We start from the raw sequence: 144179 nt of genomic DNA, 5'->3' as shown, positions 1-144179 counted from the left end.
ACAATTTGAAATCATTCAACAGTAATTGTTTGATGATTTGGTGAATATTTTTATTGAACAGTTTGATAAATGTAAAAAGTTAAAGTGCAGGACCTGTGGCCTGGTTGTGAATTCAAACTCTGCTCACTTACTAGCCTCAGGTTTCTCATCTATAAAGGGAGGTTAACAGTGTTACTTTCTGCAGAGGTTGTGAGAACGAAATCATTTAATACATGTGAAGTGCTTAGACACACCCTGGCACCTAGTAAGCACCTAAATAAGGTTTAGTGTTATTTCTTCTCACTGATTTGAGAGGCTACCTCTGTCATACACTGAATTCCCTTATGTATTTTTGGTCTACTTTCGGTTGTTCCATTTTCCTCTATTGATAGCAATCTGTCTATTTATGTTCCCAAACTACTTTGTTTTAACTTGTTTTACAAGTTGTCTTTCTACAAAGAGGCCAAACTGGTTAGGCTAATCCCCTTTATTATACTTCTTTTTCAGAATTTTTCCAGGTATCCTTTTTTTGTCCACTTTTCCACATGATCTTTAGAATAACTTCCTTAGTTAAAATATTTTTAAAATATTTGCTTTTAAATTGCATTTGCCAAATAGCTAAATAGATGACCTTTTACGATCCTCCCATAACTTACCACTCTTCATTTTCATTACATGTCGCTTTATTTTTATCTTATCTTTGTCATTGAGGCTTTTTTCTACAACAGTCTCTCCCAGCTCTGATACCTACTTATTTTTAAATAATTGCTCTCAAATTTGACATAAGAAAGGTGAGAAAAGGGACATATTCTGGTGTTTAGAAGGCAGCAGTGATGCAGTTATGTACCCAGGTAGCATTCCCAAGTATGCTCTTTGGAACACTGCTGCAGGATGTTACTAGGTTTTTATTATACAATAGGAGTCTGTGTGGTTAAATGCATTTTAGAAATTCTAAGTAAACAGTAAGTAAAGTTTATTCTGCAAGAACTCTCAGAAATTTTAATATCACTGATTTTTTTTTCTAAATCTCCAAAACAAGATATATTTTGCAGCAGTGCCCAAACTTTTGGTTATGTGAGCTCTTCTAGAAGGAACATCTCTTAGGAACTAAGCTTCTAGACACACCTGTTTTGAGAAATCTGCAAAAAGGGGTTGCATCCAAGATTTCGGTACCAAGGGAGAATTTCTTTTTCTCTTTTCACAAGCACTGTTCAGGGAAGTGGACTGTTCATTTTTAAATCTAGGATAGTTGGTCTTAAAAATAAAGGAAATTCCTCTCAGATTTGGTCTGTGGGTTGTCTGCATTTTTACTTCTTCCAATGCCTTTATGTGTGTTTTAGTGGGAAGTTGGGAGAGACTCAATTAGTCAAATGCTGCTCTAAACAAAAAGCCTGGTCCAATATTCTATCAGTTAGACATGAAATAACTCAACACTAAGTCTGAATTATTGGCTAACACAGACCAAATTGTTCCTAAAATACATACTGAATTTATTTTTAAAACTTTTCATTTGGAAGAGTATGCTTTTTCTCCTTCAGGGAATTTTTATTATTTAAACAAAACAACACTCTGCACAAGTATTAGGCTATGTACCAAAATAAAGGTTGTTTTATTTCTTTTCCTCTTTTTTTCTTTTTCTTTTTTGGCAGGCGGGAAATTATTTTCATGCAGTCATTTGTTGGACCTTGGGGTAAAATTCTATTTCATAGTTCCCTTGTTCCCAGGCTATGGTTAAAAAAAAAAAAAGAGATTGATGTCTGAAATTTCAAGTGTATTTGTCTTACAAACTTGTTTGATTCTCTTGGGAATAATTATCTCATATCATTTGAAGGTTAGTAATTCCTTAGCAATGACCTCTCTGTTATAATTAGTAACTTACATGCTGCTAGGAAAAGTGAAAGTTAATGTTTCTGGCATTACCATTTTATTAAACTGTTGCTCTTTGAAACAAATAACAGGAATCATAGAGACACGGCTCAATGGAGTAGTCATGGTTTTTTTTTTTTCCATTTTTTGAGAACAGATAATGTAGAAATACATGGTGAAATAACAATGTTCAGCAAGAAAAAGCTACAACACTAAAAAAGTAACAGAAGCAGAAAAAGTATATAATACCAAATCTATGTACACAGGGAAAGGTGTGTCCAGCGGCTGTTGGGAGGGATTTCCAGGGATTTCTTCTTTCCCAATTTGCTACCAGTGGTTTTGTTATACCCAAATGTTAGATTCGGAACTTCAGTGGAGCAGAAAGGAAGAAAAAAAACAAAGGAAGGAAGGAAGGGAGAGGAAATAAAAGAAAAGAAAGGAAAAACAAAGAAAAAAAATTGATCTTATGAATGGTGAATCCAGATATTCAAAATCCTTTAATAAGAAACCAAAGAAGAAAGAAGGAAAATAAAAGAAAAAGGAAAAAGAAGAAGAAGAAAAGGAGAGAAAGAAAGACTTAGCTTCATGCAAGCCACTCACAAATGGGGAGCGTACAAGGTAGAAAAAATGGCCGGGGAATTTGAAAGAGTCTTCAAGTTCTGCCCTTAAACATCCAGGAAAATGGAGGAAGGGAACAATCTAGTTTCGGGATTTTCAGTGTAGTGGTTCTTTCCCTAGTCTTAGATAAAGATTACAGCTTAATTCTAGATCTCTGTACCCACTGAGATTTCTCCAAATCACAGGCTCTGTGCTGTTAGGTCATGGGCTCAAGACACTAGGAAGACTCTTTAACGCAGACTCAAGATAAATGAATTCTTTTCTACGTGTCCTTAGATTCAAATCAAAAGCTCAATTATGGAATGCATTATTCACTGTTGTTTAATTTATTGGTTTCAGCAATTTAATGTAGGATCCACAAATAATCCCAATCATCAGAGAAAAAACCCTAGACTTAGTAGGAAAATTAGATAGACACTAACTACTTTCATCTCCTACTTCATACGTGTGTGTTCTTTCATGCCAGACAGGTACTAGACTGTTGTGCTTGAGCTGATACAATATTTTTCCAGGTCACCATGGTATCTGGCTGTAGATCCAAACTGTTAGGATGAGCTTTTAAATCCCATACATAGGCTTGCATGAGTTGAAGAGCAGTTAGAGAGCAGCTTTTATAAAGGTGAAACCCCTAGAAGGCCTGGCTCTCTATTTTAGAAACAGCTCTTTGCAGGGGCAAAGGGAATCAGCAAGAAAGCTCAAATGTACTACAGTAAAAAAAATGAAACTTGAAGCCTAGGTTACTTGCAAATGTTGAGTCTGAATTTACATCACTATGTGTTGTAGGAATCCCAATCTGAAATCTTAATGTCAAAACTGGTCTTCAACCTGTGAATTTCTAAGGGCACCCCAACAAAAGCAAGCTGTATGGGAGGATACTCCCATAATCTAGGGTGCACTGGACTCCCTTAAAGAATTTCCTACTAATGATGAGTGTCTCCCCTGAAAATATTATAAAGCAATGAGGAAACATCCACAATAAGTGAGAGTCAGGGGACACAACTAATAGGATGATTAGCATTGAGTAATGTTAAAAGAACTATAAAATAATATACTTTAAAATGGTTCAAGAAATAAAGGAAGAAATAGAAAACATAATGAAATAATAGGATGCAATAAAATTAACTGAAAGATTTTGAGCAGAACCAAATAAAACTTCTAGGAATAAAAATGTAGGCACTGAATTTAAAATGTAATGGCTGCTTTAAAAGCAAATAATCTACCACTAAAGAAAGCATTAATGAATTAAAAGATGCGTCATAGGAAATTACCTAGAGAGTAGCAGAGACAGATATTTTAAAAAGATGAAAAATACAAAAGAGAGTTTAAGAAGCATGTAGAAGCAAAATAGAAAGCAAAAGTCCAGCATATACACAGTTTCCAGAAATAGGAAATAGAAAGAATGGAGGTGTGGAACTAAATCATCTTAAGCCCTGAATAATTTTAATGGAGCATCTGTTACAACTATAGTTGAAAACTAGAGGACATGTGTTTCATTAACAGTTAATGAAGATCACCGGAAGAATGACAGTACAGCTCCAACAGAGCTTTCAAGAATGCAGAGGACTAGGTTAGCCATTAGTCTTCATTTAGATGAAAAAAGAAAGGTTAATATTGAGTTTCCTCAGACTCAGGTTACTAAGATGATGGAAGAACTTTTCTGTAATATCCAGAAGTTTCTTTTAGTGTTTCCAAGGACTGCTGACTTGTAAACTTGAGACCATAAATGTTTGTTTTAGGGAACTACGTGTGTTAGATTGTTTGTTTTAGAGAACTGGGTTTGTTTACTTTAAGTTCTATACTATGTCATAGGACATTATGCCTACAGCTTCAGAGATCTTGATATTCCCATTTTCTTATTAGGAAAACACAATTTTCCAAATAAAATAACTCAGTTATTTTATATAGCAAGAAAAGTAGCTCATTCTTCCACAGCTGACATGGGTGAAAATCTGGAGAACTTTCTGAAATTGAGAAAAGACATGAATCTTTATGTTAGAAAGTAAATGAGTCCAGCAGGATAAATAAGAATTAATAAGCACCCAGATACACCACTGGATATAGCAAAAGAGCAAAGACACAAAGAAAGTTTTTAAATAACCAGAATGAAAATGTAGATTACCTATATAGGAACAACAATTAGAGTGACATAAAACTTATTATTCATTCATTCATGTATTCGGCATATGACCCAAATATTTCTCAAACCCCTACTTTATGCCGGACACTGTTCTCATTGCTTGGGATAAATCTGTAAAAAGAACAGATTTTTGAAAAAAGAAAGAAAAAAACAAAAATGTCAGAAGGTGATGAAATATATTAAATAAAAATAACCTTGTGGTAATTAACTCACTAATTAATTATAACCTCTGTGATCTTGTTATTCTCAACTCAATCTATTTTCCTTTTTACTAAAATAGTCTTTAATAGTTGTATTATCTTACAGTTCCTGGAGTTTAGACGTCCAAAACCAATCTCACTGGGCTAAACTCAAGGTGTCAGCAAGGCTTGTTCCTGTTTGAGCTCTAGGGCAAATCAGTCTCCTTGCCTTTTCCAGCATCCTTCCTTGCCATAAAGCCTGCCTGTATTCCTGTCTCATGGCCCTTCCTCCATCCTCAAAGCCAGCAGTGTAGCATCTTTTGGTCAGTCAGTTTCTCTCTTTGTCTCTCCCTCCATTCCTCCTTCCCTTCTTCCCTTCTTTTCTCTCACTCACATCCACACACCTTGGCCTCCATCATCTCTGCTTCTATCATCACAGCTCTTCCCCTGCCTCCTGCTCAGACTCTCCTGCCTCCCTCTTATAGAGACCCTAGCAATTACATTGGGCCCACCTGGATAGTACAGGATAATATTCCCATCTCAATATCCTTAATTTAATAATATCTGCAAATACAAAAAAAGATATTTAACAATATCTGCAAAGAACAGAACTGTGGTTACTAGAGGTGGGAAAGGAGGATAGGGAGGGAGGTTAGTGAGAAATTGGTTAAGAGTCACAAAGAGTGATTATGATTTGTAATGATGAATATACTAATTATCCTGATTCGAGCCACATGTATTGCACATACTGACATTCAACTCTGTTCCCCCCCCACACACACACACAAAATACATATATATATATATATATATATATAAAATCAATTGTGTTTCAGTAAAAAAGGAAGAGGCAAAAATAAAATAAATATATGAATAAATATTAATTAACTTTATTAAAAACCATGATACAAAGTCTATTTCTGAAAATATTTGGAAAGCAATACATGGAAGACGAGGTGGGGGCATGTTGGTGATAGGAGTCACAGCAAAGTAAGGTTCTTGTGAGGCCTGGAGGGAAGGCAGGAATGTCTCAGTCAAGATTCTTAGTTCTAGCAACAGACAACAGCTCTGGCTAATGTAAGCAGAAAGAGGTTATGTTTAGGGTCTTGAGTAGTCTTAGGTTCTCCAGGCTGCACAGCTGGGAACCATGTCCAGTCATGCCTCAAACTGGTTCCATAGAGATGCCACTGCTAACACCAATGCTGCTGATGCTAGAACCACTTCTGCTGTTGAAAACTGGGTGTTTCTCCCTTGGCCAGAGCAGGCTCCAGGCTGTCCCCACTTCCCTGTGTCATTAGCTCTCTGGCCGAAGTCTGACTGATGGAACTTAAGTCACTTGTCCACATCCTAGCTGCAAGGGAGGCTGGGAAAGTAAGTTTTCCATTTCTGCAAAGGAAGCCTCAGCCTCAGCCTGGGAAGCACTGTAAAAGAAAGGGAATTCAGATGCTGATTGGCCATGAAGAATGTCCGCTACACCTGTCTCAAGGATTACTATGAGAATAAAATAAGTTTACAAAATGTGTAGCACACAGCACAGTGCACAGCATTGTGTGGGGTTTCAGAGCTCAGCTGGGAGGCTTAAAGACAGAATACAGGGAATGTGGGAACAGTTCTGGAAGAACAACAGAGCATATTCTGACCAGGAAATAGGGTGGATACATTAGAAAAGCTCTTCTTGTGTTCCTATCAGCCAACCTAAGATATGTTTTCAGAGATTCTGACTTCTAAATTCACATATACAACATGAAGGACCTTAAAACACATTGAAGATTAGGGAAGAAGAAAGAAAACCTGCATTTGGCTCCCCTTTGGAGGGGACTCCCCTGTGAGTGAGCCAACGAAAAGCAATCCTGTTTCCACTGCTCCCAGATTTTCAGGTGGATATGAGCACATGGACTTTCTAAGCACAAGAAGTAAACACTCTTTTATTCCTGTGAGTTTTATTTCTAAAACAGAACATAGGAGAGTTTTATGGAGTTACTTTTAGTAGAAACAAAGCAAATCCTGTAATTGCTTTTTTTGATGAAAGAATTGAATTCACAGAAAAAGACACTTCTTTCCAGATGTTTTTCTTCTTACAAATAAGCTTAGCTACGTACTCACTAGTGACTCTTCATTGTCAATCCTTCTAATGCTTTCCTGCATGACAGTGTGGCTCCAGACATGGGTGGCTTGAAGACTCACCATGACTGATCATGGAGATTTTTGAAACTTTTACTACAATTTTTCTGCCTAGAGGTATTTGTTCAACTCTGCCCTCTTTTTCTGTAAACTCTGGGTCTAAGATTTATATTAGACCATAAACAGGTCTGAAGGAGAAGACTATGAGTTCTCTTTTCTTGTTACTTCCCACAAAAGCTGGTGCACGGTCACACCACCCAAAAGGAAAGCTCAGCAAATATTATTTACTACAGGCAGTCTGTGTGCTGTGTCTGGCGAGGCACAGCCTGCACACGGCTCCCTGGGGCATGCCAGGAGAGTGATCATCATTAAGCAATATTTATTAAAGAGCCCTATGCATGTGGCACTGGGCTATGTAAGTAAGTAGAGCAGTCGCAGTCCATGCCCTTTGGGAGCTTACAATATCAAACAGGACATTCTTCAGAGCCTGAAGTTGCCCTGGTGAGACACGGCAGTAAAAGTGGTCATTCACACCAGAGGGGTGGGCTTTTCTCTCAGTTCATTCCTGTCTGGCTTCCCAGGCTCTAGGCTCAAGCTCAGCTCACTTAAAAGGTCCATTATTGGGAGAATTCACAGAAAATCCCTGTGCTAAATCAGCTCTTATACCAGAACCTTCGCAAGCCAGTCACTTCCCTTCCACGAGAGGCAGTGTGCCCCACCCAGGTTACGAAGGTGAATAGCACCTTGTCTCTTCTGTCCAGAAGCTTATTGATGATCCGGTGGAGGTGAGGCATGCCGCCTTACCCTGGATGATGGTAGAGGCCAGCAGGTATCATACGGCCTCTATAACACGCGTCCTAATACACAATACAGGACATGCCAATGAGCACATGGAAGAAAAAACTGTCCATTCTGACTTGTGGGGACCAGAGAAGGCTTCAAGAAGAGGGCAGTTGAATTAGCTCTTGAAGTTAGACAAGATTTTGATGGGCAAAGACCAAGGGCAGGCATTTCAAACTTTTCGATGGGTCCTGGAAGAGTTGGGAGAAATGATACATTTATCAGGCTTTTGAATAATTCCTCTGCAGAAGGGGCCTATTTCATTTATTTCAACAATCCTTGGATCTATAGATTGGAAGCAGAGTTGGGATGTATTCCACCTGGCGCTAGCAGCCAGCCCTTCTCTCCTTCTTCCTGATGTTACAGCTCACCTAACAGGACGCTTCACCACAGGAGCACAAGAATGACAAGGCAGAAGAACGGCCATAACCCAAACTTCAACCATGCCAGATGAACAGAGACTTTGGGGATCACTCAGAAATAGAAAAATAAGCCAGCTCTCCTTGCCATTCCAGATCACAGCCCGATGACTCAAAGCAAGGCACTCACACACTGTTAAACACATGTGATCATCTCTCCCATCGTGGGAGTCAACAAAGAGACCTCTAGGGACATTTTGTCTGCCAGGTGTTTGGCAGTGGCACTGACAGGAAAAGAAACCCTGTCAGCCTCATAGAGTTTAGATATCAAAAGGACCTCAATGGGTCATACAGTCTGTAGAGCACACAAGCCATAAAGCCGACATGGTTGTTTCTTACTTGGAGAGTTTCTCAGGAAGATGCAGTTTACAAACTGAGGTATCTAGACTTGTACTGGATGCTTCTCTCTCTTGAGCTCCCTCCTACCACAGGCTACCCCCTTGATTCTTCCCTTTGATTTGAGGTTACACATTCAAGAGGCAACAGCCTATTCTTCCACTCCACATTGCTGGAGTTATCACGGAAAAGGATGGCCTTAACCGAGGGTCACTGCCTCGGAAAAGGAAGTGTCTGCCTTGCACCAAATTCCTATCTGTTATATCCCACAGCTTTCTCTGTGCTTGGTGATCTCAAATGACAGCACACAATCATACATAAAATTTTCTACCGAAAGTAATCTTAAAAACAGTATGCAAACTCCTCTCTCTCTCTTTTTTTTTTTTAAAGCAGAAGGCAAATGATGCCTTAATCCAAAGGATTTCACAATTTCACATACAAAACCAGCCAAGTTTAAAAGAAAACATTTCAGCTACATAAAATGAGACATCTAACATGTGAGCAGCCAAGTTTGGAAAGGACTCATTTTTTACATGGAAGACTTACTTGAAATTCTCCCTGATTTTGCTGAAAGCTTGCAGCCTTCTGATGTGCCTCTATGTCTTAATCCATCTGATCCGCGTTCTTTTTTTAATATGGTCACTTATTAAAACCAAATATGTTCTGCTTCTATAATGTAGTAACAACATATGTTTGGATTACATTTGTGCATGTTAGTATTTTTTAAGAAATGGATAGTATTATTATAAATGGAATTCCTCTGGAAGCCTGATGACTTATAACACTGTCACCCCATCTTTCTGCCTACAATATGGAAACAATTCTAAAGATTTTGTGACATGAAGTGAGGAGTTATAGAGAAATTATTTGGAAATTACTGGTTTATAACCAGGAGCAATTGGAATTTTGTGGATGTTACTGTTGTGATCTTTAGATCTTTGTTATAATTATCCTGGCTGAACTTGTTTCTCAATCTATAAGTTAGACATTTGATAAAGTAACCCAGATAGGAAATTCTCTACCAGCGAATGTGCAGTTCAGGTCCATCATCCCAGATTTAAATTACCAATAAGATTTTTCTTTTGAAAAATGAATGTATACGCATTATTTCATTCAGGGCAGCAGGAACAGATGAAGTAGGTTTTTCATTGCTTTATATTATTAATTTTTTGCTCACTAACTTTATAACTAAAGAATAATTTATGGCAGATGAGTGGTCAAAATCATTAATCTAATAAACCTTACTAGTCAAGTATCTACAACAGATGGGTAGAAGAAAAGATTAGACTCTGATGATTCTTTGTTGAAAAACAAAGATTATGTTTCCCCTTATAAATAAACATTACACACTTACTACATGAAAGTAAACCATTCATAATCCAAACATCCAAAGAGCAACACAGTTACAGTGTTGGTCAATGTGTATCTATTCTTTTCTATGTTCATGGTTATTGATTTGTGAGTGTTTATGATCACATGTTTTTAAATTTTTAGTACCTACAGCCAACTGATCCTTGACAAAGGTGCAAAGAATACAAATTGGGGGAAAGACAGTCTCTTCAATAAATGGTGCAGGGAAAACTGGATATGCACATGCAGAAGAATAAGACTAGACTCCTACCCTCTCACCATATACAAAAATCAACTCAAAATGGATTAAAAATTTAAATATAAAACCCAAAACTATGAAACCAGTAGAAGAAACTGTGAGCAATAAATATTGTTTCTTCATAAATTACCCAGTTTCAGGTATTTCATTATAAGCAACAGAAATGGACTAGTACATACATTAAGCAAATAATTTACTTAAAGGCATTAGATTGTTTTGCTCTTTTAAATAAAATTATACTGGTGTCTGTGCAAAAGCTTTTCCATCTTTAGGATTAATTTTCATTGGCTAATGTTTTAGAAGTGAGGATAAAATGCTGGTGTGTTTTTCATATTTATTTACAATACTACTTAAAGTTTATAATTACTTCGTTTAAGTAGAATCTTTGTCCCTGCCATTCATTCATCTGCTGTAAGAGAAGAAATGCTATCAAGCCTGCAGTGTATAACTGAATAATTTCAAAGGGTTCCCTCTTCAAAATGCCCCTATTTTTAGGAAAATCACATGTTAATATAATTGTACTGTTACTTTTCAAATTGAGGACTTCCGTGTTCAATTTTGGGAATATCTAGGCCTTGATCCATGTTTAGTGTAGAGAGAGGAACTCATTAAAGACCTGAAGGGACAAAAAAAAGAGAGCAGTGACTTCTTTTGGAAGTATTAAAGCATTATTTATGTGGCAGGACCAAAGCACTTTTGTTTTGTTTTTGCACAATTATATTAAATAGCTCCCAGGAAAACTGTGACACCAGGCTATGGGAATGTCCTTGTGCACACATTTCACATCTGCTTGGCCATGTGAATATAACTGTGCCAGGAGCCCTGGATGTCAGTTTTCAGCACAGAAATCATGATGTTGAGCTTTAGTTCCTAAGTTATAAGGGGCATTCCAGAGGGATAAATTCAAGTATGACTTAGAAATTATAGACCAGATCACACAACTGTCATAAAGCTATCATCAGTTAATAAAGTGGGGTTTTCTTTTCATTAAAAAAAAGTTGGCTTTCTCCTCCCTTAAAAAAAATATTGATGTTGGAGGCCTTTGGGACTTTATCTGACCCTCCTTCTGCTGACTTTTTCATTTCCTCTTTCTTTCTTTGCTTTCATTTTTTTTTTTTCTTTTTTGCATATAGTGGGGTCTCTGAAATTAGTTTCCAATGTGTTAAAAACAAATACACATTTCCTAAGAATGGTATAGCTTCGATGTCCTTGCTCCCAGAGCCTAGATATTCTGGGTCCATTGCTTCTGTGAATCAGGCTTCTCAAAAATGCAGTCTCCTGCCCCTCCCCCTCTTCCCCTCTGCTCCCACAGAAACTAGAATGTGGAGACTTCGTAGGAAGAAGTCCAAGAGTAAACATGAGAATATTCTGAATGAAAAGTAAATCTCTAGTAAGGATGAATATGATGACGTCTGTAGAATGCTTCATAAATGAGCTTGGTTTAAATGCAAATCCTTATTTATAGCTCCCTGGGGAAAAAATGAGGGCACAGATAAGCCAGAACAGAAAATCAATCTCTCTCTCTCTCTCTGTCTCTCTCTCTCCCTCCCTCACTCCCTCTCTCTCTCTCTCTCTCTCTCTCTCTCTCTCTCACACACACACACACACACACACACACACACACACACACACAACCCCACACACACCTCATTCCAGCCCTTCTGTGTATGTACCAAATTACCCAGTAGTAAGATGGTAGCCTAGGGCCTTATCTGAGGGCCTGAGAAAGCACTTATGGAGCAGCCAGGCCCCATGCTAGCCACTGGGAATGGAGCAGCACATAAGACAGACACCATCACCACCCTATGCAACCTACAGACATTAAAGAGCACACAAGTAATTTTGAGCATGAAGGCCAGGGAAGGAGAAGCACAAGTGCTTTGCAAGATCACAGAACAGGAGACCCAATTTTGTTGGGACCCAATTTTAACCAGACCTGGAGCATGTGCAGCAGTTAGCCAGGGGTGGGGAGAGAAGATTGAAGGAAGAACATCCCAGGCCCAGAGCAATGTCTCTGAAGACTCCATTCTGCTCTGTGTGCCTGGAGCAGTGGGGAGTGTGGGGTAAGAGGAGCTGCAAAGGTGGGGATGACATCCCAAAAGGCCCCCAAGACCACAAGAGACACCTGAACTTGATCGCAAGGGCAACAGGAAGCAAGTAAGTAAGTGGGGGAGGGACACAGGCAGGTTTGCACCTGGGGCCTGAGAATATTTTGAAAGTTTAGACTTTTTTTTCTCACCCTGCATTTTTTTCTTAACCTTTTTCCTTTCCGAACAGATATCAGACTGTGCTTTCTATTACTTTAGGGTGCAGGGCCATAAGAAGATCACCCTATAAGAATTTCTGGCTTTTATTTTCAAAAGCTAAGTACCTTGGAAACTTGGAGATTTAAAAAAGAAGTAGAAAGGGGGTGTGGACTTCCTTCCAGGTTAGAAAATAGATTCCTCTGGAGCTGGGGACGAGTGGAGAGTGGTTGTGGGTCCCAGAACTGTGGGTGTGTGAGGACCACCTTTCAGCAGCAGCCTGTGGAGGGGTCATCCCCAGACCCTGGAGTGCTCCTAAAATGGAGGTACAGATGGGGACAATGGCCATCCCAGAGAACATCTGAATGGATGCCCAGAGGCCTCTCCAGCCAACCACCAAAGCCTAACCACACAAAAGCCTGGGATCTTGACACCATTCCAGGACGCCAGGCAAACCTCAAGAATTCCTGAGGATAAAGTTTCTATCAACCTGGAAAGACAGGGCTTCAAAATAGAGAGAAAGGTGATACATGAATAATAGAGAGCTGTGATATGCCTTGCTCAACTGACATTGCATGCTAAGATTGACACCACTTACATATTGACTTATTCTGGCTCCTGTGTGAGAAACGGACCGGAGAGAGGCATGGGAGGACTTAGGTGAAAGATAATAGTTGCCTCTACCAGGGTGATAGAATGAAAAGAAGTGGACGAATTTGGGAAACATTTAGAAAATAGAAGAGCAAGTACTGGGTAAGTGGTCAGATGTGGCAGTGGCAGGATTCAAAGATATCTCTTGGGTTTCAGGACTGAACAATTGGGTGGGTGGCAGGATAATATAGGAGTCCATTCCCTGCAGGGACCTACCTGCACAGTGGGGTTTGAAGAACCTCACTTGGAGAGTTTACTGGGATAGCGCATGAACAAAGAGTTAGTAAATGCTCCCTAAGGCAGAAACTGGTTATTAGCTAAGGTCAACACATTGCTGGAGATATCACTAAAGTCCTTTCTTTACATTGTCTCATACAGAAAATGAAATATTAATGTTGAAAGAGGACTCAGGAAACCTATGGCCATCCCTAAGGTAGGAATCTTCTCTCTAAAATATGTGACAGCAGCCTCTGCTTTTGCACCCCCAGTAACCCAGTGCTCACTATTTAAAGCAAGACTGCATTTGGGATTCACTCCTAATTACAAGAAAGTTCTCACTGTAAATGGGAAGCTGCCTCATTCGGCCACTACTCTCAGTTTTGTCCTCTGAAGCTATGCGGAATAAGTCCAATTCCCCTTTTACATTACATTTGGAAGCTATCATCATGTTTTCTCTAAGTCTCCTTTACTCCAGGCTAAAACTATACACCATCTCCTTCATCTATTATTTTCAGTGGACATGCAGGAACAGGACTAGCAACTAATACTTATTGAGTGTTGTGAGCGAAGCATTTACACACATGTGGCAGGGGCTGCTAGGGGTCGATCAAAACCCATTTCCTTTCCCTTCTGGGCACATAGACTACACCATGTGACTGAGTCCTGGCCAATAGAATGTGAGGGGAAACAGTTTAAAAGTAGGAGTGTCTTCCCACTATATAGAAGTCTTTGCCATCTGCTGGCTAAATGGAGAGAACTCTGAGGACCAAGAAGTGGGTGGAAGCAAAAAAGATGGTGGGAGCCTGGGCCCTATACATAGAAGGCACCTCAGTACAGCACCTGTGTTAGACTTTCATGGGAGTAAGAAATAAACTGTCTATGTTAAGCCATTAAGAATTTAAAGTTATCTGTTACAGTAACTGTTGTTACCTTAACTAAGAAAGAAAATTGTTAGTGAAAGTCAGATGCTGCCATAACAAAAACCTAAAATGTGTGACAATGGCTTAGCAGGCAGTTCTAGAAGCTCTGGCAGTGGTAGAAAGGGTCAGAGAGATGGCACATGTTGGCTACTGGCTTGTTTTAGCAAGGTATTACAAGAAAGAGATGAGCTCAGAAAAAATTGGCCAGTTTTCAAGCAAGGTTGGGTGGGAACAGAGAAAGTCCAGGGATCAAGGATCTTACAAAACTGGAAGGGTCAATTGCTTCTGGATCCCAAAGAGTAAGAGAAGCTTTGCACCCCAAAAGAATACAAGGAATGCTTTGGTGAAAATGACCCAGTAAAATTTCTCAGTTGAACAAGATGACTCAGTCCTGGAGCAAAAACCAGATTAAAGGTACACATTCCACATACTGTGACCTCAACAAAGCTGCCAGTGAATTGAGAGAGAGGCGTGGAGACCAGAAAACAGGAATAGGAAGGCTGGAGAATAATATCTAAGAAAGAACTTTTTGTGTGGTTACTAGCACAAGGCACTGACTTAAAGAAGTAAATCAGAAGCCTCTGAATTTCTGAGAACATTCAATTGCCAAAGTAACTGTAAACCTGGGCCAAAATCCAAAAATCTTTTTGACTGTTTAAACCTTAAAACAACCTTCAGGCCCCTGAACTTACACCATCAAGAGGCTGAAACAGCTTTCAAGGGAGGTATACTCAATGTGTAGTTTAGATGTATTCATGAAGAGTAATGGACAAGGAAGAATTCTCAGAGGGTGGAGCCAGCAGCCATGGAGAAGAATAGGCAGAGTTTCTCATAGAAAGCAGGACCTGAGGAGCCTCTTCTAGACCTGATAGAAAGGATTATGTATCATTAGAGATCCTGGACTTGGGGCCAGATGCAGTAACTGGATGCAATTTGAGGTTGTCTTCTTTGGGAAAGAGGTAAGTGTGAAGAAGAAAAGGGTAACTGCTGGACAGAATGCAGGAAACTAGTTTTCTTTCTTCCTGGGCACACATAGTATATGCCCCAGAATCTTTTGCATTTAGGTGTGGCCACAGGACTGAATTCTTGCCAATGGAATGTAAGTAGAAATGATGTACATGACTTTCCTGATGAAGAGGTTAAGAAGAAGGTGGTCTCTCTCCTCATCTGCAGATATACTCATAAGGTAGAAGGATCCTGGATCCCTAAATGACCTCATGGAAGGCCATTGAACAGGAACACCAACATTAGACTGTGATATGGGCAAGAAATAAACTTTAATTAGATTGGGTCACAAAGAAGTCAGTTTTGTCTGTTTTGTTCCAGCAGTCAGTCTGACCTTAATAAATATAATGCATTATCTCCCTTAATATCCATTTTATAGAGGAAAAATTAGAGAAGTTAAATAATTTTTTTCAGGATGACTCATTTAGTAAGAGTGGCATCTAATGCTATAATCCAGGTCTACCTTGTTCCAAAGACATGCTTTTAATCAATGCACTATACAGTTTTCCAGGGGAGCAGGATTCCAGATCTTGTAGCCCCTGGACCTCCTTCCTCTGGGTATTCTTAGTTTGTCCACGGATTTTGCAGAAATGAACACGAATATTTACTTAATAATTTAGGAATGGTGTGACCCAAATTACTTCTCTTTTGGAATCATCACCTATGAATGCAGCCCAGGATCTCTCCAGTTACATTAGTGGCCAAACCTCTAATGAACCAACCGTTGACTTTAGTCAACCAACACTTTTGGACTTTCTCACCACTGCCAAGCCCCTCCTCCCAACTGGAACTTGAGTAAGTTTTTTAGACGAAGGGCAGATTTTTATCATCAATCCTGTTTAATTTCTTCTTAATAATTTCGGCCCAGTGTTCTAGCCTGTCAACATTTTTCTTGAATCATCCAGATGATTATCCAAGTCTGGGATGTCTCAGTCTGGGACCATCCCACTCTGAGATGGAGTCATCCCAGGATGAGAAGCAGTGTCTTTGAATTCTTAGATGACCTGTCACTGTGGTAAGTTCATGCTTACTTCATTTAATCTTTTCCTCATCCCAACTTTATAGATAAGGAAACTAAGTTTTGGAGAGCTTAAGATCTCACAGCTGATGAGTGGAGCCCATCATCAGTCCTAACTACTGGATAATCTGAATTTATTAATATAATATGACCATTTTTTTTCTCTTAGTGTGGAAGAGAACTGATATTTACTGAACACACCCTGTATGTAAGATGCTTTACACATCCTGCCTCATCGAATCCTTATAACCGTCCATCTGCATAGCAAAACTTAAAATAATTTTAAAAGATTTTAAACATGAAGAAGAATTATCTTAAGATGATCTCTATGTAGTAAAAGAGTCTATATAAGTAAATAATGGAAGCAGAAAGAAGTAACCAATTAGATACCTCGAGCCCAAGCTCGCTAGACTGTGAGACCATGAAGTCAGAGATCTTTTTCCCCTCTGTGAACACTGCCTGGCACAAAGGAAGTGCTCAATAATGTTTGTTAAAGTGAATAAATAAATGAGTGTGGACCTTAGTGGGCAGATATAAAACTCAAGAGGAGACAAAAACTTCACAAGTATTTTTCAAGGAGCCACTACATGTGGGACAGTTTTTGGGGACCCAGGGCTTCTTCCAGGAGGAAGAGCATAAAGGGAAAGGAGAAATAATACGAATAACACACACACACACATGCACACCAAGATACAGGTATTGACAATGCCTGACCAGTTCTCTAGTACATTGTGGAGCGGAGCTATTCCCAGGCCAGCAGCATCAGGGAGCAGATGTGCAGAGATTACAATTCTAAAAGCCCTACATTTAAACCCAGCACAAGTACCCAGACTCTCACACCGTGTCGAGGTGGTGATCCTCTTAAATCAACACTGGCATATATTCCATGGGATTGGAATGATTTAAACATAACCACACTAGGTGATGGGTAGGCAGACAATCCATCTAGCTTTTCTCAATGCCATGGAAAATGTGGGCTCTTCAGAGTTTCCCCTGAAACAGACACTAGACCACGGATGCCATGTAAACCAGGCGGGGAATTCCGTTTGACTCTCCTACGTGGCATCCTTATCCTTAGGAGTTTCCTGCATTCTTGCTCCTTTTGTGTTCTCCTTCCAGGCTCCCCTTCCCCTCTCTTCTACCATTCTATTTCCTTCTTTCTGAGTCTCTATCTCTTCTTTGACTGTTTCCCTCCCTTCTTTCCTTCATTCCTTCCTTCTTTTTTTCTTTATATCTTCTTTTTAGTCTCTATTCTCTTTTCTATCACAGCACTTTTTATAGGTCTCTCTCTAGAAGACAGTGGAATTTATAAGCTCCAAAGAGGAGTTAAGTGCCTTCTCGTCCTTGCTTTAGAGGCTGAGATTAGAGCTGGCAGGAAACAATTAGATTGTGATTTTAGGAGCAGCCATTCACAGGCTACATCATATTTCCTGCTCGCAAATCTACCAGCTGAGCTATTCACATGCTGTCATTTCAGGCAAAATTGTTTATACATCACATAATGCTAGTCTATGTTGTGTCTGTTAGAGCCCTGGCGAGGAGTCTGCCCTGGATTGGACAGTTGGACACAGGCGCATGGTCAACGCAAAACACGAGAGATCCATATTTGGGCATGAGTATGCCTTAAACACTATGGGGCTTGGCACAACTGTGGCTTTGGAAGTCCAGCCCACAGATCAGGTCACACATCAGGGAAAATCAAAACAGAATTAAGTTGGCCACTTTTTCTCTGCAGAAACACGAGAGGCATTTTTAGTTAAGTCTGTGAAATCCTGTTTTTCATGTTCAAGTCAGTATTTGGGCAGGGCCAAATGTTATCAGTGCCCTATTTTATACAACTTTTTCTTATACACAAATGAAGAAGGCCCAGATACAGACTCAAAGCATGGATTTAGAAGCAGCACATGATCAAACGGTACTTTCTTTCTACGGAGCTTTGAGATCATTGGATAAATATCCATCTGCAGAGGACAGTTTACACATGTTCCCGTTCAGTGGCTGGGGAAGAAGCAGGGTCAGGCCCACGACGCTCAGAAGTGGAAGGACATGGCAGTAAGTTTCAGAATCGACTGAACACAGACCACTGGCTCCCCGTTATCCTTGGCCTGGCCTTCCTGACCCTTTCAGACTTATCCTCCATGATTCCTTTTTATAAGCTCAAAATCTCAATCTCATTGGTCAACTCTTTGTTCCTTAAATTCTCTTTCCTCCCAGGTCATACTTAGTATAATCTTTTCTCCTTCTGCTTTCACATTTCCAAACTATAATCATCCTCCAAGTCCCAGGTCACATATTACTTCCAAATGGAAACAATCTCTCCTCTCTAAGTAGCAATTTATGCCACTTTAAAGATGCTTGTCATTTTCTACTGTGTTCCAGTTGTAACCTGAGAGAATTCTGGTGTCACTAGAGGGAGTGCTAGACAAAAAGAATAGAAAGTCTTTGATTCCAGAGACAGGAGTTTGTGTTTCTTGGTGCTTTCAACATTCCAACCCCCCCTCCCCCACCCCATTATCCACTCTGCACCACCCTTCCCTTCTTTTCCTTCTTAGAAATTTGGAAGGAGGGGAGATACTCAGTTGAGCTGGAAAGAGAAAAAAATGGCAGCAGCTCAGGAACAGAGCTGCAAGAGAGTTATTACAAGACCATGTGTACAGACTAAGGGCTTACCTGGTGGCCAGTTTAGGAAATTAAATGGTCAAGGCCATCAGTGAGGGGGAGACAAGTGCTGATATTAGATGAGACCAATTACTGGGCTGTAGACATTCCAGGCTGCCTGGAAAATCGGGAGCTTGACTCCCCAGACATTAGCATCAGAGGTCTGAAATGAGAACCCTGTACAAGAAGACTCCTTTCCCCCTCCCCAGAGATGGTAAATAATGCTGATAGACACAAAGTTTGAGATCTCTGATATCCCATGTAATCTAAGACATAATACCTATCTATACCCACACATATGTTCTGTCAGTTAAACCCATTTCTGCACCCAGTGTTAAAAGTATATTGTGGAGGTAAGGGCATGGTAAAAGGAAGGGTTGCTACCTATGCAGGTCCTGTGTAATAAGGAATGGTACTGACCTTTGTCCCTAGTTCCTGGGACACACCCTCTGTCTTAGTCTGTTTCAGTTGCTTAAAGAAAATATCTGGAACTAGCTGATTTGGAAGAAAACAAAATTTATTGCCTACAATTTCAGAGGCTAGAAAGTCCCAAGTCCAGGGAACACATCTGGTGTGAGTCTTCTTTGGTGGTGGCTTTAAAGCAATGGAAGGGTCTCACATGGCAGAAACTGGCAGAGCAGAGAGAGAGAGAGAAAGACTCGTGTGCTCTCCTTTTAAAGCCCTCAGAACCACACCCCTTACCACCATTATTAATCCATTCACTATGGTATGGTTCTACAATCTAATCACCTCTTCAAGGCCCCATGTTTCAATTACTATAATAGGACTTCCCACCCTCTTCACACTGTCACAGGGGTGGCCAAGTTTCCAACACATTAAACTTTTGGGGGGACACAATTCAATCCGTAATAGCCTCTAAACCCTTGGAATTTCCTGAGTGATAGGAGTGTCTTTGTTATTCATGGTGGGCCCCTCAGACAACATCTGAGTTTATGTTAATGAGCTGATTCAGGATGATTCCAGTCATGCCAGAAAGATCAGCCATGTGATTAGAGGACTGGGGCTTTGAGCCATGTGATATCAGCCCAACCCATGGAGAGAGGGACTAGAGATTGAGCCATGTGGACAGTAATTCAATCAATCATGCTACATCCCATAATGAGATTCCAATAAAAACTCTGGACATTAAAATTCAAGTATGCTTCCCCGATTGGAATTATTCTGTATATTGTCACACATTGATGGGCTAGGAGAATGACACATTCCTGAGGACACGGAAGCTTTGCATTTGGGACCCTCCTAGACCTCTCCTTCTGCATGTCTTCTTTTGGCTGGCTCTGACTTGTATCCTTTTGCTGTAAAAACTATAATCATAAGTATAGCATTTTCCAAAGCTCTGTGAGTTGTTCTAGCAAATTATCAAACCAGAGGGTATAGTGGGAACCCTCAGATTTGCAGTCAGTTGGTTATAAGTGCAGACCCTGAGCTTGCAACTTGTGTCTAAAAGGAGAGCAGTCTTGTGGGGGACTGGGTCCTCAACGTGTGAAGTCTAACTCCAGGTAGTTGGTGTCAGAAGGCTACATAGCAGGATAGTCTACAGGATAAGATTTGTGACAGAAAGATACTATTCCTAAATCCAGAGACCTGGACTTCCCATAAAAGAATTGGGACCCTAATAAGAAGTCCATATTTATGTATATCAGAGGGAGGGGTGTGTTTTAAGCATCCCTATGGCTCCCTATATAATCAGTCCAAAATCTTAATCTGTGTTTGCTGAAAGAAGAAGTCTTATGACTAATTCTATTACTTTTACCAGTTTAAAAGCAATCAAAGTTTTGTAAAAAATCAGATGCCTTCTATGCCTAAGTTAAAAAGAAAGAGGAAGTATGTGCATCAAAATATCAACAGTAGTTATTTCTGAGCAGAATAGTTGAGATATTCCAAAATATATATTACTTTTTTCTTGCTGGTATGTTTGTTTATGTTTTGCTTTTATAACTTACTAAATAAAGTGAGTTAGAGGGGGAAATGTGGCAAGCTTCTGGGAATGAGGGATGTTTTCCAAAGGCTGGATAAGGCAGTGAGCTCTTTCTAGACCTGCTTATGCATAACTTATAAGAATTTTTTCTTGTTGGTGTCATTTTGGCTCTGTGATCTTGGACAAGTCATTTCCTCTCAGTTTCACCATATGTTAAATTGGGGCTTAAACAAGATGACTGCTAATATTTCTTCTTACTCTAAAATTCTAAGTGCACATCTAAAGACTTAAGTTTATGTGCTCATATCTCAAAAATATTCACAGATGTTGGAAGTGAGGGAGAGGGGTTCTTGAATAGGTGAGCCCCTCTAGGGGAAGATTTGCATAAAGCTGATTTAGCAAGTGAAAAATAGACTGTGACAGATTAATGCTGGAAGGCTTGATCTGCTCAGTATCTGGCCCACACAGCCTGGTCTGATCAGATCTTCAAAGTCATATGGTCCCTATTTGGTTTTACAATAAATAACTCAGACTTATGAGTTAGACACCAATTAATGAAATCATCTAGCCCAGAGGAGAGCAGTCCTCCTGGACAGTCATTTTGCAAGCAGAGACCATCCATTAGGTTTGCCAAGGCTGGGGCTTTTATTTCTGCCAGGGGTAGAATTATAGGATTCCTACCAATTCCAGATGACCTCTCCTCTGAAATATACCAATGACAGTTGTGGAAGTCAGGAAGGCATTGGGTCCCACAGACTTCACAATTCTAATTCTGGTCAGAGGTTGGACTCAATATGGAAAAGTTCTTGGAGTCCACACACGAAGATAAAGAAACTTCTGATAAAACCACATTTACTTAATTGTTTTGCTTAAACCCATTCTGAAAGGATATAGGAATGACACCAGGTAGAATTATTTTGGAAAGTACTTAAGGTAGAATTGTTTTGGAAAGTATTTAAGGCAACATCTTGAGGCATCGTGTTTCTGGTTGAGAAAGAAAACTATTGGTGTGTTCATATATATTGAGAATTAAACCCACCATGGGTGCTCAATAAACATCAAGCAATCAATCAATTCTCCAGCCACAGAGAAGCTTCCTGTTCCAATCATGTAGTCGTGGAAGGGAGCTTGGCCCGAGACCCATCTCCCTCTTCCAAAAGATGTGACTCCAAACTCCAGGAAAAGTTCTGGGTGGTTTTACCTTCATTCCACAGGAACCGATGGCACAGTTCTTGGCAGCCTTGAAAACAATGATTTCCAGATCAAGACACCAAAGCAGTGCAATCCTGTCATGTGTTGGTCAAACTTTTACAACTTAATGGAAAGAGAATCTTAAATTATAGCCAAGCAGCTGATTGGAAGTGGCTGTACCTGTTTTCAGAAATGCTCTAAATAAAAATTGATGTGATTTTGAAAATGGAAATCTATTGTATGAAACTCTTAAACATTGAAAACACTTGCTGGAAGATAGCCACAAACTGCATTTATTTGAGTCAATTTTGCATCAATCAGTATGCCTCAAAGATGACAGTCAGCATTTTTTATTTAGTGATCCATAGATTATAAATTTCACCTCTAAGTATTGAGAAAGAGAACATTAAAAATCCACTGTAATTGTTGACAAGCTGCTAACAATTTTTAAACACAGCTCTTGCAAAAATGGTTACCACCAAAGTTTGAGCATTTGGAGTTACTACCCACTTTTCAACTGAAAATACTGAGGTTTCACCAAATGTGAAATTCACTTCTGAGGATTCCAGCTCTACATTGCCCTTTAAAATGATGCATGTTTTAATGGTTACTTGGGCACATGTGATTTACAAAACTGTTTCAGCTGTAACTTTATGAACTTTTGATGGACCATTTGTCTTTGGCTTTTAGAGAAGGGAGCTAAAGTTATATGATCATATATGTTTTCTATTCATAGCCATGTATCAAATCTCTACATACTTCTTAGTGTGATGGGATAATAATTTGATATATTAGTTATGTGAGGTTTTTTCTTTTGCCCTTTTTTTAGCCTGTGACCCTGTGAACATCTCCCATCAGGACCGTTAGCCATGTGGCCTCCACTGGAGGGCAATTTCAGAGGGGATGGGTGAACAAAGGGACACATTATGGGTTTTCAAATTCAAAGGCTGCTTATCCTGGAGTATGACAGAAGAAGTGATGAGAATCAGACTGAACTAATCTCTCCGGGGTTCCATCCCTCACTCCCACCCAAAATAGTGAGCCTCAGATCTGGTAAGCGGAAGAGATGGCTGAGAGATTCACAAGTGGCCCTAAGACGGAGGTAGACACTTTGTCTAGGCTGGGGGATGGGTAATCAGATGTAGAGAACTGAACCTGTTTTCCAGGTGGGTACTGAGAGGTGACCAGCCCCCAAAGAACTCCTTTGGTCACTGTGCCTCTGGAAAGCAAACTAGGAAGGGTGCGGCAGTCAGTAACAATGAAAGAGGAAAGAGACAGGAAGTGTTCAGGAGTTCTTAGGCCCAGGTGAACAGCCACTGCAGAAGGGGATACAGCATGGAGCTTCCAGCCAGGGGCCTGACGAGGCATAGTTTGTTGTAGCAGATGCCTACTTGGAGGGGCGAAGATCAGCTAAGACCCCAAATATGTGGCACATCTCAGCAGAAGCCAGTGGATGTAGATACAAAGAGGCCCAGGCAATTCCTATCTCCCCAAGAATTCACCCTCTAAACCCTCCTCAGATGCCTTGTTGCTAAGGAAGGTCCCACAAACCCATCCCAGATGCCCATTGCTAAGGTAGGTCCCTGTACTCGCCCTAGACGCTTGTTGCTAAGGAAAGCACACAAACCCACCCAGATGTTTTATAGCTAAGGAAGTGCCCAAACCCACTAGGATACTTTGTGGCTAAGAAAGGCCCCCGAACCCACCCCAGACGCCTTGTAGCTAAGGATGGCCTCCTGAACCCATAAGCCCAAACTGGAAAAGGAAAGAAAAAAGAAAACCTTAAGCAAGTAAGACAGTCTAACCTTAAAATTATCGATAAAAATGTTAGAATTGATCAGATTGTGTTTTGCCTGTCTGATGAAGAGAGAAATTAAATCTAAAGATCATAGCCCTGAATCTCATAAGTTTGTAGCCTGAGAACTATACCTTCTCTATCAGTATGGTGTGAAACAAATATTCTCCAACATTGTTTGCACAAACATGGACAACATACTGTGCAGAACACAGAGAGGCAAAATAAACTTTACATTAAACATACATTAAAGTTCTGCCTGGGGAGTGGAAAGTCACCAGAAGTCCGGGGTTCCAGTCCCAGCCCCACCACTCACTAGCCAGGTGAGCCATTTGGTCTTTCTGACACTGTCATTGTAAAGTGGGGATAACACTGCTCTATTTCACAATGATGCACACAGGGACATGGCGAAGATGAAGTAAGAAAAAGTATGTAAATGTGCCTCTTAGGCTAAAAAATACTGTATAAATGCAAGGTCTTTTAACTGTTTCTTCCTGAGCAACAGAGACATGGAGAGCAGTTCCCAGAAGCAACAAGAACATTTGGCGGTGTGTACTTAGGTTATTCAAACTGTCTGCCCCAAGATCTAAGAAGCAAAAACTCACTTGAAATTTCAAATAGTTCACAACTGGAATGTTAGGAGAATGGTTGGCAGTCTGACTATTTTCCAGCAATGTAAACTTAACCACACCTAAATCCAGCAATTGTGGAAGGCACCATGCCTCCCATCATATTTTCACCCAAACTTTTGGGAAAGAAACAACTAGAAATTGATATTAACCTATTTGCATTTGGTCCAAAGAATGTGTTCATCTTTATTTTACAAGGCTGATTTCTGACTCTCTATAAAACTAGCTCTTCATATCGGAAGAATGTATTCAATAAAAAAAACTAAGCTCAATGAAAAATGTCAGTCCTTTTGTGCTTCATCTCGAGGGGGTCAAGAAGCTACAAGATACTGCAAAGAAATGGGACCATAAAAAACAGGACTGGGGGATGGATAAACAAACTCTGGGGGTGAAAGTATGTGAACACAGAGCCACTATTCAGCACTGGCCCCAGTGGCTGTGTGGCCCACACAGCTGCACGCCTGCGAGAGGAGGCCATAGACACATACATCTGACTTACAACCATTCAGGCACATGTAATTAGAAAGGGTCTATCTTTTCATGCAATCAGAAATATTATAAATTGTTTCTTGCATATGTAATTTTATTATATATTGCATTTTACTATATAATCAAACTTTTATACATACATACTACTGTACTTCTATGCACTATAAAGGTTTTTCAAGGATGATTGGACTACACATATTTCTTGCTTTAAATACTGAATCAAATCTCCATATAAAATGGGACTTCATTCCATATCTTAATAATGACTTCTCACTAAGTTGAACAGAATTTTAAATATGAAAGAATCATTCAACTCTCTAAGGCAGAGCCATCTCATCCATATTTACGTACCGTATTTGGGGATCGATACCCAAAATAAATTTGATTCCAAATTGATTTGGAAGTGAATATTATTACTAGACGTAAAACCTTTAGATAAGATTTGTACCTCCTTGGCTAACCTGTTTGTTTCACTTATGGCTAACCTGTTTATTTCACTTACAGCTAGCCTAATTTTGGGACTAGCACTGTATTTTCAAAATCCACAGGAACTTGGCTTCCAAAGGTCTGGCTTCACATGTGGCACAGAAGGTAAGGTGAGTGTGTGTCACACACACAGCCAAAACCTGACATGGAGCAGAGGCGTCTGATTTGAAAACCAATCCATTTTGATCACAGCCCAAATCATAAAGATAGACACGCAATACTCAAGGTACTGGTCCAATGCTTCCCTACAGACTAGTTGTTTTAAATAATTAGCTAAAACACAAATTTCCACACTCTGTCCTATGAAGCCATAGGTGCTTCAAGGGTCAAAGAGGAAGCCAGTGGGTCCTCCCAACCAAAGCATTTCCACTTTTATCAGCTTTATATATTGGGACTTTGTTTAAGATTTCATTTTTCAAAGTTCTACTGTTTAAAAAAAGAGTTTAAAAATTGCTGATCTAAACTGCAATCCCAATAATTAATGTTTTTCTTTTTCATTTGGACCTAAATAATATCCACAGGTGATGAGTTTCATAGGTTAATGATTCATAGACTTAAAGAGTTATATCTTTGAATCCATTTTCAGTGGAAGCTGTTTGATTTAATTAAATACTGCCTGGGCCTTGAATTATGAGAGAACAAACCAGAAACACCCACATGACCATGCACTACTTCAATGTCTGTCTTTTCTCCTTTGGCACATCTTACTGGGCTGAATACTATAAGCTGATGTCTTCTAATTGGTCTTATTATTTTTATTATTTATATTTTAGTTTCTTTCTAATAATAAGATAAGTGTTGGTAAAAATAAAAGCTAGCCTTCTTCTCATCAACTCAAGAACCTCATAGGCTCCTCTCTTCTTGCTAGTCAGGCTTGCTGGTTGGATACTTCTTTTTTGGCCCATCCTGGATGGTGAATTAGAGCCATGAGAGGAATCTTCACAATTTTTCCTGCTAAGTGTAAACCCCAAATGTCTCTCCAAAGTCAGAGCAGAGCCCTGTGTGTTGTACTTTCCCTGGCAGCGGGGAAAGATGGAGGCCTTCTGTTTATGCACATATCACTCTGATGCTTGGACATGGAGCCATCCAATTGCCGGCTCATTTTTATACCACTAAGCCTTCAGCTCCTAACACATAGCTCTTTGCACACAATGAATCATGTTCAGTGTTGAGTCTCATTGTTCTACTGAGTGACCCCATAAGAAGCAGAAAACTTGACACTTGTTTTGAGGGGACAGCTTCATTTACCAGTTCTCATTATGGAAATGCTCTTTGACTTTAGAGAGGGACATTTGAGCTCCCCTTGGAGCTACACCACTTAGAAGATCCACCCACTAGTCCTGTGCAAGAGTGACCCATGCCAGCTCCCATGCACCTGGGAAAAGAGGCATATATAATTTCAACAGCAGGTCATTCTGAAGAGGAAAATGTGGTGGGGCAGGGAAGGAGGGGCACCTTCTTATCTTAAAAGCTACTTTGATAGACTCAAACACACTTGCCTGGTTGATGAACCCCAGGCCTCCCAGGGCCAAACTCAGCACAAATCAGTGCTAATTCCTGTTCTCTGAGCATTCCTGCTCTCTGAGGAGTGGCCATCTAAAAAAGCCTCAAGAAACTGGAGCTCGTAATGTCTCAATGGAGATTCCTTGAGGCTTCTGCCAACTACAACATGGCTTAAGGCCGCTGGCTCTGCATGGGCTACAGAAGACAGGCCTCTAATAGAGCAAAGCCCCAAAGGGCCTTGGTGGAAAAGGCCCTCACACTCCTCAAAACCCGGGCTCCTCAACCCATCAGAGATGGAGCTGACCAAGCCATTTCCACTCACCAGGCCAAACCCAGAAAAAGTGTTTGGCTGGACATGGTGTTGTTTTTCTGTTGGCTTCTCAGGTAGACCCAATGACCAAATACGATATACCACCATTGCTTGGGATTTTGCGAGTTTATAATCCATATAGAACAAACATTGTTATATAAACCTTTCCAAGACTGTAGGCCTTTAAAATTCCCAACTATGAAGCTGAAGAAATTTATGGCAGTGTTGCTAGATGGGAAGGCCAAGTAAACTCACAGTGTTGATCTTAGGTCTGTTTAAATTTCTCTTGCTTCTGGCACTTTCAGCAGTAGTGGAAAGAAATCATTTACTCTTAGGAGCATTAAGTATTTGGAAACACAGGGGTACCAGGGAAACGCACTAGGAGCGAAATTGATGTGACACACATGGTCCTGGCCTGTGGGGGGCAGGACTTCACTCCAACACCGCAGCCATTCATGGCACAAAAATCCTAACAGTACTTTTGTGCAATAAATAGAGTGAATTATATGGGGGCTCAGTTTTCCTACCAATGAAGTCTTGGTCATTAACCAGCACTTGGTCATAACCCCACTCCCTCATAAAAGGACACACTGCTTGGAAATGGAGATCCAGTTGGCTTCAAAGTACAAGCACAGGGCTTTTTCATGCAGGTTCCCTCTGCTTCCTTGTGACTAGTGCTGGGTATCTCTTCTGCTTTTTCTCTCTTTAATGGTCTCAGGATTAGCAATAGGAGTCATCCAATCTCACATTCTTTCGGAGGAGAATGAGTTGAGCCCTAAAGAGAAAAATCAGCATTTAGCACATGGTTTGGTCTGCATTTGCCAATTGCATATCTTTGTGGGAGAATCTGGGATTCAATTAACAATAAATACTTTCTGCAAAAGGTTATGATCCCACAGACCCTACAGAGTGTGAGGCAAAATGCTGCGGGAATCTCCACTCTTACTGAGAGTTGGAAGTGAAGTGAGGGAGCCTATTTTTACATGCCAGATTACCTTGATTTAATACAAAATGAAATGCAATCTGATATGTGAACTGGTAATGGACTAACAAATGACTCAAGTAAAAAGTCATCTTAATGTAAAGTCCTGGACATGATGTATAACCTTCCCGAGAAGCCTGCTAATTGTGTGCCCCTAAGGTTCGTGGCTGTAGGAATTTTCTGGATGTGATGCCTAACTCTTATCTACCCTCCTCCCGCCGTCTCCACTTTAGTGCTCACTTGTGTGTAATCTGAGTATTTTATATAGGGAAAATTTGCTGGACTTGAAACTGGAGGAAAATATGCCTTAATAGAATGTATAATTTAACAACCCAATAAGTCAGACTAGAATTTACTGGAATAACATCTCCTAAGAACCTTCCATATTCCAACTTCCATTATCAGTGACCCAGATCTTTAAAAGAAAAGGGAAAGAATGCCTAAGTATTTTTTCAAGTTGAAGGAAGTCTATAGGGTTCTTTATAGACATACAGAATGATAAAAGAAAAGGAAGGAAGAAGAAAGAAAGAGGAAGGAAAGAAGGAAGAGAAAGAAAGTTAGAAAAGAGGAAAGGAAGAGAAAGAAGGAAAGAAAGAAAAAAAGGTCTTGGTTTCTAAAATCCCTGTGGCAGGAGGGACTTTCTTCTGCTTCATTCCCTCTGGTCTCCTCCCTTCTCCCATTAAGTTCTGGGATTTGTGTATGTTGAGATGCAGACACTCAAATGCAGACTTTCTTTACTCAGGAAGTTACTCTCCTCACGCCTTGTGAGGTCTTGGAACAAAAATTAGTTAAGAAAGAAACAACTGCTGCCTCTCTGTCCAGAAAAAAAAAATCAGATTGCATCATGGAGCTCAAAAAGTTCGGGTGTTTTGGGGTGGGGTGGGGTGGGGCTGGAACAGCACTGGGCAGGGGTGGGGAAGGAGGCAAGAAGGGAGGGGACTCTCACTTCCCACATGTGCAGTTTTTCTCCTTGGGGGAATACGTGAGCCAGCAGTCACTGTCTGCAAACGCGGTTTATAGAACAAAACAGACATCAGTAGAGAGTTTGACTGGGTCCAATCTCCTAAGTCAGAATCTGTGGTCCTTATGCCCATGAGGATTTTGTTTAAGTCTCTCTTTGTTATCTAATTTCTGCATGTTATTCCTGGCTCTCACGTCCACTAATTCCTGCCCACCCACCGCCCCCTCCCCCATTAAGTAAGGCTTTTCTCAATAACAAAAATATTTTATGAAAAGTAGGTTTGACACTCAGAAAGTTGATCGCTCCCTCCTTGAAGGAGGGGGAAGCATGGTTTGGAAAGGCTCTGTTTATTGATCTATAAATCATGGTCACCATGTCTGACCCAGCCGTTGGGGTGCCCGGGGTCAAGGAACCCTTTCAGACTTAGGAGCTATGAAGCTTCTTTCTTTGCAGGGCTCTTAATCAACTCTCCCAAGGCAGAAAGAACATCAAACAACCAAAACCTAGGAGAAGGATTCGTGGTTTAAATAACTCAGCTTCTCCTTGGAAGAAAGAATTTCTTGGAGATTGAGCCCCACCATTAAGTGATTCTTCTGAGTATTTGGAAGTAGGTAAGGGACTGAGGGAAAAAAAGAGATCATTTCAAATAATACAGATAATTTAAAATCAGAGCAAAGACAGTAAATATCACCCCCTTGATGCAGTTCCCTCCTCTTTAAAATAAAAATAATAACTGCTTCCTAGAGTCCCTGAGAGGACTAAAGGGGCAGCACTCCAGCATGGTGTCATGCCCAGTCCCACCAGCCAGTCTGCTCAGTCAGATCCTGGCTCTCTGTGCTCAATTTTCCTCTTCTGCAAAGTGGTGATAATTACAGCACCTACCTTATAGGGCATTGGCAAGAATTCAATGAGAAAAGAAAACATGCGATGTGTGTAGAATAGCCTGGTATATACTAAGTGCTCAATAAAAAGTTAGCATAACACATGTCAAGCTCCTAGCATGATATCTAGGCCATCAAAGAAAGCTAGTTTCCCTGCTCACAATTCTGAATTACCTGGGCATATGCAAAATGAAGCAGCATGAAATAGTTACAAGAACATGACTTTTTGTGCCAATTAAACCTGGGTTCAAATCCTGGCTTCTCCACTCTCCAGCTATGTGACCTTGGACAAATTACTTCCTATGAGCCTTGGTTTTTTAATCTCTAAACTAGGGAGATAACAATGCCTATCTCACAGGGTAGCTATGAGGACAAAATCAGAGACTCCACATAGGAAAATATTTCATTTGGCAGTAATGTCTGGCTTGGAAGCTGTCAGAAACCAAAGATGCATGCTCAGTGTTTATTAGCCTGATAAAATAAGCATTTACTGAACCCCCACGGTGGGCAGGCACTTCAGAGCTAGGCACTAAAGATACAAAGGTGAATATCACACAGTCCTGTCCTCAAGGAACTTCAAGGGGAGGAAAACACATAATATCAAAGTATATTCAGAAAACCAGAGAAGACTCAATAAGATACTGTTCCTTTGCCTGAAACATCTTCCCCCAATTCTTTGCCGAATCAACTCCTATTGAATCTTCAGGTTTCAGACTGGACTTCATTTGGACAAGGAAGCTTCCCCAAACCCCAAGCTGATATACACTTTGAAGGCACCTCATGCTTCCCACTTTCTAATATTCATCACATGCCTAGGGGGTCTTCAAAAAGTTCATGGAAAGATTTATATTACCTTTTAATTCCCTTTTTCCACAAACTTTTTGAAGTACCTCATACAATAGCTTATCACATTCCCTCCTACCTTAGGCCACTAGCATTTTCAGAGCTGTATTAACTCACTTGGAAAACGTTGCATAAATCTTTTATACAGGAAGAACTGATATGCTCCCAAAGCTGCTTATGGATGAATGAACTGACAGGTGAATCAGGTATTCTAGGGCATCCTGGGGCCTCAGTGTCTATCTAGCCTTCGGTTTGAAGGAGCAGGAGGCAATTCTGTGATCATCAGCACAATCCAATGAGTCAAGAATTACTTTGAGAATCCAAAAACAAACTCTCCCATATATGATCCAATGATTTTCAGTAAGGGTGCCAAGAACAAATAGTGTTAGGAAAACTGGATAGCCACATATAAAAGAGTGATCATGGACCCTTACCTTACACCATATACAAAAATTAACTCAAAATGGACCAAAGACCTAAGTGTTAAAGCTAAATCTATAATAATCTTACAAACACATATGGGAAAAGCTTCATGATATTGGATTTGACAATGATTTCTTGGATACGACACCAAAGGCACAGGCAACAACAACAAAAATAAATCGGACTACATCAAAATTAAAAACCTTTGGGCACCAAAGGATACTATCAACAGAGTATAAAGGCAACCCACGAAGTAGAAAAATATATTTGCAAATCATATATCTGATACATGCTTAATATCCAGAATATAAAAAGAACCCCTACAATTTAATAGCAAAAAAACTAACAACCTGATTAAAAAGTGGGCAAAGAACTTGAATACACATTTCTCCAAAGAAGACATAACAAGTGGCCCAAAAGCACATTGAAATATTAGGGAAATAAATGCAAATCAAAACCACTGGATACTACTTCACATCATTAAGATGGCTATTGTTAAAAAACAAACAAAACAGAAACAAAAACAAAAACAAAAAACTCAGAAAATAACAGTTTGGCAAGGATGTGGAAAAATTGGAGCTCTTGTGCAAGTTAAAAGGGTACAGCTAATATGGAAAGTTAAAAGGGTGGAAGTTAAAAGGGTACAGCTAATATGGAAAACAGTATGGCAGTTCCTCAAAAAATTGAAAATAAAATTATCATATGATCCAGCAATTCCACTTCTGGGTATATACCCAAAAGATTTCAAAGCAGGATCTTGAAGAAATATTTGTATGCACACGTTCATAGCAGCATTACTCACAATAACCAAAAGGTGGAAGCAGCCCAAGTGTCCATCAATGGATGAATGGATAAACACAATGTAGTATATCTTACAATGGAATATTATTAGTCTTAAAAAGGAAGGAAATTCTGACACATGCTATGACATGGATGAAACCTGAAGACATTATGCTAAGTGAAATAAACCAGTCACAAAATGAAAAATACTGTATGATTGCACTTAATAAGGTACCTAGAGTAGTAAAATCACAGAAGACATAAAGTAGAATGGTGGTTGCCAGGGGCTGGCAGGAAGGCAAAGTGGGGAGTTAGTGTTTAATGGGTACAGAGCTTGAGTTGGGGAAGATAAAGAAGTTCTGGGGATGGATGGTGGTGAAGGTTACATAACAATGTATGTCCTCAATGCCACTGAAGTGTACACTTAAAAATGGTCACAATGACACAATTCATATTATACATGTTTTTCTACAGTTAAGAAAAAAAAAAAGTAAAGAATTACTTTGAACTAAACACATTTTGGTACTGAAAAGAGTATAAAAGTCCCACTTTGAAGCCTGAGGTTATTTTGCATATGGCAATTGAGGCAGGCAGGAGGCAGCTTGATGGTGTGTGGAGCAATGCTGGAGTTTGGGCACCAAACACGCTGGTCTGCATGAGCTTCACTTCCTGCTTTTTTAGACACTCATCTTTTTCGGGGAAATGGACTCCATCTGGTCCCAGTCATTAGCACTTTTTGAAATGTTGCTTTGAAGAACTTCTTGATGTGCAGGAAAACCTTAGCCTCTTCTTGACTCCTTTGCCTGCAATCAAAGAGGCTTTGTGATTGGCCAGAAGTCCGCAAAGACAGTGAGACTCAGATTCATGTCCATAGCTCAGGCTGTGGAGTTTGAGCACATTTGAAACTTGGCCCAGAGGAAAAGGGCTGCAAGGTAACGCTGCAGCGTGAAAGTTGCAGAACTCTGGGGACCTGAAAAGTGAGCTGGGATGAATTCTAGCTCCTTGAGGCTTCCCCTTTAAAAAGCAGGAGGGCAGGGAGGCTGGGATCCAGACCTTGCCTCCTGGGTGTCTGACACACGTTCACAGAGACACAGTCTGTGGCAGAGGAACATGCCTCCCCAGCTAGTGCTCAGGGTGCATGTGGAAATAACGCATTCCGCGAAAGCCATCTTCAATGCACAGAGGAACTGGAAAGTGGGAGGAAGACCAGCATGCAGGGGGATGCTCTGAACTGTGGGAGATGGTGTTTCGAAAGAAGATGAACGAAATCTATTCGTGATCCTTCTAATCTTACTCTGTGAGTCTCAAGGAACCTCCACACCAAATCCACCTTATTTGCCTCATTTGAGAGACTAGTGGCCTTCCTTTGTATTTGGTTCAAAGCATAGTCATCAAAGTTTCCCCCAGTCAGTAGCAATGAGAGATACAAATATATTTGTCCCGTGGACAATGTCAACTTTTAGAAAGCAAACTATTTCCAAGCCTGAAAACAGATCTCATCCAGCTGTGGATTTGGGCCTATTTCCATATGGATTTATCTAAGAACAATTTCTCTCAGAGCGGTTGCTTTTCAGCCTGTGCACATGGGTGGTATCCTCATATTTGGAATCAGGTCCTTCCTGCTCCTAAGAAAGGAGGGCCCATTCAGGAGGCATGTTAAGACTCAGACCAGGCAGTTCTGAGTGGAGATGCCCATTGAGGGGTGGGCAGTACATGAGGGGAGACAAAAATGAAGCGTAGTGTAAAGAGGGAATTTTCTTCCGGAGTCATGTACAAAATTCACTTGGAGACGTAGCAGGATCAAGGAATAGTGATTAATTTCCCAAACCTAAGAAAAGACTGAGTTAATCTGAAGTGGTCCATAAGGGAGCTATTTAAATGCCCTGTGTTTGCAGGATTAGTGAGATCTCGAAGCAGTGAGAGAGGTTAACATTGCTATCAATGGCTTTCAAAAAACTTCACTGGATTTTCCTCACTCATTCTAAGTTTTAGCTGATTACTGAGTTCTCCTTGTTCTGGTTCTGGGGTACTTCTATTATGAAAGCCTCAAAATAAACCTCTGCAAATGGCCCAAAGGTTAAAACATCAAACCTTTAAGAAAAACTTAAAGAAAGGGGGACAGAATAATCTAGATATACACATCTCAAAAGATGTGTATATTTTTGTAGTTACTGGAACACTATTATATGGTCTTTGGTAATTTAAAAACACGGCCCTAAAATTCTTTGACATTCATCAAGAAGTGGGATCAATGTCCCTGACCTTGAATTAGGGTAGGTTTGTAATGGCTTCAACAAATAAAATATGGTAGAAGTGATGCTGTATGACTTCCAAGGCTGGTCCTCTTGGGGTGCTCACTCTGGGGGGAAGACAGCTACTATGAACTCCCCTGAGAATGCCATACTAGAGAGGCCATGTCTAGGTGCTCTGATCAATAGCCCCAGCTATGCTCCCAGCTGACGGCCAGCCTCAACTGCCAGCCACACAAGAGAGTCATCTTGGACTCCAGCCTTCAGATGATTCAGACTCCTCGCCGCATTCAACTACAGGCTGTGATTGCTTGAGAGATTCCAAATAAGAATTGCTCAGCCAAGCTACACTGAATTCCTTATCCACAAAATTGTGAGCAAAATAAAAATGTTGTTTTAAGCCACTAAGTTTTGGGGTAATTGATTATGCAGCATTAGTAAGCTGAATGTGGTCTCTTAGTAGTTTGTGGTTTCAGAGAAAATGGTATGGAGACAACTTTGTTTATAAACATGTCACAAATTTGCAATGTAAGGTTAGTTATGGTTTTTACAAAATCTCATTCTGTTCTCAATAACCATTATGTTCTTAAAAGTTACACATATGCTATTAGGATTCCACGTGGTCAGTTTGTCATAGCTAACTTTCAACCAACAGTTCTTCATTATATTTGCATGTTATTATTTGTAGTAGTTAAATTTGTATTTTTCATTTTTGTTATACATGCATTTTCATTTGTTACATGGCAAATATTTACAAGACACTTATTATATGGCAGATCCTTCAAGTGAATACATTTCATATTCAGAATTATCCCAAGAAGTAGGTACTATTATTACTATCCCCATTTTACAGATGAGAAAACTGAGTCTTGGAGAGCTTGAGTGACTAGCTCATAGTCATATAGCTCTTCATTGTTGAATTTGTAATTTGACCCCAGGCAATCTGGCTTCAGTCCATGAACTTTGGCCCTCTACTGCTTCTCAATTTTGCATCATTTTATTCCCAACACGTGTGCACGCACACACACACACACACACACACACACACACACTCTCTCTCCATGAAGAGCAAAAGAAATAACAGTAATAAAAATGTATAACTCAGGATAATGTCACAAATGTAAATGGTCATTAGAACTCAAGTGCAAATATAAAACATGTATCTATATGGGCTAGGACAAGTGAATCCAAGTATATGATATCTGAAAATTAGATTTTATAAGATTATCTATTCATTCACTTCTTGTTTCTAATTCATATCTGTTATACGGATAGGGTCATGAAGCAACTCAAACCTTCACCTTATTTTTAAGCACAGAACAGCCACCTTCCTAATAGACCAACAAAGTTTTTCTAAAACAAATGTTGTGCTGCCAAGGTGTAGGCAAGACCAAAAGTATAGAGGTGTCATTTAAAGTGTCATTCTCTACAGCAAAACAAGTCCCACCATTACTAATAAGCTTGTAAAGCTGGCTATATATTTACTGACTGATATCATGTTTGGCAAGAGAGCAGAACAAGCTAGTGGAGAAGCTCCCTTTACAAATGGTATTGTGGGTGTCATATAATGACAGTATCATAAAGTGTAGAGGAACAGTTACTATCTTGTATAGTGATTAAGAACATAGACTTCAGAGCCAGAGTACCTACATTCACATCCCAACTCTGCCACTTGGTAGCAATGTGACCGTGGGCAAGGTATTCAACCTCTCTGTGCATCAGTTTCCTCATGAGTAAAATAAGGATAATAATAGTACCTACCTTAAAGCTGCTAAGAGGATTAAATAAATCCATAATCTAAAGCACTTGCCTGGCGCATGGTACCTGCTATATAAATGTTTGTCAAATAAGTAAATAAACATGTGCTCATAGATATTTCACCCTGAGGTTGGACAAAAACACTGATGTACAGTATACAAATTCCGAATATGTATATTACATACATGAGGGAAAAATGTGTGGTGACTTTTTGTTCTAATTAACACTTAAAGCAAATACTGCAGAAGAAGAGATTTTTTGTTAAATATTTTGTGAGCTATGATATAAATGGAAAGGGTGAGTTAGTTGAAGTATGAATGGGACTGGCTAGGGCTGGCTGGTGTGCAGCAAGAATAAGAGAGTAAAATAATTGCCTTTAAGTGTCAATCCATACCCAGCTTCATTTACAAACAACAGCGGGTGGCCAAAAATATGCCTCCAAAACTTAATTAAATGTTGAACAATTGAAACAAATGAAGGAAATAATGAAGATTGTAAATATAACCGACTCACAGCAACTGAATGCTTTTTCCATGAGCTGTATGAACAGGCAATGGTGAACAGAAGCACACTGAGCTCTGTTGGCTATGGTATTGCCACAGTTATTCTGTGCAATAAAGAATCACAAAATCTCTGTGGCGTGCAACAATCCATGTATTGCTCATGCAGCTGAAATCACTTGGAGATTAGCTTGGTAGTGCTGTTGATTTTGGCTGGGCTCAGCCACGTCTAGGGCTGGCTGGTGATCAGCTGGGGCTACTGGGACAACTTGGCTCAGTTCCAAGTGTCTCTCCTCCAGCAGACTATCCGGGGCATGTTCTCATGGCAACGAAAGAAGTGCAAGAGAGCAAGCAGAAACACACAAAACCTCTTGAGGCCTAGGCTCAGAACCAGCACACTGTTAGTTCCACCCCATTCTATTGGCCAAACCAGTCAAAAGCTAACCTATATTCAAGGCAGGAGAATATAGACCCCACTTCTTTAGTGACCAAAACCACAAACTCACATGGCAAAGGGAATGGCAACAAAGAGAGCCAAAGTAAAAGACCCTTTCAATAATTCAAAATATCCCCCCCATCGAGATTTATTTTCCTCGGAATGCATTTTTAAATATACGTAAATTGGTGGGCTACATTTATATGAACTTCTCATAATGGGCTCTTCATTGCCAAAAGTTTGAGAACACTCTGATTCTGTAACCAGTGCTAAGATATCATGATTTTTAAGTTAAAACCATAATTTCTTCATAAGACTGAACCAGAATGCAAATGTCTAACCGCCAAGCTTTTTTGGTACTTGATCATATTTATTGTTTGTTGGAGAAAAAAAAAAATCCATGATATATTGTTAGACATATTTTTAAATCATAGACAAATATTACAACAGAACAGGAAAAAATACCTTCCACAGACATATGGGACCAGAGTGGGTTAGGAAAACATTTGCCTTTAACTCTGAAGTTGAAATGTCAAATTTCCAACTTTGCAACAGTGGATGTTCTTCAGGTTAGTGTCCAACAGAGTGCTGAAAGTAATTATCAGTGAAAAGATTCTCCTTAATTCTGGGTTTATGTCTAAATTGAATGTTGACAACTCTCACAGAGCCATCAAATACCTGTTGCCATTGCCAATAACTTACAACTGGGAATTAAAGGGTTCTAAATTAAAAGAAATAAAGAAAAAGAAAAGAAACTGACAAGATGAAGAAACAGATCTACAGCTCGTGGAGCCAGATGATGAGATTACCTTTCAGGAAGATAACATGGGAAATTATTATAGACACTATCATTCCTACAGTTTGCATGAAAAAATATGATTTTTAAAAGTATTTTATTTATTATTTTAAAAAATATGACAACTATTTAAAACATTTACCTAAAATTGGTGGGCTACATATGTGCTCTTTGACATTACGTGTTCTGTAGACAAAGAAAATTTGAAAAACAAGTAATGGTCAGGGTTGAAGGTAGGGTCTTTGGGAGGTAATTAGGTTTAGATGAGGTCATGAAGTTGGGGCCCATGGCAGGATTAGTGTTCTTATAAGAAGAGGAAGAGAGACCGGAACTCTCTCTCTATAAAGACACAGCAAAAAGGTGACCATCTGCAAACTAGAGAGCAGGCCCTCCCCATGAACTAACTCTGCCGGCACCTTGATCTTGGACTTTTCAGCCTCTAGAATTGTGAGAAATCAATGTCTGCTGTTTAAGCCACCCAATCTGTGATATTGTGTTATAGCCGCCCAAGCTGCCCAAGGAAGTCAGCAAGTGTGTGCAAAAGAGCTTGCAGAAAGAGCTTTGCCCTGAGAGTCAGCAGCGCACAGTCAGTTTGGAGCCAGCACTTGCAGTCATATTTAAGTACAGTTATCGTTAGGGAATGTTATCATTCTGCACTGGAAAAGCAACATGGCAGGCCTTGTTGATGGATGAGAGTAAGAGGAAATGAAATTATCTTGGTGGAGAGAATTTCCTAAAAGTAAATTTGACTGAAATTAACTATTGCATACTTACTGTTTGCAAGAAGTTACAATGTTCTATTAATTTTCTAGGCCTGCCATAACAAATTACCACAAATCTGGTGGTTTAAAACTACAAATTTATTCTCTCACAGGCTATAGGGATCTAAAAGGAGCTGTCAGCAGGGCTATACTTCCTCCAAGGGTTCTCAGGGAGACTCCTTGCCTCTTTCAGTTCCTGGTGGCTCCAGACACTCCTTGGCTTATGGATGCATGACTCCAGTCTCAGCTACAATCTTACACGGACTTCCCCTCTATGTGTCTTCCTTCTGTCTCATAAAGACTCCTGTCATTGAATTTAAGACCCACCTGCATAACCCAGGATGATCTCAAGATCCTTAACTTAATCATATCTTCAAAGACCTTTTTCAGAGTAAGGTCACATTCACAGTTTCTGAGTGGACATATCTTTTTGGAGGTTTGGGGGGATCGGTGGGGCACTGTTCAACTCACTACAAATAGTAAAGAAGATGGTAAAAACTAAGAAGAAAATACTAACAATGGTAGCTTGAAATTCTTTTATCGAGAACGTAAAAAATAAAATGGATTGTTATCTCATAAAATGGGTGTGTGTGTGTGTGTGTGTGTGAGTGTGTGTGCGTGTGCGTGTGCGTGCGCGTGTGTGTGTACTGGCCACCAGAGAACAAGGGAAACAGACAGAAGCCCTGTAAGATCACTCCCCACTTTATTACTTGGTGAGTTTGGTACTAAATGTTCTGTTTTAGCTGGTAGATACCAAATAATTAATTTTGATTGTGACTGGGATTCCAAATAATAAGTTTTCCCTTACAGTCGGGTGCATGTCATGAATAATTTCTATATACACAAGTTTATTTTTAACTTGGGGATGGGAAAATGGAATAATCTGGAATAATAAGTGGGAAGAATCTCTTCCTGGCCATGAGCTACCCTTCGAAATGATCACAAAATGCTCTCTCCTGCTTGTTGATTTGGCCTGGCTTGCTTTCTGGATCTCCATGGGCCTCATGCCAAATCGTAAACTAGGAGAGAAACTAAATCCCCTGTATCTCTTGCTATGACAGTGAACCAATCAACCCTCTTTGTTTTTTCCTCATTAATCAGAATCCTCATGTAAGAGACTAAAGAAATACATCTGTTTTTATTTTCTACTAGGAATCTTTCATCTCCACTTAATCTTTTGAAGCCGTAATTGACTATTGAAAGGTGACATACAAATGCAAGATCTTAGAGTCGGGGATCCTAACTTGGAATCCAGGCCTCCATCCTGAAATTCAGTGTCAAGTTTGGTGTGTTTGTGAATTTTTATGTGGACCATCCATTTTTCATCACATTCCCAAAGAAGTCCATTACCTCAAAAAGGTAAGAACATCCACCGTTGGGCTCAATGCCATGAACCATCAGTTTGCTGTTGACCTTCAGCAAATTAGTTTCCATGTGTAAAACTATTAACCACACAGGAGATGATGATAATGATAATGATGATAATACTTTTTTTTTTTTAGTATGAGAAAAAACTTTGATTCAAATATGAGACAAATGTCCCAGGAAAGGACACACTGGGTAGCCATCAGTGTAGGTACAGCTCTTCCAAATGAACCCACATGGACAGTTCTTTGCGGTAGCTACTTACCACAAAGAGGATTTAAGCACTTGTCTCTGTTCATTTCAACTCACACCTCAGAAAGCAGTTCCTTGGACTTGCCTAAAATTCTCCCCCTAGGAAGAACTGACTACTCTCTCAAATCTGTTCCCACTGGTTCCTGTATTGCTTCCTACAATCTTTATACGTACTCAATTATGTCTTTCTCTCACTTCTGGATGTTAAGACCCACCACGTCCTAATCATTTTGTACATAAGCATCTTAGCACATAGTAAGTAGACTTTTAAAAATATTTGTTAAGAAGATGTATGAATGTATGAATAAATGACAAACACTAGTTGTCTAAGGACTGTAAATTTCATTAAAGTGTCTCAGAATGATCCCAGCCAGGAAGCTGGAAACCACCACCCACCCCGCCGGCTGGCCCTGCCCTCCCCCCATCAAGAAGCACTGAACTGAGCCTACAGCCCGACCAGAGAAACAAAGCTACACAAGGAAAAGAGTCCATGTCTATTCCCAGCACTCCCTTTCCTTAAAGAATATCCAGAATGAGACTCAGGTGCCCTGTGGCTGCAGAGCACTATTATTTCGGAAGTAAGTCTTCACTTCTGAAGCAGTATCTTTCCCAAGAAACATTTGCCTGTCATTCCTGGGCAATGGACTATCCGTGTGGTACAGCAGAAACAACAGGATAAAATTTCAACTCTGTTTCCGTGGGGCTGGCTGCTGAGCCGGCCACTCCCAGAGAGTCAGCAGCCTTGTCATGTAGCTGCCTGTTGTGCATAATTCTCACATGTATTACACTGGCACAGGCCTGGTACTTGTGGGAATGGACAGATAACTTAAAAACAGAGCACAACCCCCCAAATCGCAGAACTCCATCTTTCCAGTGGCTTGGACCAAAAAACCTTGGAGTCATCCTTGATTCCTCTCTTAGTTTAATATCCAACATCCAATCCATCAGTAAATCCTGTTCAATTTTTAAAATGTGCTCATAATTTAACCACCTCCCACCACCTTTACCACCACCACCCTAGTGGAAGTTACCATCATCTCTTGCCTGTATTGAGAAATCCCCCTAGCCATCTCCTGTCTTCAGTCCATGTTCCCCCACAGTTCTTTCTCAACAGAGCAGCCAGAGTGATCATTTTAAATCAGATCACATACTACCTCTACCGGAAATGAGTTTTTCTCCACCTCAGTCAAAGGAAATGCAAAGTTCTCACAATGGCCATCAAGGCTCTATGATGGTCCCCCTCGCTTTACTCTTGCCAAATTTATCCCCTACAGTCTTTACCTCTTTCAACCCATTCCAGCCTCAGTGTCTTCCTTGCAGATCCTTGATGCTCACCTATTTTTCTTAGTCACGTGGAATTTTATTTTCCAGTAGAACAAGAGATAAACAACTGACTTTGGCATTCTGAGTGCCTGTGGTCCCATATGTATTCAGAAGGGCCACAGACCCAGGCCACTCTTAGAGTAAGAGCTTTCTGCTCTTCTCTGAGGTTTACGTGGCTAGAGATCAAATATCAAGTCCACCATGCCACAGGTTGGTGGCTGGGCCTCTGTACACGAGTTTCTTAGAGAGTGGACCCAACTTTGTTGAGCAAATAAACACGTGAGCTCATGAGTGAAGAAAAGAGCAAACTCGATATACCTGAATAAACCACAGGGTTGAACTGTAACAACTTTTGTGCTAGCTAGTTCCATTTTCTAGCTTATGCTTAGAAGCCTGTTGACTGCCTACTACTACTGCACACTATAATCAGTTTGCACTTGAAAGGTGACCAATGTTGGACTGGAAAGACAGAACCCAAGGGCAGATCAAGTCATCATAGAAATGTTTTATTAATCAAATATATTTACATTTCTTGGTCAATTATCTCTAAATGTGTGCCTGTTTTTCATTTAAATACAACATCATCCTGGTAGATTCTATTACAAGAATACAGCAGCATGCATGATCTCATTGGTCATGACGTGAGTTTAATAAAGTTAAAAAATGTAAGCAAATTGTTTACCATTCTAACTGCAGGATAATCATTCTTGTCACATCAGTGGCCCTTACAGCAAACTGTCCCCAAGTTTCTCACCACCCACAGCAAGCTTCTTTCATTCTCTTAACTGACTTCTTTAAATGTCCAAACCTCAAAAAGCAGAACTGAAATTGAGCACTCACCCTAAACATTACATGTGGTGAGAAGTTGGAGAGAGACATATTTCTACTCCAATGAGGAACATTTACAGTAAATTTAAAATAACCATATGAAGGAAATTTGCACAATGTCCTGATAGCTTCTAAATATCACACTTCTATTAGCATACTACAAAGCTGGATGCCTTCCCTTTGCTATAGCAAAATAACTTGGGGACATTAGGTTTCCAAAATAATTTTGCTGATCTGAGCCAAAGTATTCCTTAATACTCGAGTCACCAGCTTGGCTTCACATTCAAACCAGGAGAAGCCTCTTTCAGAAAGTACTTGGAATTTCCAAGGAGAATAGTTTTGCCCCTTTTTTTGCTATGTCATTCCTTCCAAGTAGGGAGAAACTTGAGAATGTGTACTAAATTGTTAAAAGAAAGTGAGTCTACAAGGGTTGATTTTGTTAGTATTAGACAGTACTCAAATGTGGACCAACAGGGACTGTGAGTTGCTGGACATTTGGTCTAAAATGACTGCTCTCCCCAACATGTGGTTATCACCTGCTGTGGCAGGATTTTTTCTAAAACACGAAAGAGTTCTGCTGTAGAAATATATCTCCAACTTGTGAAAGTTTATATCAAATTGTTTTCCATTGGAAGTGATATGCCAAGCTTCGGGGGAGAAAGGCAGCCAAAAGGATGTTTTGCAAGGCAGGAAAAAGGAAATACCACCTAGGAGCCCACCATGTTTGACTGACAGGAAAATGTATTCATTGTTCTAACCAACAAGTGTGCCCGTGAGCACCAGAATCTGGAGGAGAATAGCATACACTGTGGTTTCCATGTCACAGTAAAGAATTGCCTTGCAACAAGGCCAGTTCATGAAGAAATTTTGTCAACTTATTTTTTGAACAAACGTCACAAGCAGTTTCATCTAGATTGAGCCCAAGAACTTGACCTGTTCCTTGAGTATGTCATGCATGTAACTACGATGACTCTAGTCTTTCTGCCTCACTGGTTTAAACCAACAGGCTAACCACATAAGCCCATATTCCTAATGGACACAACTGCATAATTACTCCATTGATGCCTGAAAAGTAACTCACTTAGCATTCAGTCACAACAAAGAACAAAAGCGAGATTTCACTTAGGCCCATTCACGATGTGTTTTTACTTGTCGATAATGTTCAAGCCTCGTTCTCCTTTCACTGCTATCCAGCGTAGCTCGCCCTTCCTGCCTGCCGCCGTTTGTCCTAATGGGTATCACACACTTGAGAGGGCTTTTTTTTTTTTTTTTCTTTTAGTGTGGAATTTTTGTCGCATGTTTCAAGAAACAAAAACAATGCTTGCCAGGGATGGGATAGTTGAAATTTCCATTGTTGTCCAGCAATAAAGATTTGGAGATTACAAAATCAGCAACTATAATGATGCATGTTTGAAGAGTACATTAGCATTGTTTCCACAAACACATTTTATAAACAAATTATACTCGTGTTTGGTAATTTTAAAAAGCTTTTGTTCTCAAAAAGAAGCTTTGCACACAGAAGTATTTTCTCTTTTTAAAAATTATATGGTTTTGTGGGGAGAAAAAAAGGAAAGAAGCTGCTAAGATAAGGTTGTTTAGTATATATGAGAAAGGGATAATAATAGCATCTTTGTTACAGTGTTACTGAGGATTAAATTAGATAACCTATGTTAAGCAGTTAGAACAGTGCCTGACAGTAATTGCACCATATAAGTTACAATCATTATTATCCCCATCAATATCTGAGGGAATAAACGTAAAGTTTTCTTAGTTTTCCACTAAAATGTACTCAACAGATTCTTTTCCAAGCACAATGGTAGCATCTTCAGTATAAAGGAAAGACAATTCAATCATTTTGTGTCTTTGCCCTGCTTTCTAACATATTTTTGATTTTTTATCATTTTACATATTGATCTGATGAAACATCTGACATCCATTACTTAAAAGAAGTGAAATATTTTAAACGTTAAATGCAACCATGGATTGCAGGCTGAACATCTGTGGCAAGGCGTCCACAGATAAAACGATATTCTTTTCAGATCGCCTCTCTCTGACCAGTTGTATCTGACAGCTGATCTTTGGACTTGTAGAATTCAATCTCGAGGAGGGCTGAAATATGTGCCTCTTCCCCAGACTCTCTGTTGTTACTCTGTGGTAGTTCAGATAAATGCTAGTGATGGGAAAACCTCAAACTTTTGGGTGGATAAGTACCCAAACATCTAGTCACTTCGTAAAATATTTCCAAAGTTCTTCACATTGAAAGGAACCTGACAAACCAATGACATTTCTAGAACCTACTGTTATCACTTAAAGAGGCATATCTCTTGGTATCTTTCAGGATTTGGTGTCAGGAATTGGTAAAGACTATGCGGAATAAAATTAAATTCACATCAAGGAAGAAAAATAGAAACTAACTTTTTAAAAAGTGTTTAGTTTGTTATTTCTGGCCTAGTGTCTGTAGCCATGTGTAGCCTTAATATGGAAGCAAGGAATTTGCTCCTAAACACAAGGCTGCTGGGTATGCTCAAAGTGGCCCATTGACCCCACACTGTTCTGCAAATTCTCTACTTTGTGAGATGTGCCATGTTTCCCATTTTAATTACTTCAACAGATTCTTGCATTTGATTTTTTAAATTAGTGCAAAACAAATACGGTAATAATGCTACTATAAAAGGCAATTGACTATTAATTTCTTACATGAACAGCTCTAACAACCAACGACCAGCAATTAGTTTTGCAATAATATGCCAGAGACCCGGGGCCTCAGAGGATGGTGCCACTGAGGAAGAAGATCCAATTTTAGTGCATAAGGAGTTTGACAGTGGGGTTAAAAAACTAATCTTAACTAAACAAATGCTATTTTTAAACCACTGATGAATATCCACTCTGATAGTACTCTCTGAAGCACCTGAGTACAATTAAGTGCGTTTTGAAGAAGACCCTACCTCTGGGACCACCACAGCCACATAATGGGGACAGGGGCTGCATTGCCAAGGCTTGTCACCAATGAGGCACCTCAGACCCATTCAGGGTCTACAGAGTTCCTTCCCTGAGCAACTCCAGCCCTGTTCCCATGTGTTGCCTTATCACTGGAATAGGGTCATTAAAAACTCTAAGACTCTGGCCCTAATCCTGGTCTCTTGATATTGTTGCTAAGAACCAATAGCCTGGTGTGTTAACCAAAGACAACCAAGTTGTGCATCTTAATTTGTTTTGACACATGCTATCTTCTGGTTCCCAGCTGAGTTTACATCTCTCACATTCTCCCAGTTGCAGCAATCTCTTTAATGTCACTGTGACAATGGTCTGAAGGTCTGATATACCCACACTACTAGCCAGCCGCTTAGGAGGAGAATATTATTTTCTCACCAATTGTCACTTAAATAATCTGCTTATCGCAAACACCTAAAATAGGTCTTTATACAAAACAATAATTCAATAAATAGTTGTTGAATAAATGAATGAAATAATGAATCAATCAATTGATGAAAAAATTTCATGTGTTTGTAATTGTTTATAAAACCTTTGTGTATCTAGATTAGGATGAAGTTTTTCCAAGGTACAATCCAATAAATTATAAGCCCTGTGAGGACAGAAGGGGTATTGTAGACTTTTTCTTGTTATACACAGTTTTCTGACAAGGCTACAATTGAATGGACACTCGAAAAAAAAAATGTACTAATTAATTCAAATTACACAAATTATACATGATTTCTTTACAGCTTTAACTACCCACACAATAACTTTGTAAAAGCATATATCCACTGGGAAAAAGTCAATTTTAACAGTAAAGACAAAACCAAAATGAAAAGCTTATCAGCCAAGAAAAAAAAAAAAGCACATTTCTTAGGGAAAATATTCAGCTTTGTCCTAGGTCACTGAGATTTTTCTAGAAATGTGATGGTCTAAAGCCCCAGCCCTCATCCTCTTGCACCCTGACTTTTACCTGGCATTACCCTTTGGCTTACACTCAGCTAGACAAATGAGTGTATGCTAGGATGGAAAGTCTTATCCTGAAAAAAAGAAAAGTTATTCTGTCCTCATTGACAAAAGAGAAAATACAGATTGCTTCAAGAGCCAAACCTTGATTCAGCTATGATAGTCTACCCTTCTCATCTTAGATATCCTCTTTCCTCAATGATTCAGAGCTTTTATTCTCTCTGTACCATTAATTAGGAAGTTGCTAATGAGGGAAACTGGCAAATCTTTATGACTGCGGTTTCTACCACCCATTTGCTGTGTATGGAGTATGTGTCTATTTTAAACAGAAAAGGTTAAAGCAATCATTGGGAAGTTTCAAGGAAAAACCCTCTCTCCAGCCTAGACGACGGTACTTCATGTAAAAAGGTTCATGGAAAAATAAAGTAAAAGATAATATGAATCTTTCCATAAACTTTTTGAAGTACCCTTGTACTTTGATTAAAAGCCTTAGGGACCCAGTGATCTCAGTATGTGCTTCAGGGTATGACACCAATTTGCAGGTGTAGGCTTGTCTTATGGACGTGGCCTATGTTGGTCTTCTAGAAGCTGGCAAAGGCTCAGCAACATGAAAATGGTGAATGTCCCCGAATACCTGGAAAAATTGAGTATCCAATTTTCTATTCGTTAAGCAGAAAATATTTTCTGACCTAATTTGGTGGGATATACATGCCAAAATCTCTCTTAATAATAGAGAAGAAAAACGGACTTCAATGGAGCAGAATGCTAGAAAAATCTTTTGGTGTAGCAGTTACTACCACATCCAGTGGGTGTTTGGGATCAGCTAGCAAAGCCACACGGTGGCAGAGAGATCACTGTTATAGAAACTCTTCCTTTGCCAGATATCAAGGGAGGAGTGAAGGCTACTCGTTCTCACATGTGGAGCTCAGGAGGACTGAGTGGGGCACATGCGTTTAATTGTGAAATGAGGTCAATGGCTGAGCTGATTGTTCTCTCTGAAAACATTAGAAACATACAGGTGAGTCCCTTACTATCATTTTCAAAAAGTTCAAGCAAATGTTTCAGCCTTAGTAAGTGGAACAACTTGCTCATCTGTGTAGCTGATCTGTCATTTTCTTGCAGGTTTCAGGTCAGTATTTCTACATGTTCTTTCCACCCTTCCCAGTGACACATGGCTGGCAAATGTCTCCATCACTTAGGGCAGGGAACTGTAAAATCAGAAGGCATTCCTACCTATCAGAGAGAATACTTTCAATGAGGAACAGTTACACAGCAGCACAGATTGATTAATAACGAGGAGCCAACGAGAACTGGGGGGAAATTCTACGTGAATGATGTGAGACTGGGCAATGGAGGTCAGAATTAGCTGAGTTTCTCTCTGTGACCCACAGTCCTCAAGATTATTCTGATATTATATATACACACACACGCACAGACACACATGTGTGTGTGTGCGTGTGTGTGTGTGTATAAAACTACAAACACAATTAATGAGGCCCTGTTATTCCATTTTAAATGTGTCAGTTGGGTGCTAAGAGACAGAGAAGCAAAATTAAAAGGGAAGGAAGATTTTTCTGAGAACCGAATACGTAATGGTAGATTAAACTGAACCACAAAGAATCCTTCCCTTTCAGCAGTGAATTCAGTTTTGTCTCATATTTTTGATGAGGGAAGACAATGTAAAGGCTCAAAGACAAGAAATTCCTTAAAAGGCTGTGTTCTGCTATCAAGTGGCCAAAAAATCTATGAACAGAAATTGCGATTATTAAACACTCTTGATAAAACGGTTGAGTTTTACCTAAACTGGCCATCTAGGTAGACTGAGTCTCTGAGATGCTTCTGGGAGCTAATGGACCAAGAGCCACAGAAGCCATCATTTCTTACCGACACTAGCTCATTTCGTGGAATGTGACCCAATTTTGAGGAGCACCATTGTTGAACTACCAAAAGACTGAGTTAAACTCACTTTCCAAGCCCTCAATCCGAGTGAAACCGTGTACATAATTCTTTCTTTTTCAATTAATCAGCTTCCAGAGAAGAAAAGGTAATTCCTTCTGATAAAATGAGCTGCTCCTAGGCAATTTGTTCTAAGCCACCCTCTCCTTGGCTCTCTTCCCAATGTTTCCTTGTCTGCAGTATTTTCACCTATTTTTGCAGAAGTGCTCCTCCACACTCAGGAGTGGGGAAGGGGCCTCGCAGGCTTCACCTGTGTGAGAAAGGAAGATGAAACTGCTAAAAGGATCTTGACAATGGGGTTTGGCACTATTGTGATCACATACTCAACACTTTCACAGAAACAACAAAAAAATTACTTGAAGCCTAATACCTTAAGTTCAGCCTCAGACCAAAGAACTTTATTTTCATTTCCATTTTTTTAAAGCTAAAATGTTATTGAAAACAAAATTTCCTCAACTAGCTGCTTCGGAACGATATACTGTATTATGAAGCTCCATACATCTTAAATGTTTTTGAAATCCAACAGAACAGAATAAGTTCCCCACTTTTTCCTTTGCATTTTCAAATCGGAACCATCTTCTTCCTTCTCCAGGCTGTCCTGCACCAAGACCAGGCTGCTACACGGAAGGCGCCGCGTGAGAAGTGCATGAGTGAGCGTGGAAAACAGGGACACGGGACGCCGCCTCTGGGTGAAGACAGCACGACGTGGCCAAGGCTCTCGCTTCTGCTTCCACGGCCCCCGCTGGGGCAGCTGGCATCAGGCCAGGCCAAACCGAGATAGCAGGAAGAAAGGCTGTACAATGGGTCCCTTTGAAGCATGCTACTAAAAAAAGGTGCAACGAGAACCAAGTTCCTGTGCATTCTTAGTCACAACTGTGAGCAGAAGAACCCATACGATTCCTCCCTTTGGTATTAAATAACAGTTTTTAAAAAGCTTTTTAGAAACAAAGCAAATACATGTTGGGACTGGAAATGTTAGCCATCCCAGGTTAGTTGTCCACTGAAATAAGTCTCATCCCTAGTCATAAATAAATAATCTCTTTCCTGGTCTGACATCCATGCCAGGATCAATATCTCTTAACATCTTACTTATTTTATCACTGCTTTTGGTTTTCTGGGACTGATTGAAAGTTGCTCCGAGGAAATCTTTGGTTTTGCTTAAGTGTCCGTGACATTTAATCATGACTTTCCTTGCAGTTTAATTCCAACCAGTCAATCAGTTAATCCACTTCGATTGATTCTGGGCTCTCGGTTATTGGCTTGCACTCGTTGGGCATCCGCTGGTGTCGGCTCAGCTGGGTGGCCTGCGTGAAACTCCGCTCACACCTCTCGCACCTGGTGGAGGCAAGAGAGAAAATTGAGACCAGGGAGTGGGGCCCGCAGGGTGATGGGCTTCCTCTCATCCTGCCTAATCAGAACAGACACTCCAAAGTGGCTTCAGATTTTACCGGCTCAAGAGGTTTAATTGGTGGCTCCTTCCAAGGCCTGGATGCCTGTGATGGGACAAAGCCCGTCTGATGCAGAACAGAGGGATCTGTCAATAGGCAGGGGGAAGGTGATTTCTCCAGAGAGCCCTGTCCTGCCGCAGCTCTGATCACTGTCAGTTCAAATAGATAAAGAACAAAAAGAGATTTTTAGGAGTGAGCCATCAAAGAAGCAGCTTGTCTGCAGTTTTCTGCTCTGTAACCCCAAAGAGAAATTGATGACAAATAGAATTTCACCTGCTGCTAATTTAAAATAGGGAATCCTACTCCCCTCAGCACAGCAACCAAAGAGCAGTCATTCTGGAATGTGGAAACTAGAGGAAACGATACATTAGTTTGCCATGACTATGGGTGGTAGGCCGGGGTTGGCTGCCTTTTGCAAAAGCTAGTTACAATGTCACAGCCCAACAAAACTTAGGGCTAAAACAATTTACAAAACTAGGGTTTGCAGTGGTGTGCGGAGCTCAGAAAAACTGGAACTCAGTGGATATTTGTGTGGTTCAAGAGGTTCACCTCTCTAGAAAGTACAGTGAGAATAATGTACATATGGTCCATAATTAAGGGTCAGCGTATCTGATAAGGAGAAAACTGGTTTCACACTTCAAAAATATCTCCTCTCCTTAATTTAAAAAAGAAAAAGAATAAATGACTGTAATCTACAGTCCCTGGGCCAGTCTCTATCTCCCATATCCATATATCCCATGACAGCCCTCACTTCCTAGCCTGAGGCTACCCCATATACAAAAAATAAAACACACACACAAAATCTAGTGGCGGGGGGAGACTCACGTCTATCTGCAGTGGTGGTTGTTCTGGCTGATTGTGTGTGATTGGGTGTATACACACACACACACACACACACAAACTGCGGCAGCAAGCTGGGCACAGAGAGTGACCTCCCCGTCACCAACTCACTCATCTGGCCCAGCACCTGTTAGGATGCAGTGGCCACCGCAGCCCTCCCTTTAATGTCCTCTCTTCAAACCTTTGAAGGAAAAGATATTCAGGAGGTGCTGCAGACAATTGTCCCTCTTTTAAATAACGCAACCTCTGGTTCTCAGGTCTGGCACTATTGGGGCTGCAGCAAAGCCACCATGAGAAAGTCCTCACTGCCCTATCACAGACAAGGAAGCCTCACACCCCTTTATCTGGAGGGCATTCCTCTCTTTCTCCTCTTTAGTAAATTATAGGAAGTGCCCTGTCACGGAAGTAATTACCTATAAAAATAGAACACACACGTCCACTTTGGGCATCTTTGCATGTTTTTGGTTGTTGGGAGGCTGGAGCTTGACTACATGGTTGAATTTTTCAGGGCTCCTACACCAGCTGAGTGTGTCAGGGTGAAAAAGTTGTGTTTCTTTGATTGTCTTTCGGGGAATATTTTTAGCAGCCTGTTCCACTGTTAAAAACTGCACTGTGATCTTGACAAATGTATAATGTCAGCTTTAATGTATCAGACCTATCAGCTCAATGAAAATAACTCAGAAGTATTGATCAGCTAATGATTTTTGGTGTATTCATTAATGTCCACGGGCAGCTCATCCCCTCTCCAGAGCCTGGAGTGCTGATGGCATGTTAGCGAACTGCTGATTGTTTATTAGAAAACTGATTAGTTACTGGATTAGTGTGTCAAATATACTACCTTTCACTGCATGACACACTTTCAAATTATTATATTCCTTTCTTTTTAAATTTGAAGTTCTAGAATCAATTTCAAAGAGGGCAGAATAGCTTGAACAATTATGAGGAATGACAATTTACCTGGGTCATGCTTTTGCCCTTTTAATCTTGTGTATTAGAATATGAAGAACTCATAAGTGGGGAGTTTAGTGCTTCATAGAAGGAAAAAGTGTATGTCTAAATGTTATATTAAAACATCTAGATTGGATGGAGGATATTAAGAGGAAATCTACCTTTTTCTCAAGTGTTTGCCTAAATGCCTCATAGATACTTACACGCATGGAACAATTTGTTGTAATGCTCAGGAAATTTGTCTCATCTATGGGGTGCATGAGATCAACCCTGAAAAATTACCTCTAGTGCCATCTGTACACCAAGTGTGAGTAAAAATACATACAAATAGGTACAAATTACGTTAATTTAGATCCCTTTGCCAGGGATTTCTCCTTCTTGAGGAGAGTAGGCTACTAGAAATCATATCTATGTGGTTGGGAATTATAAGAATATAATTTATGTATTTGAGGAAGTAAAGAGAGTTAGATATAAAAATAAATTTTTAAAATAAAGAGAAGGCCTCAGTTTTATGTTCATCACCTTAAATTTTATTTTATTTTTTAGCAGCTGGCCAGTAAGGGGATCTGAACCCATGACCTTGGTATCACAAGGCTGTGCACTAACCAACTGAGCTAACCAGCCAGCCCATCATCACCTTAAATTTTAGAGAATTCTCCTCCAAAAAATATTTTCATTGTTTGATGAAACTCATCAGAAAGACCAACCCAATTAAAGTACCTCGATTATGGGAAGTCTGAGCCAGACACCAGCTGGGTCGGCAGTTAATTAAACTGAATTACAACTGCAGACGATGACTGGGCATGAGCACCTCTAAGCCTGGGCTTCAAGCAGCAAACCAGAGTAAGAAGGAAAGAAAGACGGAAGCAATGAGTGAGAAGGAAAGACACACTCTTGCACACGGGGTCTTCTTCACTGTGCCTTCCCTTAGTATAGGTGCCGATGTCACAGCCTTGAAGGGAATATCACAGAACAGTGAAGTGGAAAGTCTTCCAAATATTTCAGCAAAAGAGGAAGTCCCCAACTTTCTCCTGGTAGGAGAGTCTTAGTCAGATTTGAAGATCATTCTTTACTTACTGTGATGGTTGATTGGGTCATATGTGCATGGAGCTTAACAAAATGATGTAAAATTCTGTTACACAAAAAACCTGCATGAAGCTTTCTGTACATCTGAGACATGTCCCAAAATACTTCTTGAGTTGGACCAAATTGCACAGGGCTTTATACCTGTGGCGTGCTCAATGCATATTTACCGAATTGCTCTTTGGATTTGCTTTGATTTTGCCTCGATCTTATTCAAATATTAGACAGCCTTTGGAATTTCCTTTGATTTTTTTTTTCTACTGATCCAAACTGCCTTTTCTTGAGGCAACCCCATAGTGACGAATATTTCCCCCTGCTTCTAACAAAGATGAAGAACTCCTCCTAAGGAAAGTACCAGCTTGCTCCTGCAGCTTCCCGGGCTCAGAAGCCAGGCATCAAGCTGCTCACACATATCCTCCCAGGCAGGGCAGAGCAGAGCAGCCCACCTGAAACCTTCAGAGGAGTCCTCCTTGCAAAGAATAATTTTTAAACTGCCAACTTCCTCCCTTTCCTCATTCCCTCCCTTCCTTTTTGCAATAAAGTGCTTAACCATTGCTGTTAAATGAAATCATGTCTTGCTTTTGCTCCTTGTTCTTCATGACTTCTAGCCTCAAAGAACAAACTGAAAGCCGAAACCTTCAATGTAATCCTTTGATTTTCATTTTTCCTATGTGCTCCTTTATCTCAGAAATTCTAAGTCTACAGCCTAGGTTAGCTGCTGACAGGCCCATCATCTGCCTAGAACTTGGGGGATGTATCCTTTCAGTGGGATTTCAGCCGACCAGATCGTTAGCCAAAGCCGGGATTGAAACTCTGGCCTCTCAATGCCAAATCTTCTCCAACCCTCTTTGGATGGCAATAATCTCGATCTGCCTTCAGAAACCACTTTTCAGCAGACTTTAGAAGTTGGAAAGGGCTTTCCTCTGACATGGCAGGCTCAATGGCAGCTCACCCCGAGAATTCTGTGAAGGCCTCCTGAGCCTTGGTGGGTGGGACAACTTGGGGCATCTATTTGGAAGCTGCCCAAGGTGTACAGTTTAGAGTTGTTCATCTTTACAAGATTCTTATTCTTCTTTGCAACATTGTTTAAGCCAATACCCATTAGTTGAAACAGTAAAATGAACTGTTGTGGAGAAACCCATTTTATTGACTAATCTACAACAAAAGCTTTTTTTAATGTTTGTTTTATAAGCTTGTAAAAGGATATCTTCATAATATTTACAAACGTGCCTGGGATGAGTATCTATGAGCTATGGTTGGAAGATCTCCAGAACTCCCTTGGGATAGTTCAATCCTGAAAGACCTGGCTGTATACACTAAAGGATTTATCTTTCCGTTTCCTAGAAGACATTTAAATCTCGCACTTTCAAAAGAAGCAAACACTCAGCTCTCCCCTGGGAGTATATACTTGATAAATTTAAAAAAACCCAAAATTACAGCATGTGGCTCTCTTGATAAGAGTAGGAGCAGAAGGAACTGTAACATGCACGTAGAATCTAATACAACAACCCCGGTTGTTTCCTAATTTTTTTTCCCCCTGATGAAATTAGGTCCAGTCACAAAAAAATACTTTTGGAAAGGAAAAAATGCAATCACTAAAGCCCTTCACATATTAACCTGATGAATTAAAATTAAGTTAAAACAGCAACTCTATTGGAAACATGACAAAAACAGGATGTTAAAGAAAAAAATTGAGTGGAGTCAACGAGGTTACACATAAGTAACACCTTAACATTAATAGAAATCTATTTCCCATTTTGACCCTGAAACCTCTTCAATTAATTACTGAAATCTATTTACACAGCAACAAGATAAAAATCAATCTGATTCCTGGCACTGTATCCATCTGGCTGTCCTCTCCAATATAGGAGGCCAGAAGGATCCTCAGTCCTCCTGCATCTCTTTTAAAAAGCTCTCTTGCTCAGAGGCATGGGAAATGTGCCATTGTCACCTTCCACCTCGAGTAGTGGTAAAGCCAGAATCTTGAACCTCCTGGGGGTCAGACCTGAGGGCAACAACAAAGTCCACCACGCAGGACACAAATGCCAGTGCTAGGGAACTCCTAAGACTGTGGTTACCCATCTGTCCCCTTAGGGTGGATTAGAAAAAGGTGCCCTCTTTGCCCAAGGGAGCATAGCTCTGATGGCACAGTGCAGGCTCTATTTTAGACCCCTTCCTGCCCCCTTAGCCTATGCCCTTATGCAGCAGACCAGCTGAGCCTATGTACACAAACAAAAATTATCACCATTTTTATTATTAATATCATAAGTTAAACCATAATGGAGAATAGTTAAGAATGATGAATAGGCAACTAGTTCTTGGGCTGGCAAGTAAAGATGACCTTTTACAAGCTCCTCCTTTGGCTGGCAGACCTTAGGGCAGGCGGAATCCAGACTTGCAGTACTCTGCTACCCAGAGCTGAGCCTGGCCTCAGGCTGAGTACAACAGGAAAGGAAAACCATGGATAATGAGACTCTGGGAAGACTTCTCGGCTGAGGCTAAGCAAGGGGATTAGTCTCCTACTGCCTGAATCATGTCCTCTCTTGCTTGATCTTATCCTACAGAAGATAAAGGAGGCTGTATTTCTATGCCCTTTTAATTTTTCCTCTACAAACAGGGACAGCCAGTAAGGCAAATGATTAAAGAGAGATGTAAGAGGGTTGAGCGGAAAAGAGGATCATCACATGGACAGTAAAAACTGCTCTAAGACCACCGACCAGTCAGGCGTGCTGGTTCACACTCCCAAGCCTTTCCACACGCTGCCTGAGCTACCAGAGGACCTCTTTCCCCTTGTATGTCTGGCAAACTCCTACTCAGCCTTCAAAACACATCTTAAACATCATCCCCCTCAGATAGCATTGATTACTTCACTTCTGTGCTACTCTGAAACATTGTACATACATGTACTATTGTTGTACTTGTCACCCTAGGTTGTAATACTTGTTTATTAATTGGACTTCCCCTTAACCTATGAGGTCTTCAAAGACAGGGCAGAGTGGGGGGGGAGGGATTCTGAGTCTCATTCACCTTTGTAACACTTGTGCCTAGCAGGGTGCTTAGTACAAAGGTAGGTGCTCAATAAATATTTGCCAAGTGAATGAACACATACATGATTGAATGGGTGAATGAATGAAGGGATGAACAGGCCATCTTACATAATTCAGATGCCCGCTGTTTTCATGACTGTGCTGTATCTAGGAACACACTCACTTAGATGCCCTTACCTCGCCAAAGCCCTCAGAATTCAGCTCCACCTCTTTCCACAGTCCCTGAATCCTCAAAAAGTCGATGTGCCTGTGTTTGTTTTTCTTTTTCTTTTTTCACCAACATGGTAATTCTGAGGTCCAAAGTATACACTGAAAAGTTGCAAGCTGGCTGCTATAATCGATTCAAACTCTTTAACTCATAGGAAAGAAGAAGAAATAGTTCACTAGAATCCTGAAGGGTTCAAGTTCCCCAGTAGAGGATTATTCATTCAGATGTTGTAAACTTGTGGCCACCTTTCTTTTTGTTTGTTTGTTTTTATTGAAGCGTAATTGATTATATACATTTTGGGGGGTACAGTGTTGACTATCATTATTTGTGTACAATATGTGATGATCAAATCGGTATTATTAGCACATTCATTATTACAAGTAGTCATGGGACTTGCTGATGGCTATAAGAGTTCTGTGTGGCTACTAGATAAAATTCTAAAAGCACAGGTCCTCAGGAACTGGAGAAAGAATATTAAAATTACTTACTCCTACCTCCTTATTTTACTGATGAGAAAACAGACCCAGAAAGATCATCTCATGTCCAAGGTTGTGAAACTTGAGCCAGGACCAGTGTGTAGGTTTCCTTACTTCATTTTCCAAATGTCAGCCACCAAACAAGGAGATCCTTTTGCAGCCTGGATATTGACCTTCCAAGTAGCCTTCCGCACACCAGCTGGCTGAGCCAGGCAGCGCTGTGCCAACGCATCTGCCAGCTCTCAGGAAAGGCAAGGAAAAAGAAAGGGTGGAGGGCTGACCACTACTTACTTGAACGGCTTTTCTCCAGTGTGGGTTCGGATGTGGTTGTTGAGGGTGGTGGCCCCGGCAAAGGCACGACCACAATAGCCACACTTGAAAGGCCGGTCACTGGAGTGAGTGACCACGTGGTTCCTCAGTTCTGAAGGCTGGGAAAAGGACTGGGAGCAGTGACCGCATTGGTAGGGTCTGAAACAAATAAAGAGACTGCCTGGTCATTATTTTCTATGTTGGTCAGTAGAAGTCAGGATCATGAGGCAAGGGGCCAAAACTTTCGGGTGACATTTTCTCAATTTTTAAGATAGACCAAGAGCATAGAGCTTTGGCCGCTGGGTTCCCACTATGTTACTTGTTGCCACAGCAACAAAACTCACAGAGCTGCTGAGATACATCAATTCCCAAATGAATATTCCTTTTGAGTATTAATCATACCATTTCAAGAACCCTTATTTTCCTGTTTTTTTTAATCTCCCCCCAGGCAAACATTAGTTAGTGTACTTTTGTGAACATTGAAAGTACAGACTTGATTAAGCAGAATGTTACAAGAGAAAATATATAATTGTCTCTTATGTTTCCACGGCACTTTTAACTTTTCAAAGTGCTCTAAAATCAGTTACCTAGTTTTATCTTCAAAATGATCCTCTGGGACAGGGACAGCAATTGTTATTATCTCTGTCAATTCAGAAAACTGAGGATAAACTGTCCTCATAGGACATAAGTCGCTGATGCCAAGGTCATTCTAGGGTGTTTGGACCTTACTCCAAGTGCCAGGTAAACATGTAGGCAAGTTGCTAAGTTACATGTGTGTTGTAATAAACACTAAAGTGTGTTAGGGTCTGTCTATAGCACAACCTCTGGTATTGCACACATGAGCACAGATGTGCGCCCAGATTTCTCTTTGTAAAAGAAAAGAAATTCTGATTTCTACCTACTCCCACCCCACCCCACAAATATTTATCCACTGGCTCTTTTTTCTTGAACCTCAGATCCCCAGTTTAATCTAGTAGCAAGAAATGATTTCTAGCTGCCCAGAAACGACAGGATGTCACTATGTTTGCAGAAGGATGACTGTGATGCAAAAGCGAATGGAAGGAAGTTGTGACAAATACCTGATAATTAGCAAGATTATCAGTGCACATTCTTTCCAGCTCATGAGAAGTAAATCAATTTTTGGTTTTCATAAAATAGATTAAAATTCTGTATTCTCTACAGAAGTTCTTCTACTTACTTAAGCAGAATCTAGTGAGTGATATAAAACCTGGGGAGTTTTCCCTATCTGAAGCTATTTCATGTCATTCCTTGACAGGGCTCTAATTTGTTTATCAAAATTTTTGTTCAGAAAATTAATAATCTGTTGTGAGGGATGCTAACAGCACTCACTAAGCCCCAGTTTGTGGCCCAGATGTTTCTGGCTGCACTTAAAAAGTCAATGGCAAAAGCAGACTTAATTGTTCTACCTTTAACAAATGCATAAGCTCTGATGACCAGAAACCAAAATGAAGGGCTGGGAGACAATGGTGACCGAGCATGTACAACAATTCAATTAAGTGCAAAATAAAGTGTAGCCTCTCATTTGTCAAGTGAAGTGCTTAATTGTGGCTACTTGCCTCGCTGAACACAAACATTATTATTTTACCAGGCTTCAGCACACTGAGCACTGATTGTAGAATTTTTTAGCTTGATTAATAGTCCAGGATTGGTCAATAACTCAATACTATACAATTTTAATTACTTACATTTAGAAATCTATCTAACTGCTCTCAAACAAGTTTCAAAGAAATATATAAGAGTCCTTGGTAAGGAGTTTATCAATCTTGACAAATTACACATGCATTTTATTACAATTATAAAATAATGCTTTCAAAGCCATTACAATTATATGTAGATGAAAATATCCTCTTGCCAAATCTGTTCTTTGTAGTAAACATAACCTTTAAGGATTCCTCCAAAAATAATTCTCCCAGGGGTGAATTTTTTTAAATGTTATTGATGATTATAAACAAAATAATATATTAATATATGCTATGTCCACTGACAATTGATTTTTCTAATAGTGAAGGGACCATTAACATTTATTAGCCTCTGGTTATCTATTTTTAAAACCTATCACAATAAACAATAAGCCACTAAATAAAACCAATTAATCTTTTTTTTTTTCTGACTCTGCTGTCAAAAGTTGGGGTGATTTATTTCCCAGTCAGAAGTCAATCCATCCTTTTTATGTTAATAGTCACAGTGGCAAAGATTTACACACAGAAGAGCAGCAATGACCACAGAGAGGCTAATGTTGAATTCTTGTATCAAGGTAACACCAATGATAGTATTCCAAAATGTCACCTTTGCCCAGCACTGACCCGAGAGGTATCTGTTAGGGATCCACTGACCTACATGGCACAGTTTTTAAAATTTTGCAGAATTCAGCTTGACTGAATGGAAGGGCCTAGAACAGGACAGAACAGGAGAGTCCCACTTTAGCCTCTGATACCGATCAGCAGTGGGACTTGGACATGTCACTCACCTTCCCTGACCTATGTTTTCTCATCTATCAGGTCAAGGGGATGCTCTCTTGCACTCCATCAGGCTTTCTTTGTTCCTGCCTTCAGGTAACTGACAAATGTGCATTGCCTGAGGATCCATCCAACACAGCCTCACAAGAGACAGCTTCACCAATATGATCTCCATCTTCCACCATGTGTGCTAGCCAGTTCCCTGTACCTGGAGCTTTCTATGACTTGTGTGTGTGTGTGTTTGTATGCATGTACACACTCATCAGAATATGGAAAATTTCTACATACTGGTAAAAAGTTGAGAATTCAGAGCAACAAGAAAATCTAGTACCAAAATGTAGAATCAGACCTTATTTTAGTTAATCTCAAAAAGCAAATAAGATTTTAAACTATCTGGTCACATTCACTTTTGCAGAGACTGATTTTATGTAGAATTTAGATTAAAGCATATACCTCACTTGCCACTGTAATAATACAGTGTCTCTCTCAGTTTTATAGAAAGTTAGTTCTTAGAAAGTGCAGAAGTTACATGACAAGTAGATAAGATTCTTTTAAATCCTCTTTTCCTGTATTTTAAATATTTCTTTTAAAAATGAATAAAAAGAAATCATCAGAAAGTAATTTTAAAATTGATTGCATGTCTAGGGTTTCATCTAAGGACATAGAAATACATCTAAGATAGAATTAAATCTTCAAGGCCAAGAGGGGGGCTTAGAAAACTTTATCACCACTTTGGAATCTCGGGCATCACAACTTCTTTCGGGACAACTGGCCACAGGAGTTAAGATTGTTTGCATGTTTCTGTTAGCACACCCTAACTCTCATTTTGCAGCCAAAGGGCCTTTTGGCACAGAACTACTTGTCATTATTCAGCTTTTTATCCTGACAACTAACATTTCCCTTAATTTTTTATGGTCTGTCCAACAGGTAAGACTCAATATATTAAACTTTGGGTTAAAATCTATTTCAACTCCAAAGTTCTCCTCCCTTTGATGTGTCATTCCAGAAGAAGCACATCAGCACTAACATCCACAAGTGCTGTGTTTAGCTTTACTTTTTCCAGGATCTCAAAACACTGCACAATTAAATGGGAATCTCCTTTCTAAAGCACGTTATTCTCCCCAAATCATCATAGACATACAGCATTTCACTCTTCTCAAAGCAAGGACAGTGAGCATTCCTCATAGAGGGATAACATCTCACGACCACAAGTACCTTATGGCTGTTTTACTACTTGGCACCTCTAGCAGTGTTGCCCAGTGACAGCGATGTTCTACACCTGAGCTATCCAACACGCCAGCCACCAGGCAAGGCACACGCAGCTGTGTACACTTGAAATGTGGCTACCACACCTGAGAAACTGGAGGATTGTTTTACTTAGTTTTGGTTAATTTTAATTTAAATAGCCTCATGTGGCTAGTTCCAACACAGAAATGTCAAGCTTCCGGAAAAACTAGAAGGTGCTCCTGACTCAATAAAGAAATAACTGAAAAACAATGCCTAGATTGATTTAGTTAGTGTATATCAATGCTGATAAATTTTTAAGCAGAAAGAAAGCAGCAAGATAATTTTGTATGTCCCCTGGCATTCTCTGTCACTGGCAGCTCCTCTGCCAAAGATTACTCCAGTAAAATGTGCAATTCATTTGCTTTGAGTTTGTAATTGGTTTGCTGTACACACAGGAAGAGGATGAAACATTTAACACAATTAAGTGCAGTTTGGTTTAAAATTATTAATCCTTCTTTGATTTTTCTTTCATGACCTCCAGGACCAAAGTTGTTCATTTGGGGCCACATTCTCTCCTTGTTCCACTGTCAGCCAGCCCAAGAGCAAATCTTCCACGACTTCAAAGAGAGACTGCTTAGATCACTGCTGGCTGTGTGAGAACTTAGCTCTAAGAAAGGAGAAAAATATTTCAGGAAAATGGCAAAAGTACAGAACCAAAGGGCTTGGAGAACATTGAAAGCTAGAAAGAAGATAACCTTCACACTTGGGGGAAGGAGGGAGAAAGTGTAGATCACAAGAACATTGATACATTCCAAGGAATTATTACAGTGATGGATTATCTCCAGGCTCCTCCCACCAAACAGGACCTACTGAAGTCATTTTCCCCTCTGGTACTGCCACGTCCAGTTACAAACAATGACACTTAAAACACAAATGTGAACAGCTGACAGTGTGCCCAGGAGGCTGAAGGCAGACTGTCCTCATGTGGCACAAACAATCAAAAAGGAGAAAGGAAAAAGAAAAAGATGCGAAATAAAGATAAGCATTATAAAGACACTTTCTGTGGAAAATAAAATAAAACATATTTATCAGAAAATAATCCACTGTGACTGAAGACTTTGCTTACCCCTTTCTGGAGCCCCCCCAATGGGACTGTGGAGAATTTCTGCAGCAGAAAAACAGAAGAGAAAAGGGATTTCTAACTCCTGGTTCAAGCAAAAGTGAGTCAAGCTACCCTCACCTAAGCAATAAGCTTATGCAAAATCCCAACTGTTAATGAAGTAATGCTAAATAAAATATTGGTTGCTCTAGATGCCAACAGCTTCTCCCCATTGAATTCATTCAGGAAAAGAAAATGTTAGTAGCCTGGGTAAGAGGAAGAAGAGATTTTTGGTTTTGTTTGTTTAATATTACAGTACAAAATCAAGAAATAAAAATTCCATGGCTCCTGCACCCTCAGGGATGTGTTTTTATCTTTACTACTAATTCCTACGATGCCAGGTCAAACACATTTTTTCTGTATTCAATGTTAATAACACAGTGGTCAAAGATGGTAATGCTGGCATCCCTGGGTATCCACAGATCTCTTTCCTTTACATCAAGGCACAGACCTTTTGATGGTACCTCACATGAAAAAATCTCACAATATAGACACACAAAGTCTCTTTGATAAAGGTTCAAATGTCTGGGGTTCTGTGGCCAAATACTCAGCCTGTTGAGTGAAACATCTTTTGGACCTCAGATTCAAGGGTCTGTTTCAGATTTGGACCTATTTGAAACTCTAACCTGTTTACCTTCTGACTTTGTCTTCTTTGTCTCCCTTTCTCACCTCTGGTTCTAGCAAGATTTTCCTATCAAAATAAAAGCATCTGAGTTTTTCAAACAGAAGGGAAACAGTCTCTAGCTGTTAAGGTTTTGCACTATATATAACTGAATGGGCACACAATGCCAAAGACTAAAAGCCGCCTCTCAAGTCTTCACAAGTGCAGAGAAGGGAAAAGCAGGAACCCACTGCTTGAGTAATTTGGTCTCGCTTTGGCTATTTCCCAGATAACAAGCACCCGTTCCTTTGCCTTATCTGGGAAGGCTGGCCACACCACACCTGGGCATCTGAGTCAAGCCCATCAGGGTCTAGCACAGGCCGGGAGTCTCGTGCCACCTAGATTTGCCAATTACTCTATTTGCCAATAACTCTAAATTAGCTTGGAATCAGCACTGACCTAACAATCCCTCAAGAGAGTGTATTTTGTACATGAAGTTCTCTAATTTTCCAGATATTTCTGATAGTTTTCATGGATGTGCTACAAATTATGACACAATAGTATAATTTTCCAGGACAGACTTCATAAGAACTTAAACTATAATGCACAAGTATGATTTTCTAAGTGTAACTGGAGTCAGATACAGCAGTCTGTTTCAGTATCTCTCTATTTACCATGAAACAGTTGCATTGCTTTATGTGACATTCCACATGAAATCAAATCATGCTCACAGCTAAACTTGGATTTCCAGAATCCAGAACTTTCAACTATCATTTCATTTTACCTGGCATGTTCAGTTATTACGACTGCAATAAACCTTTGCAAATAATAGACCCAACTCACTCAATTTAAAAAGCAAATTTATAATAAGATTTTAATGCATCTTTTACATATCAAAAAAATACTAAAATGCTTTGCAAACTTAGAATGGATATATCTTGAGGCTATATGTATACTTGCAAGGAAAGCAAACTTTAAAAAAATCCTTTCTGAATGAGGAAAATATTTTCAAGCTTTTGTATCACCTCTACAGCCAATAGTTCTAAGATGTGCAGAAGTCGGTTGATATTTTCACCAGGGGGCTGTCCTATTGAAAATAAAAGACTGTGAAGAAACAGCTGCCTTATCAGCCCTGCTATAAATATTTCAACGTTAATCAGTTACAGCAACGCTTGATGCTAAGCAAATGGATTCTAGAATGGCACAAAGAATAATGTGTACACGTGTAAATTTGCATATGTACCCTAAAACTGATCATTATTATTTTAGAAACTATCCACCCCCTCTCCACCACACCTTCACCCTCCCTGTCCTTGCTTGGGTTTTCTAGGCTCGTTGTATCATGCAGAGCTGGGAGGGAAAAACTGGGTGTACATCATTAGGCAAGTAGAGCCAAGTGATTTGCTTAAGGTTAATCAGTGGCAAAATTAGAAAATTAATTCGAGAGTCCTGCTTCCAAGTTTTCCTATCCTAGTTACAAAAATTACTTTCTGCTTTTATATTCAAAATGCATTTTCAATGCTATTCTAAGATATTTTGGTTTTAATCAAGTTTTCACAGGACACGAAGTTTTCACAGATAAGACACATGCAATTCTTTCCTATTGAATTAATTTGATTTTTGTCTTTTGCATTCCCAGCTATCCAGACTGTCGAATAAACCGGTATTGATTCATAAATAATAGTTCCATTATATCTACTGTGCCACTCGTCAGAGTACCTGAAATTTTAATTCACTTGTTCAGCTAAATTTCATCTTCAGTTCATGGCCATAAAATTCTTTATTGACAAACTTTCAAACCAACTTTGACTCTGAGGTATCTAGTCAACATTTTTCTTCTTTGTGGATATTAGTTTATTGAATAAGTGGCATCTGTTTTCCTCCACATCACTAGCAGAGTAGGTATTTCCTTTTGACAGCTTTGCAGGATTTATGGGTTTGCATGCTCTGAAGAAAAATAGTACTAAGCAAAAAATTCCAATTCATTACCTCTTAGTACTTAATTAAGTTCATACCCACGGCACAGTGGAGTGAACCCTGAAATGACCATGACTGCTGCACAGCAGCCAGCTATATTATCTTTGGAAGACAGAGAGGATTCTAATTATCCTGACCTCATTTTTCCATCTGTGATATTCATAAATGTTCCTTTGATTCTGCTCCCTTTTAGACTTGAGCAGAACTGTTTGGATAGCAAGTGCAGATTTCTCTCTGCAGCCACCAACCTGTTCGGGCATCTCTTATAAACAATAAAGTCAAACACTGGCCTATTACTCTCTGACCTTGCAGAACACAGACACTTCTTTTCACAGGGTTTTCCTTGATGTGTGCTGAGGGGATGCTGGGAAGCTGAAGGAAGGCAAGCAGTGGGTCTCACTAAGCAAACACACTGTGAGCAGTAGAGTCGGGGTTACCTGTCCGGGTTCTGCGTGCACACATGCATCTGTAGGAGGATGCGCTGGGTGAAAGTCTTAAAGCACTGGCCACATTTCCAAAGATGCCAGTCACTGAACTCTGAGTGGAGCTGGCTTGTGGAAGTCGGGCTCGCAAGGACTCGCTGGTTTTTCACGTTGATTTGGTTAAATCCTGATTCAATGGGCCCAGACTTATCCAGGAGAGAGAAGTTCCTGCTGCATGGAGTCTGTGGGAAAACGACGGAGCGCTGCTGGGTGGCTGGGGAGAGTTTGCTGCTCTTGCTGAAGGGCTGCAGGGTGTCCTGTCTGCACATGGCTTCCATCACCGTTGAAGGGACATTTACTAGGAGAACAGTGACAGTTTAAAATCAGTTTTACTAGTCCTTAAAATAAGCACAATAACACATACTTTAAAAAATTCCTATAAGTCAACATTTTAAAAATTTGTTTTTCTGGACTCAGAATTAACATAACAGACAATTTGATTTGAGGGGGAAAGCACTGTTATCACAGATCAATAACTCATACAATGCCTAGCAATCAAGCAACTAGTATATGATCAGTACTGTTCTTACACTGTCTTTTCCGACATGGAGTTCACTGATGACTTGAGATGCACAAGACTGGATACAGAGGCTCCACACTGCACCCTATGTCTGGAGGGAGTTCAGATGGGAGGCACAGCAAGGGAGGAGGAGGGAGCAGGGGGCTGCCCAGAGCGGGTGCCTCAAGCAGTGCAGAGAAGGTGGATTGGCAAGGTAGGGAATTTCAGGCCTTCCACCAGACCCTGCCAGCACAGCACAGGTATTCAGGTAGAGCTGGCTGAAGTGATGAAGGAAACAAGATGAAAGACACCAGAGACAGAAGTCTGGCATGTTGGTGGGATAGTGAGGGAGACAGGCTCACCGAGCAGTTCTGGGCACTGTGGGAATGGGGCAGGGAGGGGTGCGGACCTCAGAGAGCCTTAAAAGTCCAAATACATAAACAAATAAAAGACTGCAGGCCTAGGAAATAGACACAGACTGTTTCTGAGCAGAGGAATAGCAAGAATAAAGCATCGGTGTTCAGGGAGGGCTCGGGTGAGGTACAATTCACAGACAGGGTACACTGTGGGTGAGGTCAGAACGGAGGCAGCCAAGTGTGGTGCCCGCAACAAGGGCTGTGGGATCAGAAAGATCTGGGTGTGGATCCTGAGTCTGCCTTTTACTAGGTTGGTGATGTTAGGCATATTATTCAATTGCTCTGTGCCTCAGTTTCCCCATCTGTAAACTAAGGATAGTGGTAGTAACAATCCTAAAAATAATAGCAGCGTGGCTTAGTGGTTGAGATGGTCTAAATATTTAACTCCACTATTTAGTCACTTATGACTGTGGGCAAGTACGGAACACCTAAATCTATGATTTAGTCCTCGGTAAAATGTAAAATAGTCGCTCTAAGGATTGAATGAGATAATGCACAGATGGCACTTAGTAGAGAGCCTGACCTAGGGTAGACACTCAACAGATGTTGAGCTCTATGAGCCTGGTTTCCTCATCTTTAAGCCCCCTTTTATGAGGTTTGAATGTGTCATGAAAGTAACATCACAGGGCCTGTCATCAACAGCAGCCACCACTCTTAGCACTGGAGAAGGGGAAGAGACTGGAAAGAGGAAGACGGCCCCTCACTGGGGTGAGGCAGTGGAAGCGGGGGGAGAACCAGAAGTAAGAAACGTTTTGGAGGAGGGAAACTAAATATACGTGAAATTTGCTGTTCTTTTTAAAAAGTTCTTACTGTGTTAATAATATTTATCAAGTATTCATTGGTCCTTCCACAGGTCCAAAGGTGACTGGAACCTAATAGGCTTGAAAACTATTTTTTTTAAAGTAACTACTGTGTCAATAAAATATATTTATTGATCATTTCAGGGGTTAAAGAGATTAAAGGTCACAGGGTGGTCAAGAGTATGAAATAAGAGACCCAAAAATTTGAAAAGGATGATTGGCAAAAAGATCAGTGATAGCAAGTAACAAAATCACACAAACTACGGCCGTTGGCCATTGATCCAAGGCCACATGGAAGGAGACACATGAGCTGGGAGCTCTCATGTGCCCTGCCATAGACCATCACTGAGATTCCTACATGTCATGAAGATGAAGCGTCCTCAACTATGAAAAGAGAACAGTAGAGGACCATGGCAGCATGGGGCCCTGTGCTTGAGAGGACAGGTGGACACCATGTTTGGGGACAGGAAGGGACTGGTGTGCTGTCCAAGGAGTCCTCAACTTAGAGTGTTCTGCAGAATCACATGTGCTAAACAAATCCAACAAAAGGCCTAGCTCTGTCTACAGGGCTCTGTCAGCATGGCCCATCCTGTCCTAGGAAGGAAAAATAAAGCAAGAGACTTGCAGACTTGGAAACAGCCTAAAGTTTGTCCAGTGGGCAGTTCTTAACCCTGGTTATTGCACATCAGACTCACGGAGGAGAATCTCAGCAGGGCCTGGGCATCTGCACTTTTAAGAGTTCCCCAAGCGCCTGTAATGTGCAGTCAGGGTTGAAAATCACTGATCTAACCCTACCCTCATTACGAATGACAAAAGCTGAAGCCCAAGAAGGTCTAGTAACTTGTTCAGGGCCACACGTTCAGTTAGACACAGGATGAAAGCTTTAGCTTTCTGAATTCCAGGGCATTTTTTTCTGACCCCACACCTATACCATCTCTGCTCACTATCTGTGTTTCAAAAATAAAAAGAACATTTTACAGCTAGTAGGTGTGTGTGTATATCACAGACATAAACAGATGTTATATATACATTTACCTACATACACATACATGTGTAAGTTTGTATATATTCTATATTTTATTTATAAATATTTATATATCATTTGAAGTTCTGGAGCCAAGTACATAATCAGTATGGAATTTGTAGATATTTTTTAGATTCAAAAAATCTTTTATTCCAAATATATTGTTACTTTTTTAATAGGTACTAAAAGATAAGTAGAAATGTTTTGTTATGTTTTGGCACTTTTTAGATAAAAATAAATAAAAACAGTAGCATTGTCAGAGATCAGGATATAACCATCCTGTTTAGCCCTTTCATAAGTAATCCAAAAGAGGCAGAGCACAAGGAAACCCACAAGCTTCCAGGCAACACTAAGCTCTTGCAGGCCAGGAAATTTCAGAGTAACAGGAAGGAATGCACGGCAGGAAGACTGTGGAATGAAGATGTCATCAACATGCAGGCGAGCCAGAAAAATTGGCCAGAACTTTCACTGTTGGAAAGAAGAATATAATGCCTTTGGGGAGAAATAATACGAGTAATATGCTAAGTATAGATGATAGATGTTTGACTTCTCACTTAAGCTCCTGGAAAGTAAACTAATCAGTTAATTTTCAAAAATTGTTAAGGTCACATAACCTTTATATTAGAACAAATGAATTTTTGAGGCAATAAATTTTTGTAAGTTTAATGATAAATGTCAAATGGTAATAAAGAAAAAATTTTATATATCTAAAAGTTTGTATAATAATCTGAGGTATATGGAACATGAATTAATGATAATAATGACAATAGCATTTAAGCAATAAGAGTGGGGATGGTTGGAATAAAATTATTCTCCATTTTAATATGTTCTTTCCCAGGATACCCCAAAACAACTCTAACATGTTTCCCAGCTATAAGTAGCAACACTCGTATACACTCTATATTCTACTTTTGGCATGATCCCTTATTGCACTTTTGCATAAATTCAATCCTACTCAATGAAAATGACATATAATTTAGAGAGAAGAAAAAGTAAGGATAGGAATAAGTCATTTTCACAAAAGCAACCATATTTGATCTCTAAGCAGTCCTGCAGAGTTCCTGCACACTTCCACAGGACCCTGGAGATCTGAAATAGTATAATCTTTTAAAGCAGAACTTTTTAGAAGACACAGAGATTATTATTCCTAAATGCGAGCCTCACTGGCTACAGCAATCAAAAGTATTAGCTAAGTAAAGGAAATTATAAGAAAGGTGACAGGAAATGAATCAGAAAACATTATCTCATCCCAACTCAAGAAAGACAATAGAGACAATTGCAAAGGGCCGAGAGATGGAAAACTAAAATGACCATGAGGATGAAGAGGTTTCTACATGAAGCAATACTGAGCTGTAAATCTCTTCAGCCTGTAAAGACAAAGATTAAGTTCCCCTTAAGTCTGAATTAATTAAGTACTAAGTATTAAGACAAAGATTAAGTTCCCTTTAAGAAAACTCTCAAAGCCTTGAAGGATATAGTCAAGGAAAAAAACATGAACTCATCAAATCTGGACAATTACATCAAGAGAGGCAAATTCAGGATCCTCAATACAAAGTCCAATTTTGCCATCCCCCATCCATTCATTCAGTCCACAAATACTTACTGAGCATTTACTACATGCCTGCCACTGTGCTAGCCACTGTGGATACAGGGGGGACAAGAAACCACAGCCCTGCCCTCATGGCACAAAAACTCTAGTGGGAGAGGCAGATGTTAAGTGTTCTTACAGATAAATATTTACTCGATCTCATCAAATCTAAAATTCCATTAATTGTATCATACAGCTGTAAGTCACCATTAATTGCAAGATACCTGCCAGTTCCAGAAAGATTAAAATGTGAAAAATATATGAATTTTAGAATTGCGTCAATACAATTGCCACAAGTGTGATAAGAGCTATGAAGGAAGAAAGAAGTGCCAGGAAAGCATATATAAGGGTTGGCTTCCCTGAGGCAGCGATCTTGGATCTGAGTCCTGAAGGGTACACGGGCATCAGGCAGGTGCAAAGGGAGGAAAAGACAGTGCAAGGATACAAAACACTGGCAGCTTTCCCACAGAGGCTGTGTGTCATGCTGAGGTGGGAAGGGGCTCGGGGTGATGAAGGGATTGTGGAAGAGAGAGATGTCACTTCTACAAATGGGGGGATGACTGCCTCCATCCTGTAGTGGGTCTGCGATCAAGGCAGCACACCACAACATCCTCCTGTCCCCAAGCAGTCAAATCTCTCATGACAGTGGCTTTCCCTGTGTCTTTTGCCATTTTTCTCTGCAAACACATCTTCAATAGGTGCCTTCTGTTGGAGTCCTATGCAAATACAGAGGCATCCCTATGGAGTCACTTTTCCATTGCTTCTTCTAGGTCCCTACAGGTTTCTCCAGTTCTAGAACTATTTTTATAATAGTTTCTTGGCTCAGGGTTTCCCATATCTAGCAGGAAGTGCAAAATCAAGCCCCATCCCATCCTACAGCTAGAGATAGTTTTTAGAGTGTGATTCTGTTTTCACTAATGGCCCAAAATGGACAGTTCCTTGACTATTGGTTTGAGGACAGCATTTTTTTAGTCCTCACTCAAGGACAACATACTACCTTCCGGTTCCTGGAATTATGTAAGGAGTCCAATCCCAGCTTCCCACTGTATACAAGGGGCCTGGGTCCTTGACCCCTCCCACTTGCAGCAACACTCAGCCTAACACCCTCCATCTCAGGCCCACTGCTGCAGCCATTCCACGTGGCACTTGGCTTTATACCGTGGTCGTGTGCTTACGTGCCTCCTTCTAGACTGAGATCTTCTAGGACGGGGCCTGAGTTTTTGCACCTCTTCACAATGCTTCCTTTAGGGCTCTGCACACAGATGCTCTTACTGGACTCAACCATACTGTCGTCTCCTCAAGGTCACAGGTAAAGGCTTGAGTAGGGCCTTTGGTACCTGGGCCTAGATTCTCATTGTTGGGAGAGCGGGGGTGAAGGGCACTGTGCCCCCTTTTTATGTTCTGCTCTTTAAAAGCAAAAGCAAAAAGGCCTCCTCCAGGCAGGGTTTACTCCAGTGCAGCAACTCCCGCATTGCTATCAAGTCTCACATTCTGCTACCTCAGCTTCATGTGCTGAGACAGAAAAAGCAGCAGGAAGACTTGTTTAACATTTATTCCCAGGGTTTTTTTAAAAAATTTCCTTCAAAACGAATATGAATATGCTATGGTCTTTGCACTCTGCAGGAGCTAATCCCCCACTGGAAGCTTAGGGGAACCTCATTCCTCCCCGCGGATGCAAGCTGTCGACACGGGCGTTCCTTCAGGCTCTTTGGAAAGGCCCACAATGGATGGAGAGGTTCTCTCTTTGGAGCTCTATTACATTTTTCACTATGATTTTTTAAAAAGAAAGTAACAAAGGAATTGCTTCCAGAGCCCAAGTGCCTGTGTGAAACACTGTCTTCTGAGTCCAGGCAGCCTTCAGTGGCTCGTCGGGGCAGAGCGTGGGCCTGCAGTGGCCCCACTGCTTGAGGCCACCGCCTGCGGAGGGCACTTACTGCAGCCCGATCCCACCGCACACACTCAATAGGAAATGTGTGCTTTCAGTGTTGAAAGAGCCATGGGAAGAAAATCATAGTTTTATAAATGAAAATGCTTAATAAGTATTATTCACTAAGTAAAATCGTATTTCCCTTGAACGTCTTAGTCCAGGTATCAATTTCATTAACAAAAAAAGCTGGCTGAAATATTCCATCCCTTTGGACAATGGCAATAAAAATTCTCGAAATTCATCCAGTGAGCATTTATTAATTGCTTACTGTGTGCACAGCACTATAAGTGGCTCTATGGAGGCATTTTATCAAATAAGTCATTGATCTCAAAAAAGCTTCTTTTTAAGGTACCTAATTTATTTTGTGACTAGCTCAGTGGGATAAAAATTGTCTTAGAATTGCTCATCTGGCTGCGATGATTTAAATTACTCAGGGGTGTGGAAGGCTATCTGTTAAATGATCTGTTCACGCCCTTTCACACATCTGTGCTTCTAAATCACACAGAGTATTTTCTCAGCACAGGATAGGAAACCCTCATTATGAGGCATTCCTAGGTCTCTTAGTGAATCACATGGAATGAGAATCCATCTTAGAGTTAGAGTTAAAGTCATATATCTCCCCCACACTATCTGATGAAGGCTTTTGCTTTCTTCTTGGGTGGCCAATCACATGACAGATATATGACTCTGAGACAGGAACTGAAATAAAATTCCTATAATACTCTTAGGGGGAAAGGGGATTGTCACTGTTGAGCATTTTAGTCAATGACTTAATTCCCTTTAAACTTCCCTCAACCCTTAGAGCTCTGAACTGAACCCCAAAGAGCTGCTTAATTTTCTTACTGAATGAATCCACAATACTTCAAGCTGCTGTGGCTTGGCTTCGCAAATTGTCTTTCAGGGATTTCAGGTGCTAAATGACATAACATATACCCTAGTGGAGTTTATTCAGTACTTAATCAGAAACCTCAGGAATGCCTCACACAGGTTGGACCGTAGGAGAAAGAAGGACTGAAAAGCAAACAATTTGTTGTTTCCAGAAACCACATTTTTTTATGGCACTCTTCGTCTCCTGTTGTCACGTGGCTGTGAACCACACACAGACACCAATATGCTCCACCCCAAAGCCTCAATCCCTCCTGTGCAGGTAACACATTGTGAGGTGGGGCATCGTGTGGATGTGTGACTTCCCACTCCCGAGATCCATGTCAAGGGCAGGAATATGTCCCCTACATAATTGTTCCACAGTTTCCATTTCTGTCTCAGAACTCAGTAAAGGGTCATGCCATATTTCCAGTCCTCAAAACAAAAGCCTCAGAGTCATCCTTGCCTCTCTCTCTCTCTCTCTCTCTCTCTCTCTCTCAGCATCTAGTGTGTCAGAAAATGCTGTTGGCTTTTCTTTCAAAATATATTTAGAATCCAACTACTTCCCCCCACCTCCACCATGTCCACACTGATCCAAACCACCACCATCTCTCCCCTGGATTCCTGCAAGAGCCTCTCACTGGATTCTCTGCTCCACCCTTACTGTCTAGTCTCTACTCAGCAGCCAAAGTAATCCTGTTAAAACTTCAGTCAGACCACACTACACTTCTGCTCAACTCTCCAACAGCCCGTTGGCCTGGCTCACACAGAGTAAAAGCCAGGGTCCTGACAGTGGCCTCCAGGCCCCTACAAAGTCCCCACCCCCACACGCACCCATATCTACGTTAACGTCTCCCTGTCTCACTCACTCCACCGCACCCATTCTGACCTCTGTGACACTTTTCCAACATGCCAGGAACATGCCCATCTCAGAGCCTTTACTCCTTCCGTCTGGCTGCCTAGAATGCTCTTCTCCTCAGTTACATGTGACTTGTTCCTTCACCTCCTTAAGTCTTTGCCCAAAGGCCACCTTCCCATGGGGCCCACCTCAATCACTCTCTGAAATTGCAACTCTCAACTCATGGCACTACTTACTCTTCTTCTGCTTCATTAGCACTGCAATACTTACACCATCTTACAGACTATTCATTTACTGATATATTTGTTGATAATCTGTCTCCCTCCACTAGAATGTAAACTCCATGAGGGCAGGAATTCTCGGCTGTCCTGTTCACTGATGCATTCTCAGCACCTGGCAAAGACACTGGCCCATGGCAGGTGTTCCATAAATACCTAAGTAATGGATGAATGAATGAATATCTGGACTATGCGCTATGTGCTTTAAAACTCTAGGCCTTGATTCGTTTATTCCCAGACATTTCTCAACAACATTTTCAGAGGCTGCAGCAGGTTGTATTAAAGGAGGAAACAGAGGACTCAACAGGATTTCTGGAATCTTTTTGGATCAAATTCCACAGTTTAGAAAGTGAGGTTATGTCAAGGTTCCAACGTACAGACAAGCGCATGTCAGCCTTCGGAGAGTTGACACTCGTGCTTGTCTGTGTGGGGACCTAGATCTAGCTCCAGGGGAAGTGGAGTGTGGAGCCATTCTGGGCAAGGCAGAGCACAATGTCCTCCACGTTTATATCTGCCTCTAACACCAACCACATACTCATGTCCAACACTGGGATTTTCTCCTGTGAAAACAGACACTCCCTCCAACAGGAGTATCACTGCAGAAAAGACACTTTCCAATGGAAACTTGGGAAGTGAGAGGAATGTACTTACTATATGTCCAAAGATTCATTTTTTTGATTTCAGATTGGTTTGGGGTTAGGGTAAACTAAAAAAAGAAAGTTGCTAGTAACAGACTTTTTGAGGAGTTTACTTTTTACAAAGAAATTAAAGACAACATGGGGAAGAAATTTCTGTTCATCACATTTTGATCATTAACAATATGAGCATTTTGGATTGGAGTCTGTGTGTGTGAGAAATTAAGTGGAGAGGGAAAAAGGAAAATAAGACGTTTTTTCAAAATGAAGTTTCTTATCCATTAACAAAATAGATCTGTTGTTTGTTTCTTTTTGTAACATAATATCAAATTACCAGTTCATAGATTAATCAATTTCCTGACAAGAAAAAACACAGCATCATTGAAACCAGTACTTCTCACTGAGGCACATGAGAATTACCTAATTCTGTTCCCAATACTGGAAATCACTTTATAATATTTCCCAGAAAATTGATAAAATAAAAATATAGTCTATATTTGCCTAGATGTTAGATTATCCTTTTAAAGACAATAGTTGGCTTGGTGATAAAGATAGAAGAAAATTAAATGGTTCTAAACAAAAAATTAAGAAAGACACAGAGTCCTCAGTCATATATCTATGGTTTTTACCACCATTTCTCATTGCATATACTGTGGTTCGAACAAGACCGTGCTTCCCTTCAGAGCAGAAGTTGTACCTTACGCTGCTCTTATAAACCCCTGAGGCGGCAAGCACAGAACCAGACACACAGTAGGTGCTCAGTGAATACCAGCTGACTTAACTTTGCTGCCAGCAATTGTTTAAAACTCTGGAAAAGGCTTTGAAGTTGTGAACAGGCAAATAAGGACTGGCCTATACAGATTAAGATGCCTTGTGAAAAAGCAAACAACATACAGGGAAAAGAAAACGCTAGAACAGACTTGTGCATGTTTGCATTATGGATCATAGTGCACCACATTTCAGAAGTTTAAAAAAAAAAAACACTCTTAAAAAGTTAGCTTTGAAATAGGTATTTTGAGATGTGAATTCAGAGCTAAAATAAATTCTTACAGTTTTCATCCTGGGCAATGCATTGTAAGGGGATCCCAAAGAAAGACGTATAGCTGTCATTGTACCACACCAGAAGCTCGGTGCCCCTGGGGATATCTATACAGGCTCGGTAGAATATATTCGACCTATTCAAAACAAAAGAAAACCCAGCTTAGTAATAAGTAGGACTCATGTGCCCCCATCCACAATTTTATTGCCCCAAAAAAGTTCTGCCCAGCTCCACCTAAACAGTTTCTGTTTGTAATAAATCTACACCCACCTTATTATCCCCGGCAACCAATTAGAGCCTGTATGTAACTCAGTACGATAAACAGCGTACAGTTTATTTCCACAGTGTCCCTCCATAGAATTTCTTGGCTGAAGAGACAGATATTTGGCCCAGGAGACAGCAGAAAGGAAGAGTTCATTCTAAAAAAAAATTCCATCTCAGACTAATGAGAAAATTTTCTCTTGGCAAATTGCAAAGACACTGATCCCCCAACCTCATATATAAATTAATACTATCGATTTCTTATTTGATGGGAAAGCATTAAGTGTATTCTTGCAATTTGGCAATGCGAGTTCCCAAATTTGTAATAAAATTTAGTTGCTCTGTGAAAAGACTAAGACAAATAAAAATCCTCTCTATTGCCTTTCTTCTAAAGTTTGATATAGGAGAAGAGAAAAACCCTCTTATGTGAAACGGATGGAAATTCAATAAATACAAGAGGAGCACTTTACTCTGGCTGAAAGATTACACTCTGAAATGATACAGTGAAGGTACCAAGAAATAAACATTTTTTATACCAGCTTTGGTACTGTAAAGAAAAATCTACAGATTAAAAAAAAATCAGGAGACTGCAACTGGTTTTCTCAATGAAAAATTGCTGCAAATATTAGCCTCAGTTCAAGATAAAAGTGCGTAGGGTTGGTGGGCCTTAAATTTTGCCTTTCTGTAAGGAATTGGCTGTAGCAGGGCAATTTGTTCCTTGTATAACACTGCAGACATAAGGCAAATCCTTTTCCACATTTTTCATGGCAGTGAGATATGCACTTGTCAACATATTTTGTCACCACAAAGTGGCTCTTGGCAATAGGATCATAAAGATCAATAAAAAAGTGCAGATTCTCAATATTTTACTTGCAGCTGCAAAAATTTCATTTATCTTGTTATTTTCCTTACTTGCTGCCGTTCTGTCTCACGAGGGCACTGCTAGCTAAGCAGAATGTTTTTCCCAACATTCTATGAATATCTGACAAAAACTCCAGCCCGTTGTCCAGCCTCACCACCCTTCCTCCCTCTGCATCTCTAAGAGCTGTGTATTTTATTAATTCTTTCCACTGCTACATAAAAAAAATCAAAATTGGAGCCACGCTATAAATCACTGGCATCTCCTAACTTGAGAAAAATTGAGTCTACTTTGTACTTCACCCTCGTAACATTTCATCTCTCGGTTTGGCTTCCCTTAATATAAACACAGCGCCCGGCAAATGAATGTGCTAAAACCAAATGACACACTTTGCCGCTGAAAGAGCAGAACTGTTTTCGAGCGATGGGTGGTCTTCTCAGGCACAGAGTATGCCGAAAGGGGGGGAAATGTGTAAGCGTACACCGTTCCTTACAAGCGGGCAGAGCTTCCAAAACTCGCAGAAATCTCTGCATGTTGAAGCACATCAAAGGGATTTTTCCCTTTTCAGATAATATTTCCTTTGCTGACATGTATTTAGTATTGTGGTTGGATGACTCATAAAGATAGCTTCATGGCGTCCCAACGCAGTTGAAGCAGAACACATGCCAACAAACATTATTGTCAGCCTCAAAATAAAAACAAAACGTTCAGCTAAGGGTCAATCAATCAAGGGCGCTTTGAAGAAAATTCCATTTAGATATTACAAATCATAACAGAATGAATTTAAACCAGCTGACTTTTTGTGAAGAGGACATTCATGTACAATAAAAATTAGGCTGGCTCTTTAGGGTCCAACTTTTCTATTTTCTTACTCTTGGACATGGTCACCGGTGATGGATGCCAGTTTTTAAAATTGTGTTTTTGTAGTTCATTTTATAAAGATCTGAAGTAATCGAAAACAGATCGGCAGAGAGAACTTGTAGTTTAAGCGCCATCATGAAAAGGGAGTTGTAAAATCCACTTAATATTGACAGATATGTAATGACTTACTCATGCCCACCTTCCTCTTTGGGGTTTCTTATTTTCTCAGATTCAGAATTTGCCTCCAGAGCTCCCTGGGTACTCATTACCGAACAAGCTAAACTATCTCTTGCTGAATGGACAAGCACGATCTTTGCTAATTTTCTAGCTCAAAGTATAACTCACTGTTACACGGCAGTGTAACCAAAGACCATCTTGCACGATTTCATTTGAATCATTATTTAATGAAATAAAATGGCATAGGAAACCAAGGCCATGAGTCACGTATTGCCAAGTATGTTCCTTTTGAATCGGAGACTTTCAGAGAGCAAGCCAGATTTGTGCAGACTTTAACCTATAAGGGGAAGAAAGTTAAAAAGAAAAAAAAAAGCAATAAAGGGAAAAGAAAATAAATAGCCATAGGCAGGAATCCAAGTTGTCAAGCACAGAGCCCTCCGCTTTGATGTGCCTAATAAAGCTAAACAGTTGCTTCTGATTCTAAAGGGAACACGGTTGTTTATAACTGAAGTCATATATTTATATGGCACATGTTTTCGAGGGATTTGGAGAAAAGAGGGCTTAGTGGTAGGGCTTTTTTGCTATTTGATTTGTTTTTGCCCTCTCATCTCCACTCCAGCCTTCTTCAGCACTAAGTGGAAATGCTTGGCAGCAGGTGCACTGAGAAGATGTGCTTCAGCATCCTGAGAATCCACCTGCTTCTCAGCTCCCCAGAGGCATCCCTATATGAATCCCTACGGGAAATGGGGATGGTTCCATCCTGCCTTTGTTACCCTTATGGGCTCTGCCTACACATCTTGGGACACGGGGAGCTTTTCTATGTTCAAGAACCACCTCATAACCTGAAACATATCCTGAATTGCCAAAGGGCCAAACCCAACTACGCTGGCACCTTTCAAGGGAGCAGGAGAGGTCACCCTGGCTCAGTCATTTCTGCTGAGCATAAGAGTTTTGGAAGGGCAGCCTTGGGAAGGTTGAGAGTTCTTGGTTTCCCATGCCTTGGTGCAAAGCAAACTGTCCCCTCAGGGGAACAGCCTGAAGGATACTGGAAGCAAGGGATTTAGACTGAATCTCTGAAATCTTACTTATTTGTGTGTACACATATGCTGGGTGAAATCACCCTGAGTCAATGGGTTTGCTGGGCTCCTTAAGGCTACTGTGAAATTTCAAGCAATGACACAGAGTAAACTTACCACGTGCACTGAGTGAAAGAAGCCATCTACCAGCACCTTTATTCCTGAATGCTCATGAAATTACTGCCATAAGAACTAAAAATGTTTCAGAAACCAGGCATAAAAATATCTGCCAGTCCTTGCAGAGTTCTGCAGGACTTTTTCAACCACTAGCAGCAAGCCTGAATTTGTATATGCAAGCCCAGGGCTTCAGCCCTGTAGGTGGTAAATCAAGATATACTTTACCTGTACTGAACTACTGTTAGATTCTGTTCCCCGCAGTGCCTTGCACATCGGATATACCTCATCCAGCTCGACTTACTAGGTTCCCCACCATCAATAAAGTGCTGTAGTGTCCCATCTTGGTCATATATCTAGAGAAGAGGTCAGAAGGTCAAGTAGTTAGAACGAATCATCAGCAATCATTTTCCCTGCTTCCCTTGGTGTCTTTATGTGTCGGCTGCAGAAATTTATTGCCCTTAGGTTTGCTAATGCTTATTGATGCTTGTGGAAATTCAAGTGGAATAACAGGAAAATATGTTTTGGTGATACAAGTCAATCACGTTTTTCTTATCAAGCCAATCTTCCCTGTATTAAACATATTTGTGGTATCTCAAGGATGTGACCATATTTCCCAAAGAATATTTAACCTATTTTGACAAGCTAGTCTTAAGTAATGAGCTGCTGGATAAACAAAGCAAGCTGAAAGGAGAGGCCACACTGACATGGTTGGAACATCCACATAAGAGCCCCCAGTCTCAAACACATAAGTGTTTGAAGACATTCGAGAGGCAGTAACCGGCTGTTCAACAAGCTGGGAGATACCTAGCAGAAGGCAGCTGGAGAGTTATGGAGCTGTAAAGAACTGGTAAAACAGACTGGTTCAGATGAAATAAATGAACTCTCACCTCGCAGAAGATGTAGGACTTCAGCTGTCAGGACCTGAAACTATTAGGAGAGGAGTCATCAAAAAAGAGAGACCCTCAAAAAGGGAAAGAAAAAAATAGCTGTTTCCTATGGATTTTAAATTTCTTAACTGAAGTTGGTCTAATCATTATTGCCTTAGGTCAACTCAATCAGATCTTCTTTCAAGATATCATTCAAGAAAATGAAATCCACTTCAAACCAGGCAATATGCGTGGACAAAAAGTCTTATGCAAAACAACTAGCTAGCCAAGCAAAATTGAAGTTGGTGCTAACAGCAGAGACGATAGCTCTCTCTTCCAGAAACCTCTTCAGATCCAGAGCACCTCGGGGGATGTTGTATCTAGAGGAGTGGGAGATAAGGGGGTTGCATACCCACAGCAATTCTAGAAGGTCATCCCCAGTCCTCAGGGCATCCAGGAAGCAAGAGGCAGTTAAAAGAGTTTCTTAGGGGTACAGTTCTCAGGACCATGGTATAACTGGACCTATCAAATATAATCGGCAGTAGGATCCTTCTGGTACCTGCTGAGGTTTCCTCCAGAGTATCCTGAGAAATCATGTCGTCTCTTATTCTTGCTAGTCAGCCTTCCCACTTTTCCTTTCCAAACAGACATGGAGAATAAGTCTTACAGGGAGCCTCACTGGTTGTATTTAGGCCCTAAAGTTAGTATGGTCATTCATATTAATTTAGCTCAGTATTTCTATTCTGGGAGACCAAAGGGCTTAGTGACAACAATTTCTTTTTACTATCACCAGTTATTTTAAAACAGCTGATTTTTTTGGTTTGTTTTTCTTGAACTCATTCCTCTCCACCCCCAACCTTTCCACTAACTGCCTCAAATAAAAGACAAAAATTAATCTAATAAAGACAATTGTTTGAGAAGTTATGACTGGGTAAACACACTGCAGTGATCACAGTTGATTATCAATTTAGTACGAGAAGAATGAAGGGATTTCTGGATTATATTATTGTAGTGGATTGAATTTTGTCCCCCCAAAATTCCCTGAAGCTTGAATTGTGTCCCCCAAGTTTTATGGATTAGAAACTTGGCTCCTACTGTGACTGTTAAGAGGGTGGGAAATCCTATTGTGGTAATTGAAAGGTGGAGCCTTGTAGAGATGATTGGGTTGTAGGACCGTGCAGTAGTGAATGCATTAAAAATGGTGGTCAGGAGCATGGTTCTGAGGACTTTAAAAGGAGAGCAGTGTCTGTCTTTCTCACTCTCTGCTTCCACCATCTTGCAATGTGAGACCCCTGGGTTGCTGTTGCCACCACCAGATGGTCTTCGGACTTCCTAGCCTCAGAAACTGTAAGCAATAAATTTCCTTTTTCTTTATAAATCACCCAGTTTCAGGTATTCTGTTATAGCAACAAAAATGGACTAATACAATTATATTTAAGGCTAATGATTTGGTTAAATTCCCAGTTTGGGGATAATGGCACAGAATGGAAACATTTCACGTGGTAAATACATCTGTTACATGAGCAATCTAATGACAGACATAGATAGTATTTAGGTCAAATTTCATGGTAGTTGTTTCTGCTGTGCTTTTTGTTTTGTTTTTGTTTTTTCAGGAAGCTGATTAAGATTCAGAATCTCAACTCTGAGTCTGCTGTTGACAGCCAATGCAACCTTGAACAAAACCATTCAGTTCCTTTCACGTTACTGTTGATCTTTAAGGGAGTAAAGAAATCTTGATCACCCAGCCCCGTGCTCAACCCTTCCCCCACGAACAAAGCTTCCATAAGGACTGCTGGTTAAAATAATTATGGAGTATTTTGAGAAGTACATGCAACAATCCTCCCTTGTGCGTCTAGCCAGTGTCTTCAACAGCCAAGTAGAACTCTCTAACATTAATATGTAGTCAGGGCTATCTCAAGTGTTAGCTCATTTGAACACCAGCCACTAACCAGTCCGTCTTGAAAATGAGTGTAAAAATTGTTTCCTCTACACTCTTGTTTCAGCAATAATCTCCTTGACTAAGTATTTTGTGACTACAAGGAAACCTACAATTTTTGCCTACCTGATGTAAACTGTTACTTGCCTTGAGGGAAGTAGATGACTATTTGTCAGGCTTCTCCCAAATATCACACAATGTAGCACATGGCACAAGGTTGGGCTTCCCTGGCTTCAGCTAATACTGATATTACAATATTTCACATGGAACTGTGACACGAACCCCATGCACCTACTTAAATCGTGTAACTGCATACCCGGAGTTGAAGAAACTCATTCAACCTTGATACTGCTCTCTTCCTCAGCCCCCAAAGCCCAGCCATCACCAAATCCAGTTGAACTGGTCTCCTAGATACTTTTCCAGTGCATCCATCTCTCCCTCTCCACTCCTACCATCCTAGCCCAAATGAGCTTCCTTTCTCACCTGAAGTATGGCAAGAGTCCCTTAACTCATCTTCCTGGAGCCTCCCAGGCCCACTCCAACCTATTCTCTAAACAGTACCCAGAGTGATCTTTCAAAACACAAATCTGATTCTATCCATCTCATGCAACTCCTTCAAAAATAAAAAATAAAAATAAATACAAACTTCATAAATGTTATAAATGGCAAGTCGTGACAACATACATTTACAGCACATGGGATTTCCACAAGGGTGCTTATCACGCTAATCTGACCAGCACCACCTACCAAGGTTCTTTAGGGAGGCCCAAACACAGTGCCCTTGCACTCGGCTCAGGACAATTCTCAGCTCTTTCTGTTTCTATGCTGTTAAGGGTTAAAATTTAAACTCTTGAAAGAGCAACAGAGGGCTCTGGGGCTTCTTTCTATTCATTCCTCTAGTGTAATGAGAACAAAACTAGGGGAAAAAACAGGATACCCAAATGTGAATCCTAAATAGGAACTAAAGACAACTTCTCAGAAAAGCTCTAGGGACTAATTGGGGCCCTATCATTATTCTCCATCATTAGCTCAACTTTGTTTCCATTTAAGAGCTCAGTTTAAAAAAAAAAAAAAAATCTGCATGTAACTGAACTATCAGACAGAGGCCATGTGCTTCCAGGTAGGAGAGAAGGAAGACAAGTGGGGAAATGCTTTGCATGTTTCAGTCTAGAGTAGCAGCAACAATTTGAAGGTCTGGAAGTTGTTCTTGGAGGTTGCATGATCATCTACATTTGTGGGACACTAAAATGAAATTTTAAGTTAGATACCTGATAGGCCTAAAAAACTTACAGAATTTAAGGAGACGAACTGATGCCAAGACCAAGAGTTATTTTGTTTTTATTACCTTTTAAAAGAGTTAAGCAGAAAAATATCAAAAATCATGCACAAAGTGTTACAACAACCCCCTCAGGACCTACAAAAATGTGGAAAAGGTCAGAAGTAGTATTCATTCAAATAGTGAGAATGAAGGCAAGAAGCTGAATTTATAATAAGTTAAAGATTCTGAAAGAACACTTGGATACAACCAAGTTTTGCTAGAAATTGTGCCGTTTATTCCAAATGAACATGAACAAAAAAGTTCTCACACTTGCTCCGTTCTATCTAAGGAAGCCAGACCTTTAGAGGCAGGAGAGATACACGCAAAGAAACACACAGGACACCTGGTGGAAAAAAGGTTAAATTCAGCAGTAGAAACTCTCAAAACTGTAGAAAGTATATCTGGCATATTTGTTTTAGAGAGCTAGTTCCAGCATTGCTGAAAAAGAGTATAACATGTCACAGTCACATTGAAAAACATTTTGTCAATGCCCAAATAAAGTTGACAATGCACATATCACATGACCCAGCAATTTCACTTCTAGGAAATGACCCCAGTGAAACTCTGATATTTCAAGGGCATAAATTTCAGCATTGTTTGTAACAGCCAACAATTAGAAATAACAGAAATACCACCATCAGAAGAATAAATAGTGGCTTATCTATTCAGTAAAGTAGTAGTATACAACACTTAAAATTAATGAACTAGACCTGTTTGTATTAAGATCCAGTTGGTACAGATAAAGAACAAAAACAATGTTGATTGAGAAAATCAAGTTGCAGATTGTTGATTATGATACCATTTGTTAAAATTCCAAAATATACAAAAAAAAAAAAATTCCAAAATATACAAAATAACACTAAACAGTATATTTTATAGTAGTGTATATTGTAATATACAGTAAATATATGTATTATATATACTACTATAACTTATACATAGCAAAATTCTGAAAAGACTTGCTAGAAGGATTCTTGACAACTCCTCTGAGTAGCAGCCTTCAGAAACAAGGGAATGGAAGCAAAGCAACAAAGAGAACTAAAACTTTACCTAAAATCTTCATTTCTTAAAAACAAAAATTCTGATGCAAATATGGCAAAGTATTAACAATTATTCACTTTTTCTGTGATTTGAATATGGGCATTTGCATATTATACTTTGTGCTTTTTTGGTTTTTCTTTTCAAAAAAATCAAAGAGAGAAAAATAAATGAAAAGAAAACCTAGCCATTTATTCCTTTGTAGTGCAGTAGTGCAGATTTTGCATGCTGAGAAGCTGGCTATCTTACCTAAGCTAAACACTGTATCTGTGTTATCCTCCTGAGAAAATACTTGTAATATGTATCACTACATTATCAGCCTCTGATTTCTTTTGTGATTGTTGTTGCTGCTATTTTAAAATCATTGCTTTTGGTCTGTACTTTCTCTTTTATCTTGTACCAATGGGAGTAGAAAGATAAGTAAGGGGAAGAGCTAATTCTCACTTTTTTAAGGGGATTGTAAACAGTTTTCAATCCAATAATACTTATTGGGACACTACACATAAGGTTAATACAATGATCATACAAATTCTTGCTCATTACAATCCATGCGTGGCATTAACTAAATGAAAACCATCATGCGAAAGGTGAACTGCAATCCTGGATATCAGGAAATGCCACTCTCTTCTACGATCTTATTTTCCTATAACAAAAATCTATTTTAAATGAGAACAGCAGGAGTTAAATATACACCAGGGTGGTATGTTTTAACAACTGGTTATGAGTGACTTGTCCATGGCTTTGTCATTTATGAATGCTGCCAACTTCCATTAACAATAATAATAGTCACAGAAACAATGTTAGCCAGAGACTGATTTGGTCCCATTTTTAACATAATAGCAAGAAAACTATCTTCTGAATGAGAGAAATTTGTGTATAGAGGTGGCTCTGAGCAAACTGTTTCCCTAAAGCAAGATTTGCAAACTAGTGGCTCTCAGCCTAAATTCAAGCAGTACACCAACTTTATTTTTCCTGCACAGTGCTTTAAATTTTCTAAATTTTACCTAATTAGATTTCTAACTTCTCTTGAAAAGTCAAAAGATCGATCTCCAATTTCTGGCGATAATCCACTGACGCAGAGAAAAGGTGCCCCCTTTAGATGGGGCATGTGCTTTTCCAGTTCTGCCTAGTCCCTTCCACTCCCTATTGTCTTACATGCTGTTTACTTCACTTATTTACTTATCTGCTCAGTGGCATTAAGCATTTACATTTGTAACCCCAGCTATAAAGGAATTACTGCTACCACTAAGAATCAGTCTGTAACAGCTGGAGGCACTTTCAAAGAAAACTGTTTGAAGTGACAGCCTAAAAACCCTGCAAACATTCATCTCTCCTGTGCTGCCCAGAAGCCACCATCTGACCCGAGATCTAAGCTTTCTGTCCTGTAGTTTTCCAATGAAGGAGAAAGCAGAGAGTTCATTTTTTTCCCCCATTTTTACCAGCACAGGCTTTCAAAGATCTTTTTAAGTGAAGGATCTCTTTTTAATTCGAAGAAGTCTTAAAAGTAATTCCACTATAAAAGGAGATGAGAGCTGACCTGGTTAAAGAATGAGGGGTTGCTGAAAGCACCCCACCAGCTCCACCATCCCCTCTGATGTTCTCTGAGATCATTCCTGGGACATCTCTAGGGGCCCATAGTGAACCAGGGGACCCTATGTGAAAAACCATAGACAGAGCATTTCCTCTGGTAGATAGGGTCTCCATGAAGATTTAAGTCACCAATTCTTCTGCTAGAACACTGAATACTGGGCTAAATTGAGAGCCTAGGAAAATCAGATTTGGAAGGGACCTCAGAGACCATCTGTTCCAACCTGATCATTTATACATAAGCAAATGGGGTCTCTAAAAGTTAGTGACTTAAGCAAAGTGAGACTACTAGTCCATGACAGAATCAGGCCTCATCTCCAGGCCTTCTCACGTACTCTCCATCTCTCCGCCTCCCCACCTGGGAGCGTGCTGAGGCCTCCCTCACCTCCTGTCAATACCCTGAAGAGAGCCAATGGCCTTAAACAAAAGGAACTTGAATTACAACTTAAATATGAATCTGTTCCTCCCAGAACCTAGGTCCCTGAATTTTGGCATGGGGGTGGGGGATGGGCGGGGCAAAGGTTTTATGTAAAAAGGATTAGCCAATTTCCAAGGATTGGGGAGAAACTTCAGACTCCCTCTCCTATGTTCCCAACCTTGGCATATCCCTGTGCCAAGGCCTGGACACAGGCACTTGGTTGTGCGTGAAAATGCCAGCCTCCCTCAGTTTTTCTGAGCACCTGACGTGAGCCGGCATATTTTACACCTAAACATCAAATATATGGCCCAGCACACAGGAGAAACTCAATACATGCTGAAGTGAATTGAATTGAATTCTCATAATAGTTCTACAGCTTCTAAAAAAGAATGGATTTTATTCGAAGCTTGAGAAGAAATTATCACTCAATGCAATTAAACCTTGATTCTAAGTACTAATGACTAGGATTTTCTTTTAAAAAATTACATCCTCCTTGAAGCCAATCTCTTTTCAATTCTATGAAATACAAAGGTGAATTTCATATGATGCCAAAAATGTAACAAACAATCACCACAGAAAGGGCTCAGAAGAGATTCTTGGGAGTTTCCCGGTTTAAACCTGTGAACCCTCCACTGTTTTAAATCCTTTCACAGCACATGGAGTATCCAGGGAAGAACAGGTAAAAGATGGTTTCTCAGATCTCTTCTACCTATTCTCCACATGGTACCTTTATGTGGCCCCTTCTTTCTGTAAAATTCAGAAATTATGGTTTCCATAGTCAAGTGTACCAGTAATCTGAGAAATTCAATTGAAAAACATACTATTTGCCAAGTTAGATAAAACATTTTACTGTGGGATTCCTCTGTGTGTCAAGAGGTGGAGGCGTGATATTTTGTAGCCCATGGATGGCTCCACACCATGTACTCAAAAAGATAATTCTTGACTGTCTTGACTGTGAAAAGTTAGTAACCATAATACTTTTTTTGCTAAATGGAAGATTTTACTTTTAATAGCATGGTTGTTAGAGGAGACCTACTTAGGTGTTATCAGTGGAAACATGCCAGGTAAGCCGCTCCAGTTAGGGGTGACTGCAGGGGTAGAGTGCAGAGGTTAAGAGCACATACGTGATGTCAGTCCCAATGTGTTCGAGTAACAAATGTGGCTCCACTGTGAGTGGCGATGTGACTTGGGGCAGTTATTTAATCTCTTGAGGAAGCTGGGACCTTCTTTGAAAAAATGGTGCTAATGATAGTCCCTACCTCAAAGGGCTGATGTGGAAATCAAATGAACAAGTATATGTAAAGGACTTAAAACGATGTGGGGACGGCAGTGGCAGTGGCAGCGGCTGCAGCTGCAACTGCCTCCCTTGCCATCTGTGGTGATGCTGGGCACCCAGTAAGAGCTCAAAGCACATTAGCTATCCTCAGGTCAACACTACTATTAGATGAGAAAGTCAGCCCAGGCATAATCTACTAACCTGCTCTTGGACTCTGGCTACAATACGATATGTGCAGCGTATGCGATAAGCTCACTGAGGAAAGAAATGTGTTTTAATCATTTTTAAAATTTACCTATAGGCACCTTACACAGGGCTTTGTACACATCAGGAAATCAATTTTTGTTGAAAGAGAAAGTGGAAGAGAGAAGAAAAGATTCATGATGACATCAAGGAGGTACAGGAGTAAAACAGTTGCAGCAGTTCATATTTGTATCTCCCAGATAAGTCTACTGTTAAAATAAAACAAAATATAACAAAATTTAAAAAGCTGTATGAATGTAAATACTGTCCAGAAATCAGGTAGGAAGCATTTCTTCAGTCTTATGTTTTCCATTTCCTGAATTTAACCAGTCTTCAGTTCAATGCAGTGTCCCTTGCCATCCAAAAGACACAAGCACCTACCATATCTTTAAGAACATTGCTGAAGTGTAGTTAAAATTAACAGGACCTTATTACAAGAGTTTTGATCAGCTATGGCTTTGGGACCCCAATGGCCCTCTCCCTGAACATCACCTGCCATGTAGGATTGCGTCTCTGAACTCACTGACATTTGTGGCCAGAGGAAGTCCCAACGTAGAGTGCCTCATTTCTACAGGTACTCTCCACGTACTCAGGGCAGGTGAGCTGTCTGTGCAATCACATGCACTGGACGAGGAGCAAGGGACATTTGTGGGTTTCAGCCTGGAGCCTCAGATCCACAGGGATCTGGCACTGCTCCCCAACCTAGACAGGAAGACCACAAGAACCACACCAGGGTAGCCCTTTTCAAACTTTCAAATCAAGCTAAATCAAGGCTTGAGCAGAAAGACTACAAGTAATACTTCCAAAATGAGTGAAAGCATCTGCCTCCACCTTAACACAAAGAAAGAGCAACAGCCAATGAGCAGGTCATATATGTTTGTGTGGCATTCGAGTTTGCAAAATAGTTTCATAGTCTTATTTGATCCTTATAATTGACCTAAGAGAAAGGCTGAGAATATTATTCTGTTTTATAGATAAGAAACCTCGGGCTGAGAAAGGTGAAATGACTCGTCCACAGTCACATAGTTGTAAATGCAAAACCCCACCACGTTATGGCTGTTTTCATCACATCCCATTTGCCCTATCAGGGAGAAACAGTAGAGCTTTTTCTTTAAAAAAGTCTGAAATTCTCCAAATGACGGTCATAAAAAATGTTTATAATGATTAATAATGTCACAATTCCTATTTTCAGAGAAAATGTTAATTTAGTGAGAATTACTTAATATGTCAGTAAAATTCACACAACCAGCAGCCATCCACTAGACAGAGACACAAATCCTCAATTCTATGTAAAACAACTCTCCTTCCACTGGCAGTGTGCCATAGTGACCAGGAGCACCAAAAAAACAGGCAAGCCACAAGTCTGCAAATGAAGATGCATATTTTACAATAAAAGTGTCTTCATTAAAGCAAATACTGGCTAGTGTGCCCATATTAACTGTGTTCAATTTTTTCTCAAGTACATAATACTATAGTTTTTTCATTCCGATAATTTCTCCTGCCTCCTTCCATTAGAATTAACTTATTTTGTTGTTTTCTCTGACAAGAAAACCCTTTCCTCTCACTTTCATTTGGGATATTTTGGAATGTCTGGAATGTCAAGGTTCTAAAACGAGGCTTCAAAGGTCAAGTAATAAATGCCCCATAAAATAAGTGAGTAATGGTTATATACACACACACCACTGCTGTATTTTCAGTAATGCTGATATAAAGCTATATACTGTACTTTGTCAATTCACATTCATCAAGTTCCAGAAATATTAGAAAATCATTATAGGTTTATGTTGAGTCTGCAGATAATACTAACATATAAGTCAAGACTGAAATATGGTAATCAGAAAAACAGTTGAAAAGTGTCAATAAACTGTAAAACACCCGTGGTGGTGTTTGTGAAGCCTTCATCAGAGAGCTGGCCATGAGGAGGTGGAAATGGGTATTTTGGTCACACTATGGGTCAGCTGCTGCTAAGTGCTAGGTTAGCACAGAAGCGTCAGTGACTCTGAGGATTACAACTTGGAGACTCAGGAGCTCCTGAGAACTGCTGAGCGTTTGGTGGATCCCACTTATCTCTGAGGATGGTGGGGCCATCAGTACGAAGCCTGCTATCCATCCATCTGGAGCCTTCTTCAGATATCCTCTGTCTGTTGACCAGAGGAAGACTTTGGGGAATCAGGCTTCCATTATCAGGATTTTGTCTGTGATCTGAACAAGCCACTGAACCCTTAACTTTTCACTTGGCAAAAGCAGATATGCTGGAAAAGTCCTGACAGTACATTCATTTTGCTCCATCCTGGAGCCAGCTGATGTCTGACTGGTGAGACCCACCCTCTTTGATGTTGTACTCTTTTGAGAGTGCCCTGCTGTGAAAAAAATTTTATCCGTCCAAATTAAAGAGAAATATTTCTGCATCCAGCTGTTAGCTATGACATGTTTGCCATTTTTCAGGGCACTGGCTTGGTGCCATCTGCAGGCTTTGCTGCAAACCTATCTTTTTCCTTCTCCGTCACAGCAATAATATCCACAGTGCACAACTGTCTCCAGTGTCCACACAACATCAACATGAAAAAGGAAAATACTGGTAATCCTACATTGCTAGGAACAACCCGGAAATATTTGCATGCAGCGATTTCTTTTCCATTTTTTTTCTCAATCTTTTTTCTTTTTTTTTAGTATCAGCATTAATGTTTTTCACAAACTGTAAAATTCTTTGACACAATCTACCCATTTAAAAATTGCTTAAATGCGGGGCTTTTTTGTTTGTTTTGTTTTGGGTTTTTTTTGTTGTTGTTTGGTTTGGTTTTTGGATGCTGGCCAGTACTGGGACCAAACTCTGGACCTTCATGTTATCAGCACTGAGCTAACCGACCAGCCCAAAGTTTTTTAAAAATCAGTTTTAATTAAAGCAACCAACAAGAAGTCCCAACCTCTATTAAGTATATTTACAAATAAAATGAATTTGGATCCTTAGTTCATATATACTGAGTCCACATTTTTAAAATGGACATAGGTTCAGTGGAGAAAGCTCCATGTAAATGAAGAAAAACTCTCACGAAAGCTTGAGTAAACATTTAGATCTACGTAATCAAGAAAACCTGCATCTTCTCATATTTATTAAGTGCCATGTGGGGGCTTAGAAAGACTGCTGCCACGAATTGTGTATATTTTAAACAAAGGGGAGCTTTCATTAATACCACGTTTTTCTCCATTTACTAAGACGAATAAGTGAAACACCACAGTTTCCAGCTTCCCTCCCACTCTGGCCTTTCTCTCGTCTCTCTCATTTTCACTTTTGCCGAGATGGAAAAGGATCAGTGAACTACAGCTCAGCACTCAGCATCAGAGAATCCTGTTTTGCGACTGATCTCAGACTGTGACTAGCAAACACGAATAACTACTCACCACCGTTTCTCACATCAATTAAAGGCGGATTTTGAAAAAGAACAGCAAGAACCACAAAAACATGCTGCAAGTATACATGAGAAACTATCAATTTTGGAAAATAAACCACAGAGAAATTTGAATTCACGTCCTCCTCCACTTTGGAAAACAAAGCCTTAGTTTTTCTACCAAACAGGAAAAGGGACCATTATTTTGTTAAAATAATCCTAGAAATAATACCATTGTGAACTGACGGGATTTGCACATTAGCTATAATAGTATAACAAATAGTCCTGCACTTGAGAACTATAAAATAACATGTTAAAGTTAATGCAGACTCTGTGATGCACACTTGAAATCTCCATATGGCGTATGTAACACGTCTTACGATTTAACCTTTCCTTGTGGTGAAAATTTTTGGTTCATACATTCCAGTGGGTACGATACCTCATAAACCTTGGTGAAAACTGTTACTGATTTTACACCTTAGTGTAGTAGCTACTGAAGAATATGATTTACCAGAAGCAGCTCGGACCAAAAAGCCTAGGCGCAAACTGCTATGTAAGGCAGCAATCATATTAAATACTTACAAAGTACTAAGCAGGGAATGTTTATAAAGGGAACATCTCTGAAAAAATCAGAGAGACTACTGTGTATGTGTAGACACACACACCATGCCCTAGAACTCCCCCGTTTTTAGTAAGAACGCTCTGAAGACACAGTATGTTTGTCCCAGTGAAGTAATGGTTTCCTACGGTTTTACTTCTTTTCAGAGCAGTCTACAGCTTTACTTCTTTGCTGAAATGTGTCACTCTTTAAATTATGATGTTTTCCTAAGTCTACAACATTCTTTTCCTAACCACACCAATAAAGTGGGATTGTCAAACACACTTTTTTTTAAAGGGGAAAGTGACCATTTGTTGAGGATAGAAAACATACTTTCAGATTTTAAATAATTTAGGAGACATTCCTTACGTTCAGTCAGGACAGTGCTGAGCATGTACTCAATTCCCAATTCACACCACCTTGCCCTGGATCATAGGACAATGGCAGAGATAAAGCCAACCCTGAGATTCAGGGCGCTAAGAAAGTGAGAGAGGGAGAGCCAGAACTGGCCTAGATCAGGCACAGTCCCAAGGCAGAGCTCCCCCTACACCCCCTCCCAAGGTTGCTGTCATCCCAAGATAACTGCTTAGAGGAAAAAGCTAATGAAATTCTAAGTTTCTCCTGGAGCAGGATATGCAGAGACATGGGAGTGGGCTGGGATGCATCTTGGCATCTCTAATACATTCTTCTTGAAGGAACAGTTGTACAGTTGTACAGAGGACTGAATGAACACATTTGTTTGCCACAAGTCTCCTCCCATTAAGATGCAGGAGATGAGGCACCGAGGATAGAAGGTGAGGGCGGTAATGGTGAGTCCCAAATTTAGACCTTTGACCTCCCAGATAGCATTCTTTCAAGAAACATTTAGTAAGCAGCTACAATGTGCCAGCCACTGCGCTTGGTGTTGGGCATTAACACCAAGCTCAATTGTGAATGCTGCAAAGCAACCAGATGGAAGCTTCAGTCAATAGAGAGGCCACAGGCGACCCAGAGCCTGACATGTTACTGCCTCTCTCCAAATGTTGGTCCCTCCTCCCATCCCAAGCCTCAGAACTGTCCCTGGTTGCAGATTACTGTTACCATCCCTAGTCTTCCCTTTCAATGCTTCTGTTTCAACCCTCCATCATGCTTCAGTGCTTCTCTTCCGGGCCCAGTGCTCACTCTCATAAGGATCCTGGTAGTCCTGACTTACACCCACTTGTGAACTGAGGTCAAGGTGCTACTCCTCAAAAGAATATTTACATTTTGAGCTTTATCTTTAAGTGAAGCTTGAAAGGAGGCAGTGATTTTTAAAAGGAATTTGAAGTACCACAGTAAGGGCTGACATCATCCATCACTGAGGGAGGACACATGACCACTCCTGGGACCCTTCCTCTTGCATAGACTGCTATTTTGGTCCTCATAGAGATCCAGGGGAAGGCTGCTGACTGTGCTGCTGCAGTTCCAGGACAGGAGCACAGGCTCCCTAAGCAGGGTGGGAGCTCAAATGAGAAAGTAAGAGATTCTGGTGACAGGGCAACCCCAGCTCCTCCTCAAAAGAGCTTCTGCAGGTCCTCCCCAGTGAGTGTAGCAGGGCCATTCGACCCCACTTTCATAAAGAGCCTCAAATTTAGACCTTTGATGTCCTTTCCAAATGAGGTTATATAAATGATCACAAGGACAGACTGACAGGACTAAAAGAAGAAGGCCTTCTTCACCTAACTCTAACCTTGGGTCCTAAGACTGGACCACACTGCCTGCAGAGAACCATAAATTGGCATTTTTATAAATCCTGTAATTAACTTATGAATAGCACAATTATATGTTTCTGGTATTAAAAGCATTAAGTTGTTAAAGATAAACATTTAAAGTATATCGATGTTTTTGTAACCCTGTTTTGGAATTTTTTCAGTTTTCAATATATCAAGAGCCTTAAAAAATGGAAGTGGCCCAGGCCTCTAAACAGCCCTGGTTTGGGCTTGTTAATAAAGCTCCTTTCACACCATCGGGCCAGAGACTGGCAAGTGTGCAACCGACACTGGGACACCACGCTTGCTCAGAGAGAGACAGCCCTGTGTTTCTGGATAGGCATTCAAGTCTTCAGGCTATGATTCCCCAGAAATCTAACCAAGAGATCCAGCAAACCTGAATGTCTGGGGCACAAGGTTTGCCAATCCCTTGGCTGGCAGAGGTTATAACTAACGTCAAACCCCCAAAGAAATGCAACCACCTAATCACCATATTGTTATCACATGTATGCTTCCCAATTTTTAGACAAGACTTGGGATTTCCTTTTCTCCACAGAAAACATCTGTGGGCTAAAAGGAAAGAATGGGATTTCAGGCAAGGCTAAAAGCACACTGAAATCACGTGAAGATGGTGTATGTGCACATGAGTAATTTCTAGGAAGATGATTCATGGTTTTTATTAGATTCTCAAAGGGGATGTGTATACAAACATACACACAGACACACACTGCCAAATCCCACACTTTCAGATAGAAGGAGAGTACTGAATGGAGAAACAGAAATGAGAACATTTGCAGATGAGTTAGAATTCTTGGGTGTTTATACACTTTCAAGGAGGTTCTGTTTAAAGGTTGATAGGTTTCTCAGGTTTCTGAAATACCTGATCTCACTCATTTTTCCTCCTTTCCAGAACTGGAGACCTTGGGCTTCCTATGTTCCTCTGACTGTACTTTCATTTTGTATTTGATTGCAATTGTGTTTTGATACATTGGTTTTACCTAAATTTCTGATCACATTTTGAGGACAACATTTTCAGGAGCTTCCCTCCCTTTCCTAACTGGAATAGAGTCCTTTGGTTGGTTTATTTCATAAAACAGGTACTTTTAGGTTAGAGATCACATGAGTGGGCCAGATTACATGGGCAACTCAATGTGTAGCTTTGTGAACATTTGCTGGATTTAGTGAGTCAGGATTAATACACCAAAGCATTTCCTTTCAGCTTTGATCGAACCCTCTATGCCACCATTTTTTCCTACTCAATAGAAGACATATAATCATATTAAATTAGCTCACCCAATAGAATCACTTGTTCTGTAAGCTATAAAGATTTTATAAATTAAGACATTGTTTATCTTCCTCTGGCCATGTATTTCCTAGTTAATTAGTTGGTAGATGAGCTACAAATTAGGAATCCTGGGTTCTAATTCTGACTCTGGCAGTATTACCTATATGATTTAGACAGTCACTTAAACTGATTCTCCATGTCGCCCAACATGAAGTGTGGACATTAAATTAAATAATTTTTGGCCAACTTCTATGACTGTGAATTGATGACTATGCAAATGTGCTTAAATATAAGTACTTGACTGCTGGAACCCAAAAGGAGAAAAGCCGTAATGCAACCTCAAGTATATAAAAATATTTCAATGCCCAATAAGGGGGAGATAGGATAACATAACCATAAGTTACATATTCTTTTATTATACCTATACAAATTTAATTATAATTTATACCTTCTAAGCTATAGAGTATAACTATCTCAAGAATGAACTCTTTAAAAGTTATATTTTTTAAAATTCCAGTAATTGAAAGTGAATTCAATTATACAAACCTGTAATCTATACACTTAGATTTAATTGGTAGTAGAGTAAATCAGACAGCCCAATCTAAAGCTTGGATTTAGGAATTACAAGCTGTGTCATCTGGGCAAAATACTTAACTCATTTGTAGGAAAAGGAAGACCTTAATATCAACTTCAAAGGGTTTTTGTGAGAATAAAATGAGAAAATCCATATAAGCCTTGACACATAGTAAGTGCTCAATAAATAGCACCATTATCATTATTTTTTACTGGTGGGTTTCGATTTTCCTTTTTAAAACAAATTTCCTTCTACTTCAATATTTCTGGAAAATGAAATAAAACTAAACACAGAAAAAAATGACAGAATTTTGGACCCTCAGGTTTGTGCGTTAAGTGGAATTGGGCAGAGCAGGAATCAAGTTTCAGCCGTATGACTTTAAACTAGTTAGTTAATTTCTCCAAGCTCATTTTCTCATGTGTAAAATTGGGTCACACTATATTTCCTTTTAAGTCAAAATAACATTTAAAAGGAGGAAAGTAATATTACTCCTATATCCTCAAAACAATAAGAATTTAATATATTTATTTTACAGAACAATTCTGAGTTTGGGACATAATTATCAAAACTGGATTTATAAAACCAAGGAAGCATAATCATGATAAACTTCACAGTATTTATACTTTTTCTCTTGTTAGCTTCTATAATCATCCTTGTAACAATTAACTCCAAAAAATAATTAACTTCATTTTAAAAAATTTAACTTACAATCTGAGGTTCAACTTAAAAGGGGGACATGTCTGATGAAAGAATAGGCCCATAAGCAACTTTAGAAACATTAATACCTATAATTATAATTTATTTAAGACTTAACAACTTGCCTTCTCTTGATCAGTAAGCCATTCACAAACTTGACTCAACAAGAGTAAATATGTATAACAACTCCACACACCAGAGGGAAGACTGAATTAAAAGATTCTATCTCATTCGTAAAACTCTTTTCTCAGAACTTTGCTTTGTAACACTTTCATTAGAAAGGGAAAATATGGTAACCTTACTGAGATATGTGCTATTTTTTTTATTACGTAAGAATTTTTTTTTTCTGTAAGCCATGTTTGCATTTCTTTTGCAATAAATTAAATACATGTCAAATTCTTAATGGCATAATTAAAACCCAACAAATATATATTTTTTCCTTTAAATTGAATGTCCTGCTGAGAAGCTGCATAAATCTTGGCTAGTTTGTAGATTTTTGCTTTCAAGGATGTAATGTAACTATCAGAGCTGTTACATCATGTAAGTAAATTTCAAAGATGGTATTAATATAAAAGCTATATCACATAACCCTAAAAATTTAATATAGCTGCCATGGTGATAACCAGATCATTTTTCCAAACAAATATATATTCCATCGTGTCATTTTGAACTTTTTCTGACCTTCTTTTTTTTGGAGAAAGAAAACTACAATTGAGACCAAATGTTTTGTGAAAGAAAATACAGGCAAGCCAATTTGGCCAAGTACAGATAATTTCAGATTAAAGATATTATTAAATCTTAGAACTGAACCCATTTTTTCATAAGCCTCAGTAATTATATAATTATGATAACACTTAGGAAGTCTAGGAGCTTGCAATAGTGCTTAGAACGTTTTTCAAATGGTTTGACGTAAACTGTGACTACCAATCACACAGTTTCTTTTTTTTTTTTAAAGTCAAATGTAGAGTTTACTGCCATTTGAAATAAGGGCTATAATTGTGTCAGCGTCTTTTCACAAACAAATTATAAAAACATTTATATCAAACAAAGGCCATTCTTGCAACATCCTCTTCACCACCCACCTTCCCGCTTCCAGGCGGTTCACCCCATCACCCAGCCCACCACTCAGACTCCTCTCTCTTCTTCCGTTCAATTTCACCTTGTTCCAGAATGTCTGACTTCTTCCAATTCAACTCTGTGCCAGTAATAAACACAAAGTCCCCAAATCCACACATTTGAAGCACCAGTTGGACCTATCAATGGAATCAAAACAGTAGGAGCAGTGAAATTGTAGTGACTTTAGAAATAGTCACCAGAGTCCAGCACAGCTTGCACACAGTGAGTGAAACCTGTGTCCCCCAGGGATCACTTCAGCACACACCAGTAAAGAATGATTCTCCGAAGACCTTTTCAAGAATGGCAAAGATCCTATGGACCACACTGTCCACATTCTCCTCTCTCTGGAGCTCACCATGCCAAACTACACACACACACACACACACACACACACACACACACACACACACACACACACCATGCAGCTACAAAAATAAATGGATACAAGATCTAACTTTCACTTTCACTGAATATTATCTATAAAATAGGAGCTGCACCCTTTCTGGATGTTCCCATGAAGAGATCAGCTTCCAGACTACCTAAACGAGGACATATTCCTAATGTGGAATCCACCAAGAGATTCTATATTTCAATTTAAAGCTCATTTCAGCCAGGTTAGACCTCCAGTTGAGCAATAATAAACTTCTCCTCTTTCTTACTGGTCAAAGAACTGCAAATCTAATATCAGAATTTTCATTATTAAAAAAAGTGACCTAGTGCACTTTTAAGAGAGGGTGGGGAAGCCCAGTGCTTAACAAGAGTTGGAAGTGCCACGCTGCTTCTCTCCACTAGACCAGCTGGCATTGCCAATTTTGGCATTTTGAAGCTTTCTTCCATGCCTTCAAAAACAAACAGCAGACAACTGAAACAAAACTAAACTCTTGTTATCTAATATGCCCAAATACTGAACATTCTCTGATTAGGTCTGCTTTGCTTTAAGAAAATGTGATATATAAAAATCCAAATTTACGAAAGAGATAAAGGAGTAATTTTGCTTGATGAAAAGCTTCACCAGTTTTTCTTCACACATCAACTTCCCACAGCCCTAAGGTTTCACCTGATTAAAACAAATTCAAATTACATTTCAAAAATACAGCTACTGTGCAAAATATGGTTTACTTGTGTGTACACACAGATAAAGAAAAAAGATGATATAGGCATTTAACTATCTCTGCTGAAAGCGAATGGGTTAGTGCTCATATGCACGTGATAAGATAACCTGCTATCAGAATCATTCCTGACATTTTGGTTTTCATATCTGCCTTTTCCTTCTAAAGTCTGTTTCGCACTTCCTTCAGCTTGGTACAATTGCCAACAGCTACTGCTTCCCTTTGCACTTAGGATTCCAGAACAGTATGTTATATGGTTAACCAATATTCACTCATGTGCTTATTTTAAAAAAAAAAAAAAAAAGATTAGAATAGGAAAAACTCCACAGGCCTAAGAAGTTTCTTATCTTTGGACACAAAATCATGAATGAAAAAAAAAATCTTAAATCTCACACAAAAATATCATGTGGGCCATGATATAATTCTGACCTCTAACAGTATCTGAAAGGGAGTGGGGTGAGCTTGGAATAGGCAGGATTTCCTGTACCTCAGAATCAGTATTCATGGTTTGTGCTGTATCTTTATATTACCTGCACCATTACATACTTAATATTCTTCTTAAAATGACTTTAAACCAATTTTTTCAATTTTTTTCTTGGTACTTAGCCTCACCTTAAGCAATACTATTTGCAGAATTATGTGTTTGATGCACCAAATATATTAAAAACATTCTTCTGTATACTAGCTAAAATTATTTTGAATACAACAACATGCCACACTTTGGGAAATACCGGCTTAAGAAGCAAGAACACTGCACTGGCTTCCAAGGCTAGCTCGGCCCTACCTATGTACGCCACAGGGCAGTAATTTTAAGCTCCAGGGATCTCCTGGTTTGCTTGCTCAGAAGCAAAATAGGGTAGCCTCAAAAGTCTCTAAAATTCAATGATACCAGCACTCCAAAGAGTGATTTGCATAGTCACCTCACACAGTAAATCAAAGTAGAAACAGACCCAGGTCTCAGGGTTCTCAACTCCCAATTTAGTCTTCTACATCCTACTGGGCGCACAAATGTGCAAGTGATTTTAAAACTGGCATATTGGGAAATGACAACAAACATGTATCTAGTGCTTACCTTGTGCCAGGGATGGTTCTAAAGATGCACCATGTATTATCTCACTTCATCCTTACAAACGTCCACTAACCTAATCCACAGATAGGAAACTGAGGCACAAGAGAAGTACCTTGCACAAGATTAGAGGGTGAGGAGGAGGTGTACTGGGAACTGAAGCCCCGGGAGATTGACTGCAGAGTGTGGGCTTTTGCTACCGAACCACACTGCAAATTTGGAATGCCTCTCAGCTGGTCAGGCTCGCAGGTACCCACTGCTAGCAAAACTCTCAGGAGTGAGGAAAGCAGTGGGAAAGACAGACAGAGAACACTGCAAAATAACAATGGAAAGTGAATGACAGTTGAAAAATGAGAGGAAACTGAGTAGAAATGTACTGCAATATGTATTCTTTTGCCTAAATTCAGCATTAATAAAATCAGCAAATTAAACCTTTTTTTAGCACTCAGAGCACATAAGAGAAAAAAAATTCAAATGACATTACATATCCAGCTTTTTTCCCAAAGAAAGAGAATTAAAATTAAAAAGAAAAACTGTGGCCAAAAGCCTCCAAAATAGAGTCAAATATGCTAAAATATACAGGCAATCTTTTAGAGTCACTGGCTACTTAAATAGTTTCTAATTAGGCTTTTTTAAATTTTGTTTTGTTTTTATATTTTCATTCTTTCTGTAAGAGAAAAGAAAATAATCACAATGAGAAACACTTTAACTAGCCTGTTGGGTATCTACTTTGTCAAATAGCCTACTCTATTGGGTGAATAAGGCTGTATATCTCAGTGCAGTTCTCAGCCAACATGAACCCTATAAACACATTAAAATGGCCAGGACAGAATTATAATGGAAGTGCTGCGGGTCACCACGTACCATGCCAAAGAATACATTCAAAACTGTAGTCATATGATCATAGTCTTACTTGTAAATGGAACGATTTCCAAAAAGAGATAAAGGTCTGACTTCAGAGTGGAACAGGACTGAAAACATAACCTTACAATTGAAATCTTCCCTGAAACTCTCACAAGAAATCTGGTCACTCTCACTTCACAGAGGCCTCTGCAAAACCCATACACGTCCAGCAAAACAGTCAGAGTTGGCCTAACAAGAAAGTTTCATTTCTACTATAAGATCTTAGACCATCTGCAATTACAATTTTAATATTTTAATTTCCTTTGCTTTAGTGAGAGTGAAAAAGTAATAAAATTTTTTTTAAAAATATCCCTAGGCAGTGTGACAGTTAACAAAACAAATTAATGAAACTTCCAAATAATTAGGTTGAACTCTTCTGTCCAAATGGATTGGTCTGGTTATTTTAATATTTGTGTATCCTGGATAAATATGCGTGTGGGGGGGTGTAAGTGCATATGAACAGATTCTTAGGAATTTAGAAATTCATCCAAAATTCAGCAGTTTGAGATGACTTAATGAGTTTGATAATGGGATACAGAAACCTAAATTCTTAAATCATTTGTTTTATTTCAAAACAGTCAGGGTTGATTAATCTGCTTTAGTAATAGTTTTGTGGTTTAGATATAGTTCCTGGGGCTCTGGGCTTGGGAGCTGGGGGATGGTTTGGTGTAATGTTGCATTACCAACCTCCCATCTATAGCAACCATTAATGAACACGCCCTAAAGTTTTATTAAATACTTGGGTCTTTAATACCAAGCTGAGCTCAGCCCATGGACATGGGCACAGAGTGGAGCCACCTCGGTGGAGAAACTTCTGCATTTACTTTCATACCCAGTGATGCCTTTCTGTTTTGTTTCATTTTTGTTTGGGGGAACAGCCTTAGCTTTTTCAGCATGGCAAATTTTGCAAATCTTATGATGCCTTAATGATTTTCCACTACTGGTTTTGTCTGAGTCACTGATTTCTAAACCTCTACCTGAAGCTGGTTAGCTCAGCTGGTTACAGTATGGTGTTATAACACCAAGGTCAAGGGTTCAGATCCCCATCCCAGCCAGCCTCCAAAAATAAAAAAATAAAAGTAAATAAATAAATAAACCTTCTCTGATAGGATGAGTTAAATGTTTTAAATGCACATAGGCAAAGGTAACTTTGCTCATGTTCATATGACAACACTTTGCACTTGTGTAGGACTTTTTATTGTTTTCAAAATCCTCTAAAATATTTTACCTCACTATGGTTTCTAGCCTGTGTAAACTACCTAATAATAATCGCTACCTCTGGGATACTGTGACCTTTTAAATCAAGACAACAATAGAATACAATAGTTTTTGGCAAAAGTTTTTAATTACTTAAAGAGTACAGTGATCAGTGAAGGTTTTTTTAGAATACTTTTGCTCTTTTGATGCATCATTTTGAGAAGATCTGTTGTCCTTATTGTCTGTGGAAACTGAATGTGTCAACCACTGCAAGTTAAGTGTCCGTGCATTGCAATGTGATTAGCTTCTTAAAACACTAATGTCTTACATAACTTTCTGTTGCACATCTCTGCCTGCAGAGCAGTAACTTGAGATGATCCAATTTATTGAAATATACTCAAAGAATTAATTCCTGGGAGCTAAACCGCATAGTGTTTAGCAAAAATCCTGTACCAAAAATGATTGGTGGAGATAGGAGGTTAATTATTTTTTATGTCTGTTTATACTTATTCTGGCTTAATTTCATTTAATTAATCCATTTTAAGACAAACACATAAAAAAGTTTAATTCTTTGTAAAAAAATAAAGTCAAACATGCCCATAATTTAGCTGTCTGTGCATGCTACTATAATTTAAAATACATAAAAATTTAAATCCTTTCTAAATGATGTAGGGGATCTGACATCCAAATCTATCTTCCTATATCAATTCATATTTGGTTAATAGACTGTACCAACCCTCTTCATTAAGGTAAGTTTAATTTATTATCTTCAATTTAACATGTATGATTTTTACTCCATTTCTTCTAGATGCTAGCTTGAAGCACTAAAATAAAGATTCCTACTGAAAAACTTAACTCACTCTGAATGCATCCACATTTTTTGGTGTTAATTATTGGAGACATTAGCTCAAAAATGTAAGGCCATTACTATTGCTAAGAAAAGTAACAAGGAACCCAAATGGAGTGGTAAAATCATACTAGGAAAAATATGATGTAAATCCCACATTTATTTTTCAGATACATTTTTTACAAGTGGGAAAGAAGTACAACTTGGCTAACAATTAGAGAAAGATATTTATTAAAAGGACAAAGTGACTTTGAGTTGTTGAAACTATTTACACAGAAGTAACCCCAAAGTTTGTAAACTGATCCTTAACTGGTTTGATTAAAAGAAGGTAATTAATAAATGACAAGACAGAATGAAAAGTTTGTTGTGGCATTTGATAAACCACCCAAGAAGTTAAATCAATACTTTTCTGTTTAATTTCACTATTTGTTTTTCCATTTGAGCTGCCAATTTTCTAACACGCTACAGAAGGAAGAGGACACTTTGCTTTTTTTTTTTTTTTTGATTGATAAACATCACAGATTTTTGTTTCAAATCAATTGAACTTTTTCAAGATGATCTTTGCATTTGCTGTCACACTTGTAGTGAAGCCATTATTCCATTAAAACTCTTTAAATAAGCACCCTCCCCCCCACCTTTTTTAGCTACTTTGACAAGAACACCATAACATTTCACATCACCCTTGACCTTCAGGGTGTATATCATCTTGTCAATATATAAACAAACACACTATAGGTTGTATTTTAATAGATTTTGTAAATATCAAGATCTAATTTATCAAAAGGTTCACCTTAAGTGACAGCTCTGAAGTTCTGGATTGTATTTGCAATTCTAATTGTGACTTTTAATTAAAAAGGATATTTTGGTTGGGTTTTGTTCTTTTGTCTTTTTTTCAGGAAAGTGTAATACGCTACAGAACTTTTTGTTTTCCTTCATATGATGGAAGCTTTTGACTGATTCAGTTTCAAAAGGAGAAGATTGCTAGCATTATCAAAGGTGGTTATTTTTCTCAGGTGTAGGAGAACCACACGTTTGCACAGGAAGACTTTATATGAGATTCCTACTACTGTCTCCTTAAGTTGGCAAAATGCATAACCTACGATAATCAGAATACTTTGTTTTAAATGGAAAAGGAGATTATGACAAAGATGACTAACACTATTTCTGCAATCAACTAATTACTTTCCTTTTACTTTCATATTCACAGTCCTCTCACACTGGGTGTGACTGACTTTGTATCTTCTTTCCAAAACATAAAATGTGTTATCAGTGTTAATGTGCCCTTTCTCCTTACAAGGCCTTTACTAGGGAGATAAGTACAGGAATACTGTGTTCATTGTGGACTTGGAGAACTGGATGGACAAAATGTACTGTTCGTTAGAGAATAGTCTTCAGGATAATATTTGTTAAAGATAACATGTAAGAGTTTATTAAACTTCAACAACTGTAAATATATATTTACATTCTGGCAAAACAGAAAAAAACTAACAAAAAGCTCATATATCTGGGAGAGAGAAATTTTTAACAATTAAGACCTCTAAAATAATGGTGTTAAAAAGGCACGGGCCTCTAAGAGATATTGACCTGCATATGCTGTACACATATGTGTGTACAACTGCAATTATATTGTGACCAAAGTCATGCTTAGAAATTGTGTAGGCACATTACTTTCAGTCTGGGCCAAACACTCAGCAGAAAACACAGATGCATTTAAAAACATTCAAAGCTCCCTAAAATGTCAACACACTCTGAGAGTACTTCACCAGAGATACGGGAATGCTATACCTGCTCTTGTGAAAAACTAAACAAGGAAACCCATTAGAAGGTACTTACAGAAAATCCAAGATTTGGAAACTTCTCTTTGATAAGTTAGGAAGTAGAAACACAAATGCACAAACAATCCACATAACTTGTTGTTACTTAGACAGAAGAATTTGTTTATCCTGCGTACGTGAAGTTTGAGCCAGCAATAATTCTAATTTTGAAAATCCTGAGGTGTTTCTCCACATTTATGATCCCCATGTGTAAGTGGATGGGATTCTTAGCACTAAAAAGACCACAATATAGGAATTTAGCTTGAGTAATACTCTCAGACAAAGGAAGATTGGGTCTCCCTACATGAACATTTTTAGGTATGACATCAAGAAAGATAGGTGTTATAAAAAGGATACATACTTCAGAAGGAGACATGCCCAGAGGTTGGAAATAATAATGATAGTTAATATTTATAGGCTGCTCACTCTGTGCCAGGCACGGTTGTAAGTGCTTTATATATGTTAACTCACTTTATCCTCAAACTGCCTTATGGAAAAGATACTATTGTTTTGTGTATTTTGTCTTTGAGGCACCCAAGACACAGATAGGCTAAACAACTAGCCCAAGGACACACTTTTAGTAGGGAACACAGCTTAGATGCAACCCTAGATCATCCTAGATGCAAAACATCTGGCAGTGTACCAAGCACATAATAAGCACTCAATATCAATGAATAACTCAATATCATCATTGTACACACAGCAAATATTTATCAAAATTTGGGGATATACATGAGTCAGACACAACCTTTGACCTCAAGTTGCTTTTATTCAGTCTACTGAGAAAGACAGATAATAAAAAGTATGACTACAATGATTCATGATGTTATTTATGACAGATATAACCTCTCAAGACCTCAGTTTCTAATGTATTAAATGGGAATAATTAAGCCACTCTCAAAAGGATGATTCAAGTATTACAGTGGATAATATGTGCAAAGTGCATAGAATAATGCCTGGCACATGGCAAATGCTGTTAATAACAGAAATGTTTAACATAAGGAAAGAGTATAGTAGCGGAGAATATTGTGTGCCATTAAGAATAAAGAACTACAAATAGAATTGCACCTGTACCAAACTCTCAGACCATCTCTTGAGAGAATTAGTAACTGCTTAGTCACTACAAAAAGGGATCTTCTGTGCCTGATTCTAACCAAAAAACATATGTGCACTGCTGCGTTTATTAAGAAATTAGTTATTCCTCATGCTTGAGGATGTCCTGATTCTTCAAGATGTGTTTCAGGGCTAACTGCTGTGGAGAAAAGGATAAAGAGATAAGAGAGGAGGAGGGAAGGAAAAAAGAGAGGGAAGGAAGGAGGGAGGGGGAAGGAGGAAGGAAGGATGGAAGGAAGGAAGGAAGGAAGGTGGGCAGTTAGCTAGCTAGTTCAGATGCTATTTTAATAAATAGGAAGGATTTAGGTTTGAAATACCAGATTTTCTCATTCTCCCTGGCTTAGATCCTAAACGGAGCAGAACTTCATACTCTAGATTTTTTTTTTTTAATGCAATAAAGGAAAGGAAACTTTTACTGAGATGCTACTATGTGATAAGCAGTGTGCTATGAAATTTATATTACTTAGTTTTATTTAAGTCTTATCCAAATTAGATGAGATTAGTATCCCCCATTTTGAAATGAGAAAACTGAAGCTAAGAAAAGTTAATAAAAGTAACTTGCCCAAAGTCACAGGAAGTAGAGTCAGAATTTGAACCAGCCTGCATGATTGCTAAGGCCTACCCACTATATTATCCCGTGCAGCTCCTGCCACATAATGGTTCATTCTTTATGCAGCTCTAGAAAGAATGATTCTCAGAAAGATCACACAACAACCTTTCTTTAATGTCTTAATATTTTGTGCTTGTTTACAATGCAAGGTGTTTCCCACACATCTTAATTCAGTGCATTTAGTGTAGACCTATGGGTTAAACAAACACAGCAGGAGATTCTTACTGCACCTAGAATTTGAAGATGTTACTTGTTAATGATAATCTATGTACCAAGTCCCAAATTTGGTATGTTCCTACCTGGGTTCATAGTAACATATTATCCCTCCCCTTCTTTCTTACCCTTCTCTATGAGAAAGCCCTTAGAAAAGCATTTCCCTAAAAGCTGTTTCGGATCAAAATCCTTTACTTTATTTTTATCCATACATCTTTCCAGGCATAGATCTAAAAGCTAACAAACCTTAGAAAGGATTAAGGATTAAGGGTAACTAGCAATACTTTAACTTTTTAACCCCAAATAAGCAGTCACTTCTCTTTACTTCTCTCAGTGACGATACATTACAGAGGCCTGGCTTCTTCCCCTCAAGACTTAGAGCACTAAGGATTATAACTGAGAACTTCCCAACCTCTTGATTTTTTTCTTCCTCCTCAACAGTTAGATTTTCCCAATGCCTTCAGTGAACAGGAGCAAAGAAAGTAAGTGTTAGGAGTAAAATGGTGTCTTTATCTAAATTTTGGGATAAAGATTTCAGCATTTTCAGCTAAATTTACTGATAGGTCATTTGCACCTAAATAAAAATGATAAACATTTATCAAGCTTTCCTACAAAAGAAACCACTTTGTGTCATATTATAAAATATGAAAAGCTTGTTAACCAGTATGTTGATTATGATTATAATAATAACTTCTGGGTGGCTAGAATCAGGCAAATAGCTAGAAGGTTTCTTGAAAACAAAGGTAGAGGCAAGTGTAAACCTTTTGGGAATTCTTGTTACTGACTAGGAATTTTCTCCTTAAAATTAACTTATTTCCTACATTCTAGGAAAACATAGGAATATGTGTCATCTGTTGTCCAGGAGATATATCTTGCTTAAACAGTCAAAACTTGTTCAAAATGGAATTCAAGAAACTGGTAGCATCTTAAAAAGAATTGGGCTCTTTCTGAGAGCATGTCAGAACCCAGATATGTGTGGTGGTGGCTGGCATGAGACCATTTCCATAACTGTTAGCTAAGCCCAGAGAAAAAGCTCATCCCAAATAGTACTGGTCCACTGGTCACTGCCAGGGGTCCTGGCCCTCCGTTACTATGGAGATGCTATGCTAATTTCACCAGAAAAATCATGATCAGTTAGGGTAAATAGGTCCCTGCTTTCAGATCGTTAAGCAGTCATCCACCTCCTTTGACATTTCTTGCCAAGCAAAAGAGATAGTGATTGCCACAAGTGTGACAACTCATGGAATCCTGGGGGCAGCCCCTGATCCCTCTTTCTGTCTTCATTGATACCACCTTGCACCCTCTCAGATTAGTTAGGAAGATTGGGCTTAGTTATCCATGAACAAGAGTGAGAAGCCAAAATGAATCTGTCAGAATTCCTGGCAAGTTGGTTCCTCATTTGCAGACCTGTCTGTTATGCCAACTTGGTCCCTGCTTCTTAGGTACTAAAAATGTAAGTAATTAAGGCCTTAAAGTAATATCTGTCCAACTGTAAATGAACTGCTACATCTACTCCCCATAGCACAACAGAGTAAATGCATACAGACAGGGACAAAGACCCCATATGGTTTTGTCAAGGTTATGAAAATGAGCATACGTTTTGTTCTCCAAGATCTCTGAGAAAGGACATTCTACGGTTTCTCTTCAGAACCTGCATGTTGGAACTCCATCTTTCAGGGCACGAAACTCCCTCTGTCTTCAGTGAGATCACTTTGGGAAACTCCCTTTTCTTCAGATACTTGAAACCAAAAATAATTTCTTTTCCAACTTTCAAGTCTCTCCCACTAGGAGTCATAAAAAAGGCCAAAGAAATGGAGGAGGAAGTGTTCATTCTGAACATCAGGTAAATCGTGCCTAAGCCTAATTACAATTTCCCCCAACCAAGAGTATTCATCCAGCTTACATTTTGCCTTGAACCTATCAAGCACATAGGAGGAGTAAGACTGCAGGAGAGGCCATGTCAAGCAGACTTTGAATTTCTGGCAAATGGCTCACTGTATATTTCATTTCAAAGGCCTAATTATGTCTGCATAAATAAACTGTGCTACGCAGCTTGATGCATGGCCATTTGTCACATTAAAACAATGGCATCCAAAGTAAATCCCCATTAACATTGTTTAACTTTAATGCTTTGGGGTGTTTGCTACTCAAATGATTAAAAAATGGAGTGATTTATGATATCACAATTTAAATGAGGCAACAACAAAAAAATAGACTGTGAGTCACCAAGACTTAAAATGTACCATAAGCTCAACTGGGTTAGCAGTGCAAAAGCACCCACAGCTGAAGAGTCCCTAGGCTCTGCAGCTTTTGCAACTCATGCATGTGTGCGTGTGTGTGCGTGTGTGCGTGTGTGTGTGTGTGTGTGTGTGTGTGATTACATGGATTGAGCAGGGTACTGAGAGAATTTTCAGGAAAATGCAATGGAAGACTAAAAAAAAAAAAAAAACTTTATAAGTTGCCAGCACTCAGTCTCCAGGGTAATGATGAAGTTCTGGCATCAAACCTTTGGGGTACTTAAAATGTGAATAGAGAAAGCAAATTTTTTCACAGATCTGAATGCAAAGTCAGGGACATTTCCCCCCCCCCCACACACACACACACTTTATTTTACTTTTTTTCTTTTAGAAAACTGTATGTAGAACATCTTTATTTTATATATAGAAGAAAAATACAGAGCTTCAAAATATATCCTTTCAGAGGTCATAGATTAGTCTTCTAAAGTAAAACATGTTACATAGGCCAATAAATTAATAAATGTCAGAGTTGTCCAACTTTCCAGACTTCTCGAGTCTTAACCATAAATTTTCCGGATGCAGCAACATCTTGGTTTTCCCTGCTGTCAAACTTGTCTACTTTCCTCCTGGGTAGAGCCATTTTAATCCCTGATCCCTGTCCCACCCAAATAAAGGCAGTGTCATTGCCAAAAACAGCAAAGATTCTAAATTAGACACTGTATCTGTCATGAACAGAATTATTCCATTTAATGCCATCTCTAAGTTGGGCTATTGTCTTAAAGAGCAGATTTGGATAAATACATTTACCAATGGAGCAATAACATTTTTGCCTTAGCCTGAGAACCAAACTCCCTGTGTCTGTTCCATAAAAATACTTTGAGGTCTTTTAAAACAAAGCACCATATGAAGTGTGTCTAAACAGCACAAACGTAAACTGAAGTTTGGCAACATTCATTCTACCAGTGTGAGTGGCTAAAGTGGACAATTTAAGATAAAATCATTTCCACTGGAGTCTGAATTATCCTGCTGGCCATCTACACTGAAATAATTATTTAGAAAACCACCAGATTGGTCCTTCCTGTTGTTCTGCACAAACAATCACAAATACAAAGAATTTTGGAGTGGTTGCTCTGTTGCAGGACAATTCCTGCACAACCCAACTTGCCATCGATACAGAAGGAGAAGCTGCCCCCGCCTGGTAGGTCAATCTCCAAGGTTGGACTGCCCTGGACCAGGTCAAAATTTGGCAAGAGTCCTGTCTTCCCTGCCCTTGCTTATGTCACTCTGGTGAGCTTTGTTTAAAGCCTTTACTCTGCTCCAAACCATGGATTTCTCCAGTTTTTGCAGTATATTCAACCATCACAGCTCTCTCTTTACCCACCCAAACCTCAGCTCATTCCTTTTCTTCTCCATGTTATTCCTTTTCCAGTCACCCTGTAATGAGAGCTCTTAGAGCTCCCATCTGATACAAGAGACTGAGCAGCCAGAAAAGCCAGACAAGAAATTGGGGGCACATCTATGGGTTTGTATCAAATAGGCCTAAGGTTTCAAACATTATCAGAGAGGTATAAGAGTTTTCATCAGTGTAAATGTGGGAAGAGAATGAAGAGCAATACAAATGAAAACAATACAACCAATTGTAATATATTTTTTCTACAAACTGGACATAAGGGATCATAAAGATAACTGACAAAGTTTATTTATTTGGGGTTCATTTTAAAGCCTAACAATGAAATGCAGCCACCTCTAGAACAAGACACTTCACTCTCTCTGCCACAATGTGGTATCTAAAGTAATCGATTAATTGAAAAAACTCAATAGCCAGCCACATGGTTCTGAGCATCCTTAATCCCTATAATGACAGCTAAAGGCTTTGAATTGACCACAGGTAGCTTCCCAGACTTCCAAAGGGGGTTTTCCTAACATGAAGTATCAAAAGAGCCAAATAGTGAATCATCAGATTTGTGATGTGCCTCAGAAACATAATTGGGGTCCTCTATTAAAAACCACTAATATGAAAGAGACACACAAATGGCACATAAATGGTTTATAACAGAAAAAGGACATAGTGTAGACAAAAGATCAGGGAAACAAATACTCTCTTACCCAATAAGGGGAGTGTAAACTAATACAACCCTTCTGAAGGCAAATTAGGCAAAATTAAAAGTTTTTAAAATATATGTTTTTAAATTCAGAAATATAAAAATTCATACCAAGAAAACAGTCACAGATATTCAAAAAAATCTACAAAGATTCTAATAAGGATTTCCATAGCAGGGAAAAAATTTAAGCAAGTCAAATATCCAAAATTAGACCACAACCATATGCTGGACTAGTAGACAGCCATTAAACTACAGATACGATGCAAACAGATTGAGAAATGTAAGTAGAGTACTCAAGAAAAAGCAGAAGCAAGGAATAATCACCAGGAGAAAAAGAAGAGATCAGAGAAAGAAGCCATAAATCATCTCAATCATCATCCATACAAGAAGTGAGTCCCACTCTGAGAAATCCAATTTATTTATTGGATAAGAGTTAACATTTATAAAATAAAGTAGAGATCTGGGTGTAATTATATTTCAAAAAGTTACTCCTTTACTAAAAAATCCATTCCAAAGGTCTTAACTTTGCTCCTTTATAGAGAGGTCCTCAAAACTGTTTGTCTATCAGAATCCCCACTTAAACTCCCCACTAGAGCCTTTATGAAATGCATAACATCAAATTACATCCCTGATGATTCTGGGGGGAAATGAGGGGACATGGAAATCAGATGATATTAAGAAATTATTGTTAATATTGTAAGGTGTGATGATGGTATTGTGGTTATGTTTTTTTAAAAAAAATCCATATCTTTTAGAGATACTAAAGTACACATAGGTAAAATATTATGGCGACTGGGATCTATATTAAAACATTCCAACAAAAAAATATAAAACAAATTTTTTTTTAAAAGCACAAAATAAAAGCTGGAGAGAAAAGAGAAAACAAGAATGGAAAGAAAAATTATTCAAAATGGATGCTGGGTGCAACTGTTTGAATTTTCTGTAAAAACTTCAAAAAGTTAAAAAAAAAAAAAAGTTTCCAAGTGACTTGGAAACCACTGCCCTAGTGGTTTAAAGATACTCACTTTTCAGTTTGCAAAACTGGACCTGAAGCAACTTTTCAGGACCCTCTCTCTTGAATAAAATAAGGAATTTTACATTTTTGTGATTACCATTTTCAAAAACATCAGTGACTTAATATTTATAAACATCAACTCACAGATCCTTAAAACAGCCCAATTAAGCCCAAAGATAAGGAAAACAGGGCCAATATTTAATAAACACTTACTATTTATCATATATTACCTTATTTATTACTGCCAATAACCCTGTCCGAGAGAAATAATTCCCAAAATATAGAAGTTGAAACAATGGCTGCAAAAGATTAAGTAACTTGTCCAAATATGTTCACTAAAATAATAAAAAACTATTAACAACCTAGATGCCAAATGTCTAACAATAAGGAAACAGTTAAGCAAATTCTGACATATTCATCTGATGAATATGTTAAATATAATGATTCTAAAAAATATTCATTACACTAGGACATTTTTAGGTAATTAGTTTAAGTAAAAAATAAAATTTCAGCATGATACACACATACATGCATATATAATATTTTCTAGAAAAAAATACATCTAAAATTTTAGTTTGTCTCTCGGTGGTAGACTAAGAGAATTTAAAATATTTTTTCTGTATTTTCTGAATTTTTGGTAATGAATATCAATTACTTACTTAATAAGGAAAAAAATCTTAATTTAATACAGAAACCCAGCATTGCATAGCTAGCCACACCCCACAGACCAAGATTCAGGTCTGCCCAACTTCACATATCCGGTTCTGTCCCTATATGACACTGCCCCAGAGTCATATAGGGACAGAAAGCATCCCATCATGGTCACACCATTTCCATTCTACAAACAAACAACACAATTCCTGGAAGGGACTACATCAGGTAACCATGTCAAAACAACACTGTTTGGATATAACACATCCCAGCATCAAAACAATATCTAGAATTTTTTTGAATTATGCACATTTGTTTCTATTTAAAATTTTTCATTTTCATCTTCTCAAAACATTTACCCATCACTAAACTTTGGCTTTCAAAGATCCATTTTAAATCTTTTTGGAACAAGGTGAATCCTCAATTACTTTGTTCCAAAAATATTTAAAGTGCATAAACACCCTCAGTAAAATGAAAAATACTCAGAATTGACCAATAACATTTTACGAGATACCTAACATATATTGGGCATTGTGGGAGATATGGTAAGAAAAAAACTTTAAAAAAATTTTTTAACTCAACTTAAAATTATCAAGTTAAATAAAGTGAAATATAAATTAAACTATAATTTTTTAACCTGTTTAAAGCTCTGGAATAAAACTGACTTGGCTTAACCTGGTAGTATAACCATGGATATATTTTAATTTAAAATGTCTCCACTTAGCTTGCCTACTTGAATTCCTTTCTGTTGCTTAATTTCCAAACAAGAGATATTACTGCTAGTCTTAAATAGATGAATCATCTGAGAAGGGTCTCTCTGACACTGCTGACAATGTGGTTCTAAAAACAGAAAATTATAGATTATCAGAAAGGGAAGTTTAGAAGTATCAGTTTAGGGTCTGAAGCATGTCTTGTGAGGCCACCCAAAAAGACAGCTTTCCTCATAGTCCCAGCCCTGGGCTCTAATCTCCAGCCCACAAACAGATGCATTCCTCTAATTCCAAGAGGGGGCAGGGCCAGGCATCACCGGCAAAAGCTTCCAGTCACTGTAGCAGGAGTGTAGACACTGCCAATGAGGAAGCAGTGAGTGGCCCCGAAAGTGACAGGACTGCAAACCCCACCTGGAACAGCACCGGAATGCCAGCTGCTCTCTGTGCCTCTGTCCCTCGAAGCTCTTTCTTGGCCTTCTCAGAGACTGCCGTCCTTTGCCCAGGTCCTCATCTTCTCAAACCCCATTTTTTTTTTTTACCATTTTGTTTACTTTTTTCTTTTTTTTTTACCATTTTTTCTACCACCCATTTTGTTCTCGCTCCCTCATTTTAAAAAATCTCTCATCTTGTTTTCCCCCTACTCTAATCTCTACTCACTTAAAAATTTGCATTCCTTAGTTTTCTTGTTAGTTTGGAAGTTGGTTTAGGTTAGTTTCTCATTTTGGTTTCTTGATGTGCAGGAAGTAATAACAGGTAGTGCTACCCCAGCACATTAACTGCTCCTGTGCATTATCCACCTTTTTTTGGAAGTGTCATAAGAACACCCCTTCCCCCAATTTTCAAATCTGAGCTCCTACACTGATGGGGTCTTCTTTGTTTTTTGGTTTTGTTTTTTTCCTCCATTTTTGTGCACAGCTCAGATCTGTTTTTTGGAGAAACACTTAGACCCTGAATCTAGCAAGATACATTTGTCACAAAACATAAAATACTTCTCTCTGTTCTAGAAGAAGATCCTACACCTGTGCATGACCCTATCACAATCACCATCAGAAAAAGGAAACAAGCTTCCAACACAGAAAATTGCTGTCTCAGAGCAGCTCCCATCCCACTGGAGCAGCATTCTCCTCACCCTTGTTTCCCCTCTACTCCTTGTCCATCGAATTAGAATGGTACTTTGAGAGTTATACCAAATCCAAGACATTAAAACTCTCTAGTCCCCTGAAAGTGCTGTGCATCATGACCAACAGCTCATGTGCAAGATGAACTGTACTTCGGTCATGAAATTCATGGTGGTTCAGGGACATCCCTAGCTCTGTCATAATCCTTACCATAGTCTGAATGAAGGGAACAGCTCGGATGTCAGTGAAACCTAGAATACCTACAATCTTGCAAGCTGAAACCTAATCTGTTGAGTCAAATCCATCTTCTTGGAAGTGGCCCTCCTGAAGATTAGGCTGTTGTTTCCTACTTGCTCCTCTAATCTCAACTCTCTAACCAGCTTTCAAGTTCACTGATGTAGCTTCCTGATTCATCAGCCTTATTTCTTAATATCACCCCATTGAGAGAGACCTTCACTCCAAGTCAACCTTTCAAACACAGCAATTTGCTTACTCCTCCTCTGCACTTGCTATTCGTCCCATCCTGATTTCCACCTCTCCTCTTGGTTACTATTCCATGCACACTGGTCCTGAAAATCTGACTGCAAACTAGCCTTGAGAGGAGGCTTCAGATGACTCACCTCCCCAACTAATCTTTCATTCACCTCCTCAGTTATCCCTCTGGGTTTTCACGATCAGGTGCTCTATTATACTCACTCTGACTTGTTCATTTCACTTAAATATCTTCCTCAGGTGTCCAGTGTCTTCTTCATAGACTGTAAGCTCCTCCTAGGCATGGACTGTGACTTTCTAATACAACACCGTCCCCCAACAACCCTGTAAAGTGCCTGGCACATAGAGAAGCTTCTCAAATATATGTTGAATGACTGGATGAATGGCTCACCCCAGTCACACTGTAAGCTCCTCCAAAATAAGAACTGCCTCCATGAACACTTTACACACCTCCACAATTTCTGGTCCAGCACTGATATGATATGATAGTCACCACACATGCAAGGCAAATGCTGTTTAGAACGTCACATTCATCGCTATGTGACACACTCTACAGTTGCTTTGAATGAAATTCTTTGCTCTGGCAACTTCAGCAAGATTAAACAGAACTTCCATCTTTGGAGATCTTACGCCAGCAGGATGAATCTGAGAAAAATTCATTGGTGACTAACCAAACAGGAAAGGTGACGGGGACACCAAAAAGAAACCTACCTTATTTCCCACTGGTTATCTAACCCTTTTTAATGTGTCCCTAAAACACCCCATTTTAAACTTTCCAGACACAAACCTGCTGTTATCCAAAGTCGAGAACATGAGAATTTCCATCACACCAGGCCACTAAACAGAGTTTTCAGAAGTAGAAGTCACTGCTATTTCTCTCCCTTGGCAGGAAAAAAATGCTGAAAACCCAAGGTACCTCAGATGACCCACTGCCTTCTTGGGCAGGCCTACCTGGGCTGTCACTAGCCATCAGCTCCCTAGCCGAGATAGCCTGGGTATAGGTGTGTTTACTGCTCCTCCCCAGGTCCCACTCCCCCTTACTAGAAACTGTTAAACTTGCATAACTCTAGAGTTACTCTGGACCTGGGTCCAAGTTTAAATAAACTGTTAAGTTGTTGGGCAGCCCTGGAGGCCCCCTGGAAAAAATCATTAGAAAGCCCAAAGCCCTTTCAGGGTTCCAGAGCTCCCTGGCAGGATGGTGAGGACCAGTTATGTGCATAAAAGCAGGAAGCAAGACAAGAGTCTCACAAAAGAACTTGGTAGCTATAGAGCCAATTTATTCAAGGTAGGGAACGCAGGAATTTGCCAGCTACAGAGAAGTGAAGTAAATTAGGGAGAACAAGGAAATTACTGGCTGGGAGACAGAGTTATTATGGAAACTGATTTCACTGTCCAAAAATTTAGCCTGCATTTATTCTCAAAATTATCCAAATATTTCAGCAATTATCTATTTATATGGTTGTTTTCTAGACATTTCCTTACTGTTTCTCTCAAGTCTTTTATACAGTGTGAAAATTATTTCTTTTGAAACCACTTCCTTACTTCCATCACAATCTGCAAAGCCTAGTCTATCTGCTCCTCTAGGTCCCAAAAGATCTAAACTTGGAAAAGGTTTTCAGCTGGCCTAAAGCATAATGCCCGGTGACAGAAAAAAAATTTTTTCAATTGTGCTGCATAATTGAATTTGATTTGCATATTTATTTCCTCCAGTAACCATATGGACAATGGTCCAAATGTGTTTTTAAAAGATATTTCAGTTTTCTTTGATAACTCCAGATCTGGAACTCGAGCTGTGCAATGACACGAAACAACTTTCTTAATTTGAAACCAGTTCAATATTACCTTGGCTAGGCACAGTGTGCAAACCAACTTCTCTCTGTTTTGTACATTTTAGAAAACAAAGCTCATAATAATCAGCGCATGAGTCATTCGAATGGAGGTGACTTATAATTCAAATTGAATTAACTGTAAATGCAAGCAATTTGAAAAAATTAAGGCCTTATGTTCAGTGTTGTCACTACATTTGTTAGAGATTTCATCACTGTGTGGAGGCGTTTAGTTCCAGGCTAACATTTGGACAGATGGAAAGCTCCCCTGGAGCACGCAGGTCAAAAGAGCCAGCTCCACCCTGTCTTCAGAAGGAACTGAGCAGGCAGCCTTGGACCCACAGCTTCCCCATCTCACTCACACTAGGCAAGCCGAGCGCTCGCTGAATCGGAGAGGACACAGCATCAAAACCAGCTGGCCAGTTGTGAAATCTCTTATTAATTAAAAAGTGATAGAAGAATGTTTGCTGTTGTTCCTAGCGCTATTGTTAGTATACAGGGAGTTTTTCTGTGTGTGTTTTTTCCTGCAGGTATTTTTGGCAAGCATGACCCAAAATACACTCAGGATATCAAATGATTAGTAATATTTTCAAAGTGGGGAGAGAAGGAGCAGGGAAAGAAGGAAGGAAGGGTGTGGGGAGGAAGGACCAACACAAATGTTCAGCTATTGGATTCAACCACATTAAGAGTATATAGCCAATAAAAATTATGTTCACACAATATTTTCAATATAAGGAAAATCTTATTGTGATCTTACGATGAGGCAAACAGCATGTTTTCATCTATATATTTAAAGAAAATACTAACCACAATAAGAAAGAATTATACCAAATCAATTATGGCTCACTTTTGTTTTCTCTTTAAAATATTTTTCAGCATTTTCCAAATTCCCTTTTACAAATATTTTCAGCCTTTGTAATCATAAAAAGTAATTAAAATTAAGTGATGACATAAAATACTGTGAAAACTTTAAGAGAAGTGTGCGCATGTGTGTTTGTGTGCACCTGCTTACACACATGGCTAGCACACCTCACTGTGAATAGAGCAGGTAAATGAGATTTTTGGTAGAGCATTAAGTGAGACAGATCAAGCATCCCTCCCTTGGGGAAAGAATTTGGTGTAGGCCTCGACTGGAACATATAATAGCCTCGTGGTTCACAGACTCCCACACATTCAGGAGTAGTTGCTATATTACTGCCCCACTGTGTTGTCAACCACAGAGGCAAAAGTGAGGGCTCTTCTCATTGTTGGCAGAGAAGGGGATGAGATGAGGCATCCACAACTATGGCTAACCAGGTGGTTACTGGCCCACATCTGACCCTACACATCCAATTCACTTAGGTTTAGAGAACTAGATTCATCTTGCCCTCTGCTAGACAAAGCTCTGCTTACCCTCATTTTCCAGCAGACCTAAAGCAGTCCTATGGAGTTAAATAAGAGCTCTACACGTGCAACTCCTAATTTATTCTTCCAGCCATGTCCTGTCCTCTGAGCTCCTCCTAACAGCATCCACCCTTGCCCCACTACAGACTGCTCTCCACACAGTACCCAGAGTGGTCCTTTTAAAACATGAGTCCGCTCTTGCTGCTTCACTCAGAATAAACTGCTCAAGATCTACTTCACTCAGAATAAAATGCAGCATCTTTCCCATAGCCCAACTTACCTGACCCCCACTACTTCAACCTTATCTCCCACCATGCTCCTCCAAACTCAGCAGGCTTCCAGCACACCTGCCTCCCCAGTCACAAGATTCATTTTTGTTTCCATCAGGTCTCTCCTCAATTGCTGCCTTAATCTTAAATCTGTATGGCCAGATTTAGCAAATAAAAATGTAAGACACTCAGTCAAAGTTGAATTATAGACAAGCAACAAATAATTTTGTAATATAAGTATGTCCCAAATATAAGCTTACCAAACTAACTGAAGCCACAAGCAATATCAGGTGATAAAAACAAAACCTCAGCACCTCTCAAGGGGATGGTCAAAGGAAAAAGAATGTGAAAAGGGTGATGGAGATGTGGGATTTGCCCAGAAGGAATTCTTGGGAGATGTGACTCTAAAAAAGTAAAAGATATACGTTGACCCGAATAAGAAGGGAGGGTCTTCTGGGTAAAGAAACAGCGTAGGCAAGATCATGGCAGTGGAAATTCTCAAGACTCTAGTAAAGCACAGGAAGCAATTTGATTAGTTAAGTTAGTTTAAGTGATCCTCTCCCAGGAGCACCTTTCCTCCCAATCCCTAACTGTCCATGTATTAACCATCTATGTCTTCCAAGCCAAATCCTTCCTCCTTCCCTAATCCTCCCAGCAGGAAGAGCACCCCAAAAAGCACTTTTTGCACACTGCTTCCAACTGGAATTATGGTTCTACTACTTTACCATCCTTGAAGGCAGAGTTGGCCTTTTCCATCTTTGTGACCTGTACAATGTCGCATGCATGGTGGGTTCTTTATAAATATGTTTCCCTGAATGCTGGGGAGTTTAAACTTTCAGGGATAATAAATATGAAACCCATGGTCTTAGAGTACAAGGTAGACTAGCCATGTCAAGGGCCTGGGCTGCAGTGTCTCTGTGAAACTGTGGCTGAACTGTGTCTAAGAAACCAACGTAATGTCCACCACTGAGGGAAAGTTCACAATCATGTCCAGAGGCCAAGGTCAGGGTGGAGAAGCCTGTGGCAGAGACCGGGGCCCCATAACTTACTGGGAGTTCAGGTCAGAGAGTGGAAGGAGGCAGGTAGCAGAGGAGACTGGTTAAATGCCAGGACTCTACAGTCCACGACACCTCCGAGAAAATCCTACCTTTACTACATGCAATATAGGGCACTTTACTTAACTTCTCTGTACCTTTATCTGAAAAATTTCATCTGAAAAGTGAGTGTAATAGTCCTTGCCCCTTGAGTTATTCTGAGGATAATTTAAGATAACCCCTGTAAAGCTCTTAGTACCTGGCACATGGTCGAAGCTTATGTTAGCTCTTATTATTACTATCAGTTCAAAAGCATTTATTAAGTGCCTTCTGTGTGCTACACACTCTTAGCTTCTGAGAATATAAATATTAAAAAAGCCATTACAGTACCTCCAAAATGTTGGGCTCATAGGCCAAAAAGGACCATGAGAGCACTGTAAGTTGAAAATAAGAAGATACCTATTTGGGTAGACGTGGGGTCTCACAGACAACTGAGGATATAGGATTTAAGAGAGATCACTACGGGAAGTGGAGTCTGAGAGTCATCCTTCGTAGGAAGCAACTGAAACAGTAAGAACAGATGAGCTCTCTGGGAGTGAGAAGGTAAGATCAGAAACAGGCTGCATGCTCAGAGTACCTCCATCAACAGGCAGCAAAGGGAAGCCAAGGAAAAAGACAGAAAAAGACCGGCAAAGGAGCAGATAAAGTTGGCATATGGAAAACGTGCAGACTGCAAATCACAAATGCCATGCAAGGAGCATATGGCCTCTCTATATGATATAGAACTGCACAGAGGGGGCTAGCAGGAGAAGTGAAAAGGACAGTGTGCTGGATGCCACACTGGTAAGAGCTTAGGGACTACGTGTCCTGCAAGTGGTCACATAGCTGAGACGCAGTGAGAGCTGGAACTCAGTCCCTTCATACACCACTGAACGCCTTCCAGTGGGCGTCCTCCTCCTGAAGTATACCTTGATGGTGTAAGGGCTAATTATACACTGCAGTTCACAAACGCTGTAAAGCTTTCTGCCATTTTGGCTGCTTCCTTATGCCTAGTCAGGTGGAGATCTGAAATATAGAAAAGATGAAAGTCATGGGAGTTTATTTTGCTGTCTGTTAGCAGTTCTTTAATTTTTATATCTATCTTTACCTATCTATCTATATTTCATCTATCTATATCTGGGGAGGAGATTAGAAATGTCCAAAGGAGAGTAGCCAAGGTATAGCAGGGATGAAAGCAAGGTTGAGCGGAATTAACACAGGAACAGGACTAGACCAGGTGTGAAACTGAAGCAGAAGCAAGGCCAGATGAGCTCAAGAGTAGCAAAGACAAGGGAAGAGTCAGGAAGTGAGGCTGACAACCACAAAGGAGAAAGGTAGAGAAACGTGGAGCCTGGCATTTTCTTTCTTAAAGGTAGCTCCAGGACCACATGGGGCATTTGTTAAGAAAACAGATTCCTGGGCTCCAATCCAGGACTACCAAGTCAGAATCATTTAAGCACAGGTCCCCATATTGCATCGTGCTTGACTCCCTGCTCCTAGAGATCCTTATGTATGCTAGAGCTTAAGAACTACTGAGCTAGAGGAAAGTCATTAAAATACAGATTTTTTTTAGTCATGGTAAAATACACCTAACATAAAATTTACCATTGTAACCATTTTTAAGTGTACGGTTTAGTAGTTAAGTACATTCACATTGTTGTGCAACTAATCGCCAGAACTTTTTCATCTTGCAACAGTGAAACTCTATGCATAGTATAGATTATTGTTCTTACTGTTTATTTGTTTAAGAGCTTTGCTAAAGCTTGGCCAGCTATCCCAGATTGGGAGCTGATATGCAGGCCATGGAGCTGATACCACTGCAGACATCTGGGCTTATGGGTCAGGGTCAAGCTAGAATGGTTCTGACATATTTTGAAAATCACCCTGCTTAAGTTGACATCAAAGTAAAAACTCCAGGTAGTATAATAGAAATGATGAATATGAAATAAATATATTTTAACAAAAATCTTAATTTTAGTCTAAATTTTTGTTCTTTATGACAGGTTTTGGCCTTTACATTTATTTTTTCATCTAAAATTTCTACTTGCAGACTGGCACTTGGAATTCTTACTTTTCATAAGGTCAGCACTGACATATTCAGAATTTGTATGGTGTACTGTTATATCTGTATTCAGTGGTACACACAGCTGCACACACATTTTTTTATGGACAGCGGCAAATGTGCCACTATGTTGATTTGTTGTCATTTAATATTTATTGACAAGTCACAATATGCTGGACATTGAGATGTTTTTCTATTCAGAATCCAATATCCAGTGTCAAACCTACCTAATGAATTGCTCCTGATTTGAGGCCCATGGTCAAAAGGCTTTCACGTTTTAGGGCTTCCTTGTGATTTTTCTAGATGTTACTAAGCCATTCCCTTTACATTTCCATATTGCAAGTCAGTCCTTTGTTGTGAGGATTTTGAGTTAGCATTTTACTTACTGAATCATGTACCTCTAGGAAATTTTCCATATGTGCTCAACATTTGTTGTTATCCTCATTTCCGTCCATTAAAAACACACTTTTAAAAATGATTTTTTTTACATCCATATTGTATAGTATCTCTTTAGTATTAAATCCTTTCTTACTTGTTAGCAGTGCTAAATAAATTTGCATTGAAATATTATTTAAATCTGGTTTTATAGTAAGTAATTAAGTCCAAACTGCATATCACAGTCTACTGTATACAATCATTTGTTTTAACAGATAGATAATGAGATTCTTTACATCTATGTGCACAGTTCGCTAGGGACTTTAAATTTATTATTAAAATCCAACTGAAAAAGGGGGGAAAAATCTCAGTTGTTACACAAAAGTCATAAATATTTGCTCTCTCATTTGCATAAATCCAGTATTACTCTCCATTATACATGTAGAAATGGAAGTATAAAGAAGTTAAGTAGTTTCAGTAAAGTCTCACATATAAGTAGATAAATTAATGTCTTTCTACTTAAAAAAATAAAAAGCATTTCATGGAGACTTGATCCCTTTTTAACACCTTCATTTATAAAAACGAAAACAAAAATTTTTTCCTTCCTTCTCTAAGGATGATTACAGTCTCTTATAGACCCCAGAAAGGCTCTGGTTTTTATTAAAGACATGTGCTATAAAACATATGAAAATATCAGTAGAAGTGTTTCTATAATATCAGTAGGGTCTGCAGACTGTAAATGAAATATCCCACCAGGAAAGATACAGAGAGGGGAAGATGAGACTAGACACAAAATCAAAGCCTATTCATGGATGAGCCAAATTTAAACACTTACAGAAGATTCTATGAAAACAGTGCCATTGGTTGCTGCCTTAAAAATGTGTTTCGCAGTATCAAGGAGATAGTGCAAATATCTTTTACCAAAACTGATTCAATGAATAAAATGTGTACTATATTACACAGTCATCTCTCAAAAGGCCATTATGAAAACGATCAGTAATGGTTATCTGAGGCAGCTTTCATTTAAAACGATCACAGAGAGTGAAAAACACTGTTCATTTTAATAAAATGGGCTTAATTCCATATCATTATTTCACAATTGCATGCTGTAGGTTTTGGTTTATTAAATAAATGTACAGGAGCACTGGGGAAAACATTTATAATACTCAACGCCTTATTCACAGTTCACCCAAGACAGAACTAGTCATATGGCTTTTAAGTCTTAACAGAAAACAGAAATGCTGTGGGAAAAAAATATGTATATATTTAAATAAAAATGAGGAGATAATATCAAGACTCTAAAGTGAAAATATTCCTTTTTTACTGGAATTTTAAGCAGTGAATTTTACAACTAACGAAAAATGAAAATGAACTTCTGACTCATCAGGCAACAACAGCTAAGCTTAATGCAAGGTACCACCAAGTCACTCAACTACCTAAAATATAATATTTCCCCTTTTAAACAAACAAAAAAATACCTTGAGATCAGATTATTTTATATTCACAATCAGGACAAAAATCAAGACAAAAATTTTTTGCCTTGCCAACACTACGTTAAACAATTTTCTAAAGTGTTATTATTTTGCAAGCCCCAATTTGTGTTAAAGTTCCAAGAGGGTAAAACAATGATTAAAAACAAAATAATGATTAAAAACAAATGTCTTATAGTCAGTTATTTTGTTCTAAGCATAAACCCTCATAGCTAGCTTTCATTGGACAGAGCCCTGCAGACAAATTTGGCATGCCCTCACTGATATTTCAGGAATAAAGGCAACTTTGTGGTTTGTGGTTAGTGATTAAGCACCAAGTGAACTTGTATGCATTCTTGTATAGGAAAATCTGCAGCATTTTGAACATTTCACACTTGTAACAATGTCTTCATTATGCCTTCCACAATTAATTGACCTAAAATCCAGTGACTCTACAATATATCTATTGCATAATTAGAACTCTAAGTACCAACAAATAAAACCTATTATTGGCTTTTAGATCTTGAATCAAACAAATATTTACAGCTGCAATTTGCAAAAATTATTTCCTTTTAAATTGGCATCATATCAAAATCTGTGCTACTGATCTGAAACATATTGGTATCATCAATACCCTCCCACACAATTAGGATTAAAATCTAAAAACAATGCTACAACCTTTAGAACAACCTGCACCTACTCTCACAGCCTAAATAGGTCTCCTCTGAAAGCAAATGAAACTTTGTAACTGTAAGCTTCTTTGAAAGTCTGCCTGACCTTGAAACCAAGAACAGCAGGCTGGAGGGAACAGTGACCTGGTTTAGTGACCAGTAGCTATAGATATCAGAGGATGTGCTTGTCGTCAATGATCATTGCTGAAATCTGTCTATACCACACTGGAACAATCAATTTTGTAAATGATTGCAATAATCAAGGAAATTGCCTAATTTATAAATCCTAGCATACGGCATTTTAATGGATTCCTCCATTTTAATGCTGATGCCTTCCAAGCTAAATGAATTGTTGTCCAGGCTGTCATTACACAAAATGATAAAAACATTCTGTCTGGTGGAGAAACCACATCTCATGGATATTCAGACCCTCAACCCATAATCACTCATTAGTGACTTCCATGAAAGTTTTGCACTGCTGAGCCTCAGGAAGAGCAAATGAGTGGGCGTATTTGTGGCTGCACCTTTGTGGAAATCCCTGTTACAGTTTTGGAATTCGGACAAATTTCCTTTCACTGAACTGTAATGCACTGGATGCATCCCCCAGTTCTGACAGCCCCATATTGTAATAGTTTTTTTCTCTCTGCTTTTTGTGTAATGCTGCACCATTTTTTACCCCCAAGCCTCAGAGTGAGCAGGTCTGGCCACTCAGAACTCCCAGATCGTGAATCACATCAACATGGATGATGCTGAAGCAGACGTACAACATCCCAGCCCTTATGCTCCCACTAACAGGTAAATGCACAAAGTCCACCTGGAACCTCAAGCTACACAGCTTAGCTGGAACCCTAAGCCCACCACACATAGATTGCTCTTCTCAGTTAAACCTTGGCCAATTGATTCCAGCCAATAGTGTGCTGTCAGTACTTTACTTACTGCTCAATCTCACTAACCTGACATTTATGGTGCACTGATTGGCCTCTGTCAGTGGTGCTGGTTGTAAATTCACTTTGAAAAGCTTTGTGTTAACAGCCTTCAACCAGGCTCCAAGCAGAGTACGAACAGGCAGCCTGACAATTGCTCGACCTCCTGCCCTTATTACAGTGAGTAAATCAGGGTTTGAGCCATTAGGCTGGAGCCTGGGGCCTACACAAAAAGGATTGACATGACGAAAGGTCAACCTCTGTCACACATGTGTAACAATTTGGATAATGGAATTCTGTAACTTATCTGAGCGAGGTGGCAAATGCTTACAAGGAAAAGTATATTCTGCTCTGGCTTCTCCGGCTTTTATGCTAAGTACTTACACCACAGCCTGTATTTCTTGTGTAAATACACAAGGAATGTCTGAACTCATGAAATCCTGGAGTATATACGATTCTAGAAAGAAAAAAAGAAAAAGAGAGAGACAGGCAGCCTCATAGTCATTCTTTGCATGGTATTCTTTAGAATGGCAAAACCTTTTCCCCATTCTACCAGTGAATTACATCCATCCTCTGAGAAGACAGGACTTTGATATTGTGGGCATGATTCCCCAGCTAAGTAATATGCAGTTTTTCATATTCAGTCCAAAAATTTCAAAATCTATCATATTATACTGCAACTGTAAGTGACTCCTGGGTAACACAATAGATCTTCTCAAATCATTAAAACTGCCTTAATTTACACAGTAAAATAAGAAGGCTCCCTGCAGGTTTCTTGGGACCAATGTCACCACAACCACATTTGCGTCAGATCACTTGCTGCCATGCAGTGATCAGGAAGGGCAGATTTCATCTATCCAGTAACCTCTGAGATTCTGATTTTACTTTCTATACCCTACTTTTAAGTCAGTGTGGAGAAAAAAAAAAAGTACATGATGTAAAAAAATATGCAGTTATGGACCAAGAAATACTTGTGAATTGTTTTCTTCACAAGAACAAAAATGCTGTCAATAAAAGAAGCAATTTGTAAACAATGGATTAAACTAAACTAATGAGAAAAATAGTCCTGTGGATACAGAACACATCAGTCTTTATAAAGTTGGGATTAAACCTCACTAATGTGAAAATTTCCAAATGGTTGTTATAATTTTTTAAAAGCAGAGTCATTTTTGGACTTAGAAAATGAAGGGTGGCACTGTACAGTGTGATACATAAACCAAAAGAACAAGGACTATAAAAGGACCTTTTCAAAACCAACTTAAAGTACTACGTTTTGATTTTTAACACAATGCTGGAAACCATTCCAAGAGGTGGCAGATGGTTTTACAGTTTATGTAAAACTACAAAATGCTCACACTCTATCAAATGGGCACCACTATAAAAGACATCTTTAAATCAAATGAGGCAAAGCCAGAGAGATACACCAGCTGTTACTCTGCATAATTTAAAACATAATAGTAAAATTACTATGTTTTATTTTTAAGGAGAAATTATTTCAATTTCACAGAATTGATATATGCAAAACCAAGCTGACAGGAAGACTGGTACATTAAATAATAAATGGCTGAGAAACACAATTTTTACTTCAATGTAACTGTGGCAGTCACATAATTCTATCCCCTGGTGTTTTGGTGAATGAGACCCAAATGAGCCAAAGTCTGTAAAGCATAATACAGAGTATGTAGTTACAGTACTATCACTAGAACAATTTTTAAGTGATTTTAAATTAATTTAAAAGGATTTGAATATATACAATAGGTACACTACTGTATATATGGAATTAGGTCATTTATAGAAATGGACGTAATTCATTTAAAATATTAAATCAATTTATTTCCTTCTAGTACCAATTACATATGATGGTTCTGAAATATAAACATTTAGTAATATGTAATATATTTTTAATATTGCTTTTTATTATATTATATATAATATAAATAACTCATTATGTTATATTTATTATATTATATTTATATATATTTCACTATATTACATATCTTTTTGTCCTTAGCTAGATGTAAATGATAATGATGAAAAATAGACCATTTGCTTAAAAGCAAAACTCATAAATCCAAAATATTATGTGACAAAATCAAACCACAAAAAGGCCCACATTTTGTTATCCCCTTGACTTTCTGGAGAAAAATAATGAAGGTTTCCACATAGTGCAAATGAAAATAAGACACTCAAATTTACTCAGGCAAAGAGAAGACAGGTTATATAAAATTAAATCTCTTTCTAGTACCTTGACTGTAATCCTAACAAGTCACAATATGATTTCAATTAGCAGAATAATTTTTCTAGGGAGAAAATAAGTGCAATTCATTTAGTCATTGTTGCTAAAATTTCTTGTCAAATCAAATCTCGAGTTGAAAGGCCTGAGTAATTCTAGCCTATCTTAAACTGTAACTTTATTTTAAACTTCCATATTTTATTCCAGTAGAATTTTAAGTATACACTGTGTGCATTCCTCAGGTCCAGTCATATTAAATTCTGATGTTAAGCAGAAAGGGGAAACCATGTGCAACTAGATTAATTTATCTCAAGGGAAAAAAGGGCACATTAATAATTGAGATAATGTTTTCATAAACGTTGGAATCAAATGTGCCTTTTCACTTCTTTATTAGGAAACACATTAGGATAAAATTATCTCACTCTCATCAATAAGGCCTAATTGCTGAGAAAGGTTCTGTTTTCTTTGCAAAACATTCAGAAAGATTTTTTCCCATTATGTCCAAATAGCTAAAAATGTATCATGCATCCAAGCCTTGTTGGAATAAATGTATATAACCAAGGCAAGTAATTGTTTAATGCACCCTGTAATGTTTTTATTTTAAAGTGTCTGTATTTATTATTTTTAAAAACTCATTAAAATTATCATTCTAAGAGAAATTGGCCCCCAAAATGACTAATAATTTGGCTTTTAGCTTGCTAATCTCCTTAAGCTACAAAAAAAAATTACTTTGGCTTATTGCTTAAAAAAAAAAAAAGAAAAAAGAAAAGAAAAAAATTCTTAGAATTTTCAATTAACACCCAAAAGAGTCAAATCATATTGAATGTAATGGAATGATGTTTAACTTTCTTTAAATTGCTGAATTTTGAAGAACTAGGATTATACACAAAGAAAATATTAAGTAAAAAAAGATAGCATGCTTACAAACTAACCAAACAAGCTCTCCATGGCTGATATATATTAAATATTAAAGAGTCATTTTTCTACAGAGAAAATAGAGCTTTTAATGATTAAACAAAAGGAGTAATACTAAGGTGAATCTGATGGTTTCCGTAATAAGCCTTCATGTGTATAATAAAGTACAACCATACTAAAAACAATGAACTGTAAACTGAAACAAAAATCCATCATCTACTTGGAAACAGTGACGGGAAAAGATTAGCAATCCATTTATTGTACTGAAATAAAGATAAGTAACCCTGGTAAGATCCATCAGGACCTGAGTATCGAACTCTAAATGTAAAGACATTTCTTCAACAGCAAATGACTTTAAAAAACATGAGGGAGAGAAACAATTATAGTTGACTTTTAAAACGAAGTAGTCACGTTTCAACTGCTTATAATTTTTTAAAAATCTGCTTTATGTAGACCTGATAATCTGCAAGATATCTAAAAGAACATGTTTTTTAAGTGGAAAATTATTGCATGAGTCATTAAATAATTATTGCCAAACCTTTCCTATAGCCCTACAATATATTCCAATTATGGATTCTTTCTAATATAAATAATATAATGAGTAAAAAATATGCACAATAGAATTTAAGTTTGAAAGGAAGGTCTTAAAATTTAAGGAACAATCTAACATTTATAATCTTCTGTTATAAATGTAAGTTAATTCAAATAGTCATGTTTCATAAAAATAATAAATCATAACATTTAAAAATTAACAATAAACTCATATTTCCTATATTAAAAATAATTGTACTAATAAAAATCTAAAGCCTATTTTAAAAGGCACGTGTTTTATCTTACAAATGGACATTAGCACTAAGATACCTGGCCCAAGTTAGTCACTTTTTATATGATCTCCCAGGGGACTGATACATTCTGCGTGGCTGAAGTTTTAATAGCCCTTCAATCCCCCAAATGTATGTTATTCTAACTATTGTTACAGTTGATAAAAATAAATAGACTAACTATTCCCTGAATTTAGAAGTAGGGACCTGCAGATCATCCAAACATACACTAAGCAAGTCTTTTTGATAACACAGAACCAACTATATGTACCCGCCGAACACACTCAACTCACATACACCAAACAATAGGTAAAACTCACTGCATATCTACTGAAGTATCAAGAAAAAGAAAAAAACTGACTAAATTCCCCAGTGTCTTTATTACAACAGAATTTTAACTTGATCAAATACAAGCAAAACTACAAAAGAAAGGTCTCACAGTTTTCAGTGTTAATATATATTGTTATTTTCTATATGTGTAGTGGCTTCCTGCCAACATCCCAATCATTCAAAGCCTTCTAAGGAAGAAAAAACAAAACAAAACAATGAACTATGGGATTTTTTTTTTTTCATGTTTATGGCTTTGTCCCCTGGCACTCTAAAAATAGATAGGCTTCAGAAGGCAATATAATTGCCTATAATTGTTCAGTTTTAACATTTTCAGATACAGCAGATCTGTACCACGGAACAACTGTTTTATGATTTCCCCAGAAAAGTATTGGCAGACCTTTAACTGTATGGTATTAGAGTTCGTAATAACGCCACTGGACATGAAAAGTGCCAGTGTGTTTTATAAACTTTAAACCACATTGAAGGCAACAACTAACTAGTCAGAAACAAAAACCAACTAGGAAATGTTTCAAAACCAGATGCTTTGATTATTGCCCACTTGTCAATTTTTCCTATGCAAAAGCTCTAACTTCTAACCTCTCTCCCTATGTCTGTGTACCAAGCCATTTTCTCCTGCCCTGTTTTCCTACACAAATCTGTTTTTTAAAAAGCACCATTTGTCAAAATTAATATGCCCATTTTTTCCCTCACCCATGAATCCTATCCTGAAAGACTAAAAATGTATAGTTGTTTTCTGACAACAGTTTAGGAATGAAATGGAACCTGGGAACCTGGGCACAGTGCTCCAGCGGATGCCTGTAGGATAGGTAGCCCATTGGCTGCCATGTCCTCATGTTGGGCTGCTGGGCTCTTCCTCTGTCAAAGGAGGCTTTGGAGACACAGGTTTCATCACCCCATTCCCAATAGTCATGTGAGGGTCTGGGCACCAGGTCTGTTTTCCACAATACTGTATCTCCAGGGCCTAATATAGTGCCAGCCAGAGTGAATACTCAGCAAAAATTTGACTGGATTATTGAGTTCCATGAGTTTTAGTGAATATGAGGCAGTTCACAGTGAAAATGATCATCTTGACAGGCCACGGAGCCAAGTGTGAGGGACCGACTGTTGCGGAAATGACCCATTAATGGAGCCCAGAGGCCCAGGTCAACTTGGCCCTTGGCATTAAAGAAACTTTCTCTTCTGGCTATTCCTACTTAATTACATCAGTTCGCCACAGTTTGTTATTTTCATATTGCTTAAGAATATGACTCCTAGCACCCTGTATGAGGGTATTTCAAAAAATTCATGGAAGAATAGAATTAACAGATAGTATGAACCTTTCCATGAACCTTCTGAAGTACCTTTCAAAAGTAACTCTTCATGAGTGTAGGTGGCTAAAATTGGATGGGGGATTACCTAATGATAAATGTCTGTCTCTTCAGGACTGACCTCAATAATCAACCATGAAGCTTTGGGGAAAATCTCAGGTTGACATTTTTTAAATAGGTTATTTTAAAATAATAGCATCAAGCAAAAGTGTGCCATTGAAGTATTATCATCAGTTGGGTAACACCAAAGTGCTCAGAGTTTTCCCATGTTTTTGACATTCTATCTTGCTGAAGACTGCATAATTTCATTTGTCAGTGAAGCAGCAGAATTCGTGATTTCTGATGCACAATATAATTTGCTTACTTTGGGCACTTTGAAAGCTGTGAGACATGTTGCAATCTCTCATTCAGAACTTACAAAATTGTTTTTATCTGAGAAAATGAGCCTGACTCTCCTTAGGCTTATGTTCTTTCCTGCCCGGTGCGCAGAAGCACATTGGAAGACCTTAGAATGGGACATAAAGGTCACCCAGCTCTCACCCTAATGCCCAGCCTTCTTTGCTCCATCTCCTCAGCTGTTTTCTCTTTTCCTCAAGATTCAGAGACCAACAGTTAAAGCCATCCCAGCTGTAACAGAGGCAGGTTGAGGCAACTCTGTCTTCAGAAATTGTAAGCTGTCTTCCTGGCTGGGTTACTATTGTCCCAGACCCGGGCTCTGCCAGGCTCCTTACTGCAGGTGCTTCAGACACCAGCCATTTACAGGACCAGGGAAATCTATTTTCCACTACCTTCTGGGGTCCACGAGAGGCTCTCTCAAAGTGCCACCCGCCAAGGCAAAGTGCCACCCGCCAAGGATAAGGCTCTGTGCCAGCCGAGGCTCCGCTCCGGCTCGGTGGTGAGGTGCTGGGCAGCGGGCCACTTACCTCCCAGAGATGCTGCGTGTTCCTCACGGCGCCGGTCTGCACCTTCTCCGGAGGCAAGAGCACTCCCTGGAAGGGCCCAATCCAGGTGCCCTGCTGGATCCTCTGCGCCGCGCAGATGCCGTAGGCCAGGCCCGGCACGGTACTGGTGCACAGGCACACTTCCCGCGGCAGGTCCCGCAGCCACTCCGGCAGCTCCGGCGGGGGTGCGGCGGCCGCAGCGCTGCTGGTGCCAACGAGCCGGCGCAGTGAATGCAGGGGCCCGTGCATGGGGCACTCGCCGTTGCGGTTGTCCGCGCACATGTCGCAACCTGCCGAAGACACGCGGGAGGGAGGGAAGGGAGAGGGTTAACCAGGCCGCTCGGGCGGCCCATCCTAGGGTTAACACCCGAGCCAGCATCCCTGCCCGTCCCGTGAGCCACCTGCGAGGGAGGTGACACCGTGGGGTCGCCAAGGCCATTCGGCCGTCGGGAACAGGAAGAGAGGGGAACCCGCGTCGCTCCCGTGGAATTCGCCGCATCCAAATCTGCCTCGTTCGGGGTCGGGACCCCGGGCTCCCCAAAAAGCCTTCGGGTGGATGACATTGTTACGCTCTCCAAAGAACCGACGGCTCTGGGCTTCTGCCCGTTTGTCTGTGCATCTCTCCCTCTGTCTCTCCTCCTCTCCCTCTTCCCTTCCGTCTCTCGTTCCCTCCGATCCTTTCGCCCGTTCCCGCGATTTCTCTCTCTCCAGCTTTAGGGTGTGTTTATCGTTGTACCACGAAAAAAAGCCCGTCCCCTGCCCAATCTGGTATCTCGGAGAGATTGTACTTTGGTTGCCTGGGTATTTGGTTTTCCTCTTTTTACAATTATAGAGATGTTTTAAAATCAGCAGGGCAGGTGGGCGACCCGTCTGGCGCGGGAAGCCATTCCCACTCCCCTCTACCCGGGGACACGCGGCTTCCTCGACCACCTCCCAAGCGCCCGTGCGACCGGGCAGCGCTGGTCTGGAGGCCGGTGGAACCCGAGCCCCAGCCGCCGAAGACGCGCCCGCGCTGGGTCCCTGGAGTGCTCTGTCAGTGCCCACTCCAGGCGGGGACGGGTGGGAACCCGGGGTGGCGGACGGGGTCGGGGGCGCTATTCTGGCCGGTTTGGTTTTCCTGCGCTGGCGTGCAAGCTCTTCCCAGAAGCCGAAGGAAGCAAACAGCAAACAACGATCAGGGTAACTGGTCTTTAATGATCAGGTTAATGGTTCGATAGAGAGGGCCCCAACTCCCGCCCCGACGGTTGATCCCGCGGCTAAACGCAATGATATCGTGCTGTAAAGTGAGTGAAGCTGTTGCCGAAGTTGCCTCTCTCCCAGCTCCCCAGAGCAGCCGGCACGCGAGGGGATCCCCACCCTTCAGGCCGGGCTGTCGTGGGCGCCCAGTACTCCTCGACTCGAAGTGGGCGGGAAGGGGCCAGGCGACCGCAGGAAGCAGGGCCTGCGGCGACCGCGCTGTCGAATCGCAGCGCCCTCCAGGTTATTAATGGGCCAAGCGGAGCCGCCGTGTCTGCGCCCCGGCGCGGCAGGCCTGTCCCAAGAAGGCGGCCCCGGCGCCCGCCAACGCGACCCGGCCTCACTGGCCCAGCCTCCCTAGTGATCCACGGCGTCCCCGAGCAACTGAGCCCTATGGCACCGGGCCTGACATTCGGCGAGCTCCGACTGGCGGAGATGGTAAGAGCCGGCCACCAGCGGATGCGCCAGCGCTGGGCGACCGCGGTGGCCCTGGGGGCCTTCGGGGACCTGCGCCCGACCTTGATCGCGGCCAGGCCTGGTGGATAACCCTGGGTGTGCCCTGCCTGTGTTGAAACACCGAAGGAACTTGCAGCAGAGTGAGTCAGTGGAGAACTATCGACGAAGAACACAGAATCATAACCCAGCATGGTGAGGGAACCCTCAACCCTTCTTTTGCCATTTGCTTGGCAGGAGAGGGCTGACTATGTAAGCATCCTATCTCAGTGGAGGCAGAGGCTGCCTCCAGCCAGCTGTGTCTTCCCCTGTCAGCAGTTACTCCTCCATTCCTCCCAAGACAGCCCAGGGAATGAGGGGAACTTCCGATTGCAGCTCCTTGGGTGTGTCCCCAGGCCTCTCAGTTGAAAAGCAACAGCCTGTTTCTGCAGGTGGTGAAGTGCCCATGCCTCTGGGCCTCCCTTACACAACGGCCCCACCTGCCCCTCTGCCAGCAACACAAACTTAAGCTATTTAAGGCTCTGCTCTTGACCCTAGGGCCTAAATGGGAGTATCTCCACCCTTATCCATATGTCAACCCCTCTGAAACAGCACATACTTCACACACCCTATAAAGCTTTTGACTGTGAAAATAAAAACTTCATGTCATGGCAAGAATGAAAAGAATAAATACTTAACGATTACCAAGTGCCTACTATGTGCCATTTATGTGTCTTTAAGCAATTGCCCAGCATATTATCTAAGTGTCATGATTCCCATTCTGCAGATGAGGCAATTGAGGCTTCAACAGCTCTGTAACTTGACCAAGGGACAGAAGCTAGAAGACGGTGGAGAAAGAATTCACAGTCAGGTCTGCCTGACTCCAAAGCCTTCAAACCCATAGATTTAGGAAGACTAATGAAAGCTGGGAAAATTTTATATCCAAACTCATGGCTCAATCAATAGAACTGAAATATTACACTGAAGTAACTATTTTGGAGCCACAAAAATTGTTGTAGCATGACTGAGTTACAGAGATTTCTCTCTTTCCCACAGCCTTGGGTTTGGGGAGATTCAAGATAATGAATAGGAAAGTAAACAGACAATGTCCATAATTTTGAATGTTAATGTCTGACTTCAGAGATGGCCTTTCAGCACCTTAGCAAAAATAGCTTAAAAACAAATGACAGTGAGCCCATAAAAATAACAATAAATTACCCCAGTTGCTTAACAGTTTTTCCTTTCTGGTTGACTCAATGAAGCAAAGGGTGAGAAACAAAAGTGTTTAGTATTCATTCACTCCCCTAACAGCCTATACTAGAGATTCTGTTGACTTCCAACATCTCCACATACAACATCACACCAACTATACCAGTACTAAGATAAGAAGTGTAAAGGTACCAACTCTAGCCACTAACCCAAAGACCAGAAGCACACTTCTAATGTTTGTAGTGCATGATAATAAAACTATTGCTAAATCCTTTCTCCAAAAAATCCTCTACAGCTTTCTCCAACTTAAGTTTCATGTGTCTCCACAAAGTGTTGAAGAAACTTAATAGTAGCATTTTGCAAAGTGAAAAACTAAGGATCCCCCAATATCTAGAAGATCACACATATGTTAGGTCCACAGCATACTACACAGACAAAATCACTTTAATAAGTCCACCCAACATAAGTCTTCTTAATTAGTGAACCATTTCATGCTGTATCAAAATATTCTGACAGAAAAATTGACCAATTGTCATCAAAATGTGTTGTATTCTAACATTCTTTTTTTTTTTTAATATACAAAATCTCCCCGTCTGAAAACATATGGCTTCTAACTTATGTCATGTCTCAGAGTCCCAGAGAAGCTTGAGGATGTTGAAAACAAGTAACTTATTTCTCAGGGATGACAAATACAGCCTAAGTAGACAAGCATTTTAGCAGAATATTTTCAAGCCAGTGAGCCATAAACACCTACATGAAAAGGTTTGAGAGAGAAGTGGGCTAGATGTCCTAACTACATATAAATATATATATTATATATGACATATAATTATATTTTACACATACACAGAGCATTCCAGGCCAAGCAATACAAAATGCAAGTCTATTTGAATTCATAAAGAGGAGGCAAATACATCTTCCTACTTTCTCTTAAAATCAGGGAGTTTTTGTACAAGTTCATGGTTATTATTCATGAAGGATTTTTTATATTTGTGAGAGATTTTCATATTCTCCTAGCAAGATACTTTGAAATGCCATTTTAGCATCACGCAATATAAGAGATCATGGTCCCTTTTCTATCTTGAGTAACTCTGTCAATGCTCTTGTCCCTGAGTAAGGGAAGGGGCTATCACTAGGTTAGACTTGTTCCCATACTGACTTCAGAAGGCCAGCCCAAGTGAAGTAAAGAGCAGACTTTCACTCTTCACTTCTGTCTGTACTGTTTGGATGGTTTTGCAAATGCAAGTGCTACTTTTATAATTTCAAATGGTTCTAGTTTAAGGTAAAAGGGGGCAAAGCAGGCCATGGTTTTCTTTCCTGGAACTGCATTTGTCGTTCTAGCAAAAGTGAAATATAAAACGTTTCAGGGTTTTTGGTGCCTGTTGAGGCTGACAGGCGCGTGTGAGGCCCTCGGGGAGTGCCCGCTGCGCCGGGCTTTCACACCCACCCCCCGCCCCCAGTGCCTCTCCGACGCCTTCTCCGGCCTCCCCGTCCTCTGTCAAGGGAACCCAGGTTGAAAAGCCCGCCTGCCAACCGGGGCGGCGGAACCCGCTCGGGCTGTAAATCCTCCTCGACCGCCGGCGAGGTCACGACCCTCAGTCACGCAGGCCGAGCCCTGCCTGGTGGAGCCCATCGATCCCGCACGGCGACGCGGCCCGGGGAGTGCCGCCTGCTGGCAGCACCGCGTGCGCCCTGGCCTGGGGGCTGGGCTGACCGGCAGGAGGCAGACAGCAGGGAGGGCCTGGAATCTCCCGCACCAGCGTGCATGCCTCCGGGGCTGCAGCCCGCGTCCTCTCCCTGCCTTCCCGCGCTGTACGCTAGATGGGATGGGAGAGCAGGGGCGAGAGGCCTCAGCCGGCGGGAGGCCTGCGCACCTAAGGCTGCTTTCTTCCAGCGCTAGGCGTGACGGCCGCCGGCGCCACCCCACCCACCCGGCCCTCCTTCTCCACCGGCAGGGGTCTTCCAGGCCCCCCGGAGTGGGTCTAGAAGCAGATCCAGAGGCAAGGCAGACAAAGCCCGGCCTCTGGGAGGGGAGCCGATTGTGGTCGCGCCCCCGTGGGGTGCCCCAGTCGCAGGAACTCTTCTTGGGGACTCTCTCCACGCGAGTTTAAAGCTCCCCGCGAACTGCATACACGCTGGGCTTTCTCTGCCCGGCCTGGCTGCCGGCTTGGCCCTGGAACCAAGAGGGACAAACAAAAGGGGGAGGGGAAAAAAGGAGGGAAAGGGAAAATGTGGATTTCATTTGTCTCCCGATGACTGTATTAATAAATTAAATGGGAGCGCCAGCGTGTGAGGGTGAGAGAATATTGCGCGGAGATAAACGTCGCCGGCCCCTGCCCCTGCGAGGCCGCCATATACAATGCGGAGATGATGAATAGGAGCCGCGAGAGGAGATCGAAGCGGGTCTGGGCTGGCTCCACTCTCTCCTACAAAACTAGAGGGCAATTAATTGTGGCTTGTCCCCTCATCCTTCATCTCCTGGTGGCACATATCGATGGAGATTACTGCTGATGGACCATTTTATCACCTTAAATAAACAGTCGCCACCTCTTCTAACCTCGATCTAATATATGGCTCTATGTTCAGTTTCAGGGCTCTAGATAAAGAATGATGTAAAATAGCTAAATCATGTGTGTTACGGGACGGAGCCGGGCCTGCACACAAAAAGAGAGAAGAGAGAAAAAGAAAAATAGAACAATACAGAAGCCCACACACCGACGCCGAGCCTCCCTCCCCCCCGGGGACCTGGTTTGAAATCTAAGTCGCTCCCTGGTCACTGACAGTTGGTCGGGACGCTGAGCCCCGAGAGGCGCAGCGGGTGTGCCTCGGTGGCACGAAGAGCCCTCTGGTGGGCCACTGGGCTTGAGGCTCCCCAAACAGGACCTGTGTTTTCCAACTGGATGGGAAAAGATTAGGGGAAGGTCGGAAAACACTCGCCCTCCGTTCTCTCTTTCCCTGACCCCATAGCACGCTCCTCGCAACCAGTGTTGGGCCCAGATTTCCTTCTTTCTCCCCAGCCTCTCCCCAACCCTTTGGAAAGCAACAAGAGAGTCTCCGACACGGCTCCTACGCCCGTGCACACACTGGCGCTACTCCTGACGCTGTTCCCTGCGCAGGTGGCCTCCCTAAGTCGGGAAGGGACAGAGACCTCCCCAGCTAAGGAAGTTGCAAGGTGGCCCAACTCTCCTCAGAGACACCCAGACAGGATTAACTTCCGCTTCCCTCGGAGTACTAGGGAGGAACATTTTCACAGAAAGGCATGAAAAACTAATTTGCTCTGCCGAGAGACGACCCGGGATTCACCGTACAAACACCAGGCGCGCCCTCTGACCGCCTTTCGCTTCCTTCCAATAGTAGTGACAGGTCTCAGACAACGTACCAGCTCCCAGAACCCGAGAAGAGGCCACTGAGAAGAAGCCTGACGGAATGAATGGCTTCAGGCAACCCAGCTGCAAATGAGGGCAGTAATACAAGACTGGGAAGAAAGGACCCCATCCCCCATTTATATTACACCATGCACCACTTGACTTTTAAGAAAAGAAAGCAGCAGTGGCAGCTAAGCATTCAGAGTTTCAGCAGAAAGTGTACTTCAGTCGCAGAATAAATTGATACACCGAATTAGGTAACAGAAATACACTGGAAGAGCTCACCAAGGCTAGCTTACAGTTTGTCCTGTTTTAAAATCTTTTTGTGTGCATGCTATTAAGCCCCTTCACTGTGACATTTGCCACAGATACCAATAAAGCTTTAAGGTGAAACTAGTGCTGCTGAGTTCTTTTCTAGAAGAGCGATTATATCACGCATGCACTGCTGATCCCAGGCAAAGTTACTTTGCTAAAGAGAAGGGAGAAGTAAGGTGGCACCTTTCTTTGCTTTGTAAGAAAAAGAGAAAATGACTCAATACTCTTTTAAATACAAAGTGACTAAATGAAGTAATGTTGAGTAGTCACTTCCCAGAATTCTTTAAGAGGGAGATGGCAAAAAAGTAAAAGGAAAACTAGGGAAATTTATACATGATAAATTAATAGGTGCTTCCCTTCTGCCTCCACCCTGCCTCTCACCCCACCTCCACCCACATACAACAGGGAATGAGAAGAAGCTTCTGTTTTCACTCTTTCACGCAACCAACATACCAACTTCCCCTGCCAGGGAAAAAAAGTTTCCCAACCTTTGTATTTCTGTTTTGTTTTGAGCCCCTAGATTAAACTCAATCACTTTTCATCTTCATAAAACATCCCATGGTTACAAATAAGTGCCAGAGCTTGCTTGCCCAGAGAAGTTCCTGGAAGAATGGGAGATGTGGTCTTCAGCATTATAAAGAGCTACTTCTGCTTTCTATTTTCTTTTTCAATTGCCTTTTAATTAGAGAGCAAATGGGGTGTAACTCTAACAGGACCATCTAACTTCCTTTCCCTTCTGCCTTTCCCCCTGCATTTTGAATATTGAAGCAGTCGAGTTGACTCAAAAAGAGATACCAGAAGATTAACATAATAGTAATAATTTAAATAAAATTATAATTAATTTCCTCCAACCAGAGAAAAAAGTTAAGTAGGCGATAAACTGGTTCAATAGCCATATATTAATTAGGAATCTATCCTAATTCTTTCTCTGATTAGTCTAAGTTTTGTCTGGTGAAAATGTATTCAATCTGAGACTGCACTGTAAACAGAATAAGGAGCTCAGCCAGGTCTTTTGGTGTGGTGTTGGTATTTTTTCCAGTACAGACTTAATTCAGAAGAGAAACAACAAGCTTGATGAAGCACTCCCAGCCTGCAATGGCTATATTTCACTTAGCAGTAAGAAATACCTTTTCCAAAGCAGTTTTTTAAATGTTTTTATTCCACATTTTAAAACAACTGCTTTGAAAACAACACATACAAGAAATTCAGTAGAAGACAGTATTTTAAAAAATCCATTAGGGCAGCATAATTTTATAAAATTTTCTGAAACTCTGAAATACAAGAGTCTTCCTAACTGCACAGCAAATTAGAGTTGAAACCCCATTTTAAACCAGTACATTCACTCAGACCCTAGAAAAGAAAAAACTAAATGCAACTGCTCTTTGTTGGTAATTATCTCCATCACAACAATGATCTCCAACCATTATGAAAAAGTTAATACATCTCAATCACTAGGCTGATGCCCTGTGTGTTTTTTTCATCAAAACAATGACTTTGGGAATCCTTTAAATAGTTATAGCTTAAGTTATTTTGCTTTTACAACGAATTAAAAAGTTCACAAAGTGGTAGACATTCTGCAAGAAGCAACTTATTCAAAATAGAATAAAAATAAATGCTTATTATCAACTTTTCTCATACAGAGGCCAGATGAAGGAATGAGATGAAGAAAATAGCTGAATGAATGCTGACCTTTCAAATCCTGTACTGCTTTCAGTCTGACTCACAACCTGCTTTAATGTTATCTCCAGGGGTCTCTGTAAGTATATTTAACACTTACCCCAACACATTAAGTGTAAATATATATAACTTCTGAAATTACCAAAAAAGAAGCAGGTTTAAGAGAATATGCATTCTTGATCTTTGCTTCAAAACATAAAAGTGGACCTGTACTTGTGGTAATTGCTTGAAATTGTTAATCTAGAAACTGAAGCTAGAAGCGTTCTGATTTTAGTTAGTTAAATATCTGCCATTTATTTGGGGGACGAGGGGAGTAAGCTTCTTTTACTAAATTACTGTCACACTAATTTTTTAAATTAAATAAACTAACTCTGCGAACGTTTGCAGGGTCAAGAGTGCTCAGAGAACGCGGGATCCGCAGGCAACGGCCCTGCCTGCCCTGAAGTCGGTAATTTTCTTCTCACTATGTAGCGGGCACTTTTTCTTTTCCTCCTGTTCTAAATAAACAGTAGACCTAAGAATAATGCTTGCCTGCAGAGAGAGACAGACCCGGTATCATCCAAAACTCTTATTCCAGCGAGGCCTGGCCAGTCAGCAGCCCCCGCCCGGTCTCCAGACAACCCTGCGGCCCGAAAACGAGTTGACGCTGTGAACTCCAGAGGTAGAGCAGAGAGAAGCTGAAACAAGCCTCGGTCTCCACGCTCCCCAGAAACTCTGCGAGTCCCTCCCGCGTCCCCGCTTGCCCAGTCCCGGGCAATCCCCGTCGCGGGCTATCAGTGCCCTCTAGACCCTCGCCCCCGTCCTGCCGGAGGGCGGAGGTGTGTACGGCCCTGTGCTCAGGCAACTCCGGTCCCAAACATTTGGGGCTGCAAAGCAAGAGATAAGGGCAGGGGCGGGGGGAGAGAAGGAGGTAACCCCGAAGTGCCATCCAGCCGTCCCATCCGTTCTCTTTCCTTCTCCAACGCCAAAAAAAAAAAAGCTTTTGCCACAGTGGTCTGGAAGGACCAGCCGCCACCCCCGCACCCGTGTCACCCTCACCCGACTCGCCTCCCCGACGGGCGCCTGCGCTCGCCGGCGCCAGCGCCCCAGGACAGAGCGCGCGGGCCGCGGCTACGTACGGTTGTTGGGGTCGCTGGTGTGCTGGTTTAGCGGGATGATCTCCATGCGCTGCTGGCCGTACAGGTAATAGTCCAGCTCCTCCGCGCTGCAGCGGAAACGTGGGGCGCCGCGGCCATCCCCGCTGCCGCCGCTGTTGCACTTGGCGGGCCCCGGGCCCGAGACCGCGCCGAGGCACAGGTCCTTGGGGGGCAGCGGCTCGGCGGCGACGGCGGCGGCGGGTAGAGGCGCGAATACCGGCAGCTGCGCCACCGGCAGGGCCGAGAGACCCGCTAGCGCGGCGGCGGCGGCTGCAGCGGCAGCGGCGGCGCAGGAGGAGGCAGAGGAGGCCGAAGTGGAGGAGGAAGCCGGAGTGGACGAGGCGGAGGACAGCGAGGTGGGCCGCGGGCGCAGGCTGTCTGGCGGAGGCTCGGCGCGCTCTGGGGGCGGCGGAGGCGGCGGCTGGAGGGGCTGCGGCGCGCCCAGGGGACCCGTGGCGCCGCCGCCCTTGAGCGGACCGCCGCCGCCGCCGTGCGGGAAGAGTTGCTGCCAGTGCTGCAGGTAAGCTGGGTCCACTTTGAGGAAGGCCGAGCCGCCGGGGTCTCCCGGCTTCAGCATGTCCGACGCCTCGAGCTGGGGGCAGAGGGCAGGGAGGAGAGCGCACGTAAGCCGAACCCAGGGCCTGGGCGAGAGGGGCGGGGAGGAGGGCCACCGGGACCCTGGAGTGAGTGCCAGAGCTCGTGGCTCCACCAGCAACAGCCCGGCTCGCCGACTGCCTCCTCCTAACTCCTCTGGGCGCAAAGTTTACTCCGAAGCCGCGGCGCCGCGCAGAGGGAGTTGTGTGCACCCTGCTCTGCCTCCTAGCCCGCGGAGCCCAGCTCTCACCCTGAAAGGCTGGAACCCGGCGAGAGGGCGCTTCCCCCCAGAACTCGGCTGCAGGATTCAGCCCCCGCCCTCAGCCAGCGCCCGGAGCCGACCCGAGCCGTAGTGGCGCTGCGCCCGAGCCGCGTTGGCCTCAGGCGCCAGGAGGCGGGACAGCCTCGCCCCCCGCCCCCAGCCTGGGACCTCCAATCTCTAGACCCGCGGATCCCAAGACCCTCAGCCCCAGACAAGCTTCATCTTACCTGAAAAATCGGAGTCGCTTGTGGGTGCGTGCGTGCGTGTGTCTCAGTGAACGTACGGGAGAGTGTGCGCCCCGGGTGCGCTACATGTCCCCAGGCAGCGCGGGAGGAGAACCTTAGAGACCCGGCCGCCTGGAACCCTCCCGGGCTGTGAGCGAGGGACGTGGAGGCCCACGGAGGGCGCGAGAGCAGATCCGCCGAGGGCGCGGGAGCGCGGGCGGACGCGGGCGCCAGACGGAGCTGCGGTGGGCTGCTGCGCTCAGCCGCCGCCGCGTCCCGGCTCCTCGGCTCCACTCTTTGGCAGCCTCCCGACTGGACACGTGGGTTTTACGACAGCACAAAATACAAGTGTGTGTGTGTGTGTGTGTGTGTGTGTGTGTGTGTGTGTGTGTGTGTGTGTGTGAGAGAGAGAGAGAGAGAGAGAGAGAGAGAGAGAGAGAGAGAGAGAGAGAGAGAGAGAGAGAGAGAGAGAGAGAGAGGAGAGAGAGAGAAGGGAGGGAGAGGGGGTGTTGCGGCGGGAGGCTGGCCAGAAGAACGAAAGGGAGGGGAGAGGGAAGAAGGAAGTTCTAACTCCGTAGGACCCACAGACAACCCGTGTGTTTCTCCAGCACACATACCTCCTCCGCCCTCCCACCCCCACTTTTTTTTGGCGTGACATCTCCCGCTCGCCTGTTGTCTCTTTCCGTCCCTGATATGTCTTTCCTGGGTGCCGGCTCAGTGCCCTGATCGTGATAGCAGTGGAAACGCGGAAATCAGAATTCATCTCCGCACTCGCTTGAGCGTCCGCGCTGGAGCAAGCGCGCGCCGCCCCGCGAGTAGACCGAGTCCCAGGACCGGGTTTGCGCTTTTGCCCGGCTCAGTTGTGCCTGGAGTGCTGCTGGGTGCCAGAGTCGACTCGCCCGCCACGCCACCTCTAACATAAATCCTCCGGGGAGAAAAGTTGGGGGCGGGGCTCGCGGGCTGCGCGCTGGAGTGAAACCCTCTGTCTGCAGCCGAGAAGGCAGGCTTGGCGGAGCCGGGAGGCGTGGGACCGAGGGTCTCTAAAGATCAGCTGCTTTGGAGGGACTCAATCCTGGCCGTGGGGCTGGGAGGCGGCTGCAACGGAGTCTGCACACCGCCCAGCTGACCCCCTCTCGGTTTGTCTTTTTGGGAGGGCTGTCTCCCTCTCCTTGTTGGCACCCTGAGGCAAGTATCCAGAGCTACGTCTGGTGGTACAACTGCCTGTGGACACGAACGTAGCTGTTTGCCTTTGGCTTCCCGGGGCTGCTCCGCAGGTCACATATAGGTTCCTCTCCCCAAAACCTGGCCTTGGAGGTGCAGGGTGGGAGCGCAGCCTTATCCCCACCCACCCTGCTCTCTCCTGGGCTTTGGGCCGAGACCGCCCTGCGATGCGCAGTCTCACATCCACGAATTAGGCACTCGCCCCTAGCTCTTCCTGGCATTCATGGTACGCACTGGTGACGGGCACGGACAGTGTGTGCGAAATTGACCAACTCGGGCGCTTTCTCGTCGCCGGAGCTCTCTCCACACCTGAAAGAGAAAAAATACCATTTATCTTTCCCCAGTCGACCCAGCTTATTTAGCACTCTCCACTCCGAACCATTAATAGCCATTTTCTCCCTGATTTCTGCTTGTTTCTTGCTGTCTTCCCACCACTCATTTCGTCCGAGCCTGGGAAACGAGCAGGATAAACTTTGTCCGGTCTCATGCAGGATGCCTCAATGTTGGTTAGAACAGAGTTGAACCAAAAATGTTTTGACTGGCATAGTTATGACAAGGTCATCGGTCTTCCCTGGATAGACTGATAACACCCAGGTTTAAGGCAAACACCACGAGGGAAAACCCACAGAGCTGTGGACCCCTAGGCTAACCAGGCAGTCTCCGCGGACTTCGAACAACTCCATCGGGGGGAAGAGGGTGAAGTTCCAGGCTCCTTTTAATCAACCTGCTCGTAGAACTGCCGAAGAGAGGCTGTCGGGCCACAGGAGAAGAAGCAAACTCTTTCTCGCATTCTTTCTGTTCATTGCTGAGAAATCAGGATGCTTCTCTCTGTGTTAGCTGGGAGAGGCACAGTACTCCGGGAATGAAAGTCCGGACGCCGCGGCAGCGGCCCCGCGGTCGATCTTGCTGTTTCTGCCCAAAGCCGGCTACTTCCAATTGCTTGGTCCCCAGCCCTGGCGGTTCCAAAGAATCCACCGCTCCCCACTCCCGCCCCCCGCAGAAAGTCTCGGGATTTTGAAATGTTAGTTGCAGCAAAGCTTCCTAGGCCTCGGCCGCCCACCCTCTGTGGAGCGGGGGTGGGGGGAAGGAATGCGTAATGAGGTTAGCTGACCGCTTGATGAGAGCTTGGACGTGCCGGGCACTGTTGGGAGGCGCTTCACTAGCAAGCTCGCGGAGAAGGCATTATCATTAATTCCCATATTACGGATGGGGACCACTGAGGTGAGAAAGGTTGGGTAGGTTGCCTAAGGTCACGCCATTAATGAGTGAAAGTGGCAGATTCAAACCCGAGTCAGTGAGATGCCAAGTGCATCTCTTCTCCATCTTCGTCAAACCTTTACCCACAACGTCCGGATTATCACCGGAGGTGGGTGGGGATACCATGGGAGAGATTTGGCTCCCCTCCTACCGAGGCCAAGGAAGAAGAAAAGAGCGAAGACCCCTCCCCCACTAGGCCTACTAGTGGCGTACGTGCCCTGTCAGATTCGGGTCCTCCCTCCCGCGCCCCACCGGCCCCGGGCACGCGCGGGTCTCGAAGAGACTAAACCCTAGGGCGCAGAGGGCATAGGGACGTCGCGTGAAGGAGGTAGGCAAAAATTAGAGGGAGCGCTCGAAGGCCGGAGAACGAGCGAAAAACTCTCTGGGGAAGTGTATGGGGAGTCTGAACGTGCCCGGCGTTTCCGAGCAGGCCCACGGCGCGGGCCGTGACTTCCAGGAGGACTTCCAGGCGCGGGGTTGGCTGGGGCAGAGATCAGCGCGGTCCTCCCACCCCGGGCTCACCAGTGCGGGCGGGAGCGTAGGGGGACCACTGCGGCCCGGGGGAGCTACACGCGCCGCTGGGGTCGCTTCCCTGTTACCCAAGTGAACCTGGGCCCGCTTGGTCACGGTCACTCTTGCACGTCTCGGGGTTTTTAGAAAGTGGGTCCACCAACCGCAATGACGTGCACCCCTCACATCTGCTCCCCTCTTCTTTAATACTTAGAAGCCTGTAGAAACAAATCACTTCGACCACTTAGGAAGCGATCAAACCTGTATAGAAAGCCATCGCTCCCAAATCGATGGGCGGATATTTGCTGGGAATTTGTTCCAGAGGAATAAATAAGGAGCGCGAGTGTATTAAATGCAAACGGGGGGACGCGGTGGTGTTTTTCTTCATTGATTAATGACCTCTAAAATAAAACAAGTGGAAAGAGGAGTAGGGATCGATAAATTAACTACCCAAATTCATCATTTTCTTGAGCATTTTTCCCCGAAAATTATCCTTAGAAAGCACATTGTACCCTTAGCTGGGAGGGAAAGAATGGAGCCAGAGGCAGAGCAAGAAGGGAGTTGCAGGGAGGGCAGGAAAACAAGAAGGGGATTCTGTCCAGGAAACCTTCTATCTGATTTCGTTTGACATACAATTAAAAAGTTTGCCTCTCATATTATTTTTTCCTGAAGGGGGAGGGGATCAAATGGTCGGCTGCCTTTGACAGGACTCCAATAAAAGATTCAGCAGCTCTTCTCTCTGCCCTGGGTGCTCCTGCTTCTTGGTTTAAGGTCACGGGTGGCTGAGTTAATAATTCATTAATATAGACATTTATTCAGAAGGGTTCTCTGAGATCCACTCTCCCTGCCTCCTCCTTGAGATTTATTTTCCCAGGAAATGGATGGGGGAAGGGTCAGACTGCAGGTGAAAGGAGAGGGGAAGGAAAAAAAAGGAAATGAAGAAAGAGGCTGGACACAGCTAGGAGGAATCTTTGCTTAGCCACATTAGTGCACAGGTCCCTTTAGCCTGCCATCAAAAACATGTTTGTGGCATCCAAACAGTACAGGGACTCTGGCCTCTGGTGGATCTTTCTCCTGCTTCTACACCTGTTCATTCACTTGCTTAA

General features: G+C 40.7%; 1 protein-coding gene across 1 annotated transcript; it reads right to left on the bottom strand.

The window, feature by feature from the left end:
* Window positions 1-49413: 49413 nt before the first annotated feature.
* On the bottom strand, window positions 49414-139582 carry PRDM6 (PR/SET domain 6). Its single transcript, XM_063088206.1, has 7 exons — window positions 138988-139582; window positions 129618-129925; window positions 77981-78108; window positions 74416-74540; window positions 64431-64773; window positions 56535-56711; window positions 49414-49528 (listed from the first exon to the last, which is right to left on the bottom strand). The coding sequence occupies exons 1-7, from the start codon at window positions 139580-139582 to the stop codon at window positions 49414-49416; spliced, it is 1791 nt and encodes a 596-aa protein (XP_062944276.1).
* Window positions 139583-144179: the final 4597 nt, after the last annotated feature.

The sequence above is a fragment of the Cynocephalus volans genome, chromosome 2 (genome assembly GCF_027409185.1).
Source record: "Cynocephalus volans isolate mCynVol1 chromosome 2, mCynVol1.pri, whole genome shotgun sequence".
NCBI lineage: Eukaryota > Metazoa > Chordata > Mammalia > Dermoptera > Cynocephalidae > Cynocephalus > Cynocephalus volans.
Note: the sequence above shows the minus strand (reverse complement) of the source record. Positions and strands in the feature narration are given on the sequence as shown.

Bases quoted from the DNA above. Each gene is read 5' to 3' on its own strand.
- PRDM6 (XM_063088206.1), bottom strand. From the start codon at position 139,582: ATGCTGAAGCCGGGAGACCCCGGCGGCTCGGCCTTCCTCAAAGTGGAC. The intron at 64,774-74,415 runs GTAAGAATTTAT...CTGTTCTCCTAG, and splicing joins CATTGCCCAGGATGAAAACT to TAAATGTCCCTTCAACGGTG. The intron at 49,529-56,534 runs GTAAGTAGTGGT...TGCCTCCACCAG, and splicing joins ACTGGAGAAAAGCCGTTCAA to GTGCGAGAGGTGTGAGCGGA.